The sequence below is a fragment of the Schistocerca gregaria genome, chromosome 1 (assembly GCF_023897955.1).
Source record: "Schistocerca gregaria isolate iqSchGreg1 chromosome 1, iqSchGreg1.2, whole genome shotgun sequence".
Lineage (NCBI taxonomy): Eukaryota > Metazoa > Arthropoda > Insecta > Orthoptera > Acrididae > Schistocerca > Schistocerca gregaria.
In genome coordinates this window covers 1,060,343,431-1,060,487,609 of record NC_064920.1, presented here as the reverse complement: position 1 = coordinate 1,060,487,609, position 144,179 = coordinate 1,060,343,431, and the positions used below count along the sequence as shown (strand labels likewise).

The 144,179-nt window shown below is 42.2% G+C and overlaps 1 protein-coding gene across 1 annotated transcript; it reads right to left on the bottom strand.

Annotated features, from left to right (window-relative positions):
- Nucleotides 1-31,680: 31,680 nt before the first annotated feature.
- Nucleotides 31,681-100,065, bottom strand: LOC126281250 (uncharacterized). Its single transcript, XM_049980046.1, has 6 exons — nucleotides 99,789-100,065; nucleotides 92,861-92,999; nucleotides 72,955-73,060; nucleotides 58,251-58,373; nucleotides 49,529-49,705; nucleotides 31,681-32,124 (listed from the first exon to the last, which is right to left on the bottom strand). Exons 1-6 carry the CDS (start codon nucleotides 99,913-99,915, stop codon nucleotides 32,023-32,025), a joined length of 774 nt encoding a protein of 257 aa, XP_049836003.1. The 5' UTR covers nucleotides 99,916-100,065; the 3' UTR covers nucleotides 31,681-32,022.
- Nucleotides 100,066-144,179: the final 44,114 nt, after the last annotated feature.

The window sequence follows — 144,179 nt, the reverse complement described above, 5'->3', positions numbered from 1 at the left end:
CCCCACTAAGCGGAAATGTAATTAAAAAAAACTGAAACGAAAAACCTGAGCGTCACCGCCACTTTTCAGCTATATGAACTCAAATACTCAAAGTTCAACAACTTTAGGTGTTGACTTTCGCTACCCACTAATAATTATAACTCAAAACACATCACTAGATTATCTCTTCCGCCATTCACTGATATTTATAACTCAGAACACAGCACTCGATGATCTCTTTCAGAGAGAATTAGCGTGTTCTCTTTTAAATGGTCGTTGATTTGTCTCTTAGGGCCAAAGGGAAAATGTATCACTTACTCAGTAAACCTCTGATTGTTCCTCAATAAATAACTATTGCATAGGACGAACGTTCTCTTTAATATGGACTGCATATTCAGTGCATCCAGCGAGATTTCCGGAATTTACTATATTGCGACTCTCACACCGAAGTCACACACTAAATCCTAACCCAAATGTCACCAAGTCACTACTCCTTAGGGCTTGCGTACACCTATACAACCACAATAACACATTCCAACGCTACTATCCATTATTGTATACTTAATCCTCAACCACAAAACAACTAAACGACTTCGCGTGAACACGTCCCTTCACATACAGCATCCAACGGAAAATCTCTCAAAAATATTGAAATACGGTTCGCCTACCATCGCGTGGCTATTAAGCAGCACAATGCACCATTAATCACAACCAGGAGAAACTATTTATTTCAAGTTTCTGCAACCAGTCACTGGTAGCAGAAACTTGAAATAAATAATTACCCCACACAGTCACGATGCACAAACATAGCCATTATGGTTGAAAACAATAATCAGGAGAAACGAATCTCACACTTCAATGAATCGGAGCTTTTCTTATACGTGGTGAAACTACACTCTACGGAAAGTCGGCAAAATAATCATTTCCTACATAATCCAATAATCTTCTCAAAACACCTTTCTAAACGATTTAGAACTGCTCTAAACACATTTGAGCTCTATCCCCATTGCAAACTAATTCATGTCTCGTACGTGTGAGCCGGTCTCTTCACACCCTAGATAATCTCTCTCGAGACTCACTGCTCAAACAATTCTCGGATATTACTCTTAAAATTCTCAAAGAAGAAACCATGAGCCATTTTCTGCGAACAAACATACCACGCTAATTCTTTGTTTAACAGTAAGTGTTGTATGTAGGGTGTTTAGGTTTTTATGTTGGTAACGCCACGTAGCGCCCTGTATGAAAACCACTGGCTGTGCTGTGTGCAGTCTGTGGCTGGTTGGCATTGTTGGAATATTCGCTATTGTAGTGTTGGGCAGTTGGATGTGAACAGCGGGTAACGTTGCGCAGTTGGAGGTGAGCCGCCAGCAGTGGCGGATGTGGAGAGAGAGATGGCGGAGTTTTGAGAGCGGATGATCTGGACGTGTGTCCATCAGAGACAGTAAATTTGTAAGACTTGATGTCATGACTTTTGAACACTATTAAGGTTAAATACATTGTTTGTTCTCTATCAAAATCTTTCATTTGCTAACTATGCCTATCAGTAGTTAGTGCCTTCAGTAGTTAGAATCTTTTATTTAGTTGGCAGTATTGGCGGTCGCTGTATTGCAGTAGTTCGAGTAACGAAGATTTTTGTGAGGTAAGTGATTCATGAAAGGTGTAGGTTATTGTTAGTCAGGGCCATTCTTTTGTAGGGATTATGGAAAGTCAGATTGCGTTGCGCTAAAAATATTGTGTGTCAGTTTATTTATGATCAGAATAAGTAAAGAGAGAAATGTCTGAGCACTTTCAGTTTTGCTCAGCTGTTTGAAAATCATATAACGTAAGGGGTTTATCAGCACAATCATTCATAAATTTTTCTAAGGGGAGGTTTCAGTGTTTCTTCTTAACAGTCGCCGGCAGACGTTCATGACGGCCTGTGTGGCCGAGCGGTTCTAGGCGCTACAGTCTGGAACCGCGCGACCGCTATGGTCGCACGTTCGAACCCTGCCACGGGCATGGATGTGTGTGATGTCCATAGGTTAGTTAGGTTTAAGTAGTTCTAAGTTCCAGGGACTGATGAGCTCAGAAGTTAAGTCCCTTAGTGCTGAGAGCCATTTGAACCAAACGTTCATAGTGGCCAGCTGCAACGTAGTTGTTATCTTTGTCGCACGCTGCGATTCAGCAATCGGATGGGCGTTGCAGACTCGCTGACTTGCCAGGACACAGCTTTTCTCGACCCTCAAGTGTCACATATCTAAAACATTTTAACACAAAAATTTAAGAAAACTTTATAAATAACTTAAGCGTTTCACTCTTCTATCACATAAAAGTCGATAATAAGTTGAGGCGATACAAACAAATAATGCGCTCCTTTCGCAGTGATTATGGTTTGGTGCATTACAGATTGCAGTGAGAGCTCTACATCCAAGCCACGCCTGCTTGTCTCGCTGTGTGCTGGGAGTTAGCGAGGCCGGTCCGCGGCTATAAGTCTGTCTGTAAACTGAAGAGCGAGCAGCGCTTTTGGTGGGGTAAGTGCCCTTTCCCGGAAGAACCCTGCCACTGGCCTACAGGGCAACCCAAAATCAGTAGCCCGTTACCTGTCACCTATCTGGCGGTGTAGTTCGGCGTGCCGTGATATAGCGGCAGGCTGGTCATCAGGGCTGGGCCGACAGGAAGCTGCGGCTTAGCCTGTAATGAACGGCAGGTACAGGGAAAGGCTCCAGCTGGTAGGCTCTTCAGGTGCACGCTACACTCAGTAGTTGGCGCTGGACTGGACGGAAGGTGACTGGCCAGTTTTTTCGTCTTGAGGTTCCATGTCCAAGTAAGATAATGAGCACTGCTTTTGTAAAAAAAATCGTACGATGTATTTCGCACTTTTCTGTTTTCTAGGATGTGACTTATAAATACACTCCTGGAAATTGAAATAAGAACACCGTGAATTCATTGTCCCAGGAAGGGGAAACTTTATTGACACATTCCTGGGGTCAGATACGTCACATGATCACACTGACAGAACCACAGGCACATAGACACAGGCAACAGAGCATGCACAATGTCGGCACTAGTACAGTGTATATCCACCTTTCGCAGCAATGCAGGCTGCTATTCTCCCATGGAGACGATCGTAGAGATGCTGGATGCAGTCCTGTGGAACGGCTTGCCATGCCATTTCCACCTGGCGCCTCAGTTGGACCAGCGTTCGTGCTGGACATGCAGACCGCGTGAGACGACGCTTCATCCAGTCCCAAACATGCTCAATGGGGGACAGATCCGGAGATCTTGCTGGCCAGGGTAGTTGACTTACACCTTCTAGAGCACGTTGGGTGGCACGGGATACATGCGGACGTGCATTGTCCTGTTGGAACAGCAAGTTCCCTTGCCGGTCTAGGAATGGTAGAACGATGGGTTCGATGACGGTTTGGATGTACCGTGCACTATTCAGTGTCCCCTCGACGATCACCAGAGGTGTACGGCCAGTGTAGGAGATCGCTCCCCACACCATGATGCCGGGTGTTGGCCCTGTGTGCCTCGGTCGTATGCAGTCCTGATTGTGGCGCTCACCTGGACGGCGCCAAACACGCATACGACCATCATTGGCACCAAGGCAGAAGCGACTCTCATCGCTGAAGACGACACGTCTCCATTCGTCCCTCCATTCACGCCTGTCGCGACACCACTGGAGGCGGGCTGCACGATGTTGGGGCGTGAGCGGAAGACGGCCTAACGGTGTGCGGGGCCGTAGCCCAGCTTCACGGAGACGGTTGCGAATGGTCCTCGCCGATACCCCAGGAGCAACAGTGTCCCTAATTTGCTGGGAAGTGGCGGTGCGGTCCCCTACGGCACTGCGTAGGATCCTACGGTCTTGGCGTGCATCCGTGCGTCGCTGCGGTCCGGTCCCAGGTCGACGGGCACGTGCACCTTCCGCCGACCACTGGCGACAACATCGATGTACTGTGGAGACCTCACGCTCCACGTGTTGAGCAATTCGGCGGTACGTCCACCCGGCCTCCCGCATGCCCACTATACGCCCTCGCTCAAAGTCCGTCAACTGCACATACGGTTCACGTCCACGCTGTCGCGGCATGCTACCAGTGTTATAGACTGCGATGGAGCTCCGTATGCCACGGCAAACTGGCTGACACTGACGGCGGCGGTGCACAAATGCTGCGCAGCTAGCGCCATTCGACGGCCAACACCGCGGTTCCTGGTGTGTCCGCTGTGCCGTGCGTGTGATCATTGCTTGTACAGCCCTCTCACAGTGTCCGGAGCAAGTATGGTGGGTCTGACACACCGGTGTCAATGTGTTCTTTTTTCCATTTCCAGGAGTGTATGTACAGTTGTTTCATTCCCCACTGCTGTTGTTACATGACTCTTCCGGCAGCTATCCACTTGTAGATCGGCAGGAGTTTACTCTCCTGCACTTCAGTGATTGTTCGCTGTCCTATTGTTATTACCCATCCTTCCCACATAGGGCTATTGGCTAGACTGGTTGGAGCAACTCTCTAGTGCCAGGCTGATAGCGAAAATATCCTCTCCACATCCAGCAGTTATTGATGAAACTGGCTAGAGCTTCTCTCTAGCGCTCTATCAATGGCAACTATCCCTCGCCAACTCCCATGCTTCACAGCCAGAGAGAAAAAAAAATCCCTTTGAGGTTTGAATTTCCCCTCAGTAGGAGAAGGGGAGATAGATTACGCCAGTATTCTGGCCATCTTGGGTTGTGTTGTCAAAATTAGACTGCGCCAGTATTTCACAGATGTTGATGAAATAAAGAGAGTGCCCTAAATCCTTCCGTGCCAGCGATATGCAAATTGAATTTTTCTAAATAATGGATGAATTATTATTATTATTATGTTGTCTGCAAAGCAATGTGGTTAGCAGGTGAATTAACAGCGAAAATTCTGATCTACCATGAAAATTTTAGTTTCCCGTCGACTTTGAATTTCCCCCCATTTCTCCAGGTGCAGGAGGGAGGGGGAGGGTTTAATTAATTGTTCAGTCTAACTAATTACTCAATTAATTTGATTGCACCAGAACCTCTTCTTTTACCTTCCAAACTTCAAAGGCTATGTTCCCAGGTTCGAGTCCTGGTCCAACACACAGGTCTGATCTCCCAGAGGGGAGAACTGGGAACGTCTAGGGATTTACCAGAGAGGGGGGAGGGGGAGAGAGACCACCTAATGGGCTGGGGACTCCCCAGAGGGGGAATCAAACAGTCAATATAAATTTTTTAGTTTATATCAAAATGCGCTGTTGCCAGGTCTACACCAGCGCCAGGGAGAGGGTTAGGGGAGGGTCCATCATCTTGAATAAATTAAAACTGTCGTCATAGCTCCTTCACTCATTACTAATCGTCAGCACTAACATTTACGTGTCTTGCACTGAAGAGTGTTGCTATATGTCTCAAAATAATTAACCTTTGATAGTGCTCATGAATGGGATAATGGTTGATCGATAACTGTTAATATATAAATTATTCTAGTGGCAGTATATGTGGTTTTAAGAAAGGTAATTTATATCAATTTTGTTTTCGTTATATAGAAATAAATACTCTGAGCTCTACAGTCAGTTCATCACTGCTGCTATTTCAAAACTGAGCAAGGTTATAATCCTTCACGTTAAACTCGATAAATACTGGACGATAAATCTCCTTGTGAACATGTGTGATGCTACTTACCGTTACTGCAAGTTATGACTACTGATGCATTTCCTTTTACTTAGAATCCAGCGTTTAACACACTCTTATGGGCGATCAGTTATCACACAACTTCGTTGCATTAAAAAAAAACAACGCTTAGCCCAGACGTCCTATATATTCTAGAACTAAGTATCCCTCAGTATGTTACAATGCTTCAGCTGAAGATCTGTTGTGTCGACGAGAAGGAATGTGTTACAGCGTATTACGTTTATGAGTGGCTGAAATCGAAAACTTGTATAAAGTGATTTCAGACATTATAGGAAACTTGCAGAAAGATGTAGTTTAAATGTTAGTGAGTATTACATGTTTCCTACCCAACTTGTAATGTTTTACACTCATAATATAAAAATACCACGCACCACGAAGGAGTTATCCGAAGGGGACGGAAACCAGTAGATGTAACGTACCTGTACAGATACACGAACGATTACCATCCCATAAAAATTGGATAGTTTATTACAGAGAAAGAGGTCCAGAAATTGAGTAAGCTTGGCATTGATGGACAGAGTTGTAGGAGGTCCTCCTCAGGCATATTTGCCAAATTATGTCCAACTGGCTCGTCAAAATCCCAAGAAGTTTGGTGGGCTCTGCTCATAATGTTCCGAATGTTCTCAACTGCGGAGAGATGCTGTTTGTTGGCCAAGGTAGGATTTGGCAAGCACGATGGCGAGCGGTAGAAAACCTAGTCGTGTGCGGTCGGTCATTATCTTGCTGAAATGTAAGCCTTGGATGGCTTGCCATGAAGACCAACAGAAGAGGGTGTTGAATATCGACGACGAAACGCTATGCGACAAGGGTGCCGTGGATGACACCAAAGGGGTCCTGCTGTGAAATAAGATGACACCCCAGACCTTCACTCCTGGTTACAGGGCCGTACAGTAGGTGACAGTCGCCGCGCGGGATTAGCCGAGTGGTCTGAGGCGCTGCAGTCATGGACTGTGGGACTGGTCCCAGCCGAGGTTCGAGTCCTCCCTCGGGTATGTGTGTGTGTGTGTGTGTGTGTGTGTGTGTGTGTGTGTGTGTTTGTCCTGAGGATAATTAGGTTAAGTAGTGTGCAAGCTTAGGATGACAGTCAGCCTGGTGACCTGCACTGTCTGGGGTGTCTCCACACACATCTTTTTCTGGTCACCGTGGCTAAAATCAAAACTTGACTCATCACTGAAGTCAGTTCTCCTCCAGTCAATATGATTCCAGTCCCCGATGACCAACGAAGATGAGTCTGCAGATTGTGGCGCCTGCGTCTCCTTGACACGTTTCGGCGGTGATGGTTGTCCCAGTCGGTATGACGTGGAACGGCGTCCGTCGCTCACGACAACGCCACCCTGTAACTAGTAGAGAAACACAAACTCCTCGCGTGGTTTTCTTTTGTTGTTGAGTCCGCGACAGACTTTTCAGTTCGCGAGAACTGTCTAACTGTAGTTCTTCTTTTTATTTGCCCAGTTAGAAAATGGTTTGTTGAATACTAAAAATATAAAGTCTTGAATCTTCAATCCATGACCCAAGACGTAGCCACATTATGGAATTGAGAGGACTTTAAGTTGACAAATTGTTATTCAGTCGTCAAGACGTCGCTACGTCACGTATTCAGTAACTACACGACGTAGTTCCAGAGATAACATAAACACTACTGGCCACTAAAATTGTTACACCAAGAAGATATTGGATAAATATATTATGCTAGAATTGACATGTGATTACATTTTCACGCAATTTGGATGCATAGATCCTGAGAAGTCAGTACCGTGAACAACCACCTCTGCCGGTAATAACGGCCTTGATACGCCTGGGCATTAAGTCAAACAGAGTTTGAATGGCGTGTAGAGGTACAGCTGCCCAAGCAGCTTCAACACGATACCACAGTTCATCAAGAGTAGTGACTGGCGTATTGTGACGAGCCAGTTGCTCGGCCACCATTGACCAGACGTTTTCAATTGGCGAGAGATCTGGAGAATGTGCTGGCCAGGACAGCAGTCGAACATTTTATGTATCCAGAAAAACCCGTACAGGACCTGCAACATGCGGTCGTGCATTATCCTGCTGAAATGTAGGGTTTCGCAGTGATCGAAGGAAGCGTAGAGCCACGGGTCGTAACAGATCTGAAATGTAACGTCCACTGTTCAAAGTGCTGTCAATGCGAACAAGAGGTGACCGAGACGTGTAACCAATGGCAACCCATACCATCACACCGGTTGATACGTCAGTGTGGCGATGACGAATACATACATGTTCACCGCGACGTCCCCAATCACGGATGCGACCATCATGATGCTGTGAATAGAACCTGGATTCTTCCGAAAAAATGACGTTTTACCATTCGTGCACCCAGGTTCGTCGTTGAGTACACCATCGCAGGCGCTGCTGTCTGTGATGCAGCGTCAAGAGTAACCGCAGCCATGGTCTCCGGGCTCATAGTCCATGCTGCTGCAAACGTCGTCGAACTGTCCGTGCAGATGGTTGTTGTCTTGCAAACGTTCCGATATGTTGACTCGGGGACCGAGACGTGGCTGCACGATCCGTTACAGCCGTGCGGATAAGATGCCTGTCATCTCGACTGCTAGTGATACGAGGCCGTGGGAACCAGCACGGCGTTCCGTATTACCATCCTGAACCCACAGATTCCATATTCTGCTAACAGTCATTGGATCACGACCAACGCGAGCAGCAATGTCGCGATACGATAAACCGCAGTCGCGATAGGCTACAATCCGACATTTATCAAAGTCGGAGACCTGATGGTACGCATTTCTCCTCCTTACATGAGGCATCATAACAACGTTTCACCAGACAACGCCGGTCAAGTGCTGTTTGTGTATGAGAAATCGGTAGGAAACTTTCCTCATGTCAGCATGTTGTAGGTGTCGCCACCGGCACCAACCTTGTGTGAATGCTATGAAAAGCTAATCTTTTTCATATCACAGCATCTTCTTCCTGTCGGTTAAATTTCTCGTTTTTAGCTTGTCACCTTCGTGGTGTAGCAATTTAATGGCCAGTAGTGTAATATAAAGTCTTGAATCTTCAATCCATCACCTAAGTCGTGGGTACATTATGGAATTGAGAGAATGTTGAGTTGACAAATTGTTATTCAGTCGTGAAGACGTCGCTACGTCGCGTGTTCAATAACTACACGATGCAGTTCCAGAGATAACATATACTTAAGCAATGTTTGGAATGCGTCGTAATCTTGTGACAAATCGATGATTGTTCACTGTTAAGTAATCATGAACTCATTTTTCACTTCACAATATTCTAATAATCAATTAATTTTCAATAATACACGTGATAATGTCTTATACAATTATGTAGGCGATACGAAGAACTAAAGTTTGAATCCCATTTGATTGTTCCTTGTAATTAATTGTCCCTACGCTGAGCACGCACACCGATTTCTCACTCAGGGACTTGCTTCCGTTTGCATCAGTAATCCTGTCGCTGACGTGAACTTCTGACAACTCGGCGCAGTTGTACGTTCTTAGTGTTGGCGTTTGAATGTTACCTACTCGAGATTAATAATAGTTTTCCGGTCGGCGATCTTTCTTTTTCAATGTCCTTGACTGTTTGTGCTTATTCAGTATCACGAAGGCTAAGTCCCATCACAAATCTCACACGATTTAATTTCGTCGCGAATCTCCGTATCCGTTATCTTGCTAACGGTAAAGATGACTTTGCTTTAGTATGACTTCTGAATAATGCTTCAGTATACATCGCAAAACTTACAAACTTCCGATTAGCTTAAAACAATCTAGTAGCGCTTACGCTACGATCGGAATAGTACCAGAGAGCTACTAGATAGCAATTGAAGCTAACATTTCCCGTTTCCGAGTTACATAGTAGTCACATCGAACTTCCTTTTCGATGCGGCTACAACTCTCTTCTACGGTAAATGTTGTCTTTGGCCAGTTCACCACTGGGCGTAAACCTTCGTTATTAATTATTTTGCAATTCTTTCTTTGATGTTTTTGTTGCGCATCCTATCATATTCTTTAATTCAGTCTCCATTTCATTTTAAATATTGTTATTCACATGAAATTCCTGTTGATCAAATTACCACAAGTGTAAATTTTGTCGTCAGCAGCTGCCGTCACTGTCAGGATGACAAATTTTCCTACTTCTTTTACAACAAAGGGTTGTTTATTAGGTTTTCGGTAATTGGAGTGTTACAAGATGCCCTGGGCAGCGGTGGGATACCAGTCTGACTTTCACAAAACTTTTTCTTGAGATTTGGTGTATTTTATTTCTCTCGATTTATTATTAAGTCATTGTATATTCTATGGAATTTTTTGTTGGTCATATTTTCCATATGGCAAATTATTTGTGTTTTGAATTCTTTGGTCTGTGTTTTGTCTTAAATTTGTCTTGCGTTCTGCGTATGATGATTCCATCAGTGTAGCAGCCATTAAATTATGCTGAAATTTTAAAAGAGGTGGCCATAAGTAAACTCTGCTGGTCTGCAAGAGGCCTTTATTGACTGTTTCATCGAAAACCACATTTAATAAAGAGTGTAGATGTAAGATGTTAGTTTATGGTAAAATTTGGTTAGGAAATTCTTGGTGCAGGTTTTTATTTTTTTTTGGAATATTTCTTTGATGTACCTTGTTTATGTAAAAAATGTTTGGAAATGCCCATCCATGGCAAGGCCACACCTCATTTTTTCTTGGGAGGCACAAGGCGATTAAACGTCTTTATGTGAGTCATTCCATTAGTTCTGCTGAGATGACCTGGGCTCTCCTATACTTCTTACCGCTTCTGATTGTCGGCGCATCTGTGTTCTTGATCTGGAGAGAGAGATGAACAGCAGAGTGTTCCATTAGACAGCATCAGTGGTATTTTATAGTTCGATTTCTCAGTTTCCACTGTATGTTTCACACAATTACAGGTCTGTTAAGTTTATATGTACTCCTAAAACCACGTTTATTGAATATACATACTATATATTTCTGTGTACCACGCTATATTTCTGAGTTACATTTCCTCCTTCACATGTTTCATCTGCTAGAGAGATTGTGAGTGTGTGTGTGATGATTCCATATGCAAAGTTTCATGGGCAGCGGTTCTTTGAAAGGCAGTGGCAGTTTAGCCACATTTTGTGTAGCGTTTAAGTAAGGATATGCTGGGTCAAAGAGACTGGTCAGCAGCTGTTATGTGGGTTGGTACAGTTAGCTTGGGCGTATTCTCTCTGAATGTTTCTGCTCTTACCTGTCTCCTCTTCCCCTTCTATAGATGGTGTGACTGAGGAGTGTGGCAAGAAAATTAGTACTCACAGTTTGGAAGACCGATGTTCCCCAAAATTGATTATGATCAATGCCTCCTTTGAAAAGCCATTGCTAATTTTCTTTCCTATCTGTATCACATGAAAGTTCGTGCTCAGTCTGCAACGTCCTCGTCATCAAAACACGTCAATGCCCATATTTCTTCCTCTAATGTAGATCATAACTTCGCACGAGCACGCTAGGTTAACTGCGCTGCAGTGGAATGAGTTATTGTGTAAGTAATGGTTTGAAGTCTAGAGGGTAAACAGAACCGCCTGTGGATACATATACAGGGAAGGAGGAACAATAACTGTGAGGGTAGCTTCTTTACGTGCCAAAGCCATGTTTCTCGACATGTAAAATCTATAAATCATTCAAAATGCTCAGTGTTCCTTTTGATGGACATTATTTAATGTGGGCTCCTTTTGAAGCGCGGGCCAAGAAATTGTTGATACGATTAATAAAGCGAATGCACTCACAGTGTGAACTACGTGGATCCCTTACACTTTTCCACCGACTGGCAGAATGCAGAGAGAATGTGGCGGCAGGTCAGAGGCGTGGCAAGAGAACACAAAGTTTTGTTTGTTACCTGGCTAAGTGCACAATTTGCCTAAGGGACAGGTCGCAAACCTTCTCGGCTAGGCGGGTAAACTCCGATGGAATATTTCCTTTGTAGAAGCGCTTTCAGTTTCACGTTGGAGTATTATTTTATTTTATTTGTAGTACTTCTGCTCCCAAACCTGTGTCTGCATTTTTATCCCGCGTTATTGAGGATCGTGTTTCTACATTCCAGATAGGTCGAAGCTGAGCTGTGCATCGTGCTGTTCGTTTTATTTGTTGATGCGACAGATTTACCGATAAAATTCCATTCACCCAGCATATTTTATGAAGTCCTTTATTGTTAATCCATATGTTCCGACTTGGATTTTTTGCTTTGTTTTCAAAGACCACAACATGGAATTGGCGACGTTACGTGTCCTGAGCAGTGACTACCTGATGACACCAGACTGAATACGAGTCATATTAGCTTACATCGTCGTGAGAATAAAGTGCCCTATTTCTCGGGCTTAATGTTACGACTTGTATGCAACGAAATTATGCTGCCTTTGGGTCCCAGATTTATTAGGAAAGAGCTTCATTTTGAATTCGAATCAGGAAATTTGATGTCGACAAGTAAAAAGCTATAAAATTAGTAGCAGTATCCGTGGATCACTTTTACAAGGATTGTTGGACATGTCACGATATTACAATTTAATAATAACAACAATTACGTAAATCATATATACAGGCGTTTACATACTTACAGGTCTAATTTGACATGGGAGGAACAAGTAGTTAGTCGTTAGTTGCCTTACAGTAGGAATCATATCAGCATTGACCTGAAGGAATTTAAGGAAACCACGGAAACTTAAGTCAGGTCGGCCAGGTGAAGATGTAACGCCCATCCTCACGAATACAAGGTCCGTCTGTTTTAAACAGTGCTACCTTAGACGGTTTATCCCCAGTTTACAATACTGTTTTGCAAAGATGTTTCACGGTCCATTCATTTCTCACTCACAGGCGCAGCACAGATTATACACTGCAAACACATTGTTTTATAATGTAACACTGCACACAATATCATCATGGTTTCCATTTTGTGTACTGGAACTTCCCATTTGTTTGCCTGAAGAACTGAGTCAGCATCAGTCTGTAATGAGTGAGATGTTGAGCTCAGAAAGGGAGTAGGCCAAAAAATAAAAATAAAGTAATATGTTAACTTGAAATGATAGATGTCTTATTATTACTGTTATTGTTGTTATTTTCTTGTGCTAGATTAGTTAAAAAACCATTGTTCTGTGTTATCTTAGTAACCCTTCTGTCATTCTAAATAAGTTCACTTTAGAACTCGAATTTGCGACATTTCAGATGAAATAAAATGTCTGAAAGACAGCAGTAATAGTTTCAAAAACAAATTGAAATCATATCTCCTTGACAACTCTTTCTATACCACAGATGAACCCTTGTATATGAGTAAATAAATTTGAAGAAATAATATATATACATTTTGTGTCATTTGAGGATATGGGATAGATAACAGAAATATTTAGGTATAACACTCTAATGTAAACAAAAAAAAACTTGCTTCCTGTGCGTATTTCTTGTGCAGTTGACACCTTCCACATCACAACGGTTTTTCCGTGCTATTGATCAATGGAACACGTAACTAACTAACTGTACAGTTTTATTCTTTTGTAAAAAATTAGGTTTTTAGTTTTATGTTTATTCTTTCCTGGTAGATGTAAGTGAAGTCTAGATCTTGTTCCATGACCATGGAGAGAGCAGCTTCTGAAGTAATTATAAATGTTATTTTTGATGTGCATAACCGATTTGTTAAAGTGCTCACTTGGTGTAAATAAAATTCCCATAGTTTGTTAAGAAATTTACCATGGAGTCAACTAGTATTTTTGGTTAGTATTCTTATGGCCATTCTTTTGTAGTTAGAAAACTGTGTTCGTGTTTTGTGCACTTGTTCACCCGAAAAAAATTCCATAGCTAAGAACCCAGTGAATAGCATGCAACTAAAAGACACTGGCTGTTACAAACTGATGACAGGACATGCTGAAGACCTTTTGTTTGCAAATATCTTTTTGCATTCACACCACTTCAACTGAGAATCATATTCATTCCTAGAAATTTTGGCTACATTAGTTACTTTCGTGTTCCCTGGATCATTTGTACGATTAATTATATTGATGTTAAGCGGTCTATACAGGTAGCAATATACACTAATTTAACATGTTCCCTCCTCAAACTGAAATTCATAGCATTTGTTTTCTTTATATTCTGTGTCACTTTGCTTTCTCTGCAAGGAGTTGTATCGTTTTCTCATTGACTGTAATATTGCTGCCACAAGCAAAGAGAATTTTTTCCGCATAACCAACACTATGGGGCAAATCACTGATATTCGTTTATTCGGGAAAAGTACTGCTCCTAGTAAGCTACACATAGGAACTCCTATATTAACGAATTTTGGTTCTGCCAGGACGATTAGAAGCACTCATTAGTTTTGGCTCTTATTACTAGGAATTCTACGGTCATTAGCTTCGGCTCTTATACCTAGTACAATCCTATCGCCAAGAGTATCAAAAGCCTTAGAAAGATCTACGAATATGCCTGTGACACACTCATCCTCGTAAATCGTATCAGGTATTACTTTCCTGAATCCTACTATGGCTGACATGTATTTCTGACACTTCGGAACTCAAACTGTGATTCACTTAGAAGGTTGTTTTTGCTCAGGTAATTCATAAATCTTTCTTTCGTAGCTGATTATGTTAGTTTTGAGAACTATGACAACAGGGAAATAGGCCTTGTGTTTTATACGTTCTCTACATTACTTTCTTTAATATTTTTAATAGCGTCACAACTGTTTCCTGTCTTAAATACACTGAAGCGCCAAAGAAACTGGCATAGGCATGCGTATTCATATACAGAATATGTAAACAAACAGAATACGACGCTCCGGTGGCAACGCCTATGTAAGACAACAAGTGTCTGGCGCAGTTCTTAGATCGGTTACCGCTGCTACAATGGCAGGTTATCAAGATTTGAGTGACTTTGCACGTGGTGTTATATTCGGCGCACGAGCCAAGGCGCACCGCATCTCCGAGGTAGCCATGAAGTGGGGATTTTCTCGTACGAACATTTCACGAGTGTACCGTGAATATTAGGAATCCAGTAGAACATCAAATCTCCGACACCGCTGCAGCCGGGAAAAGATCCTGCGAAAACGAGGCCAACGACGACTGATGAGAATCGTTCAACGTGACAGAAGTGCAACCGTTCATCAAGGTGCTGAAGATTTCAATGCTGGGCCATCAAAAAGTGTCAGCGTGCAACCATTCAACGAAACATCATCGATATGGGCTTTCGGAGCCGAAGGCCCACTCGTGTATCCTCGATGACTGATGGCTAGAAACATGTTGCCTGGTCATATGAGTCTCGTTTCAAATTGTATCAAGCGTATGGAGACAATCTCATGAATCCATGGACCCTGCATGTCAGCAGGGGACTGTTCAAGCTGGTGGAGGCTCTGTAATGATGTGGGACGTGTGCAGTTGGAGCGATACGGCACCCTGATATGTGTAGATACGGCTCTTTACAGGTGACACGTACGTAAGCATCCTGTCTGATCACCTGCATCCATTCACTCCATTGTGCATTTCGACGGACTTGGTCAATTCCAGTAGGACAATGCGACACCCCACACGTCCAGAATTGCTACACAGTGGCTCCAGGAACACTCTTCTGAGTTTAAACGCTTTCTCTGGCCACCAGACTCCCCAGACATGAACATTATTGAGCATATCTAGGGTGCCTTTCAATGTGATGTTGATAAGATCTCTCCACCCCCTCATACTTTACGGATTTGTGGACAGCCCTGCAGGATTCATGGTGTCAATTCTCTCCAGCACGACTTCAGATAGTAGTCGAGTACATGCCACATCGTGCTGCGGCACTTCTGTGTGCTCTGCAATACCTGAAAATGATTGTTTGGTAGTGTTCATACTTTATCCCTCCTCCTTATCAGTATGCTGTAATGTTTTCCTTTCTCACTTTCTGTTACCTGTTAAATGTCATCCCAGATTGTTTTGCTTTTATTATCTGCATTCGATAGAAATTTGAGAACTCACGCTCAAGCTCGTAGAACTGAGGAATTTAATGATTAGAGAGAACTTTCTAATATCTGCTGCTGTTGTTGTGGTCTTCAGTCCCGTGACTGGTTTGATGCAGCTCTTCATGCTACCCTATCCTGTGCAAGCTGCTTCATCTCCCAGTACTTACTGCAACCTGCATCCTACTGAATCTGCTTAGTGTATTCACCTCTTGGGTGCCCTGTACAATTTTTACCCTCCACGCTGCCCTCCAATGCTAAATTTGTGATCCCTTGATGCCTCAAATCACGTCCTACCAACCGGTCCCTTCTTCTTGCCACAAACCCCTCTTCTACCCAATTCTATTCAATACCTCCTCATTAGTTATGTGATCTACCTATCTAATCTTCAGCATTCAGCATATCTGCTATTATCCAATTATTTTTGTATCATTGATAATGTCGTAGGTATATTTTGTAAATGTCTTTTCGAGGTTGGTAGCCCTGCGCCTGCTACACGGACGTTTGAGTCACAGCTCCCGTACAAGATAAGTAATTTTAGTAGTAATAAACTGTTTCTAACACTTTAAACTAATTTATTACGTTAATTATAGTGCTCTTCAAGCGTACCATTAAAAGTTTTTGTCTTACTCGCGTATTTTCACAGTAATCAAGCAAAATTCGTTTTGTTTACATATCGCGGCCAGGCCGAACTTTTGAGCTTGAGCTTTCAGATTAAACTTCATACTGCAATTTTAAGTGCATTTACTGATAGTTTAGTGTGCCAAATACGTTTGCTGCCCCTTTATATCTGTAGAGTATCGTCATCTCTTAAGTAATTTCCAGTAAGAAACTTCTCAACGATTGTTTACATTGTCGCGAGTAGGCCTAATTTTTTGTACACGTATTTTCATTGTTTTCCGGTAACTTAATTGTCTTTCTGTCACTCAAATCGATTTGTACCATGAGTGTAAAGTGCCTGATGTGCCGTAGAATCGTTAGCTCCGGGGTCTGGTGTGATGGATGTAGTAACTTTTTTCATTGGGGAGATTGTAGTGGCGTGGGAATTCGGAAAATGAGCGAGACTCATCAGTGATTCTGTAGGCTATGCAGTAGAGATAGAAAGATTGTGGAACAGGAGGGGAAAATTGCTGCCCTTCAGGCTGAGTTAGATGAGGGGCAACAGGCATAAGGAACAGGCCAAGAAATTCTTCTGACAGCTTTGCTATTAATGTACAAAATAGGTTTGATCTGTTGCCTCAGTCGGAAACTGATGAGCCTCTCACAGAAGTAGATGTAGACAGGGGTCAACAAGCTTTCAGCAGCAAATTGAATAAGAAGGTAGGGAACTGTGCAAAGAGAAAGAAAGTCTTGTTGCTAGGTAGTTCGCATACTAGGGGTGTGGGCCAACTTCTGCAGGATGAATTAGGGTCAGAATACCAGGTCACAAGTTTTTTCAAACCTAGTGCTGGACTGGGGCAGGTTACAGAGGATTTAGGTTCACTATGTAGAGGCTTTACTAAGGAAGATACCATGGTTATTGTGGGTGGGCCGGGCAACAGTATTGACAGAGATCCGGGGTACAGCATCGAGTCATACCAGTGTTGGGTTTGTGTCGGTTCTGGAGCGCCACGACCGACCTCATTTGAGCTCTTCTGTCAGCAGAGTTAATTTGGAGTTGGAACGGCTACTTGGATGTGGTGCAGGGTCACACATTGGTGTGGTTCCTGTTGATTCACTCTGTAGGTGGGACTACACTAGACATGGCCTACACATCAACAAGAAGGGGAAGGGTAAATTGGCTGGGCTGATAGCAGGAAATTTAAAGGGGGGAGGAACTACATCTCATGGTGGAAACTCTTTTTTAGTGTAAGATCAGTGTCCAGTGGGATACTCAGCCAGGCAAGTACTAAAAACGTTAAAAAAGTTCAAGATACTCACAAAAGTAAAGTGAAAAATAATGTTAGTATATTTCATCAAAATATTGGGGGATTGAAGTATAAAATTGATGAGCTTCTGCTTTGTTTAGAAGATATAGAAACTGAGAATGTAATAGATGTACTATGCCTGTCTGAGCATCACATTGTCACTGATATTCAAAAGGTTAGCATCAATGGGTACAAATTAGCTGCACATGTAAGTAGAGATAATATGATGAGAGGAGGAGTTGCCATATATGTCAAAAGCTTCCACAGCCCAAAACATTTAGAAACTAAAAAAAATTGTGTAGAGCAACATATGGAAGCATGTGCCACTGAACTAAAACTAAATGATAGCACTTTCATAATTGTAACAGTGTATAGGTCCCCCTCAGGGAATTTCCAGCTATTTCTAGAAAACTTGGATGCTTTGTTGTGCTATCTGTCAGACAGGGGGAAGCAAATTATCATTTGTGGGGATTTCAATGTTGATTCCCTGAAAGAGTGTGATAGGAAGAATGACCTTGTAGTATTACTCAGTTCTTTCAATTTGAGCTCCGTCATTGATTTTCCTACTCGGATAACAAAGAACAGCAGGACATTGATAGATAACTTTTTTATAGACCAAGATAAGTTTAAGGACATTAATGCTTATCTTGTTGAGAATGGTCTTTCAGATCATGGTGCACAGCTGGCTACAGTACATGGCATATCTCCATGCAATATATCAAATCAGAATTTCAAAGCAGTGCGTTCAATTAACAATATAAATACTGCAAACTTTAGGGAAAGACTAAAGGAGCTAGACTGGGATGAAGTGTATATGGAACCCGATGCAAACTTGAAATATAACTTATTTCACGATACATTTTTAAGGGTATTTGAAAATTGTTTTCCCAAGAAAACAGTGAAACATAATTCCAAGAAAACATATAAAAAACCTTGGCTAACTAAAGGAATAAGAATATCTTGCAACTGTAAAAGAGAACTGTATCTAACAGCAAGAGGGAGTACTGACCCCTAAATTGTTCAATATTATAAAAACTATTGTGCAGTACTAAGAAAAGTTATTAAAAAGTCCAGAAGCATGTGTATCATGTCTGAGATCAGTAACTCTGATAATAAAATGAAAGCAATTTGGAATATTATTGAAAGGGAAACAGGGCAACCAAGAGCACAGGAAGACTTTAGTGCCATAAAACTGAATGACAAGTGTACTAACAAACAATCTGAAATTGGAAATATTTTCAATAATCATTTTTTAAATGTTGTGGAGAAAGTAGGATCTAGATCTTCACTAGAAGAGGCAAGGCTTCTAATAGAAGAGGCCATACCTGTGATTCCTCAAACTGGGGGGGCTATCAAGCACGGGGTCCCACAGGGTTCGGTCTTAGGTCCTTTACTGTTCTTGATATACATTAATGACTTACCATTCCATGTTGATGAGGATGCAAAGTTAGTTCTTTTGCTGATGATACAAGTATAGTAATAACATCCAAAAACCAAGAACTAAGTGATGTAATGGTAAATGATGTTTTCAAAAAATTATTAAGTGGTTCTCAGCAAATGGACTCTCTTTAAATTTTGATAAAACACAGTATATACAGTTCCGTACAGTAAATGGCACAACTCCAGTAATAAATATAGACTTTGAACAGAAGTCTGTAGCTAAGGTAGAATTTTCAAAATTTCTAGGTGTGTCCATTGATGAGAGGCTAAACTGGAAGCAACACATTGATGGTCTGCTGAAACGTCTGAGTTCGTCTACGTATGCTATTAGGGTTATTGCAAATTTTGGTGATAAGAATCTCAGTAAATTAGCTTACTATGCCTACTTTCATTCACTGCTTTCGCATGGTATCATATTCTGGGGTAATTCATCGTTGAGTAGAAAAGTATTCATTGCTCAAAAACGTGTAATCAAAATAATTGCTGGAGCCCACCCACGGTCATCTTGCAGACATCTATTTAAGGATCTAGGGATCCTCACAGTATATATATTCACTTATGAAATTTGTTGTTAATAATCCAGACCAGTTCAAAAGTAATAGCAGTGTGCATAGCTATAACACCAGGAGAAAGGATGATCTTCACTATGCAGGGTTAAATCTGACTTTGGCACAGAAGGGAGTAAATTATGCTACCACAAAAGTCTTTGGTCACCTACCAAACAGCATCAAAAGCCTGACAGATAGTCAACCAACATTTAAAAATAAATTAAAAGAATTTCTAGGTGGTAACTCCTTCTACTTATTGGCTGAATTTTTAGATATAAATTAAGGGAGGGAAAAAAACTAAGTTAAACATTAGTGTCATGCAATATTTTGTGTAATGTAATATCTTGTACAGACATCTTTCATTAACCTGACACGTTCCACATCATTACGAAGTGTCGTATTCATGATCTATGGAACAAGTATTAATCTAATCTAATCTAGTTCAATTTAAAATATGTTGAAAACTTAGAGACTTTTGCGTTTACATTGGTTCTACACCTACATCTAATTTTCTTTGCTAATTCTCTTGATCAATCTTCTATTTTTATTTCTGATAAATGTCTTATGTAGTCCTACAGTTTAGGGATTTTCTCCATACTTGATACAGAGAGTCCAAACTCTTTTACAGGTACCTCCTTCTTTTCCCTGTTCACATTTGTGGCAGCACAGTTGGTTACTGACGCAGACAATGTAGTTATCCTTTTTTCGCTATTGACCAACAGCAATGTGCCAAAATCGTGAAGGACATTTGAGTGCTTAATGATTAATGATTATACTTATAAGTAATGCAAGTAATGAGTTAGCCTAAATGTACTGTTATGGAACACTGCGTATATACATTAAGTTACTGCTGCTTTCTCATGTTGTCCTATGCATTCTGATACGTTCATCATTTATAAACGAGTTTGAGTATCATCATAATAGCTCTTTCTTCAGTCCATAGTTGTGGCCATATTGTTAATTACCAATTGAGTCGTCGTAGTTATCTTCGTTGTACTACTGACCAACAGGGACACATCATTACGTGATTAGTGTTTAATCGTTATACTTATAATTAATGCAAGTAATGAGCTAACCAAAACATGCTGTTATGAAACACTAAATACCTAAACTAAACTATTGCTGCTTGCATATGTCATCTTATGCACTGTGATTTTTTTCTTCTGTTACAAATGAGTTTGAGTATCACTTCAATTTTCTACGGATTTTTCGCTTGTAGATTAAATTTTAATTCCCTATTTTTATGTTCGAAGTTTCTTGTATCTGCCCATGTTTCGTTCTTTGTTGTTTTTATTTCAGCTGGTAAGGTACAGTGGTCTAGGGATAGCGTCTTTGATTAGTAATCAAAACGTCCTCAGTTCCGTCCTGTTTGAATAATCATCAGAAATAGTGGCCGAAGAAGTCACCCTCATTCTGTCAACGGCCTTGTCAAAAGAGCGCGGAGATGCGGTTCTAAGCACTTTCTTGTCCTTGGGGTGGGAAACTGCCCCTATAAGCGGAATAATGAGCAATGATCAACGGCATGAGGATGCAGAAGGCAATGGGAACCACTGCAGTAAAGACACATAACGTGTATCCACGGGACATTGGGCCTGTTAACTGAAAAAGTGTCATGATGATCTCTCCATTGGCAAAAGATTCCAGAATAGTCCCCCATTCGGATCTACGACAGGGGACTGCCAAGGGGAGATCACCACGAGAAAAAGATGGAATTTCCAACGAAAAGATAACGTTCCACGAGTCGGGGCTGGAATGTCAGAAGCTTGAACGTGGTATGGAAGCTATAAAATCTGAAAAGAGAAATGCAAAGGCTCAGTCTATATTGTAGGGGTCAGTGAAATGAAATGGTCAGATGAGTATAGGGTAATATCAACAGCAGCATAAAATGGTATAATAGAAGTACGATTTGTTATGAGTAGGAACGTAGAGCAGAGAGTGCATACTGTGAACAGATCAGTAATAGGATTGTTCTTATCAGATTCGACAGCAAACCAACACCGACAACGATAATTCAGGTATACATGCTGATCTCGCAAGCTGAAGATAAAGAGGTAGAGAGAGTATGAGAGGATATTGAAAAACAGTATGTAAAGTGAGATGAAAATATAATAGTTTGAGAGACTGGACTGCAGTCGTAGGAGAAGAAGTAGAAGAAAACGTTACAGGAGAATATGGGGTTGGGACAAGGAATGAGACAGGACGAAGACTAATTGAGTTCTGTAATAATTTTCAGCTAGTAATAGTGAATACTCTGTTCAAGAATCACAAGAGGATGGGGTATAGTTGGAAGAGGCTGGGGGATCAGAAAAGATCCGTTAGATTGCACAGACAAAGATTCCAAAATCAGATACTGGGTTGTAAGGCATACCCAGCGGCAGATATAGACTCAGATCACAATTTAGTAATGGTGAAGAGTAGACTGAAGTTTGAGAGACAGCCAGGAAGAATCAGTGAACAAAGAAGTGGGATACGGAAGTACTAAAGGAAGACGAGATACGCTAGAAGTTCTCTAAGGCTATAGATACAGCAATAAGGAATTGCTAAGTAGGCAGTACGGCTGAAGACGAATGGACATCTCTAAAAAGAGCAGTGGGTAACAGAAGAAATACTTCAGTTGATCGATGAAAGAAGACAGTACAAAAATGTTCAGGGAAATTCAGGAACGCATAAATACGGTTCGCTGAGGAATGAAATAAATAGGAAGTGCAGGGAAGCTAACACGAAAAAATGCATGAAGAATGTGAAGAAATCGAAAAAGAAATAATTGTCGGAATGACTGACTCAGCATATAGGAAAGTCAAAACAAGGTTCGGTGAAACTAAAATCAAGGGTGGTTACATTAAGAGTTCAATGGGAATTACACTCTTTAATGCAGAGAAGAGAGCGGATAGGTGCAAGGGATACATTGAAGACCTCTATGAGGGAGATGATTTGTCTGATGTGATAGAACAAGAAACAGGAGTCGATTTTGAAGAGATAGGGGATCCAGTATGAGAATCAGAATTTGAGAGAGCTTTGGAGGACTTGAGATCAAATAGGACAGAAGGGGTAGGTAACATTCCATCAGAACTTATAAAATCATTTGGGGAAGTGGTAACAAAACGACTATTCACGTTGGTGTGTAGAATGTATGAGACTGGCGACATACCATACTGACTTTCAGAAAAATGTCATTCGCACAATTCCGAAGATTGCAAGAGCTGACAAGTGCGAGAAATATCGCACAATCAGGTTAACAGCTCATGTATCCTGGTTGATGACAACAATAATTACAAAAGAATGAAAAAGAAATTGAGGGTGTGTTAATTGACGATCAATTTGACTTTAGGAAAGGTAAAGGCACAAGAGAGGCAATTCTGACGTTGCGGTTGATAATGGAAACAAGATTAAAGAAAAATCAAGACACGTTCATATGATTTGTCGACCTGGAAAAAGCGTTCGACAATGTAAAATGGTGCAAGATGAAAAATAGGGGTAAGCTCTAGGGAGAAACGGGTACATACAATATGTACAAGAGCCAAGGGGGAATAATAAGAGTGGACGACCAAGAACGAAGTGCTCGGATTAAAAAGGTGTAAGACGGCGATGTAGTCTTTCGCCCTTGGTGTTCAATCTGTATATCAAAGAAGCAACAGTGGAGATAAAAGAAAGGTTGAGCAGTGGAATTAAAATTCAAGGGGAAAGGATATCAATGATATGATTCACTGATGACATTGCTATCCTGAGTGAAAGTGAAGAAGAATTACATGACTGGCTGAATGGAATGAACAGTCTAATGAGTACAGAATATGGATTGGGAGTAAATCGAAGAAAGACGAAGGATGGTCACGAAGTAGATGAAGTTAAGGAATTCTACTACGTAGGCAGTAAAATAACTAATGACGGACGGAGCAAGGAGGGCATCAAAAGCAGACTAGTACTGGCAAAAATGGCATTCCTGGCCAAGAGAAGTCTACTAGTATCAAACATAGGCCTTAATTTGAGGAAGAAATTTCTGAGAATGTAGGTGTGGAGCACAACATTGTATGGTAGTGAAATATGGACTATGGGAAATCCGGAACAGAAGAGAATCCAAGCTTTTTAGATGTGGTACTACAGACGAATGTTGAAAATTAGATGTACTGATAAGGTAAAGAATGAGAAGGTTCTGCGCAGAGTAGGAGAGGAAAGAAATATGTGGATAACACTGACAAGAAGAAGGGACAGGATGATAGGACGCCTGTTAAGATATCTGGGAATGACTTTCATGGTACTAGAGGGAGCCATAGAGGGCAAAAGCTTTAGAGAAAGACAGAGGATGGAATACATCCAGCATATAATTGATGACGTAGGCTGCAAGTGCTACTTTGAGGTGAAAACGTTGGCACAGGAGATGAAATAGTGGTGGCCGCAGCAAACCATCTTACTGAATAGTGGTTGTCTAAAGTAGGCTGTTTTAATGATGTGGTCCACACTAAGTTTACAGTTCAAAGATTTTATTCGTAATTGCACTTTGATGTTGAGTAACCTACCGTTTTTGAGCAGATGGCTCTCACATGTTTTATGCACAGATAAATGGTTAGCCACGTTCCACAATCTGTTGATAGTAATGTAATGAGATTGCACGAGTGCATTAGCGTAATACTGAATTGACACAAAGTTCACTTGTGGCACACAAATCCTTAACACTGTCCTTGCAAGTGGATAGTCGTATCAAAAATAACGCAGGAAGTATAATTTAGAAATAACACAGTTCACTGTTCGACCGAGTTGTCACTGAAGTTTGGCACAGTCCCTGATATTAATTACATATTCATTAACCAGCCAGTTATTTAAAAGAGTCACTAAAGTACAGAATGATCTCGTCGATACGAAATTTAGATGAAAATCAGCATATTTTACGCCTTGTGATTTTTGCTAACTTGTCTGCTATATATTTCCAGAATTGGAGGACATAGATATTGCTCCTTTCAAACTCACTGCAGACAGATTAAAATGTCTCCCAGGAGTCTCTCTCTTATAATTTTGCGATAATTGAAATTAAAGTTGCTGTATTTTCCTAAGTTAAAATTAAAGATCTATATTACTGATTAACTGAATAGTTAAGAAATACTCATTTTAGCTGACTTTCAGATACAACAATAGTTTCTGTTGAATGATGCTGTCTAGCTCACCAAAATTGGTGTTCTATATCAGTAACAATTATTTTGCCAATAATTACAATTACCGTGAAACTAAAAGAGAGTAAAAGTTGCTAACGTATTTTCGATATTAACTGTATAAATGCTCCAAACCTATACATGACTTTTTCATCTACATTATCAGTAAGTTAGAATCAGATATATGTTTACATACTAACCATGATAACAAAGGTTTATCTTACAGGTATTTGTAACTATCAGCGTTTTAGGTAAACTAATTACACTTATGAGTTATAATTAACCAAAAGCATGTAATGGATACTAAAGTTAAGTTGGCTAAGACCTGAGTTAATCTTCGAAACTTTTGGAGACTGCGGGTTGGGGGGGGGGGGGGGGGAGGGAGGAGAGAAAACACTACAGGATGAAAATTATCTGGTAGTGCTGTAGATCTGAGTCTATATCCCCCTATAACTGGTTGGGTATTCAGTTCAAAAGTCGGAGGAAGGAATTAGGATACTACCTCCAATAGGATCGCGCCTATTGAAATACTGTGGTGTTCAAAGTGAAACGTCCCCTTTGAAAAATTATACGTGACTGTACTTAAACTGACACACAATATTTTTTTTTAGCGCAACGCAATCTGACTTTCAGTAATCCGTACAAAGGAATGGCCCTGACTAACATTAACCTACACGTTTCACAATTCACTTACCTCACAAAAATCTTCGTTACTCAAACTACTGCAATACAGCGAGCGCCACTACTGCCAGCTAAATAAAAGATTCAAACTACAGAAGGCACTAATTACTGATAGGCACAGTTAGCAAATGAAAGATTTTAGTAGAGAACAAACAATGTATTTACCTTTGTAGTCATAATATATATATATATATATATATATATATATATATATATATATATATATATATATATATATATATATATATTCACTTCATGACAACAATTCTTACAAATTTCAAAACTCCGCCATCTCTCTCCCCACGTCCACCGCTGCTGGCGGCTCACCTCCAACTGCGCAACGCTACGCGCTGTTAGCATCCAGCTGCCGCTGCCCAACACTACAATGGCGAGTATTACAACAATGCCAACCAGCCACAGACTGCACACGGCACAGCCAGTGATTTTCATACAGAGCGCTACGTGGCGGCGGCGTTACCAATTAAAAAAAAAAAAACCTAAACATCCTACTTACAAAAGCACCCTTCGGAATTTACTTAGTTTCTCTCAACTACATCATCTTCCCAGTTCATAATGACATCTGCGTGACATTTACAGTATTTTATCCTCTCCTGTTACCTGCTGTTTTTCATATGCCTTGTATTCGTCAGGAAGACGTTTGTTCCGTGTAAAATACATTGGAACACATGGAAGTAGTGTTGGATGGGTAAGATCTCTGTTTTCCACTAATGGGCTTACAAATTAAAACAATAATTTTCAGATAAATAGTACAACTAAATACTTTGGACAAAGAAGCTAACTTAACAAGGACAATGAAAATAGAGGTCACTTTTCAACTAACAAGTAACCAGTATAACAACAAATCTATTTCCATAAATGCAAAACTTCGGCACTACAGCACTGTCACTAAACGAGAATGCCTTAATGCTTCTGAATTCATTTCGTTAAATAGCGATAAACTAAAGATGAAATAGAAAAGAAGTAAAGAAAATAATTAGAAAAGTTATTTTAATTATGAGGGTGAGAGAGCCTTTTTACTGACTGCGCCACACATGTCAGGAAGGACAGCTGTCACGAGAAGTCTGGAGATGCGTCAGGCGAGCGGCCTCGACGAGTGGTTACCAGCAGCGCCTTGGAAGTTATATCAAAAAGTCAAAGAGCGTTTTGGATGAGATTCCGTGGTTTGTGGTGTCATGAGGATTGTTACAGAGACAGATGAAGCATGTATTATATAGAGACCTTTACTTTATGTCTTGGCTCTGTATGAGGCAGAAAATATGTAACTGTATGAGTGTTTAGTAGATTCTGACATTTATCTTGGAACCAGTTGGGTTGCTGAAGTTTGTAGAGACTAATTGTTACTTTGGGACTAGAGTAGAAAATATATTATTGTTGAATTGACAAGATCCTACGAGTACATAATTTATTTCAAGACTATAGAGCTGGTTAATAATAGTCCCTTCAACCTGATACAGTCTTCGGAGATGAATTAAACGGTGAGAGCAACGTAGCTGGTAAACCAAAGAAGAGACCGACCGCACGTGCAATGCACAACTTGAAGAGACGTGTGAATCGTGTAACCCAACACCGCACTGTCTCTTGTCGTCGAAGAAAACGCCAGAAAATGGGAAATGGGAATTAAGAAGTAATAAAGAAATTACGAAGAAACAGAAGCAATATCAGACACAACGAGGAAGAGAATAGTTGTATTCTACAGACATCTAAAACTGCTTAATGAACAGAGGACAAGAATAAGAATATCTAAATATTTTGACAAACCCAAAAATATCAATGAAATGGATTACAGAAGTTAAAGTACGCCTGAGAGAAACTGAAATAACGGAGGAAGAAATAAAAGAAAGAGAAAAGTTCAGAGAAAAAGTGAAAAATTTCAATTGATTCCAGGAGAAAACAAGAAAAAGACAGGTTCAATATGAACAAAAGAAATAAGAGAAAAATAAAGACGAAGAATGAAAAAAAGCTAACTGGAAAGAAAGCAAAGAGAAAAGAAATTTATTATTGTGGTCTTTAGGAGGCCAAACCAATTTAAAGAAAGGTGGTTGTTGTTGTTGTGGTCTTCAATCCTGAGACTGGTTTTAATGCAGCTCTCCATGCTACTCTATCCTGTGCAAGCTTCATCTCCCAGTACCTACTGCAACTTACATCCTTATGAATCTGTTTAATGTATTCGTATCTTGGTCTACCTCTACGATTTATACCCTCCACTCTGCCTTCCAATACTAAATTGGTGATCCCTTGATGTCTCAGAACATGTCCTACCAACCGATCCCTTCTTCTACTCAAGTTGTGCCACAAATTCCTCTTCTCCCCAAATCTATTCAATACCTCCTCATTACTTATGTGCCGGCCGCGGTGGTCTCGCGGTTCGAGGCGCTCAGTCCGGAACCGCGCGACTGCTACGGTCGCAGGTTCGAATCCTGCTTCGGGCATGGTTGTGTTTGATGTCCTTAGGTTAGTTAGGTTTAAATAGTTCTAAGTTCTAGGAGACTGATGACCACAGATGTTAAGTTCCATAGTGCTCAGAGCCATTTGAACCATTAGTTATGTGATCTACCCATCTAATCTTCAGCATTCTTCTGTAGCTCCACATTTCGAGATCTTCTATTCTCTTCTTGCCCAAACTATTTATAGTCCATCTTTCACTTCCATACATGCCACCACTCCATACAAATACTTTCAGAAACGACTTCCTGACACTTAAATCTATACTCCATGTTAACAAATGTCTCTTCTTCAGAAACGCTTTCCTTATCATTGCCAGTCTACATTTTATATCCTCTCTACTTCGACCACCATCAGTTATTTTGCTATCCAAATAGCAAAACTCTTTTATTACTTGAAGTGTCTCGTTTCCTAATCTAATTCCCTCAGCATCACCCGACTTAATTCGACTACATTCCATTATCCTCGTTTTGCTTTTGTTGACGTTCATCTTATATCCTCCTTTCAAGGAGCTGTCCATTCCGTTCAACTGCTCCTTTGCTGTTTGTGACAGAATTACAATGTCATCGGCGAACCTCAGAGTTTTTATTTCTTCTCCATGAATTTTAAAATATACTCCGAATTTTTCTTTTGTTTCCTTTACTGCTTGCTCAATATACAGATTGAATAACATCGGGGAGAGACTACAATCCTGTCTCACTCCTTTCCCAACCACTGCTTCCCTTTCATGTCCCTCGACTTTTATACCTGCCATCTGGTTTCTGTAAAAATTGTAAATAGCCTTTCGCTCCCTGTATTTTACCCCTGTCACCTTCAGAATTTGAAAGAGAGTATTCCAGCCAACATTGTCAAAAGCTTTCTCTAAGTCTACAAATGCTAGAAACGTAAGTTTACCTTTTCTTAATCTTTCTTCTAAGATAAGTCGTAGGATCAGTATTGCCTTACGTGTTCCAATGTTTCTGCGGAATCCAAACTGATCTTCTCCGAGGTCGGCTTCTACCACTTTTTCCATTCGTCTGTAAAGAATTCGCGTTAGTATTTTGCAGCTGTGCCTTATTAAACTGATAGTTCGGCAACTTTCACATCTGTCAGCATTTGCTTTCTTTGTGATTGGAATTATTATATTCTTCTTGAAGTCTGAGGGTATTTCGCCTGTCTCATACATCTTGCTCACCAGATGGTAGATTTTTTGTCAGGAATGGCTCTCCCAACGCTGTCAGTAGTTCTAATGGAATGTTGTCTACTTCGGGGGCCTTGTTTCGACTTAGGTCTTTCAATACTCTGTTAAACTCTTCACGCAGTATCGTATCTCCCATTTCATCTTCATCTGCATCCTCTTCCAATACCATAATATTGTCCTCAAGTACATCGCCGTTGTATAGACCCTCTATATACACTCCTGGAAATGGAAAAAAGAACACATTGACACCGGTGTGTCAGACCCACCATACTTGCTCCGGACACTGCGAGAGGGCTGTACAAGCAATGATCACACTCACGGCACAGCGGACTCACCAGGAACCGCGGTGTTGGCCGTCGAATGGCGCTAGCTGCGCAGCATTTGTGCACCGCCGCCGTCAGTGTCAGCCAGTTTGCCGTGGCATACGGAGCTCCATCGCAGTCTTTAACACTAGTAGCATGCCGTGACAGCGTGACGTGAACCGTATGTGCAGTTGACAGACTTTGAACGAGGGCGTATAGTGGGCATGCAGGAGGCCGGGTGGACGTACCGCCGAATTGCTCAACACGTGGGGCGTGTGGTCTCCATAGTACATCGATGTTGTCGCCAGTGGTCGGCGGAAGGTGCACGTGCCCGTCGACCTGGGACCGGACCGCAGCGACGCACGGATGCACGCCAAGACCGTAGGATCATACGCAGTGCCGTAGGGGACCGCACCGCCACTTACCAGCAAATTAGGGACACTGTTTCTCCTGGGGTATCGGCGAGGACCATTCGCAACCGTCTCCATGAAGCTGGGCTACGGTCCCGCACACCGTTAGGCCGTCTTCCGCTCACGCCCCAACATCGTGCAGCCCGCCTCCAGTGGTGTCGCGACAGGCGTGAATGGAGGGACGAATGGAGACGTGTCGTCTTCAGCGATGAGAGTCGCTTCTGCCTTGGTGCCAATGATGGTCGTATGCGTGTTTGGCGCCGTGCAGGTGAGCGCCACAATCAGGACTGCATACGACCGAGGCACACAGGGCCAACACCCGGCATCATGGTGTGGGTAGCGATCTCCTACACTGGCCGTACACCTCTGGTGATCGTCGAGGGGACACTGAATAGTGCACGGTACATCCAAACCGTCATTGAACCCATCGTTCTACCATTCCTAGACCGGCAAGGGAACTTGCTGTTCCAACAGGACAATGCACGTCCGCATGTATCCCGTGCCACACAACGTGCTCTAGAAGGTGTAAGTCAACTACCCTGGCCAGCAAGATCTCCGGATCTGTCCCCCATTGAGCATGTTTTGGACTGGATGAAGCGTCGTCTCACGCGGTCTGCACGTCCAGCACGAACGCTGGTCCAACTGAGGCGCCAGGTGGAAATGTTATGGCAAGCCGTTCCACAGGACTACATCCAGCATCTCTACGATCGTCTCCATGGGAGAATAGCAGCCTGCATTGCTGCGAAAGGTGGATATACACTGTACTAGTGCCGACATTGTGCATGCTCTGTTGCCTGTGTTTATGTGCCTGTGGTTCTGTCAGTGTGATCATGTGATGTATCTGACCCCAGGAATGTGTCAATAAAGTTTCCCCTTCCTGGGACAATGAATTCACGGTGTTCTTATTTCAATTTCCAGTAGTGTACTTCTCCACCTTTCTGCGTTCCCTTAGGTATTAGGAATGAATAAATACAACCTACAATTACGCAGGCTACAGATGAGAATAATAAGAATGAAACTTCCTGGTAGATTAAAACTGTGTGCTGGACCGAGACTCGAACTCGGGACCTTTGCGAGCAGGTTCGCAGGAGACCTTCTGTAAAGTTTGGAAGGTAGGAGGCAAGATACTGGTAGAAGTAAAGCTGTGAGGACGAGGCGTGAGTCGTGCCTGGTTAGCTCAGTTGGTATGCCGGCACGGTTGCTCAGCGTGTTCGGTCAGAGGGCTAGCTGCCCTCTGTAGTAAGTAAACTGAGTTAAAGTATGAACAACGAACTAAAACGGGTGCCTTTCGACGTCCGCTCCGAGCAGATACAACGAACGAAAACGAACAACATGAGATTAAAAAAAAAAATAATAATAATAAAGTTGGTAGAGCACTTGCCCGCGAAAGGCAAAGATCCCGAGTTCGAGTCTCGGTCCGGCACACAGTTTTAATCTCACAAGAAGTTTCATATCAGCGCACACTCCGCTACAAAGTGAAAATCTCATTCTAATAATAATAATATTACTCTGTGGATGCCTTACTTTTCTTGATTTTTATTCGAAGACAGAGACCATGAAGAAAATTAGTTCTAGTATGCTTCTCAAGTAGATAGGACACATTGCCTACTCATCCACCATTAGCAATAATTTAATAAATGAAAACTATAATCTGCCATTACGTGCATAATTGTGAATACGGCGGCATGTGTAATACTAACATTTAGAAAATTATTAATAACCATTCGAATATCTGCGATAATTTACTAAAGGTAATCATTAAAATCTGTTCATTGTCTTCTGTGTGTTTAATCCATACTGACATTTCTGATCCCAGACTCCAATCGCCGACGATGTAAATTTGTTTGTAATATTTCGTGTCCGAAACTAGAGAAAGAAAGGCTACATGATCATAAAAAATAAAATATTTTAAGCAGCAGATTTGAAAGAATACTACCATAATACACAAAAAAGGAGGAATGTTAAACATGATGCATATGAGATTTTTGTTTCATATAATCAGGCACCAAACAAGTTTTGGAGCAGTAGCAGAAAGCAAAGACAGTGTAATATAGTACCACATAAATTTATTTAGAAGTGTAGCTTATCAGAATAGAACGTCTAGCACAACAGTAGTGTGAGCTGCATATACAGGGACACTTAATATACTATAACTATCAACAAATACTGTGGACGTTTGCGACTTGGTGCACTGCTATGGTTGACTGGTCGAACTACGAAGCACCAACCACTCACAACGGTAAGTCAGGATTGTTTTATTATTGAACTGTTGTTTTTTCTTGCATCTTCTTGAGACGGTTTGTTGCGGTGCGTAGTGGCACGCGACGGTAAGAGGTCGACGGCCGCTTCACTGGAAATTTGCATGTAGGATGTGCCGCGGGGAGGCAGCCATCAGCTGGCGGCGGCGCGGTCCTGGGTTCGGAGCCAGTCTTCCTCCCGCGGCGCCTCCACCTCCAGTAAGCCGGTCAGCAGCGAGGGGTCGTGTGGCGATTCCTGTCAACCGCGCTCCCTGACAGACTCACACTCTAGCAAATGTTCCCAGTTAAGGGGGTAGAACGTGAAACGGGCCAACTTGGAGCAGGAGAGGCACTTCAAGACATTTTAATTTACACTGTCTATACTTTTACAAATAAATTCATAAAACTTTGTCAGCATGACCAGGAAGGATTCAGGATTCTCACTCATTACAGAGGAAGTTCTAAAACATAACAAAACAAATTTTCTTTACATATGAAATTTCATCATTTTTTCACTAGGTACTGGCTGCATTTGTTGCTATAGGTACACATTTATTCATAATTAAGAGAGATTCTTCGATGTATTTTGCACAGCATACAAACCATACTTACAGGTGTATGAAACTCTAGAATTTCACAAATCTGTCAAAAACTGTGTGGTAAAAATTGAGATAATGAACCATAAAATTCGAGTTTTCTCTAAGCACGAAGTTTAAAATGTAACAGCCCATTCATTTTTCCATAGATGAAATAAATTCTAGAGTTTCTACACCTGTAAGTATGGTTTGTAAGCTGTGCAAAATTCATCGAAGAATCTCCCTTACTTATGAAGAAAAGTGTACCTATAGCAACAAATGCAGCCAACAATAATTGAAAAATCATGAAGTTTCACATTTAAAAAATATTTATTGTTTTTGAACTTCCACTGCTGTGAATGTGAATCCTGAATCCTTCCTGGTTATGCTGACAAAGTTTTATGAATTTATTTGTAAAAGTATAGACAGTGCAAATTAAAATGTCCTGTGGTGCCTCTCCTTCTCGAGGTCGGCCCGTTTGACATCCCACCCCCCTTAAGTGTAAATGTGCGTAGGTAGAACTACTCATTTCTCTAAAATATCATCACCTTTATCTTATTCAGATCCCCCGACCGCATGTTTGAATGCCATTTACGTGTAACACACTCGAACATACAATGAGTTGACGAGTCACGGGATAGCAACATGTACATATACGAGGTTTGGAACTTTAATAGTGGCAACTATTTATTTACAGCTAGTACAAAATAGGTACGTGTTTCAAAATTTTACTGACTTTCAGACTAGCCACCAACATTGTGTATAACCCGTTGACAGCGATGTGGAAGTCGTAGGACACTCTTAAGCAGTGCCAGTTGTGTTGGCAGTTCGGGCGGCTAGGTCTATTGCCCGACGAATTTGTAGCAGTTCTGAAGCGAATGCCGTGAAGTGTTTCCTTCAGTGTAGATGATTCAAATGGCTCTAAGCAATATGGGACTTAACCCCTGAGGTCATCAGTCCCCTAGGCTTAGAACTACTTAAACCTAACTAAGCTAAGGACAGCACACACGTCCATGCCGAAGCAGGATTCGAACCTGCGACCGTAGCGATCGTGCGGTTCCACAGCGGCAGGCTCCTTCAGTTTAGAAATCGAGTTCAACTCACGAGGGCTCTAAGTCAGGGGAGTGCAGTAGACGGTATAGCACTTCAGCCCCATCAGTCAAACAAATGACTAACACCTTGCACTGTACGTGCTTGAGCATTGTCCTGCAAAATGATTGTCAGGTCCTGCAGAAAGTGTCATCACATCTGTCTCAAAGCTGGTCGTAGGCTGTGTTCCAAAAATGAACAGCATAGAGACAAAAGTGATGACACTATCTGCAGGACCTGACCATCATTTTGCAGGACAATGCTCAAGCACGTACATCTACATCTACATTTATACTCCGCAAGCCACCCAACGATGTGTGGCGGAGGGCACTTTACGTGCCACTGTCATTACCTCCCTTTCCTGTTCCAGTCGCGTATGGTTCGCTGGAAGAACGACTGCCGGAAAGCCTCCGTGAGCGCTCGAATCTCTCTAATTTTACATTCGTGATCTCCCCGGGAGGTATAAGTAGGGGGAAGCAATATATTCTATATCTCATCTAGAAACGCACCCTCTCGAAACCTGGCGAGCAAGCTACACCGCGATGCAGAGAGCGCCTATCTTGCAGAGTCTGCCACTTGAGTTTGCTAAACATCTCCGTAACGCTCTCAGGGTTACCAAATAGCCCTGTGACGAAACGCGCCGCTCTTCTTTGGATCTTCTCTATCTCCTTCGTCAACCCGATCTGGTACGGATCCCACACTGATGAGCAATACTCAAGTATAGGTCGAACGAGTGTTTTGTAAGCCACCTGCTTGTTGATGGACTACATTTTCTAAGGACTCTCCCTATTAATCTCAACCTGGTACCCGCCTCACCAACAATTAATTTTATATGACCATTCCACTTCAAGTCGTTCCGCACGCATACTCCCAGATATTTTACAGAAGTAACTGCTACCAGTGTTTGTTCCGCTATCATATAATCATACAATAAAGGATCCTTCTTTCTATTTATTCGCAGTATAGTGCAAGCTGTTACTGATTTGTTTGACTGATGGGGCTGCTAAGCTCTCCCCTGCCTTAAGCCCTCGTAAGTTCAACTCGATTTTTTAACTGAAGGAAACACTTCATGGCATTCGCTTCAGAACTGCTACAAATTCGTCGGGAAATAGACAGCGCCGCACGAACTGTCAACACAACTGGCACTGCTAAGAGTGTCCTACGACTTCCACATCACTGGCAACGGGTTGTACACAATACTGGTGACTACTTTGAAGGTCAGTAAAACATTGAAACACGTATCTATTTTGAACGAGCTGTAAATAAATAGTTGCCACTATTAATGTTCCAACCCTCGTAGATATGGAGGTAGTACCGTGTACACAAGGTATGAAGAGACAGCGTATCAGACGATCTGTCATTTATACTCAGATGATTAATGTGAAAAGGTTTCGGACGTGTTTATCACCGCACGACGAGAATTAAATCGCTTTTAATGCGAAACGGTAGTTGGAGCTAGGCGCATCGTACATTCTATTTTGGAGATGATTAGGGAATTCAATATTGCCACATTCACGTGTCAAGAGCGTGCCGAGAATACAAAACGTCGGGCATTGCCTCTCACGACGGACAACGCATTGGTCGACGGCCTCAATCAGCTACCGAGAGCAGCGGCGTTTGCATACAGTTGTCTGTGCTAACAGACAAGCAACACTGTGTGAAATAAACGCAGAAATAATCAATGTGGGGCGTACAACGAACGTATCTATTAGGAGAGTGTAGTGAAATTTGGCGTTAATGGGCTACGGCAGCGGACGACCGACAAGAGTGTCTTTGCTAGCAGCACAACCTCGCCCGCAGCGCCTGTCCTAGGCTCGTGACGATAAGGGCTGGACACTACACGACTGAGAAACCGCGGCCTGGCCAGATGAGTCTCGATTTCAGTTGGTAAGAGCTGATGGTAAGCGTTCTACAGTGTTGCACATCCCACGAAGCCGTGGACCCCAGCTGTCAAGAAGGCTCTGTGCAAGGTGGTGGTGGCTCCATAATGGCGTAGGCTGTGTTTATATGGACTGCACTGGGTCCTTTGATCCAACTAAAGTGATCATTGACTCGAAACGGTTATGTTCGGCTACTTGGTAACCATTTGTAGCCATTCATGGGCTTCTTGTACCCAGCAATGATGGAATTTTTATGCACGACAATGCGCCATCTCACAGGGCCACAGTCGCTCGTAATTCGTTGGAAGAACATTCTGGATAATTCGAGCGAATTTATTTGTCCAGCCAAATCGCCCGACATGAATCCCATCGAACATTTATAGAACATAATCGAGAGGTCAGTTCATGCACAAAATCCTGCACTGGCCACACATTTGTAATTATGGGCGTCTATAGAGGTAGCATGGCTCAATATTTCTGGAGGGGACTTCCAACGACTTTTTGAATCCATGTCACGTTGAGTTGCTGCAGTACTGCGGATAAAAGGAGATCCGACATGATATTAAGAGGTATCCCATGATTTTTGTCACTTCAGTGTATATGTAAAGGAACATCTGTTTGTCATATCACTAACATCCACATTTTTATTCAAACCGTGAATAAGTGTAACTTCTAAATAGAGTGTTAAAATATGAAATCTTTTGTAAATTTAATTGAGGTTCTGGCGTATAGGACTGTTTTGATGGCCAATTTGGGGGATGTTTATGAGTGAATTAATTGACCAACTTTGATTTTTCACTTTGGCACGGCCATCAGAGCGAAGAAAGGGCCAAGATGGCGAGCTTACCTTCAATGAGTGTTTTTTGGAGGCCCAGGCCTAGGGAATGCAAGTTGTAGAGAAAGATATTGTGCAGTGTTTCTGGCAAGACAATCTTTGGGAGAAGGAGGCCACCGTATGACGAGAAACGATCCTGCCTACTCTTTTTGTTTCTGCTTTATAATCTTGAAAAATCAGTTTCTGTGTCGGCTGTAAATGGATCGCTTCCACTAGGAGCACTTGTCATACGCTTTATTAAGTGCAGGAAAATACAGCGTAGAAAGGATTGTAAACTCAACGAAGGTCCTAGAAGACTGTATAAACCCGACTCACACGTCAGGAGGAGAGAACGAAGCTATCGGTCGACCAATGGAGTACGCCCTTGTCATAACGGCGCAGTGTGCTGTTGCCGTCTCAAGCAGCTGCTAATCGCCGTTGGAGGCTGTCACAGTTTTTGACTTCACTGCTACAGACTGGTGTTCTCATTGGTCATTGTTTCCATAATTGCTCGTTAGGTGGGTGGCTAGAAGAAAAGAAAGTGAAATCAGTGTTCAGGCTGGAGCACACTGCCCAAAAGTTACGTTTCTCACGGTTTTACTGATGACTCTTCCAGCTAAATCCTCATCGCAGGAACTCAGTGAGAGAACGAGCTGACGTATGCGTAATAACTCTCTTCTTTAGAAGCATCGTGGTAGAAGCTTTCTTTTAAGTAACCGTTATGATAGTAGTTGACAGTTTACAGCCATGCGTGGTAGCCGTGCGGTCTACGGCGCCTTGCCACGGTTCCCGCGGCTCCCCCCGTCGGATGTTCTAGTCCTCCCGTGGGCATGGGTGTGTGTGTTGTCCTTAGCGTAAGTCAGTTTAAGTTAGATTCAGTAGTGTGTACGCCTAGGGACCGATGACCTCAGCAGTTTGGTCCCATAGTACTCACCACAAATTTCCAAATTTACAGCTTACAATCCATTGTGATCATTCCCGATCGTGTACCATATTCGACAGGCCAAATGAGTATATTGTAAGAACTTAGGACATAATGTTATTGTGGTTCTGATCTGAAAACCGAATACTGGTTTGATACGGCTCTCCACGCTAGACTACGCCCAGAAAAACTCTGCATCTCTTCATAACTACCAAAACCTACATCAGTTCGAACCTGCATAATACAGTCAAGCCTTTGCCTCCCCCTACAATTTTGACCCCACACACTTATTTCCGTTATCAAACTGACGATCCTTTGATGCTTCAGGAGGTGTCCTACCAATCGATATCTTCTATTAGTGCAGCTGTGTCACACATTTCTTTTTTCTCCCAATTTAAACCAGTACCCCATTAGTTATTCGATCTACCTTCTTCAACTTTTGGAAGCATCATATTTTTTAAAAAAATCTTCTCTTTTCTTGCGTGAACTATTAATCGTCCATGTTTGTCTTTTGTACAAGACTACACGCCATACAAATACAAACAGAAAACACCTCCTAACATTTAAATTTACTTTCGATGTTAATAGAGCTTCTCTTTTCCACAACGCTTTTCTTACTATTGCCGGTTTCCATTTATATACTTTCTACTTCGGTCGTCACCATCAGTTACTTTGCTGCCAAAATAGCAAAACTCATCGACTGCTTTATTTCTAAATTCACTCGGCATTCCCTGATTAATTCGGCTACATTCCATTATCCTCGTTTTACTTTTGTTGATATTTATCTTATAATCTCATTTCAAGTAGACACTATTCATTCCGTTCAACTGTTCATCCAAATTTCTTCCTTTCTCTGACAGTATTACAATTTCATTAGTAAACCTTCAAGTTTTTATTTTCACTCGCTAAATTTTAATTCCTGTTCAAATTTCTTCTTGCGTTCCTTCACAGTTTGCTCAAAGTACAGATTGAACAACATTGGGGATAACCTACAACCCGGCGCAACAACGACGAAATGGTAACAGATGTTTGCGGTTTTCCATGCAAAGTTGGAACAAACAGGTTTCTATCACCCATTATACTATGAATCCTGAGACGATCCGACGGCACGATGACGACAGACTGCGAAACATCAGTGCAGTACCTACTCAGAACTTTATTGCCGGACGATAAAACGATGGAAGACGCAAGTATCAGCATCTTCGCTCTGGATTACCAGAGCGCCACGTGAATAACAGTGTTGTGTTTCCATTTGTCCCAGAGGAAGTGAGGCTGAGAATAATGAAGTTAAAGAAGAAGACAGTACTGCGACGTGATAGAATACTAGCAGAAGTGTTGCATCAGTAAGTGGACCAAACTGTATCCTATATAACTGTTATTGATCGAATGTCTTTTGTGGGATCGGGTGCACTGAATATGGAAAATCTCGAATGTCGTTATATTTTTGTAAAATGGGAAGACAAAGACCCGAGAGAAGCAAAATCTTAGGGGCCGATTTGTTCGGTAAATGTTCTAACCAAAGTACTGAAAAAGCTTCCGTGCCGCCGCCTGAGGGACCACTGACAGTTAGTAGGCTTGATCCCCATGCAATACGCTTTTCAGGAAAGGTTAATCCACCGAGGATGCGATGAATCACGCAATAAATATTGTGAATACCTCAGACGACAAGTATGTTATAGGCACAATGATTGATACTGCTGGGGCGTTTGATACTTTGTGGTGACTTGCCCTGTTGAAAAGACGAAACAAATGGACTGTCCAAGTTTTTCTATAACAGTTTGCAAATTTTTGCACAGACAGACAGGTGCAATTAGAATTTCCCTAAAAGAAATTTGTGAAAGACATCATCGGAGGCTGCCCACAGGGCTCTGTTTGTGGTCCAGAGTTCTGGGATGTTGGCATGGAGTCATTACCGAACCGTCTTCGGAGTGCAACAAACACTAGAGGTTGCATCGCCTGTGCAGACGATCTGCTAATTACAGCCTCTATTGACTTAAGGGCAAGATTAGAGGAGAATATAGTTCTTGAACGACTAAGTAACTGGTGCGTAGAAAACATACGATAACAGCACACAAAACGGTGTATATGTTACTAAATGGAACATAATCAAGAACGAGAAATACCACATCACACTAAACGATCAACCTGTGAAAATAGAATAAATTTATAGTTACCTTGGAGTTAATATCGACGAAAAGCAAAACTTCCATGCAGATGTAGAAATCGTCTGACCGAGAGAGATTAAAATCCGAAATAAAATTGCAAAAATTGGCCAAATAAATTTTTCAGCTGCCACTAAGGGCAATAAGAACGTACCACAACGCAATATTATTCACTATTATGGACTACGAATCGACCTTTGGGCTCTTAGAGCCAGAAAGGTAAGGACAGCACAGGCTCTACGGCAGGTACACAGGAGAGTACTCCAGCGCCTGGCAGGCGCGTATAGAACAACGCTGACTGAGACGCTGATGAATGTATTAGGCTTCCTAGTTTCCTACAACTGGCCCTAGCCGTAAGAAAGAGAGATGTACAATACTAGCTCGTAAAGGGCTAATACGATAGGGTTAGGAAGGTACTAGACATAAGAACCGTATCGAATAAACAAATAAGAGAGTGCATTTCAGAGAATGGCGAGAAATCTGTGACAAGGAAGAAACATGGAGGAGAACTTACCAGTTTGTACCTACATAAAAGAAAAATTCAGAATGTCATACTTCCTTCTGATCAAAGGAGCTACATACTACGTGTCGGGACATGGTCCCAGATACTTACAAAAAATACGACAGCGCACCACACACACACACACACACACACACACACACACACACACACACACTTGTAAATAAAAAGCAATCAGCACGCCGGATCACATCGTGTGGGAATGTGGCTTTAGGCAATGTGATAGACCAGAACAGGAAGTTATTTGGAAATGGAACAGTTTCTAACATAATAAAGAACGAGGAACTGTGGTATAAGCTGCACTCGCTGACAGCTAAAATATCAGCTTACGAATCGCAAGCGTACATGGCTAAGAGAATTCCAAGAAGAGGCCATGCATCATGATAACGAGACGCACCACAACAGCAAACCCACTACAACATCCTTCTGCAAGCAGTGAAGAGGCGAGCCTCAGGGAGGATCAGGAAGGATTTCCTAGACCCTGACAGCCATCTCCCAATGTCTACAGCTTGGGTGGAACAGCAGTGCATCCCCTATGAGTCCTGAGTTGCACCTCAGCCCGGGGACTCACCATCCTGGTAAATGAGAAATTCAGCTTGGTTCTGATACCAAGTGTTGTCTAATGTGGTACCGGGTGGTGTAGTGTTGTATAGTATTGTGACCCACAATTACGAATTACAAAATTTGTGGTTTACGAATGCTGCATAGTGTAACGAAACAGTAACATGTGTCTTTTTGGATTCCAGGTGAATAGATGTCTGTGAGCCGCATGACCAAATGGAAGTATGTACAACTTTTTTAGTTATTATTATTATTGTTATTATTATTATTCTTTTTATATTCTACGGCGATTTTTCCCCTCTTAAGCAGCGTAAGACTTGGCTACTAGCAACACATTTTAAATTATGTTAAAAATATTATAAATTATGTTGAAAATATTATACGCTATATTCATGCCATTTCAAGTGCAACATTCAATCTGTTGTTTTATATAGAAAACAGGTTAAAAGAAAATAGCAGGTAAATAAATACCAATCCTATCTTGTATGTATCCCAGACTGACGAGCAATATTCAAGTATTGGTGGAATAACAGTTTTACAAGCTATTTCTTTTGCTAACGGAAACTTTCTGAGGATTATTCTAACGAATCTCAGTCCGACATCTGCCTTACCCGCGATTAATTTTGTGTGGTCGTTACACTTCAGATCTCTCTGTACGCACACCACTAGATATAGTATGAAAGTAACTGCTTCCAGTGACCGATTTCCAGTTGTGTAATTGTACAATAAAGGGTCTTTCTCCCAATGTAGTCACGATAAGGTACAATTTTTTATGTCGATATTCAGTTGACACTCCCATCAACAAGCGTCGATACTCAGCAGATCATTCTGCATTTCGCCACAATTTTCTAGCCTTGCCACTTCTCTGCGTACAACAGCGTCACCCGCGAAAAGCTTAATGGAACTTCTGACTATATCTAATAGGTCATTTATATATATTTTGAAAAGTAACGGTGCTGTAACACTTCCTGGCGGACATGTTCGAAGTTACTAAAGATTTCTCTCCGTTCAGAATGACGTTCTGCTTGCTAGAAAGTTTTCGACCCTGTTGCGCAATTGATCTGATGTTTCGTACCTTCTAATTTTGTTCATTAGGTGGCTGTGCGGAACTCTATCGAACGGCTGCCGGAACGCAAGGCAGGCAGCATCTATCAAGTTGCCGGGATCTACTGTGAGGCTTTGGCTACGATTAAATTTGCATTGAAACTCTCTTTGCTTTGGTATCAGCTTTCTGACGAGGTTGTTCAACCATGGCGCGTCTTTTCCATCACTCACATGCTTGTTGAAATCTAAGGGTTTTTCGCCTGTCCGATACATTTTACATGCAAAGTAGAATAGTCTTCTCACAGCCGTCTCTCCCAAGTATATTTATATTTTTGAGGGAATGCTGCCGGCCGCGGTTCTAGGCGCTGCAGTCCGGAACCGTGGGACTGATACTGTCGCAGGTTCGAATCCTGCCTCGGGCATGGATGTGTGTGATGTCTTTAGGTTAGGTAGGTTTAAGTAGTTCTAAGTTCTAGGGGACTAATGACCTAAGATGTTAAGTCCCATAGTGCTCAGAGCCATTTGAAGGGAATGCTGCCTATTCCGGGGAAGAATGGTCGTATCAGATAAATTAGTGTTTACATAAAATGCTAAATTTCTTCCGTCGTCGTGTCATCTATCTTGTCCACCGTGCCTATTAAGTCCAGAAGAATAAGCACTGGGCAGCGTCGACACACAGAGGAGGTAGGACTGCAAATCTGTCAGGTGACACAGCATGAGCCCTACAGATATTGAGGTCTCACCAGGGATCAGTAAGCAGGCTAATACATCATCCGGACGCACTGGCAATTCGTCCTGTGGCAAAGGCGATGGAATTGCAATGAATATTATTTTCCACTGTGGTAGTCTCAGGTCTGCGTGTTCATAAACAGGTGTTCTATAGATACAATCGTGAACGAGTACATTCTGCATTCTGCAACGAAGCAAGAAGTGCATTATGAAAGAGAAGCAAGTACTACAAAGTATATTAACTATTAAGTACCGTCAAACCGCTATAAACTGTTCTTACGTATCAAGGCTGCAAAATTGTAGCAAAACTGATACTTGACAAAAAAAATTCCCGATTATCCTATCTAACGTGGGCCCGAGATTGCACGAAAAATCGAAAAAGACAGAAAAGCCAAAATACACATTTTTTACCGGAAAATGCTATTTGTTGTATTTACATAGCATACTGCATGTCACATTTGAAAACCCACCGCATTAGTTTCCCGTTACTCGGTGGACTGACAACGTATTTACAAAACTACAGCTACAACTCACTGTATTTGTCATCAGTTGGTGTCAGGTTGCTTTTGGGAAACAGTCATGCAATTTTCGTTTCGATTCTGTTATATATTCACTTTTTTCCGACCACAGTTCTCATTTTTTGGAGAGTCAAAACATCGGTATAATCAAACCAGTTTTCTCTTTTATACTCCAGTAACAGATGAACACGTTTCACTGCTTCGGTGCAACTGCTAAATGGTTTCTCGACAACCTTGTGTTCACTCTCTTACTCTACCGAGCACACATTTCTCGAATCCTTATTGGAAGGTATCAGTGTTTAACCATCTCCATCATCTAATTTTTCACAACTACAGATTAGTGTTCTGAACGAAAATACTCGATCTAATTATAACAAAATCCTTCTGGTTTCCTTTCTTTTTATTTCTTTCAAAATCGCCCCACTACCTCATGCATAGATTCTGAGCCATATAATTCACACCTGAATAATCGGAAGTTTTCTGCAGCAGTCTTTTATCTCTTTCGACTATCTAATATCCACAGGGAGTTTCAGACGACGTTTTTTGTCTGTAACTTACAAAGTAATTAGTGAAAGGAATATTTATTTAGAAAGGTAAATGCAAAAAAAGTTACTGTTTCTCCGTAGTTAAGAATAGTGTTTATTTTGTTATTTTCCAGACATTCACAGCAACGAGCTATAATATTTTAAATGAAAAAAAAATTTTCTATCATGTAGCTACTGTATTTGTGCTAAGTATAAATCAGTTTACATCAAATTTCTATTAATTTTAGTAAGGTAGCTGGAAACGATCAGTTTTTGGGGATGTATTAAGATTGGTGTTCTGGAGTCAAAATGTCCATTTAAGTGAGGTCCTCAAACGAGTGTCCGTTTTCATGCATGCGCACCTTCGAAACGACCTTCAGACGAGATGTGAAGTAGTTGGTGTGAAGCTTCCTCGATGCGCAGTTTGAAGTCACGCTCGGTTTAACACAATAGGTTCGCTGTGCCACGGATATTGACCAGGAATAAATATGTCGTACACATCTGACGTGTGCGTTGACACGTTGCTGACTGCTGACCCTTATCGAATGCCGACACGCCACCAATCAAGCAGCCATTGCTTATGCCAGGAGATATACTGGTCAAAAAGCTACATTAGCGATTACGTTCTTACGTGCTGAACGACGGTTTCGACAAACAAGTAGTTTGACAAGGTGCGGCAGCAACAGACGAAGACCACAAAATAGTGAAGTTATTGAAGCATTTTAGATGGAATATACCACGATCCGCATGTCTGCTTACAATAAATTGCCGAATTCACTGTTGTCAGCCTGATATCGGTGTGTGGTGTGGCAAATAGTGTACGGTGATGAGCTTCACATCTACGACCTATCACCAACACTCGAGAGAATTGGAATTCAACTGGAAAATTACGTTCTGCGAAGAGCGGTTAATAATTTCACTCTGGACGGGTTACAAAGTGTTGCGTTCTCTGGTGAATCGACTTTACACAATATGGCACAATGAACAGTCGTAATAAGCGTTACTGGCCCACTGAAACTTCACGTCGCTCGACAAACGAGGTGGTCCAGTAATATGTGATGTGGAATTCTTCAGGATGAAATCACCGATCCACGTTGCTTCCTATGTCCTCTGAGAAGTGAGATGCATGAAACTTTTACTGTCGAATGTATCTGTACTCTCCTTGCAAATGTCAGCAGATGCAGCACGATGTTGACTCAGCTCATTCTGCTCGTGAACAGTAACTGAACAGCCGGACGCGGTGACAGAGCGATTCTGGGCGCTTCATTCCGGAACCGCGCGACTGCTACGGTCGCAGATTCGAATCCTGCCTCGGGCATGGATGTGTGTGATGTACTTAGGTTAGTTAGGTTTAAGTAGTACTAAGTTCTTGGGGACTGATAACCTCCGATGTTAGGTCCCATAGTGCTCAGAGCCATTTGAACCAGTAACTGAACAAGCTGTTTCCTGCAAGATGGTTAGAATGCCGTAGAAAGGTAAAGTAACGGACCTGAAAAACTACAGACCAATATCCCTACGTCCTGTTAGCTGCAGAATTCTTAACATAGTCCGCATCTCGTGGTTGTGCGGTAGCGTTCTCGCTTCCCGCGCCCAGGTTCCCGGGATCGATTCCCGGCGTGGTCAGGGATTTTCTCTGCCTCGTGATGGCTGGGTGTTGTCCTTAGGCTAGTGAAGTTTAAGTAGTTCTAAGTCCTAGGGGACTGATGACCATAGATGTTAAGTCACATAGTGCTCAGAGCCATTTGAACCATTTGATCTTAACATATTCTCAGTTCGATTATAATAAACTTTATTGAGACTAAGAAGCTTATGTCCACGAGTAAGCATGGTTTTAGAAAGCATTGCTCGTGCGAAACTGATATGGCCCTTGTCTCACATGATATGCTGGGAACTATGGATGAAGGGCAACAGGCAGGTTCCATATTTCTAGATTTCCAGAAAGCATTTGACACGTTGCCCTATTGCAGGCTGTTAACGAAGGTACGAGCGTATGGAATAAGTTTACAGATATGTGAGTGGCTCGAAGACTTCTTAAATAGTAGAACCCAGAATGTTCTCTTCGAGGGCGAGTGTTCATCAGAGACAAAGGTATCGTCAGGAGTGACCCAGGCAAGTGTGATATGACCGCTGTTGTTCTCTATATACTTTAACGATTTGGCGGACAGGGCAAGCAGCAAGTTCCGGTTATTTGCTGGTGATGCTATGGTGTACGGTAAGGTATCGAGGTTGAGTGGCTATAGGAAGATGTAAGGCGCCTTAGACAAAATTTCTAGTTGGTGTGATGAATAACAGCTAGTTCTAAATGTGGAAAAATGCAAGTTAACCCAGATGAAAAGTAAGAACAAATCCGTAATGTTCGGATACAGTATGACTAGAGTCCTACTTGAAACAGTCAAGATCTGGGCGCCACCCCTGCAAAGTGATATGAAATGGAATGGGCATATGAGGACTTTGGTAGGGAAGACGAACTGTCGACTTCGCTTTATTGGGAGAATTTTAGAAAAAAGTGGTTTACCTGCAAAGAAGCAGCATATAGGACACTAGTACGACCTATTGTTGAGTACTGTTCCGGTGTTTTGGAGCCATACCAGATCGAATTGAAGAAGACATCGAAGCAATTCAGAGGCGGGCTGCTATATTTGTTAATGGCAGGTTAGAACAGCACGTAAGTGTTACGGAGATGCTTCCGGAACTCAAACGGGAATCCCTGGAGGGATTGTTGGGAAATTTTAGCGAACACGGCGTCTGAATGTGACTGGTAAACGTTTCTACTGCCGCCAACATACAATGCGCGTAAGGACCATGAAGATAAGATAGGAGTAATTAGGTCTCATACGGAGGCATATCGATAGTCGTTTTTCCCTCACTCGATTTGCGAGTGGAACAGGAAAGGAACGCACGGTGATTCGGCGATGATCTTACAAGCATTAAGGGGTGATGGAGAAGAGTAAATGTATCAGCTTGAAATAAGAGACTTTGTTCTGCAAAGAATCGAGTCGAAAGTTATTAGCGAAAATCTTTGTGATGCCTCTGACAGTGGTATACATATACCAGAACTGTTGTTGCTAAGGCTATAGGGTAGGCAACTTTCAGAGGTGGTAGTATGGACCAAGACAAGAAAGAAAGTCTGCTAAAGAAGAGCTGTGAAACGCACTTGAGGAGCTATGAGAACTTGTTCATCTTCGCTACTGTGAAACAAATCTCCTTTATAGAACAAGTGCTCATAGGCCTTAAGTTATGTGTTTTAGAGCCCATGTTTACTAGACATTTCTTCTTGTTTTGGTCCATATTACCACTTCTGACAGCTGCCTGCTCTACAGTCTTAGCAACAACAGTACAGGTGCATGTATTCCACTGTCAGGGGTATCCGAAAGATTTTCACTTATAACTTTCGACTGAGCTGTTCCCGGACATCTACATCTACATCTACGTGATTACTCTGCTATTCACAGTAAAGTGCCTGGAAGAGGGTATAATGAACCACCTTCAAGCTGTCTCTCTACCGTTCCACTCTCGAACGGCACGCGGGAGAATCGAGCACTTAGATTTTTGTGTGCGAGCCCTGATTTCTCTTATTCTATCGTGATGATCATTTTTCCCTATGTAGGTGGGTGCCAACAGAATGTTTTCGCAATCGCAGGAGGAAGCTGGTGATTGAAATTTCACGATAAGATCCCGTCGCAAAGAAAAACGCCTTTGTTTTAATGATTGTCACTCCAATTCACGTATCATGTCTGTGACACTATCTCCCCTATTACGCGAAAAACAATACGAGTTGCCCTTCAGTCCCACCTGATACGGATCCCACAACGCACAGCACTACTCCAAAATAGGGCGGACAAGCGTGGTGTAAGCAGTCTCTTTAATAGACCTGTTACACCTTCTACACTCCTGGAAATTGAAATAAGAACACCGTGAATTCATTGTCCCAGGAAGGGGAAACTTTATTGACACATTCCTGGGGTCAGATACATCACATGATCACACTGACAGAACCACAGGCACATAGACACAGGCAACAGAGCATGCACAATGTCGGCACTAGTACAGTGTATATCCACCTTTCGCAGCAATGCAGGCTGCTATTCTCCCATGGAGACGATCGTAGAGATGCTGGATGTAGTCCTGTGGAACAGCTTGCTATGCCATTTCCACCTGGCGCCTCAGTTGGACCAGCGTTCGTGCTGGACGTGCAGACCGCTTGAGACGACGCTTCATCCAGTCCCAAACATGCTCAATGGGGGAGAGATCCGGAGATCTTGCTGGCCAGGGTATTTGACTTACACCTTCTAGAGCACGTTGGGTGGCACGGGATACATGCGGACGTGCATTGTTCTGTTGGAACAGCAAGTTCCCTTGCCGGTCTAGGAATGGTAGAACGATGGGTTCGATGACGGTGTGGATGTACCGTGCACTATTCAGTGTCCCCTCGACGATCACCAGAGGTGTACGGCCAGTGTAGGAGATCGCTCCTCACACCATGTTGCGGGGTGTTAGCCCTGTGTGCCTCGGTCGTATGCAGTCCTGATTGTGGCGCTCACCTGCACGGCGCCAAACACGCATACGACCATCATTGGCACCAAGGCAGAAGCGACTCTCATCGCTGAAGACGACACGTCTCCATTCGTCCCTCCATTCACGCCTGTCGCGACACCACTGGAGGCGGGCTGCACGATGTTGGGGCGTGAGCGGAAGACGGCCAACGGTGTGCGGGACCGTAGCCCAGCTTCATGGAGACGGTTGCGAATGGTCCTCGCCGATACCCCAGGAGCAACAGTGTCCCTAATTTGCTGGGAAGTGGCGGTGCGGTCCCCTGCGGCACTGCGTAGGATCCTACGGTCTTGGCGTGCATCCGTGCGTCGCTGCGGTCCGGTCCCAGGTCGACGGGCACGTGCACCTTCCGCCGACCACTGGCGACAACATCGATGTACTGTGGAGACCTCACGCCCCACGTGTTGAGCAATTCGGCGGTACGTCCACCCAGCCTCCCGCATGCCCACTATACGCCCTCGCTCAATGTCCGTCAACTGCACATACGGTTCACGTCCACGCTGTCGCGGCGTGCTACCAGTGTTAAAGACTGCGATGGAGCTCCGTATGCCACGGAAAACTGGCTGACACTGACGGCGGCGGTGCACAAATGCTGCGCAGCTAGCGCCATTCGACGGCCAACACCGCGGTTTCTGGTGTGTCCGCTGTGCCGTGCGTGTGATCATTGCTTGTGCAGCCCTCTCGCAGTGTCCGGAGCAAGTATGGTGGGTCTGACACATCGGTGTCAATGTGTTCTTTTTTCCATTTCCAGGAGTGTAAGTGTTCTGCCTATGAATCACAGTCTTTGGTTTGCTCTACCCACAATATCATCTATGTGATCGTTCCAATTTAGGTTATTTGTAATTGTAATCCCTAAATATTTAGTTGAATTTATAGCCTACAGATCTGTGTCACTTATCGCGTAATCGAAATGTAGCTGATTTCTTTTAGTGCTCATGTGAATAACTTCACACTTTTCCTTATTCAGTGTGAATTGCCACTTTTCGCACCATACAGATATCTTATCTAAATCATTTTGCAATTCGTTTTGGTCATATGATGACTTGGCAAGACGGTAAATGACAGCATAATCTGTAAACAATCTACGACGGCTGCTCAGATTGCCCCTTATGTCGATAATATAGATCAGGTACCCGTACCTTAAACTGATAAATTTAACCTTGTCCATTATCCCCGAAAGTTTTTAACCTCATCATGGAATGACACTGCATTTTTTTATATATATAAGGAACCGAGTTTACGTCTCGAACGAATAACCCCAGTTGCCTCCAAAATATGCATGGAGAAGGCTAGTTACTCCCTGAAACAAGCAACTTTACGATTCGTGTGCAGCTCGTTTAGAGGGCGAATTGAGTTGTTTAGTGCGGCTGGCCCCGGCGGAAGTTCGAGTCCTCCCTTTGGCGTGGGTGTGTGTGTTCGTCCCTAGGATAATTTAGGTTAAGTAGTATGTGAGCTTAGGGACTGATGACCTTAGGAGGTAAGTCACATAAGATTTCACACACATTTGAACATTTTTTTGAGTTGTCAATTCACTTAAATGCACATTTCGGCAGTCCCAATTATGCGCAACATGTTGCATCTAATCCCCCAAAACTGAAATTTGTACACTTTGATATGTCTAAAGCTGACTTAAATTCATCAGCTACATGATAGCAAAAATATGTTCACAACTCCGCAGTAAGTGTGCTTTTACCTGCCGAAATTAAGTTTGCTATCACTTATTATGTTGTAAGTTAAGAGAAAAACGCCTTACAAGTGGCTGGCGACGTACCGCTGGGACGGCGAGCCGCGGGCAGGCGGCCGAGGAGAACTGCGTGCAGACGGGGTCGTCGGTGGCCTGCGTGGCCAGCGGGCCCAGGAAGCTGGAGTCTGCCGCGAGGCGCGTCAGCGCGCAGAAGCTGGCGCCGCCGTCCAGCGGCCACAACCAGGCGCGAGACCGGCACTGCGCCTGCAACACACAGCCACCACTCAAGTGCTTCTCGGCCCTTCACCACGTACAGCCCCACAATTATCAAACTACACTACTGCCCATTAAAACAGCTACTCCAAGAAGGAATGCAGATGATAAACGGGTACTCATGGGACAAATATATTATACCAGAACTGACATGTCATTACATTTTCACGCAATTTGGGTGCATAGATCCTGAGAAATCAGTACCCAGAACAACCACCTCTGGCCGTAATAACGGTCTTGATACGCCTGGGCATCGAGCAAACAGAGCTTGGATGCCGTGTACAGGTACAGCTGCCCATGCAGCTTCAACACGATACCACAGTTCATCAAGAGTAGTGACTGGCGTATCGTGACGAGCCAGTTGCTCGGCCACCATAGACCAGACGTTTTCAATTGGTGAGAGATCTGAAGAATGTGCTGGCCAGGGCAGCAGTCGAACATTTTCTGTATCCAGAAAGGCCGTACAGGGCCTGCAACATGCGGTCTTGCATTATCCTACTCAAATGTAGGGTATCGCAGGGATCGAATGAAGGGTAGAGCCACGGGTCATAACACACCTGAAATGTAACGTCCACTGTTCAAAGTGCCGTCAATGCGAACAAGAGGTGACCGAGACGTGTAACCAACGGCACCCCATATCATCACGCCGGGTGATACGCCAGTATCGCGATGACGAAGACACGCTTCCAATATGCGTTCACCGCGATGTCGCCAAACACGGATGCCACCATCATGATACTGTAAAAATAACCTCAATTTATCTGAAAAAATGAGGTTTTGCCATTTGTGCGCCCAGGTTCGCCGTTGAGTACACCATCGCAGGCGCTCCTGTCTGTGATGCAGCGTCAATGGTAAATGCAGCCATGGTCTCCGAGCTGATAGTCCATGCTGCTGCAAACGTCGCCGAACTGTTCGTGCAGATGGTTGTTGTCTTGCAAACGTCCTCATCTGTTGACTAAGGGATCTAGACGTGGCTGCACGATCCGTTACAGCTATGTGGATAAGATGGCTGTCACCTCGACTGCTAGTGATACGAGGCCGATGGGATTCAGCACGGCGTTCCGTATTACCCTCCTGAACCCACCGATTCCATATTCTGCTAACAGTCATTGGATCTCAACCAACGCGAACAGGTATGTCGTGATACGATAAACCGCAATTGCGATTGGCTACAATCCTACCTTTATCAAAGTCGGAAAAGTGAAGGTACGCGTTTCTCCTCCTTACTTGAGGCATCACAACAACGTTTCACCAGGCAACGCCAGTCAACTGCTGTTTGTGTATGAGAAATCGGTTGGAAACTTTCCTCGTCTCAGCACGTTGTAGGTGCCGCCACCGGCGCCAACCTTGTGTGAATGCTCTGAAAAGCTAATCATTTGCATATCACAGCATCTTCTTCCTGTCGGTTAAATTTCGCGTCTTTAGCACTTGTGAACGGTTTGCGTTAGGGCGTTCGAACTGTACGGTTGGCCGCGGGGCATGATGGGTATTAGAACGCGCATGCGCATGGTTTGCTTTAGCCACGAATCCCACTTTCACTTGGAGAGATTCGTCAATAAGCATAATCGGCGCATTTGGGGGATTGAGAATCCGCATTTTGAGGTCTAGAAGTCTCTTCACCCTCAACGGGCGAGTGTGTACATCTGGGGGATTGAGAATCCGCATTTTGCGGTCGAGAAGTCTCTTCGCCCTCAACGGGTGACTGTGTGGTGTGCAATGTCACGTCACGGAATAATTGGTGCGATATTCCTTGATGGCACGGTGGCGACCGAACAATACGTGAAGATTTTGGAAGATGCTTTCACTCCCATTATCCAAAGCGACCCTGATTTCGGCAAGATATGGTTCATGCAAGACGGAGCTTGACCACGACGAAGCAGGAGTGTACTTGATGTCCTGGAGGAGCGCTTTGGGAACCGCATTCTGGCTCTGGGGTACCCAGAGGCCACTGGCGTGGGCCTCGATTCTCCGGATCTGAACACATCCGATTCCTTTTTGTGGGGCTGTATTAAAGACAAGGTATACATCAGTAACACCATAACCAACAGCATCGATGTTCTGATGATTCATCAGGTCGTGCAGAATTTCGCTACTCGCCAATGATGGCAGGAATATCGAACATGTCATAACCTAAATCCAAATAGGCCGTAGTGACGTTTACATGTTGAATAAAGTATGTGCACGCCGTAGTTTGTAATTAATTTATGTTTTTTTTCATGTAGTTCAGTAATTGTCACCTTGTATGCAGGCAATGGCGAGACACGTGTGCCACTATATGTTAGGAAATTGATTACAGTGGATCAATAAAAACTGAAAATGACACAAAGTGAAACGAATTTAAGTGAAACTGAATTGCTTGAGTTAACGAACAGTGTATTCCGTGGAATTTTACTGCGCTAATCGACATTAACAATTAACAGGATGTTGTTGTGTAAAAGAAGAGTAGATCTTGCCAGTGGTGAACTGAAAAGAAGAAAACAGAACCGTGAAGAAATGAAATAGATGAGGAGCCAGAAGCGTGTTTAGTTTCATAGCCTAAGAGAATGAATCGGTTGAGAGAAAACAGATGAACAACGAGATTAAATTAGAGAACAGTGTAGAGTGAGACACTGCAGCAAGCTGACACACAGACGCCCCGGTAGCTGCGAGATCAGCCTGCCGGATTACTAGCCAAAGGAACCCCAGATCGATTCCCGGCTGGGTCGGAGATTTTCTCCGCTTCGGGACTAAGTGCTGAGAAACACCAGTAATGTGTTACGTGAGTGAAAAACTTTGGTTGACATCAGATAAAGTGGCTCTACCAGAATTACAACATGATTGGAGAATCTCCGGAATCAAACAATTTTCTACAAAATACGAGAGCATTACAATGCTTGCTTTGAAATGACATCATTAGGAGCTACTTCCATGGCCAGTGCACATCAATTAAATCCTGTACTTTCGTTTAAAGGAGCAGTCTGTCATAGAGTGGAATTATACCATTCATTGCCAAATAGATCTTATAAATTTTTGCAGAGTGTATTTCATTGGCGGCGAACAAACGGAATTTCCAGTGTTTTCTCTAACGTTTTCCACTATCGTTTATGAATGTTTTGGAATGTTCCCGACTATTTCAGGGCGTTCTCGAATTTTTTGGAATGTTCTTCGTGTTCCGTAAAGAAATAAACGAGTGACAGAATACTTTCTTTCAAATTAGGTTATTGTTGAATGATTAAGTGGATTTAAGAGTACTTAAAAGTATGCCTGAGAATTCGAGAGTATTTTTGAGAATGAAGTACTAACATTTTCTGATATTTTGAATATTTATTTTTACGATATTCTCTAACGTGTTCGAGTGATTTGGATTGTTTTCACAAAACAAATGAAAATAAGGTCAAGCGAAACGTGTCATTTTCAGATACTAACAAAAATAAAAGTTTTTCGGTGATTTAATGCAACTACAACAATTTTTTTTCTATCTTAGTGGTTGGTTTTTCCCCTCTGTCTTCCTTTACTCAGCTTGCTCTGTTTTGTCGGTTCTGTCTATGGACTCACGACTCGTATCGCGTTTGTTCTTGACAGCACATACTGTCACCTGGAAATGTACGCCTTTACTTGACTGCGACGTTACCAAACAGGTTACACAGGCAGGCTCTCACACAAGCAAGTAAAAAGTATGTCACGTTAAACGTAGCTTGTAATTTACAGAATTATTTGGCATTTTCGAGACGTTGTATTTTACACGCTACTTTACGCTCCGAAAAGTTAGCTGCGAAATTTGGAAATAGATGTATGTAAACAAATAAACGCTTGTACAAAAATGTTTATCACTACCACGAATCTCCTCTCCTCGACCTTGGATCCTTTACTATATCTACCTGTACAATGCACAGTAGCAGAGCATAACAAACATACAGGGGAGCCGACAAAAATCTGGAAAAACCAAAAGTACAACACATTATCATGCCTACTACGTTGTAGGAAATCTACTGGCATTCAAAATAACTTCCAGTCGTCTCGGAATGGATAAATACAGGTCATGTATGGTCTTCAAGAAAAGCTTATATCATTCTTCCTGCAAAATAGTGGTAAGTTCAGGTAACAATGATGGATTGCGATCACACGCCCGTCTCTCCTAAGTAGAACAGAAGTCTCAGTAATATTGAGATCTGGTGACTGTGGTGCCCAGGGGAGATGCGACAATCCATAAAAAACTGACCTGGAGAGCGGAAAGTGGATGAGTTGGTATAGAATGCGAGTTGGGGAAGGTAGGCAGATGCGGAAGGTACAGTCTGCGTCTGCCATGCTTACATATAATTGCTGGAGCAGTAAACTCGAACGCGCTTTCCAGCTATCCTCTTCAGTTGACCGCAACTGCTGCGTTCTTCGTCTCCGACAATCTGACATATACACACACACTGCCTGACAAAAAGGTGAAACACCCAGAAGACACGATCGCATGTCCGAGTAGCTTGGTACACGCGCACACAATCTGTATGTATGTAAATGATTTGTAATTCCCTCTGACAAGTAACACGGCCGTCAAGTGCATTGGTATCGGCCGTGTTTAGACATGTTATCAGGCCTGTTAGGGTACGTAAGGGGCGTGAGCAGCGTCATATGACGAGTGAACACTGCGGAGGACATGGAGATGTCGGTAACGTGCGAGGAAGCGTTATCAGCTAATGACAGAGTTTGCAGGGGCCTCCATTTGGCCGGATTCTCCAGTCGTAAAATATCCATACTTTTGTGGGTCGTTCAGATATGACAGCGACTAGATACTGGACTGCATGGCGACGTGAGGGGAAGCATGCTCGTCGTCAAAGTTTCAGTCGACCACGTCTGACCACCGATAGGAAGAATCACCAAGCGCCAAGCACCTTATAACTCCAAACATCTGCGTCTGCCATCCTAGATCAAGCAATAAGACTCCTTGCAACATTCTGTGTCATCTTGCGCCACTCTTCGGAGAGTAGCAGTAGTTCCAAAAAGGAATGACAGTCGCATGTGTAGGCTTCCGTTACCACAACACAAAGGGTTAAGTTTGGAGTGTTACCGTGAGTGGAAGACGTGTTCTGCTGATGAATGGCGCTGCACTGTGTTCAGCGATAAATCTCGGTCCACTACTATGGGTGACAATCGTATGGCGAGGCAGAGGAGAGGACCAATTCTTTCAAAGCTTTGGAGTGGCAGCGGTGTTACTCCTGGTTCCATGGTGTATGGTTGACATCGGATATGACTTCAGGTCACTACGGTAGCAGGTTCGAATCCTGCCTCGGGCATGGGTGTATGTGATGTCCATAGGTTAGTTCGGTTTAAGTAGTTCTAAGTTCTAGGGGATTGATGACCTCAGAAGTTAAGTCCCATAGTGCTCAGAGCCATTTGAACCATTTGAACTTCAGGTCACGGCTGCTAGCACTTGAGGGAATGTTGACGGCACAAAGAATAATCACTGACATCCCTGCGTCCTCCTGTGTCACCTCTCATGCAGCAGTATCGTGTTGTCATTTTTCCTTAGAAAAAAGCTCACTACACATAGCACATGTGCATGTAAACTGCCGACGTAATATTGTGGTACTTACGTGGTGAGCAAGATCCCCAGATCCGCTTCCAATGGAACGTGTGAAGGACAACCTCGGACGTTGACTCTGACCCAGTACCAGTATCCGAGATATCGAGGACCAGTCACAACAGTCGTGCAATTGTGGTCCACCTTTCCCCCGGACAGGATACAACGGCTTCTTGATGCCTTTCGCAAACGAATCAGTGCCTGGATCCAGGACAGAGGGATCTGTAGCCTTTTACTGCCAAGTTCTTTGTAAATTGGACTCGATTTGTCACTGAAATAACATCAAATGCCCCCTCAACCCGTGAAGTTTCATTATAAAAAATGGTTCAAATGACTTTGAGCACTATGGGACTTCTGACGCCATCAGTCCCCTAGAACTCAGAACTACGTAAACGTAACTAACCTATGGACATCACACACGTCTATGCCCGAGGCTGGATTCGAACCTGCGACCGTAGCGGTCGCGCGGTTCCAGACTGTAGCTCCTAGAACCGCTCGGCCACCCCGGCCGGCGTTTCATTACATTTATTCGTCCCATCGTGGATGCTACACGGCTTTTGTCAAGCAATGCACATGCTACCGAGTCAACACGGTGGTTAAGACAATGGATTCGCATCACCGTCCAGCCATACCGATTTAGGACTTTCGTGATTAGACTTTTCCGTGCACTCCCTAAACAGCTGAAGGCAAATGCTTGGGTGTTTCTTTCAGAAGTACATGGTCTATTTCCTTTCCCATTTACAGTTCGTGCTCTGTCAGCAAACGTCATACACGTTGACATGCTGTTAAAGCCTACGTTCCTTCTTACCAACCCATCAACTTCAGTTTCTAGAAACAGACCTAGCATTATATCACTTCGATTCCCTCTATGTCCTTTGACTTTTTTCTCTTGTTGCAGGTCATCTTAGCTTCTTATTCGACCAAACAATCTTATATTGGGCAGTCTTCTGTAATACTTGTAATCGTTTCTTTTTATGTCACAGTAACTGGTAAAGCACATATCAGAAAAAGTTTTGCATCATCTCGGTTCCGAGAGTTCCGGAACCTGTAAAGAAAATTGGAATAAAGATCAATATAAACATCATTACCGCCCTTTTAATTGCTCATGAAAACCACACATTGCATGTTGTACGACCATACAGCGAGGGCTTCAGAGGCGGTGGTCCAGATTGCTGTACACACCGTTACCTCTACATCCTCTTGAATTGATGCATGCCTGTATTCGTCGTGGCATACTAACCACAAGTTCATCAAGGCACTGTTGATCCAGATTGTCCCACTTCTCAACGGCGAATCGGCGTAGATCCCTCAGAGCGGTTTGTGGGTCACATCACCCGTAAACAGCCCTTGTCAATCTACCCCAGGCATGTTCGATAGGGTTCATGTCTGGAAAATATGCTGGCCACTCTAGTCGAGCGATTTTGTTATCCTGAAGCCGGCCGCGGTGGTCTCGCGGTTCTAGGCGCGCAGTCCGGAACCGTGCCACTGTTACGGTCGCAGGTTCGAATCCTGCCTCGGGCATGGATGTGTGTGATGTCCTTAGGTTAGTTAGGTTTAAGTAGTTCTAAGTTCTAGGGGACTAATGACCACAGCAGTTGAGTCCCATAGTGCTCAGAGCCATTTGAACCATTTTAGTTATCCTGAAGGAAATCATTCACAAGATGTGCACGATGGGGACGCGAATTGTCGTCCAAGAAGACGAATGCCTCGCCAATATGCTGCCGATACGGTTGCACTGTCGGTCGGAGGACGGCATTCACGCATCGTACAGCCGTTACGGCGCCTCCCATGACCACCAGCGCTGTACGTCGGCCCCACGTAATGCCACCCCAAAACAGCAGAGAACCTCCACCTTGCTGCACTCGCTGGACAGTGTGTCTAAGGCGTTCATTCTGACCGGCTTGCCTCCAAACACGTCTCCGACTGTTGTCTGGTTGAAGGCATATGCGACACTCATTGGTGAAAACGCGATGCCAATCCTGAGCGGTCCACTCCGCATGTTGTTGGGCCCATCTGTACCGCGCTGCATGGTGTCGTGGATGCGAAGATGAACCTCGTCATGGATGTCAGGAGTTAAGTTGCTCATCATGCACCCTATTGCGCACAGTTTGAGTAGTAATATGACGTCCTGTGGCTGCATGAAAAGCATTATTCAACATGGTGGCGTTGCTGTCAGGGTTCCTCCGAGCCACAATCCGTACGTAGCGGCTATCCACTGCGGTAGCAGCCCTTGGGCAGCCTGAGCGGGGAATTCCATCGACAGTTCCTGTCTCTCTGTATCTCCTCCATGTCAGAACAACATCGCTTTGGTTCACTCTGAAACGCCTGGACACTTCCCTTGTCCAGAGCTCTTCGTGGCACAAAGTAACAATGCGGACGCTATCAACCGCGGTATTGACCGTCTAGGCATGGTTGAAATACAGACACCAGCCGCGTACCTCCTTCCCGGTGGAATGACTGGAACTGATCGGTTGTCGGACCCCCTCCGTTTAACAGGCGCTGCTCATGCACGGTTGTTTACATCTTTGGGCGAGTTTAGTGACATCTCTGAACAGTCAAAGGGAGTGTCTGTGCTACAATATCCACAGTCAACGTCTATGTTCAGGAGTTCTGGGAACCAGGGTGATGCAAAACTTTTGTTTGGATGTTTGTTTTGCCGGCCGCGGTGGTCTCGCGGTTCTAGGCGCGCAGTCCGGAACCGTGCGACTGCTACGGTCGCAGGTTCGAATCCTGCCCCGGGCATGGATGTGTGTGATGTCCTTAGGTTAGTTAGGTTTAAGTAGTTCTAAGTTCTAGGGGACTGATGACCGCAGCAGTTGAGTCCCATAGTGCTCAGAGACATTTGAACCATTTTTTGATGTTTGTTTAAATAAGGAGAAACCTTTGCTAGCTGTAGACTGCCATCTGCTCACAGACTCAGCCGCACGCTGGCTCGTACACCGGGCAGTGCATGGATGGTACCGTATGGTGTGGCGTGGCGTTACTCACCAAGACGTGGCAGGTGTTGTTGGGCCTGGGAGAGAAGAACAGCGAGATGTCCGCCTCGTAAGCCGCAGACCGCCACTCCGATCTGTGCCACAGCCACAGCGAGTTCGGCTCCACCGACACCACCTGCCGGAAACAAGGACGTTAATAACTTATTATTTTCAACGCTACTTCTACACTCTTTTAGGACTAAAATCAACCTTGTCCTATGCATTCTTCCCTGCATGTTGTTTCGTCATTGTCTATTGTCGATATCTTTAAGACGTGAGTGCCAGGTTAAAAGACAGGAAAAATCCGTGGTCCGACAGGGGTTCGATCACGCAAACTATTGGTTTTGAGGCACGTGTTGGACCAACGGGTCTGCATCGGATTTTGTTCAAGGTTCGCTGCTACCTGGAGTTCCGGCGGTTGGCACTGCCACCGCTTTCGTAACGGCGGCAAACTTTAATGCATCACAGTTCTCGCAGTTCCCACGAAATTTCTGTAAATACACACATGTTCCTTCCTTGTGAATCAGTCTATTATTCAAAACAGGATGAAAATTTCTACAGTAGTTCTTAAGATTAGCCCGTACATACAGACAGAAGTGAGCAGGGAACTCCAAGTTTATATATGCAGGTATGAGCTCCCAAAGTTTTCCTCTAACGGAACGCTTTGAGAGTTATGGTACTTTCATGGAAGGCCGTATTTTGAAGATTAATAAAATTTTAAAAAATGAAACTTGTTTTGTTTAGTGATTACATCAAGTTGAAATCATAACAAATAACAGAAATAATAAAAAATTTGAAAAGTTATTATCATAAAAATGGCGGAAAAAACTCTATTATTAATAGGTTTTTGCGGAGCACTTATTATCTTCCCGTGGAACACCAGTGTTCTGCGCAATACAGTTTGGGAAACTCTAGCATACATATATAATATACAGGGTGGTCCGCTTAAACGTTTCAGCGCAAATACCTCTGGAAAAACAACAGATTTTGAAAAATGTCTTTCGTGGGTATGAATATAAGGGGGGAGCTCATGAAGGTATATACTACGAGACATTCTAAACAGTAAGAAAATTTATGTTCTTTTTTAAATGGACAGCCAGTAATATTTCTTACGCAATCAGTAACATGAAAACTCATCAAAAGACTGGCGTTGGCTGCATCGCAGTACGTCAGTTACACCCCGAGAAGTTGCAGAGCGAAGTTGGCACTTGAAACAAACGAAACGCGTCCGCTATTACACATCCCGATACGCAAGCGTGAACCCCACGTTGTTCGTAATTGTTATGTGCCGGACCACGGTGCAACAAACGTTATACTCATTGCTTTTTACACTGTTATTAAGTGGACTGGAAATAATATAGATGATCAGTGACATAACTAAGAACAACTACCATTTACCCCTGTGTTAGATCCTTGGACAGGCATTAATTATGTTTACCATGGCCAGTGATATTGTTTTTGGTTTCCGTTATGTCTATTCTAGATCTGTAGTAAAGATCAATAAAGCACGAACGAGTAAATCCTTTCCTTATGTTTCATTGTGTGTGACAACATCTGTATTCAGAATGAGATTTTCACTCTACAGCGGAGTGTGTGCTGATATGAAACTTCCGGGCAGATTAAAGCTGTGTGCCGGACCGAGATTCTAACTCGGGACCTTTGCCTTTCACAAGAAAGTGCTCTACCATCTGAGCTACCCAAGCACGACTCACGGCCCGTCCTCACAGCTTTACTTCCACCAGTACCTCGTCTCCTACTTTCCAAACTTCACAGAAGCCCCAGGGATCATTGTTTGGGCCACTCCTGTTCCTTACTTAAATAAATGAAAAACCCTCTAGTGTTACAGGTAACTCTAAAATATTTCTGTTTGCTGATGACACTAGCTTGGTAGTAAAGGATGTTGTGTGCAGCATTGGCTGGGTTTCAAACAATGACATAAGTTCATAGCTCGTAGAAAATAAACTAACGATAAATCACAGTAAGACCCAGTTTTTACAGTTCCTAACACAAAATTCAACAAAAACCGCCGTTTTAATTTCACAGAGTGGGCATATGATTAGTGAAACTGAACAGTTCAAATTTATAGGTGTCAAGATGGAAAGTAAACTGTCATTGAAAACCCACGCTCAGGATCTTGTTCAAAGACTTAATGCTGCCATTTTTACTATTCGAACGGTGTTTGAAGTAAGTGATCGTTCGACACGAAAATTAGTCTACTTTGCTCATTTTCATTCGCTTATGTCGTATGGTATTATATTTTGGGGAAACTCTTCCCATTCTGAAACGATATTTTTGGCTCAGAATCGGGTGGTTTGGCCAATAAGTAGTGTAAGTTCAAGAACCTCTTGTCGACCCTTGTTCAATAGTCTGGGTATTTTCACATTGTCCTCTCAATATATACATTCTTTACTATCGTTTTTTGTTAACAATATCAGCTCGCTCCCAAGAAAAAGCAGCTTTCACTCAGTTAATACATGGCAGAAATCCAACCTACGTTTAGATCAGACTCTCTCAACTCTAGAGCAGAAAGGTGAGCAGTATACTGCTACATCCATTTTCAATAAGCTACCACAGGAATTAAAAAATCTTAGCACTAATCCACGCGCTTTCAGATCAAAACTGAAGAGTTTCCTCATGGGTCACTACTTCTATTATGTTGAGAAGTTCCATGAAAAACTATGCTGATTCTTATGTTATATTGTTGATTGCGTTTACTCAAACCTATCCCTTGACTTGTTTTGGGTTAATAAACATTTTATTTTTATCTATTATTACATTTATGTTGCAATTTCATGTACTGACATGTCCCATACCTTGGAGATTTGCTCCTCAATTTGATGCTACGGAACCTAACGTGTAAATAAATAAATTAATTAATTAATGACCAGCATTTCACATTTGGAATGACTTATCTCGCTCTTATATTAACATGTGATCCTACAACGTTAATAGCTTAAATATGTTACCTACACAAATGTATTATCGAAATTTCATTACTCTATATTAATTATTTTTTGGTATTGCGAATTTGTCCGTCAGTGTACTTGATACTGAAGTCCTTGTCGGCTTGTAACAACACGTTCGCGGTTCTCAGAAACGTCGAGTTTACGGATCCATATTAACTGGAACGTTTTTGCTCTTGTTATCGTGTAATTTCACATGTGTCAGTTTGACTATTAATTACGATGCACAACGCATATACACGCCAGGCAAGAATTATATAGGCTGCAGCTGCAGCATTAAAGAATCCGAACAGCCCAACTACAAATGCAAAATTCTATGTAAACAACAGAAAAATAAAAACAGTGAAACAGTTTCAATATCTAGGAGAAATTGTAACCTACAACTTGAATGAAAATACTACTTGGCTAGAAAAAACAAATAACATGATAAAGGCTCACAAACTAACGTGGTCTATATATGATAAAAACTGTATGATCTGCAAAACAAAACTCAAAATCTCAAGAAACTGAAGAAACATGGAAATAAGTTTTAAATAAAAAATATACATACGACACACGCAAAAAGGGTACTTACTGTGGTGAACAACGAAAAAGGTCAGAATGAAAATATATTGGACCATTCGGAAGGAACGAAACATATACTTATCAAAAATGATGACCAGCAAATGATAGATTAAAGTGGTCCAACGAGGCCATACAATCATGTAATAACATTATCAATAATAATAATAACAATCGCATTAGCTGGAAATTAATTAAAAGCAGAATGATTCGTACAAATAATATTGACGTTACCCCAGGTGGTCAATTCACTCGCCCTGTGGCGACAACCAAGCTATCGCATTCAAGGAGCTTGGGCTAGTCAACAGAGAAAGTTGGAGTTGTCTGCTAAATGTCCGCGAAAATCTCACACATGTATTGGCACTTTTACATCTACATCTACATTTATATTCCACAAGCCACCCATCGGTGTGTGGCAGAGGGCACATTACGTGCCACTGTCATTACCTCCCTTTCCTGTTCCAGTCGCGTATGGTTCGCGGGATGAAATGCCTGCTGGAAAGCCTCCGTGCACGCTCGAATCTCTCTAATTTTACATTCGTGATCTCCTCGGGAGGTATGAGTAGGGGGAAGCAATATATTCGATACCTCATCCAGAAACGCACCCTCTCAAAACCTGGACAGCAAGCTACACCGCGATGCAGAGCGCCTCTCTTGCAGAGTCTGCCACTTGAGTTTGCTAAACATTTCCGTTACACTATCACGCTTAGCAAATAACCCTGTGACGAAACGCACCGCTCTTCTTTGGATCTTCTCTATATCCTCCGTTAAACCGACCTGGTACGGATCCCACACTGGTGAGCAATACTGAAGTGTAGATCGAACAAGTGTTTTGTAAGCTACCTCCTTTGTTGATGGACTACATTTTCTAAGGACTCTCCCAATGAATCTCAACCTGGTAGCCGCCTTACCAGTAATTAATTTTATATGATCATTCCACTTAAAATCGTTCCGTACGCATCCTCCCAGATATTTCACAGAAGTAACTGCTACCAGTGTTTGTTCCGCTATCATATAATCATACAATAAAGGATCCTTCATTCTATGTATTCGCAGTGCGTTACATTGTCTATGTTAAGGGTCAGTTGCCACTCCCTGTACCAAGTGCCTATCCGTTGCAGATCTCCCTGCATTTCGCTGCAATTTTCTAATGCTGCAACTTCTCTGTATACTACAGCATCATCTGCTAAAAGCCGCATGGAACTTCCACCACTATCTACTAGGCCATTTATAGATATAGTGAAAAGCAATGGTCCCATAACACTCCCCTGTGGCACGCCATAGGTGACCTCAACGTCTGTAGACGTCTCTCCATTGAGAACAACATGCTGTGTTCTGTTTGCTAAAAACTCTTCAATGCAGCAACACAGCCGGTCTGATATTCCGTAGGCTCTTACTTTGTTTATCAGGCGATAGTGCGGAATTGTATCGAAAGCCTTCCGGAAGTCAAGGAAAATAGCATCTACCTGTGATCCTGTATCTAATATTTTCTGGGTCTCATGAACTAATAAACCGAGTTGGGTCTCTCACGATCGCTGTTTCCTGAATCCATGTTTAGAGTAGATTCTGGGTTGCCAGAAAAGACATGATACGCGAGCAAAAAACATATTCTAAAATTCTACAACAGATCGACATCAGAGATATAGGTCTATAGTTTTGCGCTTCTGATTGACGACTCTTCTTGAAGACTGGGGCTACCTGTGCTCCTTTCCAATCATTTGGAATCTTCCGTTCCTCTAGAGACTTGCGGTAAACGGCTGTTAGAAGGGGGTAAGTTCTTTCGCGTACTCTGTGTAGAATCGAATTGGTATCCCGTCAGGTCCAATGGACTTTCCTCTGTTGAGTGATTCCAGTTGCTTTTCTATTCCTTGGACACTTATTTCGATGTCAGCCATTTTTTCGTTTGTGCGAGGATTTAGAGAAGGAACTGCAGTGCGGTCTTCCTCTGTGAAACAGCTTTGGAAAAAGGAATTTAGTATTTCAGCTTTACGCGTGTCATCCTCTGTTTCAATGCCATCTTCATCCCGGAGTGGCTGGATATGCTGTTTCGAGCCAATTACTGATTTAGCGTAAAACCAGAACTTCCTAGAATTTTCTGTCAAGTCGGTACATAGAATTTTACTTTCGAATTCACTGAACGCTTCACGCATAGCCTTCCTTACGCTAACTTTGACATCGTTTAGCTTCTGTTTGCCTGAGACTTTTTAGCTTCGTTTAAACTTGCAGTGAAGCTCTCTTTGCTTTCGGAGTAATTTCCTAACTTTGTTGTTGAACCACGGTGGGTTTTTCCCGTCCCTCACAGTTTTACTCGACACATACCTGTCTAAAACGCATTTTGCGATTGCCTTGAACTTTTTCCATAAACACTCAACATTGTCAGTGTCTGAACAGAAATTTTGGTTTTGATCTGTTAGATAGTCTGAAATCTGCCCTCTATTACTCTTGCTAAACAGATAAACCTTCCTCCCTTTTTTTATATTCCTATTTACTTCCATATCCAGGGATGCTGCAACGGCCCTATGACCACTGATTCCCTGTTCTGCGCTTACAGAGTCGAAAAGTTCGTGTCTGTTTGTTATCAGTAGGGAGTCGGTTCTTTGTTTAATTGCTCAAGGTAATTTTCGGATAGTGCACTCAGTATAATGTCACTTGATGCTCTGTCCCTACCACCCGCCCTAAACATCCGAGTGTCCCAGTCTATATCTGGTAAATTGAAATCTTCACCTAAGATTATAACATACTGCGCAAATTTATGTGAAATGTATTCCAGATTTTCTCTCAGTTGTTCTGCCATTAATGCTGCTGAGTCGGGAGGTCGGTAAAAGGAGGCAATTATTAACCTAGATCGGTTGTTGAGTGTAACCTCCACCCATAATAATTCACAGGAACTATCCACTTCTATTTCACTACAGGATAAACTACTACTAATAGCGACAAACACACCACCAACGGTTGCATGCAATCTATCCTTTCTAAACACCGCCTGTGCCTTTGTAAAAATTTCGGCAGAACTTATCTCTGGCTTAAGCCAGCTTTCCGTACCTATGACGATTTCAGCTTCGGTGCTTTCTATCAATGCTTGAAATTCCGGTACTTTACCGATGCAGCTTCGACAGTTTACAATTACAATACCGATTGCTGCTTGGTCCCCGCATGTCCTGACTTTGCCCCGCACCCTCTGAGGCTGTTGTCCTTTCTGTACTTGCCCGAGGCCCTCTAACTTAAAAAACCGCCCAGTCCACGCCACACAACCCCTGCTACCCGTGTAGCCGCCTGCTGTGTGTAGTGGACTCCTGACCTATCCAGCGGAACACGAAACGCCACCACCCTATGGCTCAAATCTAGACATCTTCAGTCCACACGGTCGCAGAACCGTCTCAGCCTCTGATTCAGACCCTCCATTCGGCTCTGCACCAAAGGTCCGCAGTCAGTCCTGTCGAAGATGCTGCAGATGGTGATCTCTGCTTTCATCCCGCTAGCGAGACTGGCAGTCTTCACCAAATCAGATAGCCGCCGGAAGCCAGAGAGGATTTCCTCCGATCCATAGCGACACACATCATTGGTGCCAACTTGAGGCCCCACCTACAGATGCGTGCCTCCTGTAACCTTCATGGCATCCGGAAGGACCCTTTCCACATCAGGAATGACTCCCCCCAGTATGCACACGGAGTGCACATTGGTTTTCTTCCCCTCTCTAGCTGCCATATCCCTAAGGGACCCCATTACGCGCCTGACGTTGGAGCTCCCAACTACCAGTAAGCTCACCCTCTGCGACCACCCGGATCTTGCAGACTGAGGGGCAACCTCTGGAACAGGACAAGCAGCCATGTCCAGCCGAAGATCAGTATCAGCCAGAGACAGAGCCTGAAACCGGTTGATCAGACAAAAGTGGAGAGGCCTTTCGTTCAGCCCTCTGGAATGTCTTTCGCCCCCTGCCACACCTCGAGACGACCTCCCACTCTAACACGGGTGAGGGGTTAGCCTCAATGTGAGCAGTACCCCGGGAAGCCACAGCCGTAGTCTGATCAGGGGATGCATGGGATGAGCTGGCCGTCCCCGACAAACCCCCATCCGGACCCCCACAGTGATGCCCATTGGCAACAGCCTCAAGCTGCCTGAAGCCGTGAGCGAAGGGATGCCAACTCAGCCCGCATCCTTACACAGCAGTCACAGTCCCTATCCACGCTAAAAACTGTTGTGCAAAGAACGTCTGAACTAATCTACAGAGCACAAACAATTCGACACAAAGTTTAAACGGTTATTAAAATATTAGGATGCCTGGTAAATGCAGTAATGCTACTACTTGCGCATTGTTAACACACTTTTTACATCCAAACACTTATATAAGCTTCAAATTGCAGAATCTTACTACAGAACTCAAACAGACAGAAAATTCAAGTCCTTTAACTTCAAGAGAGTAGATTCATCGATTCGGAATCAACAGACTACAAAAACTACCGTATATTTAAAGGCGAAACAGTCAATAGAATATGCAAAGGAGCTGCAGTATTTGGCATGGCCTTGTGAATTGGGCCATCAAAAAATTGGTTCAAATGGCTCTGAGCACTATGGGACTTGACATCTATGGTCATCAGTCCCCTAGAACTTAGAGCTATTTAAACCTAACTAACCTAAGGACATCACACAACACCCAGTAATCACGAGGCAGAGAAAATCCCTGATCCTGCTGGGAATTGAACCCGGGAACCCGGAAGCGGGAAGCGAGAACGCCACCGCACGACCACGAGCTGCGGACAATGTGGCCATCCTTGACTCTGTTACAGATGTAAACCAATCAGCAACAGACTAATTACCATGCAAATTAAGCACACCAACAAAACATATCCAATTATTAATGTTCACGCACCTACTAACATTTACAACTTGAAATTTAAATGTCAAAAATTCTTAAGGTGGATCCCAAAATTTTTCTAGATGATTTCAACGCACAGATTTGCAAAGAGAAACGTGAAAAAACAGTCGGCAGTTACCCTGCACACAAATTCACAGACGGGATCATCGAGTTGTACCAACAAAACAATCTAAAAAACATGTCAACATCACTTCGAAAGAACCCTAACAAACAAAAAACATGGCGATCCCCAATCCTTCAGCGAAATGAATTTCAAATAGACCATGTTACGAACTTCTGAAATTCACACCGTAAAGGAAATGCAGAAAGAAAACACCACTACTTCCCAAGTCTGATTTGAGAAATCCCAGAATAAAAAATTACAGGAGTATGAGACAAACAACTTACAAACAACTGGAGGGGTTTCCAAACGAAAATTATACAGAAAGCAGGAGAACTCATCTAATCAGAGAAAAAATCAAACACCCATGGTGGAAATGAAATTGTGATAACGCAGTAGAAGAGAGACAACGAGCCTTCTTAAACTACAATTGTGGCAAATCAGAAACCACACAAGAGAAATTTTTTGAAGTCAGGAAACAAGCAGCTAAAATACTTAGACAAACTAAAAGAAAATACCTCAATGAATAGCTAAACTCAATTGAAGAAGACTTGAGGAACCAAGAAACACACGACGTTTACAAAACGTTTGTAAATCAACTGAAAGGATACCCTCCACGAAACCTCTGTTTCAGGAAAGAAAATGGAAAATTGACACTAACTAACAAAGAAAATTGCCACGAATTTGCCAAATATTTATCACAGGTTCTAAATTGCTCGAAACCATGTACGAGATTCCCCAGGTTACAACCAGAACACAAATAAAACTTCACTAGAGCCAGCTCATGATGAATTTTGTATTCTCATTAAAAACCTCAAAAATAATCAGTCATCTGGAGAAGATATAATTGTAGCTCAACTACTGCAGAACTTTGGTTCAAATTCCTTGAAATTTGGCAGACAGAAAATATTCCAGAGGAATGAAAATGTGCACTAATTCATCCATTGCACAAAAATGGAGGGAGATTAATGTAAACATCTACAGATGCATTTCACTTTTGCCGGCTACTTAGAAAATTTTATCCACGTGCCTCCTAAAGAGGACACAGCAACAATTAGACATAGAATTTCAAATATTACCATGCAGGCTTTCGCCCTAATAGATGAAATTTCGGAACCATTCTCGCCACTATTATTCAACACAACTTTAGAGAAAGTAATGAAAGAATAGGAAATAGAACTAAGAAAACAAAATTTATGGAAGTAAATCGAACTATTAAGAGCGTTTGAAGACGACTTATCGATTCTAGCCGACAGTGAAGAAACAGCAGTATAACAAATCGAGACGCTCAAAGAATGTACACAGAAGGCTGGCCTGCACATCTTCTTTGAGAAGATTGAATTTGTGTTTTCCAAATTAGATATTTCGAAACTTAAATTATGTTGAAATAAGCAGTCAAACACTTTTAGTATCTCGGTGCAGTTATTGATGCAACAGGACTTGAAAAAATTGCACAGAAAAACAGATTGCAGAACATCAAGAAAGCGTCAGGACATGTCTGAGATTTGTATAACAAAAATGCCTGTCAAAAGGCACTAAAATCAGACACTACATCACAGTAATTAAACCGACAGTCACATATGCAAGTAAAACATTCTCATTGAATCAAAAGCTAGATTTACAAGAAATTAATAAACTCTGCACTACGATACACGCAAGATGGACAAAAACTGCAAACCAGCGAGACAACAGAAAAAGTGTCAAGCATCAAAATTAACATCAGAAAGAGACGAATGAAGGTCTATGGACATCTGGACAGATTATCTGGAAAGAGACTAACAAAACGTCTATTCCGATATGGACATCACTTAAACCATTGATACACTGGGTAATTGAAGTTAAGAAGGATTTGACAAAGGCAAAAATTGACGCAACAAACACATCAGACATGGATACATTCAGAAGAAATACTGATAAGTGGAAGTTTACTCCAGAGACGGAACCAAAACCATACCGACGAAAGTGGACGGAACAAAGAAAGAAGGCCTTTGGGAAGAAAATGAAGAAATATTGTGGAAAAAAGAAGAACCCTGAGAAAGATTGAAAATCATGTGCTTATCGTTCTCCCATGGGGACATTCGATAATAATAATGATAATAATAATAATATTCGTAGAAACGATGAACACCGATCAAGTAGTAGAACAAATCACATTTCGCTGTATAAGCAAATATTGGAGCCCCCAAAGGCAATACGTACACCTAGAAGACAACGGTCTTCTCATTCGCAGTTAAGTCTTCTACTCACCTAATACATTTGACACAAACGCTGATATTTCGGCAGTTTTGCGCAGCGGCAGCAACTATTTTTTCTCTATATCTTATCTATAACTGTATTCGCCCTCTGCTGTTCGACACTTTTAAGGTTTCTCCGTGCCTAAGGATAGGTTTACGTTGGGGCTGCAGTAAAAGAGAATAGCGTCGAAGAGAACAGTGACCAAAGCAAAGGCTGACTCTAAGTTTCTACCAACGTACAGGATGTGAGAACAGCATTGAACTGAGTAACGAATAGTATATTTTTTGTATTTGGAATGGAAGCTAAGGTATTCCTAAATCTAAAACGTGAAATTTTAGATTTATTTCGTACAGGGGTTCCTGAAAAATAAAGCAATGTATGATCAAGATCTATTGCTCAAAACCACACTGCCTGACTATTAACACGTGACCAGTTAAAAAAAGGTATGTGTTTCAGTCAGTTCCATACTTTTTCAGATATCTGTCTTTCGGTCAATCGTTTAGAAACTAACGTTTTCGTTTGATGTTGGAGCTCCGAAGCTTGGAAAAGGCGAGGTAATTAAGGTTATCGTTGTAAATAACGAAAATTGTCGAAGATTTCAGAAAACCGTGGATGTTTACATTAGTATGTGGAATTTATATAAATATTTACGAAGCGTAGATGAAAAACGCATTCGCACCATTCGCCCTGCCTGTTCTAGCTCTGCCTTCAACATTTACATACAAAATGTTCTGTTGTGCTAAAGTGAGTGCTTGATAGTAATTATAAGTTCGTCAATATTAATTTTAGTGGTAGTAAACCATAATGATGGTGTAACATTCCGGTCTTCAGTGTTGTTGCTGCAATTGTGAAATAGAAGACTCAGAATACCTGAGGCCAGTGCTCTGTCCAACTGTGAGGTGGCTTAATTTTGTTGTTCTAGACTATGAAGCTAAAGCAGCTGTAAGAAAGGATAGCACGGAGACATGTCTCCAAGGTATCTTTCTTTCAGGAGTGCTAGTTCTGCAAGGTTCGCAGAAGAGCTTCTGTAAAGTTTGGAAGGTAGGAGACGAGATACTGGCAGAAGTAAAGCTGTGAGTAGCGGGCGTGAGCCGTGCTTCGGTAGCTCAGATGGTAGAGCACTTGCCCGCCAAAGGCAAAGGTCGCGAGTTCGAGTCTCGGTCGGGCACACAGTTTTAATCTGCCAGGAAGTTTCATATCAGCGCACACTCCGCTGCAGAGTGAAAATCTCATTCTGGAGGCAGTTGTAAGCAGTTCGTTAAAACCGAACGAAAGGCGTGAATTAAATGCTGACAAAGAATACTTCTACAGTAGGTTATCACAAGCGTCGTTGAACGTGCCTTTCGTGTAACATTTTCTAAACAGAGACTGTTAGCCACGCCAATGGGCCGACGCCAAAGTTAAAGGTATTTGCTTATTTCATGATTTAATATGAGACACAGAAGGCATTGAGTATTATCTCACATGGCAAGAACGTCATCTAACATTTCTTGCACAGGAAGATCAAATCAAACAGCCGGAAATATTCACCATGTCTTCAAAACTTACCTTCGTCTGATTCCAGTTTTATTATTACAGCTATTACTATAAAAATAAACTGATTCTCATCTGTACTATTTTGCATTTAACTGCCAGTTGATTCCAAAATTCATCCAAAACGAACCTAGTTACGATGGTTTTTGTCCTTTCTTCCAACAATGTAGGGCTATCATATATTTAAGCAATAAACCTTCCGACACCCATACTCGATACTAGCGAAGTGTACAGTTTCTATAATCACCAGTGAATCACTGCCATGGCTTTGATCAGGATTCGTCAGTCAATTGTGTAATGAGTTCTTCGTGTTGTTAGCAAGTTTCAGCTTACTGAGTCGATCTCTTCTCTTGCTTAAATAAACCTAAGCTGTTGTTGACAGTTTAAATAGTTACTTCTAAAATATGTAGTATGGATCTGGTCATAGACATAGAGACATACCACGCACCAGTAAGTACAGCCAACATGAACAGCAGTTTATATTCCCTCCTCTATTCCCTGTCCAGTTATTTCTCCCTTCTGGTGAAAACGGTGTTATGTATCATACTTACGATACGTATCACAAAATGTGGCTAAAATACTCACAGTCTAAAACTTTAAAATTTCATTATATTTTGGAACCTCTAGTTAAGGCAAGAAATAATTGTCGGCCAACAATATAAAATTACTTATTCGCTCTGTGATAAGTTTTACATTCATCGGTCATACAGAGCTAAGGCAGCAAGAGTAGCTTAATATGAATGTAACTGAATAATACAGAACACTGTTTCTAAAATTTCCGGTATTTAGTGATTGGAACCCATGGCACTGCACAACGTTTTTTGTACCTCATTTGACTAAACAGAGGACGAAAGTTTTAATTGTTGAAGATCCTTGAGACCAATGAACATCAGGTAGGCAGACCATTCATTATTTTAAACTATCAAACTCACTTTCGTACTTTCCCGTGCCTATACATCATCCATTGTGTTGAAACAACTTGTCTACACTTTCAGTAAAGTCTGCCCTATCCTGTTTGTCCACTTTGTGTTATATTTATCATCTTTTGGGTCTCTATATATTCTAAATCGTGAAACAGCTTGCTGTTTTACCATATTTACAAATTATTTGTAGTTCTGTCTATAGGTAATTCTTCACTTGTATTTACAGGAACACGTCTATTATTAAAAACTTATATTAGAGTACGTAATTCCTTTGTTACGAAATTGTAATCAGTTATAGTGTAATTATAATGAATAATCCATTTTGCAGTAATACACTCATCTCTCTTCATTTTTAATCACTACTAGTACTGTGCTGTAAAAGACAACATAATCGCCTTTTACTAAGTTATTTATTTGCACTTCTTCATATTCCGCAGTGTGGACATCATCGAGTGCCATAATTGTGTTTTAGCATATATTAAAATCTAGAAAACGTCTGATACATTTACATGTCATCGTCGTAGCTGTATGCTGGGTCTTTTTATGTTTTTGACATCCTTAATTTGAATCCCATCAAATCACTCTGCGTACATACTGTTCATATAGGTCGTCTTAACATTATTAACATTTTTAACACGAATCACACAAAATCTATTCGTCTACAACCTCCACATGAATTGTTATATAAACAGTATACAAAAATAGGGATATGATGGAATTCATGTTAAGATTTCAAAGTTAAAAAAACCAGCGTATTGATACAACGGTGACAGGTATACACATCAGACTATTTTTAGATTTTCACATGTGCTACAGCACAGTTATACCACTTGACAGTGTCAACACGGACGAATCTGCAGTAGCGCATATACATAACTGTTACAGTTAAAGGCAACTATAAAGTGTTTTACGAAATTTTTAGTGAGTTTTAACCCCAACCAGTATTATAGCTTTTTCTCAACTAGAAAGTAAATAGTAAGGCTCTCTGCCTCTTAGCTACTATAACACACCCTTCTCCTCTAATACACTAGTAAAACAAACACGCTGTCATTTTTGATAACGACAGTCAACGATTGTCTGATGAGGACCTGACAACCCAGAAATCGATTAACAAGGCAAATATTATCCAGGATTAATTTTTCATTCAGCTGTGGCCTGTGCGCTGGTTTAAAACTCTCTATGAGATTATTTCTGGAAGCAGTCCCGTAGGTCGGGCTAAGCCTCTTGTCGGCGATATTCTTCCTGCCAGTAGTGCTAATCGATGTTTGTAAAATTTCGAAAGCAGGCGTGGGCACTGGCGGAAGTTATACTTTGACGGTGGGTCGTGGATCATCCCTGGATAGCTCATTCTGTCAGAGCATTGCCTGCCTTAGGCAAGACTTCGGGTTCGACTCTCGGTGCAGCGCAGTGTTTTAATCTGTCAGGGAGCTTCAAGGTAAACATCACACAGAGATTACAGTTTGTGTTGAAAACAGTTAGGAATCAGCCCACCCCTCCCTGCCCCTCCTTTACAGAGGAGGAGTGATCACCTGGTAGCGGGAGCAATTGCTACACGTGGAGAAGGACGACATCCAGTCTTCCAGCCGGACAAGCAGTGCGTTACGCACTTCGTCGCACGAACGTATCTGCGTCTTCCTGCAACATAAATACGTCTTCTGTTTGACAAATGTCAGCTGAATTATGATATACATCGTTTTTATTATCCAGCAGCAGTAATTTCGAATTTCTGTTGCGTTTTACTGCTTGTAGATCATCCCATGTCAATTCATCAGGTGTCCCTCCTAGAACGTCGCCGATTTCGACGAAATTTTATGTGCAGATTCGCACGTGTCCTCGATAAACATTGATAAAGTTTACATTCGTCGAAGTAATACTAGCCGAGATATAGTCACTCGTTTGACTCCATGCACGACTTCGCGCAGATCGAGCGTAAATTTCTGGCGACTTTGAGCTGTTATATCTCGGGAAATACGTTGCTGGAAGAAATGAGATTTGCCCATCTTGCGCAACTGCTCATTTTCTCTTAACAATAATAAAGAAAAGAATTTTACGAGATATATTCAGCCAAAAATGTTAGACAAAGTCACTCGAAAAAATCCGCTCCCGAAAAAATTTTGAAGTTTGACTTCTAATCCAGAGACTCAAGGCATGATAAACGTGAAACTTGGCAAGCAGTAACCTAACAACAGAAGTGTCTCAAATATAAGGTTTCATTTATGTACCACTCTCTAATGCTGAATAAATTAAGTGCGTAGTGGGAGATTTTGTAAAAAGGTAAAAAAACGCGGTATTTGTGACCAGAGTTTGCAAAAAACTATGTTCTTTAAAACTTTTGAAACTGGGCTTATTAGAAATATGATGTCTTTAACAGCCTAAAAAAGAGTATTTAATTGTACAACGTGAGCTAACAAAGACAGGTAATTTGAATCAAATTTTGGCCACGAAAAATGTGACATGAAAAAAATGTAAATTTCGGATTCTTATATCTCGCAGGGTAAACGCCCGTTGAACATGAAACTTAATACGCAGTGGATCCGTAACACAAGGGTGTGGAACACAAAATTTCATTCACCTACTGTTTTCCAGTAATATACAGATTCATAGAAAAGATGACGATTTTTGTGATATTTACTTCAAATTAATCACAGTTGGAAAGAGCATGCTTTCAAGCTTTCTGAAAATCACTTTCGAGTTTCCAATGTGTGCTCACAATGTCTGAAAATAATTACAAATTTGAGGGAATGTACCATGGCAAACGGCTAAATTGCAGTAACCTGTTGTCAGTGTTTCAATACATGTGGTATTTATCTTCAAATTGACAAGTAATATCTCACTATATTGCGTTGGTGCGTGGTGACATTATCACTACCCGTTCAAGGACGTGAACCGGCAACCCTGTCGCCATTGCGGTTACGCCCGACAGCTGTGCAATACCAGCCAAAGGTGGTTTCTTCATTCTGGTCCCCCTAGCCTGTAACTTATTTTCTGATTTAAAGTACCAAAGCTGTTGTTTACAAAGCCATTTGCTAAGTACTTTATTTCCGATTCTGAAATCTGTTGGAGTATCTCACATTGGCGGCAAGCGAAAGGTAATATCAATTTTTATTCTAAATTTCTCAACATCGCAGTTTACATTTTTCGAAATTTTTTAGAGACTTCCTGCTGTTCATTTTCTGGAAATTGATAGTGTCAGCCACCTGGTGATATTGAAGGAACAGAGAGCATGGAAATGAGGTGTTGTTCTGGAACTCAACAAGCATCTAGTCTTTCGAGCCAATAAAGTGAATGAGCTGGATCTTGAGGATGTATAAATCGTATCGGTGCTTGAATTTGTTCCCCTGAAATGTCAATAACATGGCAGCGTTGAGAAGTTTAAATCGCAATTGATGTTACTGTTTTCTTGCCACCTATGACAGACAGTCCTAAAGATTTGGCTTTGTTGACTTTGTAGGCAAACAGGTACCGCCACAAGGCTTCAGAACCTAAATTAAGAAACCACATCAGCGGCGTGGGAACCTGGATGAAGAAACCCACCCGTGGCTGATACTGCAAGGCTATCGGTCGAGACCCCTATGGCGATGGCGTTGCCTCTTCGCGTTCTTAAACCGGTAGCGAAAAAGTCACCATGCACCAACGCAGTATAGTGAGATACTGCTTGTCACTTTAAAAATAAAACCGCATGTAACGAAACAAGGACAACAGGTTGCTGCAATGTACGAACTATTAGTTTGTTTCCGTGATACATTACCTCTAATTTGCTGTCATTTTCAGGTATTATTAGCACACGCTGGAAAAGCCACTGTGATTTTCAGAAAGCTTGAAAACATGCTCTTACAAACTGGGATTAGTTTAAAATCAGTTATGAAACCAAATTTTCTAAAAGTAAATTCCATGTGATCTATTTTTGTAATTTTAACGAAAGTAAAGTCTGAACTGATTTTGTAGAAATTTAGAAAGAAATACGTGAGTGATAGTTTCTATGGGAAAACCTTATGTTATTACGTTGTTGTGTCCAATGTTTCAAGCTTATCATTCCTTTAATCAGCAAGATATAAGACACCAAAGTTAATACTTTATTCGCAGCGCTATGTTTCCCACTAGTTTGCCTCAATTTATGTAGCATTGTTAGCTCATGTTGGAAATTAAAGCTGCCGTTTTGCGAGGGCTTAAGACACGTTGTTTCGGATAACACTGGTTCTGAAGCTCTAACAGAAAACGGCATTTGAAAAAGAAGTGTCGAATATACACTGTTTTCAGTTCTTCACAAAAATTGTCATTGTGGATTAATGGCAAACAGTAGGTGAATAAAATTTTGTAATTCACATCCTTGAGCTACCGATGAATTGTGCATTAAATTTATTGTTCTGCGTGCGTTTACTCTGCGAGAAATAAGAATCAAAAAGCTATATTTTTGTCATTCCGCGTTTTAGGATTTTAAACCCATATTGTTGGTAATGAGCCCAGTTTGAAAAGCTTTATAGAACATAGTTTTTTTTTTTTTTGCAAAATCAGGTAGAAGATACCGCATTTTTGTCCCTTTTATAATATTTTCAACTCTGCCCCTAATTCATTCAGTATTGGAATCTCTATCTTTGAGACTCTATGTTTGAGACACTTGCGTTGTTAGGTTACCTCATGCCAAGTTTCACATATGTCATACCTTTAGTCCCTAACATATAAGAAGCCAAACGTTGACATTTTTTCGGGCGTCGATTTTTTCGAGCTGCTTTGTCTAAACTTTTCTGGTTGAATATATCACGAAAAATTCTATTCATTATTATTCTTAAGAGAACACGTCCAGTTGTGCAAGAAGGCCAAATTCAATTTCTTTCAACAAAATAATGCTCAAAATTTAACAGCTCAAAGTCGCCAGAAATTCATGCTCGCTCTGCATAAAGTCGCTCACGGAGTCAAACGAGTGACTGTATCTCGGTTAGTATTGCTCCGACAAAGATCAAACTTTATCAGTGTTCATCGAGGACATATGCGAATGTTCACATAAAATTTCGTCGAATTCTATGACTTTCGAGCAGAAAAATGTTCATAAATTAGGCGATTTGACGTGTAATGACAGTAGTTAGATCATCTCTAGCCAGTACTTGCTTTATAACGGGTGATATAATCACAAGTACGTTGTGATCATTAGGTAAAATTCAACTCTAGTGCGAACAGAGAATATATATAAGACGTTTAAAAACTTGTTCCTTTGTCTTGTAGGAGATAGTACTGGTCTAAACTAGATAAAGGAATCCTCTAAACGTATCTCCAGAAATAAATACTTGTTGAAATATGTACCATTACACTTGCGTCAAGAACAGCCAGTAGTAAGAGAGGCAGACTCTTTTTCTTATTGGATTTGCTTGATCCTGTGCTTCATCGTCTAACTGTGATGCTGCCTTCAGACAGTTACAATTGTGTCCTACATAATTTCGTACAAGTAATTTTGAAGTAGTTCAGGTATCAGAACAATGTAATTGATTCCGTATAATGTAGAACATCAACAGTGAAATAGTCCTACTATTCCACTTGGAAAATCGCAGACATGGTACTCTTCTACGGTTTAGCCAACTGTATTAATCGACAGGTACATTATGCGCCCCAAGTGGCTTCGTCAAAATCATATTCCATCTCAAATAAACGGTCTAGTCACATTAATGGCCGAGCGGTTCTAGGCGCTACAGTCTGGAACCGCACGACCGCTACGGTCGCAGGTTCGAATCCTACCTCGGGCATGGATGTGTGTGATTTCCTTAGGTTAGTTAGGTTTAAGTAGTTCTAAGTTCTAGGGGACTGATGATCTCAGAAGTTAAGTCCCATAGTGCTTAGAGCCATTTGAACCATTTTTACATTAATGTGTCCATTGCCTATGTTAGATCACAACGTTCAATAATCACTCACAGATGGCAGTCGGCAGCACTAGCAATAACGGGCATATAAAGCGTGCCATGGGGAAGTGGCCAACAGTGCAATCGTAGTAGTAATGAGGAAACAGTGACTTATCTGACGTCCCAGTGGGCGTGATCACTGTCTTTGGGACAATGGTGGGAGCATTTCTGAAACGACTAAGCCTGTAAACTGCCCCGTGTGCTGCCATGGTTATAGTATACTTGTGCATGGCAAAATGGCACTATTCAAAACTGGTGCCAAGGCAACTATGGTGTGCCACAGGTCTGGATGGCAGGGGTGAACGACAGCTGGAGAGATGTGTATGGGCGAATAAACATGCAACATCTGAGCAACTGACCACCCAGATGAAACAAGGGCCTGCCAACAGTGTCTCCTCAACGACCGTTCAGCGAACATTGAAAGTTGTCGACCCTTTAGGTACGCTATTTTTGACACTGTGTTAATTAGTAGTTCCTACAGAGACACTGCAGTCATCTCAACTGTATATGTAGCGAGCCATCATGCTTAAGGTATTAGAGGGAATGACCGAGTTTGTTTGCCGCTAACAATAATAATTGTGGCACTAGATTTTTTTCTGTATCGGCGAAAACGGCAGGGAGATATGAGAAGGGTGGCATAAGTCAAAGAAACAGCCATAGGCCCTCCTCTAGGAAAGCTTCTAGGCTTGCGTGAAAGTGCAACTGCTTTGCTTGTGAGCGCAGGCAGTTGCATCTCTCCATGAAGTAGGCCCACGAGGGCGACCCGGTCTTCAGCCAGTGGCTTGCACTGCGGTCATGTATTGTCCGCCTCGGGTATGCCATCTACAGGCGGGCGCCGAACTTCATGATCGCTCTGTGAGGAGAGCACTGTCCACCACAGCCGTGGAATGCACACGCGTTTCTCTGGCGCCAAGTTTAGTGGGGGGGGGAGAGCATAGATTTTGGCGGCAAACTTCCCCATTGGAAGAATACCGCTATGCCGTTTCTAGGAGGGAGTTCTGGTGTGGTGTTATGGGTACGACATTGATGCAATTTGTGCGAACAGCTTAGCCGTTGGAGGCGATAATTTTTGACGACTCCGTGTGGATTTGGCGACGAGGAGTGAAGAGAGTAGAGATTTTTGTGGACGGCCTGGGCAGTTCGGCTGAGGTATGCTGTACCCTGGACAAACTGGAGGAAATCCTCCACAGAAGACAGTCTTGGTTTTTCGGCGCGTCAGTCGTGATGTTCTGCACATCTTTGCAGTTGTGCACCTACGCCCAGTATCCACAGCAACCGGAGGACAGTTCAGTGGTGAGCCGGCAGCTCGGGCCTATTAGCAATGACGATTCAGTCTTCACTGCAGCGAGTCCAACCGACCTGCAGCCATGTCTTTCAAACAACCCATGTCGTATTGAGGTAGAGCTCACGGTTCGCGACCTGGCTCTATAACTCAAATAGTCAGAAAGCTTTGTTGCTATTACTTTGCGGTAGGCATAGCTTTAGCTTCACCATCTTGCATCTCGAAAAAATTTTCCAGCCAGCTATCAACATCATCTGTCACCGTGTATTTTGTTTCATGTTTGTTTTTGTGTAATTTGATCTGTATGCTAATTCTCGGAATTCAGGTGTTGTCTCTATAGGGAAACTAATTCTGAAAACAGCAATATTTCATTTCAGCACCATATTAATCCTGACTATCTGAATTATGGTAAATGCTTGTGGCCTGAGGGAACGAAATAATTCTAGGAAACCTTACAACGTTGCTGCGAATGTAAATTCTCAGAAATTTCTTACTCAAATTAAGGCCTGACGGAACGAAATAATGGTAGGAAACCTTACAATGTTGCTGCATATGTAAATACTCAGAAGTTTCTTCCTCAGATTAAGGCCTTTATTAGTAACTCTCTTGGCCATGAATGTCCTTCTTTCCCGTGCTAGTCTGCTTTTTATGTGCTCCTTGCTCCGCCCACCATAAGTTATTTTGCTGCCTAGCAGGCAGAAATCCTTACTCCATCTACTACATGATCACCAATCCTGAAGTTCAGTTTGTCGCTATTCTCATTTCTGCTACTTCTCATTACTGTTCATTACATTAAACAGAATCTGTAATCCTTCCTCAATTTCACTGCGAGTCTTATCATCGACATCCTTTCATCCTGAATTTTAATCCCACACCTGAATCGTTCGTTTATTTGCGTCATTGCTTCTTTGACGTAAAAAGGGAACACTAGGTGTGAAAGACTATATCCCTGTCTTGCACCCTGTTTCATCCGAGCACTTCACTCTCGGTCTTCTACACTTATTATTCCCTCTTGGTTCTTCTACAATTTGCATAGTATCCGTCTTTCCATACAGCTTACCCCTATTTTCTTGAGTATTTCTAAGATCTTGCACCATTTGACATTGTCAACTGCTTTTCCACGTCGACACATTACAAAACGGATGTGACTAAATCCGAGGTCAACCAGCTATGTTCGCTTGAGCTAGTGATACTTTGTAAACGCATGCTGAAGAATGTATAAGATAGAGCAGCAACAACACTGAGAACATACTGTAGTGTAAGCTATCATAGAGCAAAATGACAAATATCTCAAGTATTTGTTTGCGGACATATATTATGAGTTTTGTTCTGGGTTCGACCAGTACTATTTCCTGTAAGAACTTGATTCGCTCATCTTTTTTCAAATATTTGAAACGTCCCCTTAGAAAAATTATACAAGACTGTGCTTAAACTGAAACACAATATTTTTGGCGCAGCGCAATCTGACTTCCAAAAATCCCTACGAAAGAATGGCCCTGACTAACATTAACCTATACGTTTCACAAATCACTTACCTCACAAAAATCTTCGTTACTCAAGCTACTGCAATACAGCGAGCGCCACTACTGCCAGCTAAATAAAAGATTCAAACTACTGAAGGCACTAACCACTCCCCAAAACAATTTGTAATTGTTTTTGTGGGGAGCATGGGGGCTATGTAAGTAGGCTGTTTAGGTTTTCTTATTGGTAACGCCATGTAGCGCTCTGTATGAAAAATCACTGGCTGTGCCGTGTGCAGTCTGTGGCTGGTTTGCATTGTTGTCTGCCATTGTAGTGTTGGGCAGCGGCAGCTGGATGCTAACAGCGCGTGGCGTTGCTCAGTTGGAGGTGAGCCGCCAGCAGTGGTGGACGTGGGGAGAGAGATGGCGGAGTTTTGAAATTTGTAAGAATTGGTGTCATGAACTGATATATATATTATGACTATTAAGGTAAATACATTGTTTGTTCTGTATTAAAATCTTTCATTTGCTAACTATGCCTATCAGTAGTTAGTGCCTTCAGTAGTTTGAATCTTTTATTTAGCTGGCAGTAGTGGCGCTCGCTGTATTGCAGTAGCTTGAGTAACGAAGATTTTTATGAGGTAAGTGATTAGTGAAACGTATAGGTTAATGTTAGTCAGGGCCATTCTTTCGTAGGGATTTTTGGAAGTCAGATTGCGTTGCGCCAAAAATATTGTGTTTCAGTTTAAGCACAGTCTTGTATAATTTTTCTAAGGGGACGTTTCATATTCTGCGTGTAGGGTGTTTCATTATCACATGCTAACGTATCAACAGCAGCATATGGGCTGCCTCATTTCAGGTAACCACCTATTCACTTTCCACACAGAAAATTATATTTATGTATTAATGGTGAGGATCAAGGCGACGTACTTTATTGTTTTTCAATGCTACTGCATTGTGTAACAAAGTTTAAGTCAACACTTTTTGGAGTGGCTAGCTATCTCAAAAGTCACATTAAACTTGTGTATGTTTCTCTGTTTGTGTGTTCCAAGGAAATCGCTCACGATTGGGTACCATACACTAGTTGGGGTGGCGTAAGCTGTCGCCAGTATACCGGTCGGCAAAGATGAAGCGCGAAGACCGATTAATAGGTGCTGGATCAAGCATGCCTATCACGAGAGAGGCCAGAGACAGACCCACAAGCAACATGCCGCCAGCGCGCTCTCGCCAGCATGTATTTAGACCGCTGCCACTGACTAGAAGGCCTCACTCAATCATCCAGTTTGGCGTCTGTCACTTTACTCGCAGAGCAGATTTAGTTCGTCACAGGCTACGATAGTACTTAGCAACATGATTAGTGACTACAGCGGGACTAGTTTACTTCAACCAGAATTGTACTTTACTAGCAGTGAGAAACTAATGTTAGTAATAGTAAAATTTGGACATTACGTCAGTCAGCAAGAGGACTATTCCTGGTGTGCTTGTACCACAAAACATGGACTCTAGTCAAGTTAAATAAATGTTTGCAATTCATGTAAATAAAGGACCGTATTAATCCAGGTGTGCATTTGTGATGTAGAAAGAGGACTTTGGCCACTCCTTCCTTCTTTGCGGTGCAAGATTCTGCTGTAGTAACACACCCTTTTTATAACATCCAGGGTGATTTAGCTAAGCTGTTCATCTCAGGTAATTCTGTTTTCACCTAGACAAATTGTAAGGAATTTCTCACTAAAGGACACGAAGCCACTGAGTTAATTACAAACGTATCGGCATCCAATTCCCTTTTTCAGAGAGTATTATAGTTATATTTGCTACTAGTATCATACATCTCAAAGAGAATAATTCGACTACATTTCACTGTCTGATATCCAGCAGCTACTTTCGAAGAATTTACAATACTCAGAACAGAGGAACACATGTGTTTTGGATATAATTCCGGTTTATGTCTTACGCGGAAGTTATCGCTCAAAATCCTTGTATCAGGAGCGATGGGGGTGGAGACTGGTGCAGCTGAGAGAATTTAGTTGTAAATTTACAGTACGTTTAAACCGAAATGGAACTGAGCACACTTGACTGCACTGACCTGCAGGAAGAGAAAGGACGTGCCGCGTGTGGATGGGTCACTAGTTATGTTCCGGCTTCTGCTGAAGCCTTGAAAACAAATGTCAAATCACAAACTGAATGGATTTTCAAAATAAGAAATTGAGACATAAAGATTCTTATATTATTTCACATGAGAAAAGAGCTAATGAGGTTCTAATTTAGATATACACTTAACGTTGTATATGGACCGCATCAGCAGCAACAGCAACAACAAAACAACCACAAAATAATTTAAAGCCATTATGACTATATTTCGACCGTGACTGTATCAAAAATTATGAAAAAGTTTATTTAAATAACCGCTACCAGTCACAAAATTTGTTACTACTGTTGCTCAATAAATAATACAGTAGTAACAAATTTTGTGACTGGTAGCGGTTATTTAAATAAACTTTTTCATAACCACAAAATAAATTGGTTATAAGTTTTACCACTTCGTTTTAGTTGCGTCATCATGTGCTCCAGTTGCCATCCGTATAAAGCAGTGGTTCGCAGCCTGGGGGTAATTACCTACTGGACGGTGAAAGGATAAATTGTGTTTAAGTCATGAAACTAAATTATTTTTAAAAGATTGTTACAGTTATCACTATTTCGCAAAATTGTAATACTGATTAGGTAAATTAGCAATAATTATTTTTTTTCACACACTAGTATTAAAACGTGGCAGAGTTTCGTAGAGGTAACAGCTTGCGAAACGAACAACAGTTTTCTCATACAGCCCACCCATTACACACATACTATGTACCATGCATCTAACGTTGAGAAATATACTTCACATGCGACGCATTTAAATTTATCATGAAAATAGCTTGCCAGAGTTGTAGGTAGTTCCCACAACACACAAGAAGTAGCTTCATTATTCACTTCGCAGCAATAAAAGAACTGACAGTACAACATAACAGTATCTGTGTAATGGTTACTACACTGCTGTAGAACCTACATATTATTATTATTTCTTTCCTTTCTCAGACGTTATGTCTGGTTCAAAATGGAAAGTGACACGGACATTTATCAAGCGTGACAACCTTTTAACTGTACGGTATATGTTACATTGCATTTAAGAACTTTCAGGTAATTGAACATGTATCAATAATTATAGATTTCTGTAGTTGTATACATACGTTTGGATGTAGCTGTATTGCGTTGATGTACTGGTGGATATTGCGTGGTATGACTCCTGTAGGTGATAGTATAATTGGTACAATGTCAACTTTATCCTGATGCCACATGTCCTTGACTTCCTCAGACAATTGGATGTATTTTTCAATTTTTTCTCCTGTTTTCTTCTGTATATTTGTTGTATTGGGTATGGATATTTCGATTAGTTGTGTTAATTTCTTCTTTTTATTGGTGAGTATGATGTCAGGTTTGTTATGTGGTGTTGTTTTATCTGTTATAATGCTTCTGTTCCAGTATAATTTGCATTCATCATTCTCCAACACATTTTGTGGTGCATACTTGTATGTGGGAACGTGTTGTTTTATTAGTTTATGTTGTATGGCAAGTTGTTGTACTATTTTTGCTACATTGTCATGTCTTCTGGTGTATTCTGTATTTGCTAGTATTGTACATCCACTTGTGATGTGATCTACTGTTTCTATTTGTTGTTTGCAAAGTCTGTATTTATCTGTTGTGGTATTGAGATCTTTAATAATATGCTTACTGTAATATCTGGTGTTTATTGTTTAACCCTGTATTGCAATCATGAATCCTTCCGTCTCGCTTTATATATTGCCTTTTCTTAGCCATGTGTTGGATGCGTCTTGATCGATGTGTGGCTGTGTTAGATGATACAGGTGCTTGTGTAAGTAGGCTGTTTAGGTTTTCTTATTGGTAACGGCACTTAGCGCTCGGTATGAAAAATCACTGGCTGTGCTGTGCGCAGTGTGTGTTTAGTTTGGATATTTGTCTGCCATTGTAGTGTTGAGCAAAGGCAGCTGGATGCTTACAGCGCGCAGCGTTGCGCAGTTGGAGGTGAGCCGCCAGCAGTGGTGGACGTGGGGAGAGAGATGGCGGAGTTTTGAAATTTGTAAGAATTGGTGTCATGAACTGCTATATATATTATGACTATAAAGGTAAATACATTGTTTGTTCTGTATTAAAATCTTTCATTTGCTAACTGTGCCGATCAGTAGTTAGTGACTTCTGTAGTTTGAATCTTTTAGTTAGCTGGCAGTAGTGGCGCTCGCTTATTGCAGTACTTCGAGTAATGAAGATTTTTGTGAGGTAAGTGATTTGTGAAACATATAGGTTAATGTTAGTCAGGGCCATTCTCTTATAGGGATTATTGAAAGTCAGATTGCGTTGCGCTAAAAACTATTGTGTGTCAGTTTAACCACAGTCGTGTATAAATTGTTCAAAGGGGACGTTACATATAGGGGACGTTACACTTGCCATGTAGTGTTTTCTTTTTCCAATTTACTTTCTTTGTATCTGTTGATGTTATGTGATCTAAATGGTTGTAGAAGTGGTTAGGAAACTGCAATGGTGTAGCCGATGTATTTATACGAGTGATTGCTTTGTGTATTTTGCTAGTTTCTGCTCGTTCTAGAAAGAATTTTCTTAAATTGTCTACCTGTCCATAATGTAGGTTTTTTTATGTGGATAAATCCCCTTCCTCCTTCCTTTGTGCTTAATGTGAATCTTTCTGTTGCTGAATGTATGTGATTTATTCTATATTTGTGGCATTGCTATTGTGTAAGTGTATTGAGTGCTTCTAGTTCTGTGTTACTCCATTTCATTGCTCCAAATGAAGAGGTCAATATTGGTATAGCATAAGTATTTATAGTTTTTGTCTTGTTTCTTGCTGTCAATTCTGTTTTCAGTATTTTTGTTAGTCTTCGTCTATATTTTTCTTTTAGTTCTTCTTTAATATTTGTATTATCTATTACTATTTTTTTGTCTGTATCCTAGATATTAATAGGCATCTGTTTTATCCATTGCTTCTATGCAGTCCTTGTTGTTATCCAACATGTAATCTTGTTTAGTGTGTTTCCCTTCGACTATGCTATTTTTCTTACATTTATCTGTTCCAAAAGCCATATTTATATCATTGCTAAATACGTCTGTTATGTTAGTAATTGGTTGAGTTGTTGATTTGTTGATGCCAGTAGTTTTAGATTATCCATGTATAGCAAATGTGTGATTTTGTGTTGGTATGTTTCAGTAATATTATATCCATAATTTGTATTATTTATTATTATTATTATCAGTGGCAGTGGTCAGACACAAAGTACTGGAAATCTGAAGTCTTCCAGTTTCTACCAGTTCAGAAATAAGGAGTCCAGCAATCAAGTGATTTACAGACTGAACATATAGTGCATATAATTCTAATTTGTTTGGTTTTAAATCGGGTCCCCTCCCCCCATGAACCATGGACCTTGCCGTTGGTGGGGAGGCTTGCGTGCCTCAGCGATACAGATGGCCGTACCGTAGGTGCAACCACAACGGAGGGGTATCTGTTGAGAGGCCAGACAAACGTGTGGTTCCTGAAGAGGGGCAGCAGCCTTTTCAGTAGTTGCAGGGGCAACAGTCTGGATGATTGACTGATCTGGCCTTGCAACATTAACCAAAACGGCCTTGCTGTGCTGGTACTGCGAACGGCTGAAAGCAAGGGGAAACTACAGCCGTAATTTTTCCCGAGGACATGCAGCTTTACTGTATGATTAAATGATGATGGCATCCTCTTGGGTAAAATATTCCGGAGGTAAAATAGTCCCCCATTCGGATCTCCGGGCGGGGACTACTCAGGAGGATGTCGTTATCAGGAGAAAGAAAACTGGCGTTCTACGGATCGGAGCGTGGAATGTCAGATCCCTTAATCGGGCAGGTAGGTTAGAAAATTTAAAAAGGGAAATGGATAGGTTAAAGTTAGATATAGTGGGAATTAGTGAAGTTCGGTGGCAGGAGGAACAAGACTTCTGGTCAGGTGACTACAGGGTTATAAACACAAAATCAAATAGGGGTAATGCAGGAGTAGGTTTAATAATGAATAGGAAAATAGGAATGCGGGTAAGCTACTACAAACAGCATAGTGAACGCATTATTGTGGCCAAGATAGATACGAAGCCCACACCTACTACAGTAGTACAAGTTTATATGCCAACTAGCTCTGCAGATGATGAAGAAATTGAAGAAATGTGTGATGAAATAAAAGAAATTATTCAGATAGTGAAGGGAGACGAAAATTTAATAGTAATGGGTGACTGGAATTCGAGTGTAGGAAAAGGGAGAGAAGGAAACATAGTAGGTGAATATGGATTGGGGCTAAGAAATGAAAGAGGAAGCCGCCTAGTAGAATTTTGCACAGAGCACAACTTAATCATAGCTAACACTTGGTTTAAGAATCATGAAAGAAGGTTGTATACGTGGAAGAACCCTGGAGATACCAAAAGATATCAGATAGATTATATAATGGTAAGACAGAGATTTAGGAACCAGGTTTTAAGTTGTAAGACATTTCCAGGGGCAGATGTGGACTCCGACCACAATCTATTGGTTATGACCTGTAGATTAAAACTGAAGAAACTGCAAAAATGTGGGAAATTAAGGAGATGGGACCTGGATAAACTGAAAGAACCAGAGGTTGTACAGAGTTTCAGGGAGAGCATAAGGGAACAATTGACAGGAATAGGGGAAAGAAATACAGTAGAAGAAGAATGGGTAGCTCTGAGGGATGTAGTAGTGAAGGCAGCAGAGGATAAAGTAGGTACAAAGACGAGGGCTGCTAGAAATCCTTGGGTAACAGAAGAAATATTGAATTTAATTGATGAAAGGAGAAAATATAAAAATGCAGTAAATGAAGCAGGCAAAAAGGAATACAAACGTCTCAAAAATGAGATCGACAGGAAGTGCAAAATGGCTAAACAGGGATGGCTAGAGGACAAATGTAAGGATGTAGAAGCTTATCTCACTAGGGGTAAGATAGATACTGCCTACAGGAAAATTAAAGAGACCTTTGGAGAGAAGAGAACCACGTGTATGAATATCAAGAGCTCAGATGGCAGCCCAGTTCTAAGCAAAGAAGGGAAGGCAGAAAGGTGGAAGGAGTATATAGAAGGTTTATACAAGGGCGATGTACTTGAGGACAATATTATGGAAATGGAAGAGGATGTAGATGAAGATGAAATGGGAGATACGATACTGCGTGAAGAGTTTGACAGAGCACTGAAAGACCTGAGTCGAAACAAGGCCCCCGGAGTAGACAACATTCCATTAGAACTACTGACAGCCTTGGGACAACCAGTCCTGACAAAACTCTACCAGCTGGTGAGCAAGATGTATGAGACAGGCGAAATACCCTCAGACTTCAAGAAGAATATAATAATTCCAATCCCAAAGAAAGCAGGTGCTGACAGATGTGAAAATTACCGAACTATCAGTTTAATAAGCCACGGCTGCAAAATACTAACGCGAATTCTTTACAGACGAATGGAAAAACTGGTAGATGCAGACCTCGGGGAGGATCAGTTTGGATTCCGTCGCAATGTTGGAACACGTGAGGCAATACTGACCTTACGACTTATCTTAGAAGAAAGATTAAGAAAAGGCAAACCTACGTTTCTAGCATTTGTAGACTTAGAGAAAGCTTTTGACAATGTTGACTGGAATACTCTTTTTCAAATTCTAAAGGTGGCAGGGGTAAGATACAGGGAGCGAAAGGCTATTTATAATTTGTACAGAAACCAGATGGCAGTCATAAGAGTCGAGGGGCATGAAAGGGAAGCAGTGGTTGGGAAAGGAGTGAGACAGGGTTGTAGTCTCTCCCCGATGTTATTCAATCTGTATATTGAGCAAGCAGTAAAGGAAACAAAAGAAAAATTTGGAGTAGGTATTAAAATTCATGGAGACGAAGTAAAAACTTTGAGGTTCGCCGATGACATTGTAATTCTGTCAGAGACGGCAAAGGACTTAGAAGTGCAGTTGAACGGAATGGACAGTGTCTTGAAAGGAGGATATAAGATGAACATTAACAAAAGCAAAACGAGGATAATGGAATGTAGTCATATTAAATCGGGTGATGCTGAGGGAATTAGATTAGGAAATGAGACACTTAAAGTAGTAAAGGAGTTTTGCTATTTAGGAAGTAAAATAACTGATGATGCTCGAAGTAGAGAGGATATAAAATGTAGACTGGCAATGGCAAGGAAAGCGTTTCTGAAGAAGAGAAATTTGTTAACATCGAATATAGATTTATGTATCAGGAAGTCGTTTCTGAAAGTATTTGTATGGAGTGTAGCCATGTATGGAAGTGAAACATGGACGATAACTAGTTTGGACAAGAAGAGAATAGAAGCTTTCGAAATGTGGTGCTACAGAAGAATACTGAAGATAAGGTGGATAGAGCACGTAACTAATGAGGAGGTATTGAATAGGATTGGGGAGAAGAGAAGTTTGTGGCACAACTTGACTAGAAGAAGGGATCGGTTGGTAGGACATGTTTTGAGGCATCAAGGGATCACAAATTTAGCATTGGAGGGCAGCGTGGAGGGTAAAAATCGTAGAGGGAGACCGAGAGATGAGTACACTAAGCAGATTCAGAAGGATGTAGGTTGCAGTAGGTACTGGGAGATGAAGCAGCTTGCACAGGATAGAGTAGCATGGAGAGCTGCATCAAACCAGTCTCAGGACTGAAGACAACAACAACAACAACAAATCGGGTCCAGGGTGGGGGTGAAGCACATGTCACTAGGGAGAGGAGTGGTGGAATGGAAGCATGTTTTGTTATTTGTCTCTACCCTATATGTGGATAACTACGTTTCTTTTCTGACAAGGGAGCTGTAGCTGACATTCGCGAGGCACTGAGAACTACTTCATCACTCTGTAAAAAAACATGCTAGAAATATGCAGTAATAATTATCTCATGATTTCATGTTGTTTTATGAAATACTTAAATTGAGGAAATATCATTTATCTTTCATAAAAAAAGTTGTTGTCTTCGGGCTTCTGAATGGTTTGTGGCGACTCGCGACTCTCTTTAAAAACTGAAGTGTTCAAAGAAAATACTTTTTATTTTAAAATTCGTTTAGGCGCTAATAATGATGACACTCGGGGGAGGGGGGGGGGGGGGTTACTAACTAATATCAAATTGCAGTTAGGGATAATGGTTTGAGAAAGGTTGGGAACCAATGGTGTGTTGTGTGAGTACGTTGACAGTCGTTCTATAAGTACCTTTGGACAGAAAGATGAGACTCTTTTGATATCGTTGTGCATACAGCAATAATGCCGTTCTCAGTCGCGCAGTGACATATATTTTTTGCATTCAGCTTCCCATGATTTGTAATGACTCCTTCTTCGGTAAAGCAAATTCTTTGTCTTGATGTCACTTCAAAACCGAGTGACCTAATTGCATGGGCCTTGCGCAAGCCCTCTGGTTAATCTGCCGTTGAAGCGGCACATGATACAGATGGAAGCTGCTTGCGTGTTAAATGCATTCACACTTGAGTGGCTTATTCTAGGGGCTCTCGCAATTTCTCTGAAGCGAATATGTGTATTACGAATGCCAGTTCCCGTAAGATCTTCCTCTACGTAGCATTGCAATGCCCTTCCAATAATTCTTATCTTACACTGTTTCTGAATAGTTCTATTCGTCGGAGCCTATCCACAAGGACATCTCTGTGCCAACAATTCGAGTGCTCGTTTCGAGTTCCTTAATTCCCCCCCACCCCTGCCTTTTGTTGTTTGAGTCATCGGTCTTCTGAGTGGTCTGATGCGGCACGTTACAAATTCCTCTCCTGTGCCAACCCCTTCATCTCGGAGTAGCACTACGTCCTCAATTATTTGCTGGTTGTATTCCAATCTCTGTCTTTCTCTAGAGTTTTTACCCTCTACAGCCCCCTCTAGTACCTAGAGGTTATTCCCCGATGTCTTAACAGTTGTCCTGTGATGTGCTCCAAACGCACATTCTCAGAAACTTCTTCCTCGTATTAAGGCCTATGTTTGATATTAGTGGACTTCTCTTGGCCAGAAATGCCCGTTTTGCTAGTGCTAGTCTGCTTCTTATGTCCTCCTTGCTCCGTACGTCATGAGTTATTTTCCTGCCTAGGAGGCAGAAATCCTTACTTCACCTTCTACATGATCACTAGTCCTGACGGTTAGTTTGTCGCTGTTCTCATTTCAGCGACTTCTCATTACTGTCATCTTTCTTCGATTTTCTCTCAATCCATATTCTGGACTCATTTACAGTTCATTCCATTCAAAAGATCCTGTAATTTGTCTTCGCTTTCCCTGAGGATAGTAATTTCGTCAGCGAATCTTATCATTAACATCATTTTATATTCAATTTCGATTCCACGCTTGAGACTTCCTTTCATTTCCGTCATTGATTCTTCGATATATAGATTGAACAGTAGAGGCGAAAGACTACATCCCTGCCTTATATCCTTTTTAATCCAAGCCGTTCGTTCTTGGTCTCCCATTCTTATTGTTCCATCTTGGCCCTTGTACATATTGTATATCACTCGCCTTTCCTATAACTTACCCCTGTACATATTGTATATCACTCGTCTTTCCCTATAACTTACCCCTATTTTTCTCATAATGTCGAACATCTTGCACCATTTTACATTGTCGAACGGTTTTTCCAGGTCGACAAATTACAAGAAAGTGTGTTGATTTTTCTTGAGTCTGGCTTCCATTATCAACATGTCAGAATTGCCTCTCTGGTGGCTTTGCCTTTCCTAAAACCAAGATAATCTCATTTAACACATCCACAGTTTTCTTTTCCATTCTTCTATATATTGTTCTTGTCGGAAACTTGGATGTATGAGCTGTTGAGATGATTGTGCGATAATTCTCGCATTTGTCATGTCTTGCAATCTTCGGAATTGTGTGGATGATGTTTTTCTGGAAGTCTGATGTTCTATCAACAGCCTCATACATTCTACACACCAACGTGAACAGCCGTTTTGTTGCCACGTCCCCCAAATTTGTGGTAAGATCTTATGGGACTAAACTGCTGAGGTCATCAGTCCCTAAGCTTAGGCACTACTTAATATAACTTAAACTAACTTACGAGGACAACACACAAGCCCATGCCCGAGGGACTCGAACCTCTGAAGGGGGGCAGCCGCGCGGACCGTGACAAGGCGCGGCAATGATTTTAGAAATTCTGATGAAATGTTATGTACCCCTTCTGCGTTATTTGATCTGAAGCCTGCCAAAGTTCTTTTAAATTCTGACTCTAATAGTGGATCCCCTGTCTCTTCCATAACGACTCCTGTTTCTTCTTGTATCACGTCATCGAACAAATCTTCTCCCTCGTAGAGGCCTTCAAATGTACTCTATCTACCCATCAGCTCTCTCATCTGCATTTAGCAGTAGAATTCCCATTGCACCCTTAATGTTACCTCCCTTGCTCTTAATTTCAGCGTAAGTTGTTCTGACTTTTCTGCATGCTGATCCAGTCCTTCCGGCAATCATTTGTTTCTCGATTTCTTCGCATCTTTCATGCAGTCTTTTCACCTTCGATCCCTGCACTTTCTTTTTATTTCGTTCTTAAGTGACTTATTTCTGGATGGCTGAATCTATTGCTCTGAACATTTTTGTACTTCCTTCTCCCATCGATCAACTGAAGTATTTCTTCTGTTACCCATGGTTTCTTCGCAGTTTCCTTCTTTGTACCTATGTTTTTTTGTCTGTGATTGCCCTTTTTAGAGATGTCCATTCTTCTTCAAGTGAACTGTTTACTGATGTATTCGTTATCGTAGTATCTATAGCCTTGGAGAACTTGAAGTATCCCTTCATTCCTTAGTACTTCCGTATCCCGCTTTTTTGTGGATTGATTCTTTCTGGCTGTCACTTAAACTGCAGCCTATTCTTCAGCACTTCTAAACTGTCATCTGCCTCTGGGTACTCCTTACAATCCAGTATCTGATTTCGGAATCTCTGCCTGGCCGTGATGTAATCTAAATGAAATCTTCCCGTATCTCTCGGCCTGTTTCTCCCTGTCTTCTGATTCTTGAAGAGAGTATTCGCTATTACTAGCTGAAATTTATTGTAGAACTCAATTAGTCTTTCTCCTCTCTCATTCTTAGTACGAAGCCCATATTGTCTAGCAACCCTTTCTTCTATTCGTTCCCGTACAGCCGCATTTCAGTCCCTAATAACTACTGGATTTTCATCTCCCTTTACATACCGAATTATCTGTTTATGCTCATATACTTTTTCTATCTTCGTTTTTGAGACTGGCATCTTCAAACAGAGAAACAGACAGATACGACGATTTTAGATGAAACTTTAACTTACGATACCTCTTTCTCGTGATCGGATTTTGATGAAATAAAGCCTACACGGTGACCCAAACTGTACTCAAACTACCTCCGAAAACCCCATGGCAATTCGTCTAGTAGTTTAGTATATTAGCTTGTGCAGACAGACAAGGTGGTTTTAGTAAAACTTTAAATTACGGTATCTTTTACCGTGATCCGATTTTTTTAGAACAAAGCCTACGTCTGCCCCAAGCAATAGTCGAGTTACCTACGAGAAAACCATGAAAATTCGTGTAGTACTTTTGGAGAAGCGTCTTCAAACACAGCGATAGACACGACAGTTTTACAGATTCATTCTTAGTGTAGATATAGATTTAGAGTTTACGTGATTCATTTAAGATTTAGAGCTGAGGTGATTCAGTAAATAAATTAAAGATTCGCAAATTGATATACTATGCACGTGTGTATACACGTACGCAGGAAGTAAGAGTACTGACCAGAGGATGAGACATGAAGGCCGCAGTGGGAAGGGTGACAGCAGCGCCAACAGTACGATGGTGGCGGCAGACAGAACTATGACGAACAGTGTCCAGAGGAAGCAGGAGAGGAAGAAGCTGGCCGCGGGCTTCGCCACCACTGTAACAGCACATAGCGTGCTGCCATCAGCAAAGGAAATACGAACACCATCTGCGCCACAGCTGCAGCATCACTCGTATGTGTTCACAGTTAGTACTGGACAATCCGAGAATCGTGAACTGTGAAATTCTCAGTACCAAAGTGTTCTCAGTATTATCAAGAACGAACACGGAATATTTCAGTATCACACTCAAAACTATTATCTCCCGTTCAATCCCAGAGTGAGCACATTTGTTGGTGATTCCCGCATAAGTTGTTGGTTCTCGAATGTATATTCGTATCTTTTTTCTTTCCAGTTGTTTCCTACTATAGAAATTCAAGCAAAGGCTTTCATTTATACAAAAAAAAATGTTGAACTGAGAGATGCGTTTAAAAAAAATCTTTGATAGTGCATACTTTATAGGTCAACTAATATTATCCCATAGAATTTCACAGAACTTTTATTTCATTTAAACAAGGTTTTGAACATATGTGAGGATAATATATTTTGGAAACAAGTCGTTATGAAAATAATGAAGTTGTTTCATTTTCAGTCTGACTCCTGAATTAATTTCTCAGAAATTTCTTAGTCTGTTTCAAAAGAAAAAAATCATACAGATACTTTCGCTACAAACACACAACTGTAAAATTTAAATTAATCTTAACTGTAAATATACATGAAATGTAATGTGGCCACTATTACGTCAAAATCCAGAATGAATATATTAGCAAAAGAATAGTCCTTCGTTTGTGTGTACCATATACTAAACATTGGTCTTCTTCAGTCTTAAAGCAAGGTTTCCCAAGCTTTGTTCGTCAGAATGCTGATGTTGCGTGAGAAGTGAACAAGCACCCCGCGAAAAAGAGTTAGTAATAAGGCATGTTTTATCGACTTTTGGCGATAGTATTTTTTTACATTTTGTTATGATTTAAACGTTATTAGTTTAAAACGGAAGTAATCTCTGAATAAAATAAGTTTCTCTCATTTTAAAAAATTTTTACTAACCTTCAAAATAAACAAGATGTTCTGTCAAGTAGCACGATTGCTGGATGACTGAAAACTAATTATTTGGAGTGATGAATCGCGCTATACCCTACGGCAATCCGATGAAGAGTTTCAGTTGGTGAACACCTGGAGAACAGTGCCTGCCATCGCGTGTAGTGTCAACAGTGAAGTACGGAGGAGATGGTGCTACGGTATGGGGGTGTTCTTCACGTGGTCCGTTTATTGCGGTTAAGAAAACACTAAATGCTGAAGGATGTGTAATTTTATAGCATTGTGCACTGCTTACAGTAGACGATCAGTTCGGATAGGGTGATCGTGTCAGCTTGACGGTGCACTCTGTCATAAACGTCATCTGTGAGGCGAAGGTTTGTGGACAATAACATTTGTGGAATGGATTGGCTTGCCCAGAGTCTGAACCTGAACTAAATGGAACGCCTTTCGAATAAGTTAGAACGTAGACGTCGCTCCAGATCCCAGCATCCGCCATTGCCTTCTCTGATTTCGGCTCTTGAGGGAAGTGGAGTGCCTTTGTTCTACAGATATTCACACATCCTTACATGTGTCCCCAGCAGAGTTCAAGACGTCATAAAGACGAAGCTTGAACACATCCCATGTTAATGTCCACTAATAAGTGTCCAGATACTTTTGATCAGATAGATTTGAATGACCGTTGATCTCCTCTTCAAAATGGTATAGCACGTTGCAAACTTTTATTTCAAAACAAATGAATGTTGGCATTTAGGTTCTCATGAAGTAATAGCAGAACATATTGGAATGTCGAAAGCTGCAGTGATTAAAACTTCTTCCTTCAGAACAGTTGTATGTACATTTAGAACATAGTAAAAATAAAACAACATGGTACTTTCACTCTTGAAGACGGCGAAGGCGATCCAGTGTCGGAAGAATCGTTGCAGTTGTACGTTTTCTTTGAGGACAGTGATTAAGTGAAAATGATTGTTTTATGGCGCTCGCCGGCATGGTGATTAGTTTCGCTACAGAAACTGAACTAAACTCTTAGTGAAACGAACGATGTCTTTCCTCTTGTGCAATCTAATTGGAACAATGGACAATGGACACGTGCTAAAGACTTTCTGGATATGACAACACACACAACGGCTGCTTATCACTAAACAGAAGGGAATAATAAAAATAATTCATTTGGGTGTCATGTTTGTATACACGTTCATGCTCTTTCTTTACGTTGTGATAAAATTGTAATTTACTTATCGCAAAATATACTAAATAAAACACGAACTATCTTAAAAAATTTTTCGACTTTTTTTCTGGTACATGTAGCTGGCTGACTATCAATATAAACAAAGAGTAAGGAACTGTGAGAACACGTAAAAATGGTCTAGCGGTTCTATATATGGATGTTAAAACTGCTTGAGTAAAGACCTGATTCTCAGATGAAAAATACTTATGAATTAAAAGGGAAATGGACGCTCAGTCAAAATTGCAATGCTTTGACTCCTGGCTGATTTGATCACCAACTTAAAAAAAAGGACGAACTAGCCACTGTGTCACAATAAAATAATTTTTTCAGTAAGAGCCTGGAGAACATACAAAATCTAAAAACATTTTTCATATTCGCTTCATTGTTATTTAAAACACTGGACAAAGTTTTATTTAGAAAAAGTGCTTCCCTTTTGTGTGAATCCGGACTGTGATCCGTTAACGTGTGGCGCTTCGGTGATGGTATGCCACAAGCAGGGTAGTTAACTGGGTTCTCCCTCCACAGGAGATGCCTGTGCGCTCGTGAAAAGATACTGTGTCTTGATCCCCCTCATGACTTACAGATACGTTAGTTAAATTTGACTAAATTCTCTTACAGCATTCCACTATCATCACAAATTCCTGGGCTGATAAATGAACATGTGACATTATTAACTGCTTGTTCACAACGTTAGACCGCATCTGTTTTAGCAATTGACTGTTTGCACTATAGTAGTTTATAAATGTTGTGTTATGTTGTGTATTAGATGTAACTTATAACAGCTCCATCGTAGTGAAGGTGATGCAAAATATGTAGAATACCTCATTAGATGTAAGAGGGCGTCTGATGACACTAATGTTGCCATGTTAAATAAGTCAGCAAATGTAGCACGGAGTTTTTGAAGAAAATAAAATATATTTCAGTGATCTTTGATTATACTCCCGATATAGGCCACACAGACAAATCTTGTTTGCGATTACATTCGTAAATATAAAAAACACTGATCTCTGAATTCGAGATATTTTACAGACTTATTTCCAGTTTCAGATAATACATAGAAAGGACCATATAATTACATTCCAAATGATCCATTGTCATGCCATCAGTTATACGTGCGTGACACCTACGAGTGCGCACGTGTATTTTTAGCGGTCGCACGTGCGGTAAACGTAATGGCTTATAGAAACAAATTTGAAATATTAATCCCAGAATCTTTCTAGTATCTTGTGTATTCTATTCAGGAAATTTAGTTGTAAATATTTATGTGAAAGTCGAAGATCAAACATTTCACTTCCTTACGATTAGCGAATGCTTACAGTTATTTTTTTAGCATACCTGTTCAGGTGCCACATAAAAAATGTTAATAGGTTTACATCAAGATCGTTAAATGATACATTGTGGAAGACTAGAATTCAGGGAGTTCGTCGTTAGACATGGGAACCAACTGAAATCGTAGCTAATTTTTGTGATGTTATGGATGAAAATGTTTAATATCGGGTAGCACATTTTTATTTCATTCCTCCGTCTTTAAATGGAGCGACATTCTCGCAAAAAAGATGTGGAAATTAAAATATGGTGCTTGTTTTCAGAATAAGTAAGTTATCTGTGTTTGGAATGAACTTGCCAAAATCCTAACAAGAGCCAGATCGGTTGAGGTATTTTAAAAGTGTACTGGGCTTCTCGAGGTCCTAGCTGCAGAAATGAATATTGAGACTGAATATTCATTTGTTCATAGGAGGGATAAATAGACCTTACTCTTTATGAACGTCTTGAACAACCACTCACAAATCGAAACGGCTATTCAGAACAGGGTTTATAGATTCATCAACTATTGGTACAGCGCTAAATTCAGTTTAAGTTAGGTATGAATGTTTGTGGTTATGTCACAATAAATTTCTTTCTTGACTTTAGGTTATGAGTGAAGAACAAATTAAAAATTAGTGATTGAATTTAGATGATATTCTATTGGTTAAGATTTGGAAATGCTGGCTGTAGTGAGGGAACTGTATGAAAGCTGGGAGTTTTCGTGAGCATCTGACGTATTTACAACTAAGAAACCAGGAAGGATGGCGTTGTACACTTGTGGATATATAGATACAATGCTTTGTAAAACATTTCTGTAAGGTTTTCGGTAGATAGTATGTGAATAGATGTGTGCACGCGGATAACGCTAAACCACTACCACTGTCTTGAGACACGAGACCTATATAAATTCGCTTGTGATTTCAACCAAATTACATACACGTAAGAAGTTTGTTTCTGTGGCCATCATCCGCAGCAAGGATATAAATATTCACTTTATAAATTTAAACCCTGAAACATTTCCGATTTATGTAGCCGTTACAATGAAAGGGTCTAGATTATAGTAGGAATAGAGACTACTTTAAGACTGTTTACAGTGAAAGACTATATAATTAATTGTAATGCAACAGCTTATTGTGCAGACGCTTTCTCACACTTATCTCACGAGTCACAAAAATCCTTGCTGTTCAAATACTAACCGTATTTTTAAAACTTTTCTTCGTAGATTAAGGTCTTAACTAAATGTTCGCGCTATACGTATTATGGAACATTGTTACTCACACCCACGAGACGGTGGCAAATTTAAGTGTGCGATCTAACACAAAGCACTTCGTTAACTTACAATGATGCATGAAAACAAATGCAACCGTTTGTTAGCTTCTGCTATTTGGATGTTACAGTACTTAAAATATATAATTTCCATTCTATATGAAATATATTTTAAATAATTGTCAGATTACATATCAGCTATAGTGATTGGTTCTAGATACTAGATAAATAGCCAGTCACTTAATGCAGTAAAAATAATGCACAACAAATGAAGTTTATTAAATTTTCATTTACGTCATCTTCAGCAGCAACGGAACATAGATGGAAGAAAACATTTAAAACAGAATATTCAGTGTTCCTAGGTGTGCCTATTGATTAAAACTTAAATTGGAAATCACTTATGTATATTTTCTCAAACGGACGTGTTCGTCCTCAATCGCAGTGCGTGTAATTGTTGGTTTTGGTGATAATATCAAAACAAAACAGGTTTTGCTATTTCCATTCATTCATGTCGTATGGACTGATTTCCTGGGGCAATTCCAAATACGGATACAAAGTATACATTACACGAAAATTTACTGTGAGGAGTATCTCGTGTTATCCTGGAACCTCATGTATTGAAAGAAGAGGTATACTAACAAGAGCTTCACGATACATGCACGCCCTTGTGAAGTTTCTTGTTAAAAACCTGTCAGGCTCTGAAAATAATTGTAACACTGGGACTGAAATTAGTCTCCACTAAACACATGTTAACCTTACTTTTACACAGAAAGGAGCAAAGTGCTTAGGTAGGCGTAAAAATATATGACAGTTTTCTGCGTGGGTTTAATAGCTGTCAGATAATGAAAATAATATACACGAATAGGAATCATATTTCGTTGGTAACTCTTTCCACTTCAGTGATAAATCTCTTAACTAGGTATTATCTGCATAAACTTCGGCAATATTTATTAAATTGTATCGTACATTACGATTAAAATTAAAAATGATCAGGATTTAGCCTCTTTTTCACATAGAAAATGTGTCTTAATTATAAACCTACTAACACGTTCCATGTTATAAAGGGTGGTCGTAAATATGATCCACGGAACATGCAATATATCACGAAGAGTACAATGAAAGGCATACATAACATCAATACGATTACCAGTGTCGTGACGAAAAGTAAAATTGCAGATCGACCTTGTTAAATACTGAATCCATGAAGTCATGTAGGCGACACAACCTGCCAAGTTTCATTTCTGCATACGTAAATCACTTTCAAAGAAAATGGTCAAATAATTTCCATAAAACCTCCTGTAATCCCACGAATACGAGAAGCCAAGTTTTACATTTGTAATATGTATTATAAATTCGAAAATGAAATTCAGTTATGAGAGGTACTGAACGTGTCACTGCAGCGCTACAGTTCATTTAGTTTTGAAAACTCGTTATTTAATGCGCCTAGATTTGTAATGAAATACATGTAAGGTGGTGTATACAATCATTCCATAATTTTCTTAGTAATGTCATCTTCTTAATTGACAATCGGATCATCAGTGAAATGTTCACATTACGTAATACATACAAAACAGAATCTAAGAAAGCAGGGAAACTAATAATTTCGACACGAATTTCCGTAATTGAAACTCAAATGGCTTTTACATTTTTGAGCACGCGATACAAAACACACACTTTGACAGAACGAGCCAAAAGTAACGATAAGTACCATTTTATTTTTGTAAACAAAATTTGGATGAAAATTTTTTAAATCTATGATTGTTATACGTAAAAACAAAATTGAAAACTGTTCCAGAAATCTACTGAAGTAACCTTCCACATGAAAACTGAAAAGCGCCTGACTGATCTCTAGGAGAATGGTGTATCGTTTATGAATGAATATAAATTTGGGTGTTCGATAAACTCAGCTACTATGATCATGTCTACAGAAGAGACAGCACACAACAAACAGAAAAAACAACAAAATTAGAGGCCAAGCAATCAAGTCAAGGTATTAATAGTAGGTACACCCGCTTACCGCGTTTTGTGATACGGATAGATCTTCTCCAGCGATCCCGCTTCATCTTCGGCACCGCATTGCCGCTTTCACAATCCGGTTTAGCTTTCTTGCCACTGTAAATAAAACAATTCTCTATTATTGCCATTGTGCGCGAATAATTTTCTTTCTTTCGGTTCGAGTATTGTTTTACGGAAGCTCATTAATCGCAGAATATCAACTGTTTGACGTCTTCACTCCAAGGTCGACAATCTGTGCGCGCAGAGACCACTAATAAGTTCGAGATGCGAATGTCATTGTTTTTGATTCATTTTCTTTGCTCGACTGTCATTTAACACTCTTTGGTTATCTTCTTCTAATATCTTTGCTGCGCGAGCTACTTCCGAAGTAATTTGGCAGATGAAAATTTAGCAACTTTGAAAAAAACTCCACGAGCAGACGTTTGTTGAAAAACGTATATTATTTATCCACTCCCTTCATTTGGTTCACTAAAATCGAAGAAAATAAAAGAAAGTTGTGGTCATCTGTGTAGTCAGCAAGAGGGGTTTTGGCGTGACAAACTCAGGACAGGCTCGTTATCGATGAAAGTCACTTTGAAACGCGCTTTAGAACGAGTTCGTTTGTTCTCCAAGCCTTTCTTCGTCTTGATCGTGACGTGGCCGTCTTTCATTTGTCAGTGCCACTCCGTCTGACGTCGATAATTCGTTTGAAGTTCATGGCGTCGGTGCAGATTGTTCGTCGTTCTCCTTTCTTTTAAGTAAGTTTTGTGTCGCTCCACAAACGACATTGTAATCTAATTTGCTGTAACCCTTATTAGATTCGGGGAACGAATAACTTAATGATATTTGTCTTGCTGTGGTAAGTAATATCGTAATATCACTTAGGAGTGGCGATACGATAGGCGATACCATACGCTGCAATGAAGATCGCGCGATGCGAAGCTTATTGGTGAGACACTAGTGCTCCCAAGTGGATGATACGACATATGATACAATTCGGGATGCGACTCGCCGTCCGACAAACAACACGACAGCACGAATTACGTTTCTGTTTCAGTTGCAAATACGAGCTCACCTGAGGGGGCGTTGTTGTGGCTTATTATTTACAGCGCAAGAAACTGAAAAAGAAAAAGAAGTACTGGATGTACCTGTACACCGGCCTGCATCTCGTGGTCGTGCGGTAGCGTTCTCGCTTCCCACGCCCGGGTTCTCGGGTTCGATTCCCGGTGGGGTCAGGGAATTTCTCTGCCTCGTGATGGCTGGGTGTTGTGTGATGTCCTTATGTTAGTTTAGTTAGGTTTAAGTAGTTCTAAGTTCTAGGAGACTGATGACCGTAGATGTCAAGTCCCATAGTGCTCAGAGCCATTTGAACCATTTGTACCTGTACAACGCTATAAACATAAAACATTGTTCAGCGGTACTTTTTCGTTAACTCTCCCACCACAAACAAAAATTCCACAAAAACATCCACTTTTTGGAACAACTACTATGAGCCACTCTAATAAAGCAGGACACATTTTCTACTTCCTATTTCTCCTGCTGAGAAGCTACTTAAGGTAAGTCGGTGAAAGTGTGGGAATGACGTTAAAAATACCACCATAAAAAGCTTTCTATGTAAGAACAGGTAGTATGGTACTATAATCAGTGTGATACGTACATAAATGACTGCTGCAGACTGATAAAGCGAGGGCAGTGCTGTTCATTGTCGCAGAGCAGTACGTAGTTCAGTTTGAAAGGTATTCAGAAGAAACGTTGCTGGATTTGGAGTGAGTTCATATACCATCGGTGGTGTAACAGTGGGTGGTGAACTATGCGTAGGGGTAGAAAATATTTTTGAAGAAATGGAAGAAGCCCTTGATAAGAAAAACCCAAATAGCCTTGCATTTGATGCATACCTGGCAACCTCGTCACAAGCAAACTCCAATGTGTCTCAAGACTTTCCTCGAGAATGAAAAAAGGTATCGCTCTCCTACCACTGTCAAAAACTGTCTGCTAGTTACATTTCGTACAGAACCACACATAAATAGACCAACGACTACGACCCACACTACAAACTTTTCATAATATGCGTAGGCCTACACTACTGGCCATTAAAATTGTTACACCACGAAGATGACGTGCTACAGACGCGAAATTTAACCGACAGGAAGAAGATGGCAAGGTTGGCGCCGGTGGCGACACCTACAACGAGCTGACATGAGGAAAGTTTCCAACCGGTTTCTGGTACACAAACATCAGTTGGCCGGCGTTGCCTGGTGAAACGTTGTTGTGATGCCTCGAGTAAGGAGGAGAAATGTGTGCCATCACGTTTCCGACTTTGATAAAGGTCCCGGACATGCGTACCTTATCACGTCAAAAATAACACGAATGGCAGAAATTTTTCAACATCGTATTTGCTCTTTTACTCTAGAACATCATGATATTGGACGCATGGTAATTCTGAATATAGTTACTGGCAACATATTTTTGACATTGTCACCATCACCCTTTTGACAACTGCTACTGTATAAACACCTGATCCAGACACTTCTGTGCATTACAGTCTTCAGCTCCAGGCATCCATGTTGTTTTACATGTTTTCTAACGCCACCCATTCATCTTGCAGTAGCTTCTCGTCTTAGTCTCTTCTTGGGTCTTGCAACTCAACAAATGAGTTGTTTCTCCCCTCCACTATCTTCCACCATTTAATTTCCATCACCTTCCACTTCAGTCTGTTCACTCATCCATTAGTTTATTTTCCTGGCTCCTAGTAATTCAAATTTTGTCAGTGTTCGCTGAAACATCAACTGTTTAATGGTTGCTTGTGGAATGTGCATCTGTCGTCGCTATTAGTCAAAATTGGTAATACAGTGATAGTGAGAGTTCGCTTTCAGGTTTAGTTTTGAAAACCCCTACTTACTTTTATGAAAACACTCGAGACAATTTTTACTCCTATATTTCCTTCTTTTACTGTGTATCCAGTTGTTCCTGTAAAATAGTAAATACAACACTTAGCAACTTTAGTTCATTGTGAATCTGTAATACCTTTCCGAAATGTTCACTGTGTATTGTTCATTGTCTTATTCTAACTCGCTTCCAGGCCTACATTGAAATTTGTTCTGCTGGGACCTAAGTCCTTCCAGCCATTATTGTAGTTCATCTGTCTTCAAACTAACCATATGATGTCACTGAAAAACGAAATTGATGTAAGTCTGCACCATTAGCTTGTACTCCTCTTTCTCTTCCTAATTTAAGGACCCAGTAATTTCCCCTTGGATCACAGAGAGTAGTTTTGGTGATATGATACCTCCTTGCGTAAACCCTCTTACCATTCTCAAATTTGCCACTATCGTGATAAATTTTAATGAAAGATGCAGTATTTCTGAACATATTCTTCATCATACCAACACAGAATGAAACAGTCTCACTTCTCACACAGACTGTCAGTACCACAAATTTAGCCGAAACCGAGTCAAAAGCGATCTCAGTATCTATGGAAGTCTAAGTAGTCATTCATTCTCTTTAGGCTATTCTGTAATTTCGATCAGGCATGTTCAGGTCCTGAAAATTGCCCTCTGTGTTACACCCACTTCTACTTATGCATTGCTCGTTTCCAGGTTAAAATTTCATGTCTTTTTTCTACTCAACTGGAGATAAATGTAGTGAGTATGTTGTACATTCCAGAGTGGAAGATGATGGGAAATTAGTGTTTTACGGTGAGGCAATACTGACCTTACGACTTATCTTAGAAGAAAGATTAAGAAAAGGCAAACCTACGTTTCTAGCATTTGTAGACTTAGAGAAAGCTTTTGACAATGTTGACTGGAATACTCTTTTTCAAATTCTAAAGGTGGCAGGGGTAAAATACAGGGAGCGAAAGGCTATTTATTATTTGTACAGAAACCAGATGGCAGTAATAAGAGTCGAGGGGCATGAAAGGGAAGCAGTGGTTGGTAAAGGAGTGAGACAGGGTTGTAGCCTCTCCCCGATGTTATTCAATCTGTATATTGAGCAAGCAGTAAAGGAAACAAAAGAAAAATTTGGAGTAGGTATTAAAATTCATGGAGACGAAGTAAAAACTTTGAGGTTCGCCGATGACATTGTAATTCTGTCAGAAACGGCAAAGGACTTGGAAGAGCAGTTGAACGCAATGGACAGTGTGTTGAAAGGAGGATATCATATGAACATGAACAAAAGCAAACGAGGATAATGGAATGTAGACGAGTTAACTCGGGTGATGCTGAGGGAATTAGATTAGGAAATGAGACACTTAAAGTAGTAAAGGAGTTTTGCTATTTAGGAAGTAAAATAACTGATGATGGTCGAAGTAGAGAGGATATAAAATGTAGACTGGCAATGGCAAGGAAAGCGTTTCTGAAGAAGAGAAATTTGTTAACATCGAATATAGATTTATGTATCAGGAAGTCGTTTCTGAAAGTATTTGTTTGGAGTGTAGCCATGTATGGAAGTGAAACATGGACGATAACTAGTTTGGACAAGAAGAGAATAGAAGCTTTCGAAATGTGGTGCTACAGAAGAATACTGAAGATAAGGTGGATAGAGCACGTAACTAATGAGGAGGTATTGAATAGGATTGGGGAGAAGAGAAGTTTGTGGCACTACTTGACTAGAAGAAGGGATCGGTTGGTATGACATGCTTTGAGGCATCAAGGGATCACAAATTTAGCATTGGAGGGCAGCGTGGAGGGTAAAAACCGTAGAGGGAGACCGAGAGATGAGTACACTAAGCAAATTCAGAAGGATGTAGATTGCAGTAGGTACTGGGAGATGAAGCAGCTTGCACAGGATAGAGTAGCATGGAAAGCTGCATCAAACCAGTCTCAGGACTGAAGACAACAACAACAACAAACAACATGTATCATTTATTTTGACACAGAATAATTAAAGTATTGTTTCACTTGAGGGAATGGTGTTTCTACATAAACAATCTGTAAATAATTTTGCACATTTCTTTAGTGCTATTTTGTTATTGCTTTAACATTTCTACCAAAACACCATTATCTTCAGATGTCTGATTTCTTCATTCCTCGACTGGCAGTTTACCCCATATCTGCAGCCGCATAGGATTCTCATTTTTTCACTATTACCTACCTTTGTTTTTCATTCATCTCTCAAACTATACAAAAATTTTAAAAAAATCTTAGAGTTCTAGAAGTTCCTCTATGTTCTTACTTGCCGTGCCATCTCTCATCTTAGATAATGACATGTGATAACTTCTCAACGTATGTATTTTCGCAGTTTTATTGTCTCTCTTATCAAACTGTCAGTCTACCATTCCACATCATTTCGAAGTCAGTTCCGAACGGTACTGTCAAATTCAGCATATTCGATCATGCTCCTATAAGTTATTGCTTGAAACATACGTCTATGACTTACATCGATGCTCATTTTCTACGACAAATCTGTAGAGTTTCTTCAACAATATTCTTTAATCGAGACGTTTTGTCCGTCTGAAGCTTACATTTTTCTCAACATTGAATAAGCATGTTTACATTTCGCGAATTTGGTGTATCAGTGGAAACGTTTTTAAATATATGCTTCCAGGCATTTATTGTCACTAGGGACTGGGGAACTAAGTGTATTATCGAATAAATACAGCTTCCTAAATTCTGGTTTAACGGAACAGAACAAAATAGGTGAAGTATTTATTAATTTACGTTGTCATTAAGTGCGTTTCCACGCACTTGCACAGTGGCACTATGTCTTAAGCATACGTATCACTCTGAACACTTGAATCTTTAGGCTTATTTTGCACGCGTTTGCTCTCCCAGCTGCGAGTTTAGAGATTGAAAACAGAAGAAGTTCCACAGCATCAAATACATTTATACAATGTAATTACTTACTCTCATGACGGAATTATCTTTGGTACAAAATTGAGCATAACATTTAAATTTGATTTTATTTGGAGAAAAAAAAGCCTGTGCTTTCAAATGTCCTAGACAAAGAGGTTCTACATTACATTCTGTCGATTGTAGCCAATGTTGATTTTTCCTTTGCAGTAATACTTGCTTCAAAGTTAGATAAGATCGTTTGCATACGTGATGAAACGTCTTTCAGGGAATACTGATGGTAGTGCGCTGCAATTATTATAGACGTTGCAGGTGATATGCAAATGGTGTAGGAAAGGCCGCCGTAGCAATAAACTACTATACTGGGATGTCTCGGCTTTCATTTGTGGTATACAAGATTATAAGAGTGAAACAAACGACGAAAAGCTGAAACCTATTCGAAGGTACTTTTCGGAATTTCAGTGAAAGTAATGTGCAACATGTTCACCAAGCCTATCGGAATGGTTAATTTGTATTTGTAAAAAATTATTTTTTATACTGTATGTTTCACCTTAATTATAAATAATGAAGCTGTAGCACTCTGCAGCACCCTCAGATGTTCACTGTTGTCTGTTATAACTGTTGTGGTTAGGTCCAACATCCTGCAGCACCAGATGTAGATAATGTTACACAAGATTCCTACGTCTGCCTGTTGCGCAGCTGTCTTACCCACGGGAATGGATACGAGGAGAAAAATATTTCTTAATGGAAGAATAACGACAATTTTATACGAGAGCAGACCACATGGACGTACGTAACGGCTGCGTTGTAGTATGCAGCAGCTGGAGTCATGTCCACAGTCCATTACTTAGCCAAGTATCATCGTAATTATCCCTACAAATATGGGTGCCTAAGCAATCAGTGCGATGATTCAGCGGGGCGCCACGCACGGACGGAGAGCGTACGGACGTTATCGTGCTCAAAGATCAAGCAGCTCCTTTTTGCCATGGCGACGAGAGAATGCTGAAGGTTATTTAGAGTAGCGGATATCGGCCACTACCGTCGTTTGCGCAGCAAGCAAATACGCATTCCACTCTCTGTTTAGAACAGTGTGTCAACCCACTGATAGTTTCGGAATTTACACGATACACAGCAGTCTGTAGAATAAATGATCGTTTCGCTTATTATACCACTTCCGCCAAATCTATTAATGACCTACACTCCACTTAGCATTCCGGATTCTGATACCCAGACACGAGCTGTACCACATTAACATAGCACTGAAAATAATATCTAGTTAATTGCAAGCGAAGCTGCGAAATACTTGGTATATGCGTGCCACAACTGTTTTACTGTACAACAATGAAAGACTGCAACTACAAAGGAAATTCTCTCTATGATTACGCGCTAGCAATAAACAAAGGCTACACTAACTACACAAACTACAAGAAAAAATCAGAACATTCCAGTGAGGTATCCTTGGCTAAGGGTCGACATATGTAACGTCCCTTTAGAACTATTTATACACGACTGTGCTTAAACTGACACACAATAGTTTTTAGCGCAACCCAATCTGACTTTTAATAATCCCTACAAAAGAATGGCCCTGACTAACATTAACCTATATGTTTCACAAATCACTTACCTCACAAAAATCTTCGTTACTCGGACTACTGCAATACAGCAAGCGCCACTACTGCCAGCTAACTAAAAGATTCAAACTACGGAAGTCACTAACTACTGATAGGCACAGTTAGCAAATGAAAGATTTTAATAGGGAACAAACAATGTATTTACCTTTATAGTCATAATATATATATCAGTTCATGACATCAATTCTTACAAATTTCAAAACTCCGCCATCTCTCTCCCCACGTCCACCACTGCTGGCGGCTCACCTCCAACTGCGCAACGCTACGCGCTGTTAGCATCCAGCTGCCGCTGCTCAACACTACAATGGCAGACAACAATGCAAACTAAACACAGACTGCGCACGGCACAGCCAGTGATTTTTATACAGAGCGCTACGTGGCGGCGGCGATACCAATAAAAAAACCTAAACGGCTTACTTACAGTAGAAAACCTTCAACTGTTCCACATCTCCCATTAACTTGAATCCAATCAGCCCACTGTACTACCCTACCATCTTGACTGAAACAACAGTTTCCACCTTCCCATCATCTCTAAACACTCCGCATCCTTTCCCAATGAATTTTTATCATCTCTCCCTTACTGACTGTGCATTTGTATTAGGGATGGCCTGTCTTAGCTCCTCAGCCTGCATAATTTACCCGAAAACTTCTTTCAGGATCCTGAAACCAAGCATGGAATAATTAAATTGGGCTTTACTCCAAATTCTACCAGGCACCTTAAACTTTCATTCCTTCCCCGCAGTCCATGATCTACTATATTTCCTTCCCATACGTTTCTTACCATCGCCTACCATTTCACAGTGACAATTAATATAAAAAATATATATGAAGACAGTAACTGTTCTCGAAAGAACAGAATACTGTTGATGAATGTGCAGCTTTTACCTGGAACAAATGTTGACTAACTGAAACCCTCAGCTGCCGACAGGTGTTGTTGATATACCTCGATGTGGACAGTTGGGAATGGGAGTCTCACGGGAAGCGTGCAAGGTATAAGTCCCTGCACTCGAGCTATTCATCTGTGTCCTCGGTGGCTCAGATGGATAGAATGTCTGTCATGTAAGCAGTAGATCCCGGGTACAAGTCTCGGTCGGGGCACACATAATAATATAAAAAAGTTTTCAAATACCGCTACCAGTAGCAAAATTTGTTATTACTATATGATTTACTTAGCGACATGTTTCGAGGTGATCACCAGGCTATAGTGGCGTTACAAAAACATTTAACATACGTGTATACAGATATTAAAGTTTCTTACATTACTGCTGTGATTATCTTGTGGAGAGAGAGAAGTATAAGATAGTAAAAGACGATGTCACTTTGTATATTTGTTTGCCGTTCACATGAAATTTTTTATAAAACATTCACTCACTTTGTTCTTATGGCGTCGCAGTCTCCTTGTGATGTTCTGAATTATCGGTACTTCCATGGTTCCCTTGCACTTCTTCTCCACTGGTAATGAACTTCACAAGGGTAACTTTAAAACTTGATAGCACAAGACAAATCAGCAGTGCAGAAAACAAGATGGCGGTCGATAACAAAGCTAGTTTTGCTTTGACTGTCGATATGTCGAACCTGGTGTTCTCAGTGGCAATGTCTTCTGCATGTCTTGCTGTCGTCTCACTGATGCTGGTTGGCGCAACATATTACAAGATGAGTGGCTGCGACAATTTATAATACCAATTGCAGAATAAAACATTTTATTTTAAGAATTACAAAGATGTTTCTGGAATCTATACTCATTTGCAGTCTTAATAATAATTGAAATTCGTAGAGAAGTGCGATTTTTTTTAACTATATCGTTTCGTTTAGGAACTTTGTTTTTCGGCGAATGGCCATGGAAGAATATTACCATTTCTTCCAAGATGTTCAGTCTCCTGCTCTTTTCCAAAGTATACAGTAATTTGAGATCGCAACACTGTGTCCTGTTTCTTTTATATGTTTCTTGCTATATTGCTGTTGTAGTCTTCAGTCCTGAGACTGGTTTGATGCAGCTCTCCATGGTACTCTATCCTATGCAAGCTTCTTCATCTACCCAGTACCTACTGCAACCTATATCCTTCTGAATCTGCTTAGTGTATTCATCTCTTGGTCTCCCTCTACGATTTTTACCCTCCACGCTGCCCTCCAGTACTAAATTGGAGAGCCCTTGATGCCTCAGAACATGTCCTTCCAACCGGTCCCTTCTTCTAGTCAAGTTGTGCCAAAAATTTCTCTTCCCCCCAATTCCATTCAATACTTCCTCATTAGTTATGTGATTTACCCATCTGATCTTCAGCATTCTTCTGTAGCACCACATTTCGAAACCTGCTATTTTCTTCTTATCTAAACTAATTATCTTCCATGTTTCACTTCCATACGTGGCTACACTCCATATAAATACATTCAGAAACGACTTTCTGATGCTTAAATCAATACTCGATGTTAACAAATTGCTGTTCTTCAGAAACGCTTTCCTTGCCATTGCCAGTCTACATTTTATATCCTCTTACTTCGACTGTCGTCAGTTATTTTGCTTCCCAAATAGCAAAACTCATTTACTATTTTAAGTGTCTCATAACCTAATCTAATTCCCTCAGCATCACTCGACTTAATTCGACTAGATTCCATTATCCTCGTTTTGCTTTTGTTGACGTTCATCTTATATCCTCCTTTCAACACACTGTCTATTCCGTTTAGTTGCTCTTCCAGATTCTTTGCTATCTCTGACAGAATTACAATGTCATCGGCGAACCTCAAAGTTTTTATTTCTTCTCCATGGATTTTAATTCCTACTCCGAATTTTTGTTTTATTTCGTTTACTGCTTGTTCAATATACAGATTGAGTAACATCGGGGAGAGGCTACAACCCTGTCTCACTCCCTTCCCAACCACTGCTTCCCTTTCATGTCCCTCGACTCTTATAACTGCCATCTGGTTTCTGTACAAACTGCAAATAACCTTTCGCTGCCTGTATTTTACCCATTGCCACATTCAGAATTTGAAGGAGTATTCCAGTCAAGTTCGTCAAAAGCTTTCTCTAAGTCTACAAATGCTAGAAACGTAGGTTTGCCTTCCCTTAATCTATCTTCTAAGATAAGTCGTAGGGTCAGTATTGCCTCACATGTTCCAATATTTCTACGAAACCCAAACTGATCTTTCCCGAGGTCGGCTTCTACCAGTTAGTATTTTGCAACCATGGCTTATTAAACTGATAGTTCGGTAATTTTCACATCTGGGGACACCTGCTTTCTTTGGTATTGGAATTATTATATTCTTCTTGAAGTCTGAGGGTATTTCGCCTGTCTCATACATCTTGCTCAACAGATGGTAGAGTTTTGTCAGGACCGGCTCTCCCAAGGTTGTCAGTAGCTCTAATGGAATGTTGTCTATTCCGGGGTCCTTGTTTCGACTCAGGTCTTTCAGTGCTCTGTCAAACTCTTCACGCAATATCATATCTCCCATTTCATCTTCATCTACATCCTCTTCCATTTCCATAATTGTCCTCAAGTACATCGCCCTTGTATAGACCCTCTATTTACTCCTTCCACCTTTCTGCATTCCCTTCTTCGCTTAGAACTGGGTTTCCATCGAAGCTCTTGATATTCATGCAAGTGGTTCTCCTTTCTCCAAAGGTCTCTTTAATTTTCCTGTAGGCAGTATCTATCTTACCCCTAGTGAGATAAGCTTCTACATCCTTACATTTGTCCTCTAGCTATCCCTGCTTAGCCATTTTGCACTTCCTGTCGATATCATTTTTGAGACGTTTGTATTCCTTTTTGCCTGCTTCATTTACTGCATTTTTATATTTTCTCCTTTCATCAATTAAATTCAATATTTCTTCTGTTACCCAAGGGTTTCTACTAGCCCTCGTCTTTTTACCTACTTGATCCTCTGCTGCCTTCACTACTTCATCCCTCAGAGCTACCCATTCTTCTTCTACTGTATTTCTTTCCCCCATTCCTGTCAATTGTTCCCTTATGATCTCCCTGAAACTCTGTACAACCTCTGGTTCTTTCAGTTTATCCAGGTGCCATCTCCTTAAATTCCCACCTTTTTGCAGTTTCTTCAGTTTTGATCTACACTTTATATTCAATAGATTGTGGTCAGAGACCCCATCTCCCCCTGGAAATGTCTTACAATTTAAAACCTGGTCCCTAAATCTCTGTCTTACCATTATGTAACCTATCTGAAACCTTCCAGTTTCTCTAGGCCTCTTCGATGTATACAACCTTCTTTCATTATTCTTAAACCAAGTGTTAGCTATGATTAAGTTATGTTCTGTGCAAAATTCTACTAGGCGGCTTCGTCTTTCATTCGTTACCCCTATTCCATATTCACCTACTACGTTTCCTTCCGTTCCCTTTCCTACTGTCGAACTCCAGTCCCCCATGGCTATTAAATTTTCATCTCCCTGCAATATCTGAATAATTTCTTTTATCGCATCATACATCTCGTCGTCATCTGCGGAGTTGACTGGCATATAAACTTGGACTACTGCGGTAGGCGTGGGCTTCGTGTCTATCTTGGCTACAATAATGCATTCACTATGCTGTTCGTAATAGCTGATCCGCACCCCTATTTTTTATTCATTATTAAACCTAGTCCTGCATTGCCCCTATTTGATTTTTTATCTATAATCCTGTATTCACCTGACCAGAAGTCTTGTTCCTCCTGCCACCGAACTTCACTAATTCCCACTATATCTAACTTTAACCTATTTCCCTTTTTAAATTTTCTAACCTACCTGCCCGATTAAGGGATCTGACATTCCACGCTACGATCCGTAGAACGCCAGTTTTTTTTCTCCTGTTAATGAAGTTTTCCTGAGTAGTTCGCGCCCGTAGATCCGAATGGGGGACTATTTTATCCCCGGAATATTTTACCCAAGAGGACGCCATCATCATTTAACCATACAGTAAAGCTACGTGCCCTAGGGAAAAATTGCGGCTGTAGTTTCCCCTTGCTTTCAGCCGTTCGCAGTTTTTGTTGCAATGGGTGCATGTAATTTTAATATTCCAGATTTGCTCAGTTCTCTCTAGGTTGTATGATATCATAGACCAGTTTCTTTCTTACGTTTTTGGTGGTGGCAAGAGCGATCCCGCTACGTGTGTTTTTAAACAGCAGAGCAAGGCCGTTTTGGTTAGTGTTACAAGGCCAGATCAGTCAATCGTCCAGATCAGAGCCGGCCAGAAATCCTGCACGCGTGCGGTGCTCCTGCACATGTGCAACTTCCGGGTCACAGCGTGCATGCCGCAGCCGTCAGCGTTCATGTAGTGCATGTTTCTACGCACAGATGTCTCTTTATCCACTTGCTGGGTACTCTGTACCGGCACATTCTAGTGCTATTTCCACAGCTTGCAAGCCAACCATGGGAAGGTATTTCGTGTATTAAACATTTAACATACTGTCACAGTCTACTCATTGAGACGTCTACTTTTATGTTAACAGTTTAACCCAGTAAGACAAGTAATACAGTTAACAACCGTGGGTTTTTATTAAGACCTCTTGACTGACGGCTTGTAAATACGAGCAATCTTTTTGATCTAGTATTTAAGAAAGAGAGCACTTAGCGACTTCCAACGAATCTTATTCATGATTTCAAATAACATTAAACTAATGGAAGGGTTCCTATAACTAATTCTCGGTGCACTCAGTTACACCCACATAATTTCTGTCTCACTGACCTCTGAACAGAATCATAACCGCAGACCTCTCGATGATCACCTGTTATTTCAATATCGTTATTGCTATATCTTTCATCAGTTCTGTCTGAAATCTACATAATAACCGACAATTAGATGAATGTTATCTTTTATCGACTTCAGCTGACCGTAGCCCTTCACACATTAAAAAAAACCCTAAATGTAAGTATACATTGGAACAATCGGTTTAATGACGAATTTTGCTGATAATAATGTAACATGGAGCAGAATAAGGCAATAATTCACAGTTAGCAAACAATCATTTTTAATTATGAAAGGAATAAATCCAAACACGTTTATCACTGGACATGAGAAATTATATAGTTAATATCGGGCACAAAAGCACGGCTCATTGACAAACGCAAGCAGTTTCGAAGATTTTCATCACTTATGCTTGATCGAAACCTTGATTTATTCATTTTCAACAGCGAGAAAAATCTTTCTCAAACATATGTCGATCCGAACATGGACATAATTCTCACGGCTTGTCGGTGCAGGCGTGGAAACTTTTGTTGTGAAAAATTTTCGTAGAATTCCTTTATACTTGGCACTGCAAGGAACGTGTCCTTCAGTCTTGTATTGCACTGTAGGTCGATCAGTTCCATCTGTAGATCATTCGGAGCATCTTCAACTGACGACGAGAACGGTGAAGCAAAGAGTCGAATGACAGGAGACAAACACGTAACATCTGCAAATCGTGCTCGAAATTGTTCCTTAATTTTTACAGTTATTGACACATATTCTTGAAATCTAGCACTTTCAGGGACCATTCCAAGAGTCGGGAAATATGCAGTGTTTTCTGTCAATAGAGGGCTCTCCCAAAGCGCAAGCTTATTTTCACCTTGTAAACTGACGTTCAGACTGTTCATGTGAGACGTAATGTCCACGAGAAATGCAAGGTCTGATATCCACGAAGGGTCTTCCAAAAGGGGGCTCTGAGCACTATGGGACTTAACATCTGTGGTCATCAGACCCCTAGAACTTAGAACTACTTAAACCTAACTAACCTAAGGACAACACACACATCCATGCCCGAGGCAGGATTCGAACATGCGACCGTAGCTGTCACGCGGTTCCAGACTGAAGCGCCTAGAACCGCACGGCCACACCGGCCGGCTAAGGGTCTTCCAACATAGGTTCACTTTTTCCCTTCTCATGCAAAATTGTTACTGTGACCAAACGTAAATAAAAAAAATATTTTCAGCATTTTACCTCGACTGAGCCAGCGTACTTCGGTATAGTAAGGTATGTCGCCGTACTCCGCTCCTAATTCCTTCAAGAACCGCCGAAAATGGCGATGCTTAAGCCCAAGTGTCTTCTGATAGTTTACAGTACGCGCAAAAATTTGCATGACGTTACTGATTTTGCACAAAGCGCCTCTCGATGCAGAATGCTGTGAATTCCATACAATGTCTCGTCTGTGCGCCCTAGCTTTTTGCGCATCCGTGCTGTGAGTCCTCACTGATGGCCTTGTATTGATGGTGCTCCACCTGTGGTCACTGACACTAACCGATTCCAGTCCATGCCGACACCATCAATCGCTTGCTCAACAGCTTGGAGTAAGTCCGCACCTGTAGTAGTCCCTTTCAGAAGTACTAGGTCCAAAACGTCCTGTGATACACAAAGTGCGTTATCGACACCTCGTATGTATATCACAACCTGGGCTGTATCTGTAAGATCTGTTGCTTCATCGAGCGCAACAGAGAAAGCAACAAAGTCTTTAGCCTTATTTATTAGCTGCCTGCGCACATCGCCGGCCATAGCGCTGATACGTCTTGCCACTGTTTGTTTGGATAGCCTAATTTCTTGAAACCTGCTATCGTTCTTGGTACATACAAGTTCTGCCACATCAATCAGACACCCTTTCATAAACTCCACTTCAGAAAAAGGTTTCCCAGATTGTGCAATTGTTAATGCGATTTTAAAACTTAATCGCAGTGAAGATTTAGTGTGGTTGCCATTCTGGAAAATTGAAAACAATACATTGTACAGCGTACAGTAAAACAGACGTAGATGTAACACAAGAAACAAAGATTTCAAAAAGTTCAGTTACTTTGACGTACAGTAAAATCGAATTGATGTGTCTCATCCATTTTCTTAAGGACATTTAATTTTGCTTGCCGTTCTTTACTGTTGAGTACACAACACTCGTCTTTGTGATAGGTATTGTAGTGTCTTTCAATTGAAAACTTACGCTGGCCGCCTATTATTAGGCGGCACAGGAAACACTGTGAGTTTTCATCAACGGCTACAAAAAAGAATTGCAGTTCCCAGTCATTTTTAAACGACTGAGAACATAGATCTCCTGACCTTTGCTTTTTCACAGTACCTGCCATTTCTCAGTACTTCTCTGTTAAGGTTACGGTCACCAGGGGTAAACGAGAGGTATATTGCGCTCTTGCTTGTACCACGTAAACAGGGAATTGGAACAGCCGCCGTTCATTTAGGACACATGTCTAATAACAGATGTCGCTGCGCTCGCTGTCGCACACGTGCTTACATGTGCAGCACTTCCGCACGTCTGCACACTGTGCAGCGTTTGGCCGGCCCTAGTCCAGACTGTTGCCCCTGCAACTACTGAAAAGGCTGCTGCCCGGCTTCAGGAACCACACGTTTGTCTGGCCTCTCAACAGATACCCCTCCGTTGTGGTTGCACCTACGGTACGGCTATCTGTATCCATGGTTCATGGGGGAGGGGGGGGGGCAGATGTTTTGCTATAACTGACTTATTAGCTTTATCGAATCTGAAAAAGTCAATGTGTTCTTCAAAGCTCGTTTTAAAATTTGTTCCCTTTTGGCCAACGTAGTTTTTGTTGCAATGGGTACATGTAATTTTAATATTCCAGATTTGCTCAGATTCTCTGTAGGGTGTATGATGTCATGGACCAGTTTCTTTCTTACGTTGTTGGTGGTGGCAAGAGTGTGTTTTTAAACAGCTTGGCTGTTTACTCTGAGATGACTCCTACATATGGTATCGTTGTGTACTTAGGTTTTTGTATGATGCACGGGAGTAGCCATGTTTGCTTTTTTTCAGTTTTACGTTGTGAAAGTGGGCGTGTCTCATGTGCATGATAGCCACTGCTATGTGCAGTGTATTTGATAGTGCTTATTTCCGTCTCTCGAAACCAGATGGCAGTTACAAGGGTCGAGGGGTATGAAAAGGAAGCAGTGGTTGGGAAGGGAGTGAGACAGGATTGTAGTCTCTCCCCGATGTTATTCAATCTGTATATTGAGCAAGCAGTGAAGGAAACAAAAGTAAAATTTTTAGGTGGTATTAAAATCCATGGAGAATAAATAAAAACTTTGAGGTTAGCCGATGACATTGTAACTCTGTCAGAGACAGCAAAGGACTTGGAAGGGCAGTTGAATGGAATGGACAGTGTTTTGAAAGGAGGATATAAGATGAACATGAACAAAAGCAAAACGAGGATAATGGAATGTAGTCGAATCAAGTCGGGTGATGCTGAGGGAATTAGATTAGGAAATGATACACTTAAAGTAGTAAAAGAATTTTGCTATTAGGGGAGCAAAATAACTGATGATGGTCGAAGTAGAGAGGATATAAAATGTAGACTGGCAATGGTAAGGAAAGCGTTTCAGAAGAAGAGGAATTTGTTAACATCTAATGTAGATTTAAGTGTCAGGAAGTCATTTTTGAAAGTATTTGTATGGAGTGTAGCCATGTATGGAAATGAAACATGGACGATAAATAGTTTGGACAAGAAGAGAATAGAAGCTTTTGAAATGTGGTGCTACAGAAGAATGCTGAAGATTAGATGGGTAGATCACTTAACTAATGAGGAATTATTGAATAGGATTGGGGAGAAGAGAAGTTTGTGGCACAACTTGACTAGAAGAAGGGATCGGTTGGTAGGTCATGTTCTGAGGCGTCAGGGGATCACCAATTTAGTATTGGAGGGTAGCGTGGAGGGTAAAAATCGTAGAGGGAGACCAAGAGATGAATACACTAAGCAGACTTAGAAGGATGTAGGTTGCGGTAGGTACTGGGAGATGAAGAAGCTTGCACGGGATAGAGTACCATGGATAGCTGCATCAAACCGGTCTCAGGACTGAAGACCACAACAACAACAACAACAACAACAACAACAACATTTCAGTCTCATAGTCAGTAGCATTAAGTGAGAATTATCGTGCTCTTTTTAAAAAGGATCTGAATGCAGCATGTTCATATGAGTTTGGGTGTGTGAAACTTTTATTACTGACAGTGTCTTTGTTGGTTTTGTGCGTACGTTGATGTTCAGGATCTACTTCGTGTCGGTAATGGTCGTGTTAAAAAAATTATTTTGATAGCTTTCTGGTGTTCTGTATGAAATGGATGTTACGGTGTAAGTTACTGAACATGTTTAACAGAGTTCATGTTTCTTCCTTGGTATCATTATACAGAATGAATGTGTCGTCTACATTTATGCAGCAGTGCGCAGTTTTCTGCAAGATTATTTCCTTGTTGTTCAGAATTTTATTTTCAAAGCGATTAATGAAAATTCTTGCAATGATTTCGCTGAGAGGACTTCCCATTGCTAGGTCTACATCCTGTGTCTACATTCTGCCAGTGAATGTGAAATAGCTGTGGGAGAGAACGAGCTCAGGCAATTCTACTAGTTCATCTATTTTGGCTGTGGACATAGACTGACATTTTAATAAATTTTGTTTGATTATATCAACGGATTCTTTGATGCATGTGCTGATGTATGCGTTTAATACACTCCTAGAAATGGAAAAAAGAACACATTGACATCGGTGTGTCAGACCCACTATACTTGCTCCGGACACTGCGAGAGGGCTGTACAAGCAATGATCACACGCACGGCACAGCGGACACACCAGGAACCGCGGTGTTGGCCGTCGAATGGCGCTACCTGCGCAGCATTTGTGCACCGCCGTCGTCAGTGTCAGCCAGTTTGCCGTGGCATACGGAGCTCCATCGCAGTCTTTAACACTGGTAGCATGCCGCGACAGCGTGGACGTGAACCGTATGTGCAGTTGACGGACTTTGAGCGGGGGCGTATAGTGGGGATGCAGGAGGCCGGGTGGACATACCGCCGAATTGCTCAGCACGTGGGTCGTGAGGTCTCCACAGTACATCGATGTTGTCGCCAGTGGTCGGCGGAAGGTGCACGTGTCCGTCGACCTGGGACCGGACCGCAGCGACGCACGGATGCACGCCAAGACCGTAGGATCGTACGCAGTGCCGTAGGGGACCGCACCGCCACTTCCCAGCAAATTAGGGACACTGTTGCTCCTGGGGTATCGGCGAGGACCATTCGCAACCGTCTCCATGAAGCTGGGCTACGGTCCCGCACACCGTTAGGCCGTCTTCCGCTCACGCCCCAACATCGTGCAGCCCGCCTCCAGTGGTGTCGCGACAGGCGTGAATGGAGGGACGAATGGAGACGTGTCGTCTTCAGCGATGAGAGTCGCTTCTGCCTTGGTGCCAATGATGGTCGTATGCGTGTTTGGCGCCGTGCAGGTGAGCGCCACAATCAGGACTGCATACGACCGAGGTACACAGGGCCAACACCCGGCATCATGGTGTGGGGAGCGATCTCCTACACTGGCCGTACACCTCTGGTGATCGTTGAGGGGACACTGAATAGTGCACGGTACATCGAAACCGTCATCGAACCCAACGTTCTACCATTCCTAGACCGGCAAGGGAACTTGCTGTTCCAACAGGACAATGCACGTCCGCATGTATCCCGTGCCACCCAACGTGCTCTAGAAGGTGTAAGTCAACTACCCTGGCCAGCAAGATCACCGGATCAGTCCCCCATTGAGCATGTTTGGGACTGGATGAAGCGTCGTCTCACGCGGTCTGCACGTCCAGCACGAACGCTGGTCCAACTGAGGCGCCAGGTGGAAATGTTATGGCAAGCCGTTCCACAGGACTACATCCAGCATCTCTACGATCGTCTCCATGGGAGAATAGCAGCCTGCATTGCTGCTAAAGGCGGATATACACTGTACTAGTGCCGAAATTGTGCATGCTCTGTTGCCTGTGTCTATGTGCCTGTGGCTCTGTCAGTGTGATCATGTGCTGTATCTGACCCCAGGAATGTGTCAATAAAGTTTCCCCTTCCTGGGACAATGAATTCACGGTGTTCTTATTTCAATTTCTAGGAGTGTATGTCAAAGGAAATGAGTTTGCCATTGGATAGAAACTGATCTTTATTACCTTCAGTTGCTTCGTAATTGGAGGTCAATTTTGTTATTGTTGTTGTTGTTGTTGTTGTTGTTGTCTTCAGTCCTAAGACAGGTTTGATGCAGCTCTCCATGCTACTCTATCCTGTGGAAGCTGCTTCATCTCCCAGTACGTACTGCAGCCTACATCCTTCTGAATCTGCTTAGTGTATTCATCTCTTGGTCTCCCTCTACGATTTTTACCCTCCACGCTGCCTTCCAATACTAAATTGGTGACCCCTTGTTGCCTCAGAACATGTCCTACCAACCGACCCCTTCTTCTAGTCAAGTTGTGCCACAAACATCTCTTCTCCCCATTCTATTCAATACCTCCTCATTAGTTATTTGATCTACCCACCTAATCTTCAGCATTCTTCTGTAGCACCATATTTCGAAAGCTTCTATTCTCTTCTTGTCTCAACTATTTATCGTCCACGTTTCACTTCCATACATGGCTATACTCCATACAAATACTTTCAGAAACGACTTCCTGACACTATACTCGATATTAACAAATTTCTCTTAACTTATCCATTTCCCTTTTTAAATTTTCTAACCTTCCTGTCCAATTAAGGGACCTGACATTCCACGCTCCGATCCGTAGAACACCAGTTTTCTTTCTCCTGATAACGACATCCTCTTGAGTAGTCCCCGCCCGGAGATCCGAATGGGGGACTATTTTACCTCCGGAATATTTTACCCAAGAGGACGCCATCATCATTTAACCATACAGTAAAGCTGCATGCCCTCGGAAAAAATTACGGCTGTAATTTCCCCTTTCTTTCAGCCGTTCGCAGTATCAGCACAGCAAGGCCGTCTTGGTTAGTGTTACAGGGCCAGATCAGTTAACCATCCAGACTGTTGCCCCTGCAACTACTGAAAAGGCTGCTCCCCGTCAATTAAGTTTTTGGCTCCTTTAAAGTAGTGAACAAGTACTTTTATATCATCATACGTTTTTGGAACCAATTATACGTTATTTGCACTAATTCGGAGGGTCATTGCTTTTATCTTTGCTACAGCGATGCGTTCACTGTGCTGTTCATTGTAGGTCACTCTGACTCCAAGGACTGTGTTCAGTGGCTCTAGGGTACGAAATGTGCACAGCGTTAGTGATTCACTTGTCACCGTTATCGACGATCAGATGACCCTAATGAGGCCTGCCTATGCGTCCTCTGCTTTGACTATGTAGGCAGTAACTGTGTTGAGTTTAGAAGAGAACAGAGTTTGCAACATTCAGTTTAGGGAACTACCACGTACCGCCGACGAGTACGTACTTTCGCTGAAAAACTCTAGCCATTTGAATGGGGTCGCATTGTGCTCCTGCACGAAGCTGAATGGACTTATCGGTGGGCTACTGCTCATGTTGGGCACAACGTATCGATGGTGTGTCATTACCTTCAGCAGTGGTTTATGGAACATTCCCACAACCGTAGACCAGGTTCTGGACGTATGAAGACATAAGCATTTTGCGAGTAGCAGCGGCCAAGCTAACTTCATCCAGGGAAGGTTCAAAAGGCTCTGAGCATTATGGGACGTAACATCTGAGGTCATCAGTCACCTAGAACTTAGACCTACTGAAACCTAACTAACCGAAGGACATCACATCATCCATGCCCGAGGCAGTATACGAACCTGCGACCGCAGCAGTCGCGCGGTTCCAGACTGAAGCGCCTAGAAGCGCTCGGCCACAACGGCCGGCCATCCAGGGAAGGAATCCGGGGAAATGTCGCACCTGCGGTGTTATCAGGGACCATTGGGAACGATCTGATTGTGCCAGGACAAATCGTAAGATCACGTGTGCCTCTGGCGAGGCTGCCGCTGACAGCATGACACTGCCAAGCATGGCTACTCTGGTGTCATGAAAGACGCCACTGGAGAGTGGAATAGTGCTCTTTTGTCTTCAGTGATGAGAGTAGGTTCTGTCGGTATGTGAGTGATGGAGGTACACGTGTACTGCATATACCCCTAGCGAACGGTCTATTCGAGAGTGCATTCGCCCACAATACACGGATACCACCGCAGGCTTCATTGTGTTGGGGGCTATCAGCTGGAAATCGCTATCGCATTTGGTGTTTCTGCAGGGTAAAGTAACCACTGCCCGGTACATGTCACAGGTTGTTATAGCCGTGCTGCTGCCATTTCTTCTACAGGAAGTTGATGTGCAGGACAATGTACGTCTACGTATGGCTGTTGTGACGGAACGTGCTCTTCATGATGTACAGAAACTGCACTGGCCAGCAATGTCACCACATCTGTCGCCACTCGTACATGTGACGGAGTAGTGAAGTGGGAACTTACTCGTTCTTCAGAGTCAGCGAGAACCATTGCCTAATTGCAACAAAATATGCAAGACTCTTGGGACAATCTATCGCATGATGCCATTCGGCACCTTTATGATCGTTTGCATGCGAGAATACACGCCTGTTTTGCCACCAGTGAGGGGGAGGGGGGGGGGTGCAGTCTGTATTGATGCATGATGCGACTGTTTGGGTACCAACTACTGTGACGTGCGTTCCCTTTGGTTGGCGTTTGTTATCGGATACACCTACAATGATGAACTATTCGTCACACTGTATTTTCCTATTAATTGTTAGACCTATTCGTGCATTATCCGTACTTGATTGTGTGTTGAAAAGTTGACAACTCTGCCACGTGACCAGTAATCTTCTTCTTCCAGACACTGTAATTCACTAATTTCCGATGTAACTTACCTACCCGATTAAGGGTTCTGATATTCCACGCCTTGACCCACAGAAGCCAGTTTTTTTTTTCTGATGACAACAGCCTTGTTAGTATTTGGAACGGGGGAATATTCTTTATCCGGAGTACTTTGTCCAAGAGTATTCCATACGCATTAAACCTTGCACTAGAAGTACATCAGTTGTAGTTTTCCGTTGCTTTGAGCCATCCGCAGTACCAACAGCAAGGCGATGCTGACTAATGTTAAACGGTCAGATCATGCACTCATCCAGGCCGTTGCCTCTGCAGTTACCGAAAAGCCTTCTGCTGCCACTTTTTAGGAACCGTATGTTAATCTGGACTCTCAAAAAAATGGCTCTGAGCACTATGGGACTTAACATCTATGGTCATCAGTCCCCCAGAACTTAGAACTACTTAAACCTAACTAACCTAAGGACAGCGCACAACACTCAGCCATCACGAGGCAGAGAAAATCCCTGACCCCGCCGGGAATCGAACCCGGGAACCCGGGCGTGGGAAGCGAGAACGCTACCGCACGACCACGAGATGCGGGCAATCTGGACTCTCCACGGATATCCTTTCACAACGTCGTTGCACCTGGGTTACGGCTAACTGAGTCGTTGAGGCAAGCAAGCCGTTCCTTCACGGCAAGGTCCATGGTTCGGGGAGATTTCACATACCTATCTCGTGCAGATAAAATTACACAGTTAGGAGCTCGCACAGAAGCGTTCTAGCCCGTCATTCTTATCATGATCCATCCATGAATGCACGAGGAAAAAACATTAAAACCGGTACTGTAACCTCCTCCTCACTTATCGACCTTAATGACAGTGAAAAATTAAACCGCGTGTACCTAATGGAAATTTAGGAAAAGCAATCGTCACCGAAGTTAATTTGTCGGTAAAGAGGGAGGAAAGGGTTACCTCTAAATGAAAGGAAAAATGCAAATGAAACTGGTGGAAATTAATTTTGAAAAGGGGTAAAGTTAATAAAGAAAGTAAATGTGCGGTCTTTACGTTAACAATTAATTGGCGTTAATGAGATATTTGAGACTTGGGGAAAATTACGGTCGCCAGTCCTATGGACAACTACTGTAATAACTGAAAAAGAAAGATTATTGCACATATAATTGGCACTAGAAGTGTGACAACTGAAGGTTGACACGTGTTGTGTGAAAACTGAATGTTTGCCAGAAGTAATAAATTTCGCTAAACTCTTACTTAATTTAGCAAAAGAATTAATAAAACCGGAAAATAAGGTTAGTCTTGGGCTACCTCAACAATCATTTCATAGCTACTTGAATCTCCGCAATTTAGAAATAAGAGATTTAACTTTGAACTTGAATTAAATGATTCTGAACTATGAACAATAGTAAAATTTAGTACGTACCAAGCTGAGCTGCAGTCACAGGTAAGCTAAAATACGGTAACAAAACTCGCACTCTTAATTTGTGCTTGTGTAATCTAAATACTGTAGCCAGCTATGAATACCTTAACTGAACTTTGAAATTAAAGCAGTGAAATCGAATGATATTACTTTAATGCTGGCGTTTGAATTTCAACGACACTCGGGTTCATTCCGGAAAAGGAAGGGACCCTGCTTGGTAATGCAATTGGGACAATGAGCAACAAAGGTTCATGCTACGTTGCTGTACTTATAGTTACGAAAATGGAACAGTTTGAAAAGCTGAGGTGTGCCATACAGTTCTAAAACTTTATGTACTACCAGCCTTCCTTGTTGGTTGCTTGAAGGTTTGAAGTCGTCGATCGAGGAGGTGGCTACAGTCACTCATTGTCGGCGGTAGCTGTTGCAGAAGCTGGATGTTGGCGCGCCTTCTTCTCGACACGGTCTCCAGCCGAAACGGGCTCTTGTGTGCCAGAGAACGCTCCCGTCCACGACACCATGTCAGAAACTAACATAGCAAGTCGAGCACAATTACATGCTGCCAAACCCCGAAAGCGCGGCAACTCGCGGGAGCGTCCTCTAGCCAGACTCTGCTCTGCCCGCGCTCCACGCGGCAGAGTTAACACTACCAAAGATCCTAAACACTTATATTCTCCATACGATCTATCGATGTAATCGTTCGATAGCATAGTTTTCCCTAGGCAAGACCCAGCGTAAAAATACACATAATATTTCCAAAACAAACCAATTATATATATATATAGTAGAACAATAACAATATACTATAAAGACACAGAAATGTTATATCATCAGGTAACAAAATAAGGAAAAAAAATTGCAGTACAATAGATGGAAATAGGAGGATATGCATTTCCGGCGTCACAGTACGATAACTAGTAGCCTCTGCCCCATACTTCAGAATGATTCACAGTGCATGCAGTTTAGTTTATTCAAATTCATTTAACTCCTCAGGAAAAGAAATTTGCTTCCAACTTCTACCAATTAGTGGTTTAAGGTGGAGACAGAAGCTTCGTATTTGAGAAAAACAGTAAAGTGCAACAGGAGGCAAGTCGAGAAAATGTTGAGAGGGAACTGTTTCCAAGCCGACCTCGAGTATTTTGACCATCTCTGCTGTCTACGAATAAGGAGGTGCACACCTGTTCCAGTTCAGTTTGGAAAGTTCATAACAACTTTGTATGATAAGACCCAGCCAGCGTTTCATCCATCTATCAACAGCCACGAGGACGTTTTCCATTTTGAGTCGAGATCGTGACAGCCGTGGTTACAATCGGTGATTTGAAGTCCTCTATCTTGCAGGCTGCTTCGGGTTTTCCTACATCACGGTTCTCTTCTATAGGCATCCGCGGTAGTTTTCTAAGGTCATTTATTTATTAATTGGTTATTAGGACCTCAAGGCGCCCTCTTACATCTGACTAGGAGCAACACGTACCAAAGATATTGCAAAACTTCCCCAATAATAATAATAGCTGACACCCATGATAATAATAATATAATTATAATAATAACAGTAAAGGAAAATTAGAATGGTATAGATAACCAAATATGAAGCCTTGATAGATATATTGTGATAGATTTCTTTTTAGTTTTTGGAAAGGATTTAAGTTCTCCGGTATTTTGAGGATGATTTTTCGAAAGTCGGGTTCCTGGCACAGAAAATGTTTTAGAGAATATGCCAGTACTATGCGATGGTACAGAAAGAATTTTACTTTGTTAGAATGGGTACCGTGCGACTGATACGCTCGCAGGCTCGAATCCTGCCTTGGGCATGGATGTGTGTGATGTCCTTAGGTTAGTTAGGTTTAAGTAGTTCTAAGTTCTAGGGGACTGATGACCACAGATGTTAAGTCCCATAGTTCTCAGATCCATTTGAACCATTTAGAATGGGTACTACTGCAGTGCTATTCAGGTAGTAAAGTAAGAGTTGAAGACAAATATGATGGAGTGCAATGGTTAAGAAGACGTTAGAGCTAACACAGACTATAATAGTCTCTACACCTACCGGCACGTAGCCATGATATTGTTCATAGGCTAGTGTAAATAGTTCGGAAAAGCATACGTCACAAACATAAAGTAGACGAGCATTCGTCGCCTGTCCCAGCCTGTTTGAGTTTTCGTACGAAAGTCCTTGGAAAATGGCATCACCATAGTCAATAATGGGAAGTATTAGTGTCTCTACGAGCTTCTTTTTAAACTCGAAAGGAAATACTTATTTATGTTTCTATAGTGAGTGAAGTGACGCTGACACCTTTCTACAAAAGTCCTCTCGTCGGGCTTTTTACGTACCCCACACTCTGATCATTTAAATGAGTTGACCAAGTGATTGCGAACCTAAGAATTTCGGGAACAATGTCATCCGTCTGAATACTGCCAAATAGAAACCACGCACTGCCGAGAATGTCAATTACAACTCACTCAACAACAAAATTTTTAGTATAGAATTACTAAAGTATAAAAGAATTCAATTTGGTACTGATCTTTCAAACAAATAAATATTTACACTGGTTGAATAATTTAACTGCTTGAAATGAACTTGGATAGTTTTAAAATAGTACAGTCATCAGTCCAGTTGGACAATCGACTAATTACAGAAGCAGAGTACGTAATCTACAATTTCGTGTACAAATCGATTACATAATTTTCTATTATGCCAGCTAATGCAAATATTCGCTGCAATTACTGAAATTTAAATGCCTGAATCAATGTGCTCAATAGCTTCGGAACATCTATCTTAATACGATACAACGTTCTGTGACTACTGTAACATGGAAATAACATTGAGCACGACAATACGAAGACGTTGCAGCACACTGACCTTTACGTTCCCAAATTTGGTTTTAGATGAATTAATCAGACCAGAAAGATAAAACTATCAAACTATTGAAACTCATTGTGTAAGATAAAGTTTTGAAATAACGATGAAATATTTAACAAACAGCCATCAACACACAGTAATATAGAAGTATAAGCAAATTTCTTTCAGTATTTGTTTAGTGCCTGCATTCAAATTAAATAAACTAATTCCTTCCAAATAATAGAATACTAGGCCTCTTACTATGCAAACTGTCTGTTAATTAATTTATATTTATTGGTGAATTTTACAAACGAACAAAATTTGTTACTACTCTGTTTAATTTCGTTATATATTCTGTGAAACTCCCTGCACGTGGAATCTGTGTCAGAATTAACTGCGAGACAAGCTTACTGTTAAAAATCAGTGCAGGATATTTTGTGCAGAACGGATTGAATTAACGCTTTAGAAGTTTTCAGTCTTAGAAGTGAGGCTTAAGATAGTGTGTACACAATTCTTTTATGGGAAAACGATGGCATTGGTAACTAATCAAAATCATGATTTGTGCGACTGAATTTATTCCAGAAGTTTATATGCACAAAATATGGGAAAAGACATGCCATTAAATTGCTTGACGCACAATGAAGCACTGAAAGAATGGAACTGAGATAATCTAATTAACAGTAGGCAAAGTTATTTGATGGGAGAGGGGGAATGTTAAACATCATCTCCCTTACCTAACGCATTTACCGCAGTCTGCCTAAGCATCAGTAACAGTGACTGTATCGCTTGAAAGGGGAGCTGGAGTTATCCATGCAACTGTGGCTGTACTGTTAAATGTGGGGAGACTGAACCGTAAATAATGTTGAGTCTCTAGGTTCCGTGATTTCTAACGTGCCGGTGCTGCAAGTTACTCCCACCATACTCGTCGATGTAAAGTAAGCAGGCTGCTAATGCTGTGACCGGCTGCCATCAAATGCTCACCTACTGCAGGTGTGCAGTGCTGTGGAGTCGAACACTGGAGTCCACCAGTCTCGACTGTTGTGAAGAGTTGCCTTCCGAGTCTACCATCCCATATACCCGGAGAATGTCCCGCAGTTGAATTACCAAGAGCCACAACCCAACAGTCGAAGTTAAGTGACCAACAGCCAAACGACAGGTCCCAGTTTTTTAGAAATCAGAGCGAAGACCCTCTGCATTTCGTGAAAAGAGAATTTCGTCAACCACTCCTTAAGAAGTCACACTTTATCTGCCAGTGGCGTATTATTTTGTTGTTAAAATTATATGAGCAGGCTAACATGAGAAAACGACTGTGTCCTTTTATCGTGTTTATACAGGGTGGTCTATTGATAGTGGTTCCTATTTAAAAAGACGCTGTTGATATCCGTTTGACCTATGGCAGCACCATCTAGCGGGCCAACCATAGCGCCATCTGATTTCCCCCTTCAAGCTAGACAAGTTTCGTTCTTTGTAGTTTTTTCGTTTGATGCTTATTTCGTGAGATATTTGGTCCGGTCACGATCAATGGACCACCCTGTATATACAGGGTGGAGCAGAGGAAACGCATGTTTTTCACTATTGAATGACACGGTTTGATAAAAATAATAAAAACAAGCTTTAAGTGATAGATTTTTTAATACAGTTTTGAAATATATATACTTTAATTAGGTTGTAAAAATAATGTCTTAGACACGACGCCCTTCTTGCAGGATACAAATTTGGATCCTCTCCTAAAAGTTACGCATGGGTCTCTCCAACATTTCATTCGGCACAGCTTCAATTTCCTGACGAATGGAATTCTTCAGGTCATCGATTGTGAAAGGCTTTTTCATGTAAACTTTTTATTTTAAATATCCCCACAAGAAGAAGTCGCATATCGACTAATCGGGCGAGCGAGGGGGCCAGTAAACATCACCATATCTCGAAATAACATGTCCTGGGAACATTTGTCGAAACACTTCCATTGATGCTCTCGCCGTGTGAGCTGTGGCACCGTCCTACTGACACCATATCTCGCTCATGGTCACTTGACGCCTTTCGAGTTCTGTACGAAGAAAGTTGTTTAACATTTTAACGTAGCGCGCTGATGTCACAGTAAATGCAGTTCCTTCCTCTTCAAAAAAATAGGGTCCAACAATCCCCATCTTTGAAATTCAGCACCACACTGTTACTTTTAACCGGTGGAGAGATCTTTGGTGTATTTCACGTGGATACTCCGCCTCCCGGTGCAGACATTTTTGAACATTGACGTTACCGTCTACATGAAAATGTGCGTCATCACTCATGATGACTGTAGCAACTGCATCTTCCATAAAAATTTCGTCCATTACGCGACAAAACTCTCTGCGCTGCACAAAATCCCCTTCGTTAAGCTGCTGCACGATCATTATCTTGTACGGGTGAACTTAAGACCATCATGTAAGAAGCGGTGAAGCGAACGACGTGACATACCCAGCGCTACAGCCTATCGTCTAACCGATCGTTTCGCACTATCAAGAACTGCCGTTCTCACTCGGTCTACATTTTCAGGAGTACGAACTGAACGTCGAAAACCAGGTGGTTTCTTTTTCATCACAGATCCAGTACTTCTAAACGCTGTAAACCATCGGAGTACAGTATTTCGATCAGGCACTGCACCTCGGCGTCCAACTCTACAATTTTGACGAAAAAGACGTTGCACTGTGACTACGGAATCATTGTTTCTAAAGCACTGCTCAACAAGGAACACCCGATGCTCGACCACCCTTTAGCGATTGAAACTGCATTGTATGGGCAGTCTGTCAGCATTCATTCAAGGTCAATACCCCCTCTCGTCACTGCTTGTTCTCGTACCAGCGTTTCCTCTGCTCCACTCTGTACTTCATCATAGATACAATTTATTCACCCCTACAGGTCAGTATTTTTTAATTATATTTAGCTTCTCGTTAAGACTTTGTTCCCACATCCAATCGTTCTAGTTGGGTACGCGTGCCACAACACAGATGCTGCTTTTATGGGCCAAAGCCTAAGGGCAGTACAGAGTCTCTACGCAACTTGACACAACGTTATTTTAATAACCAATCAGGATCCGTACCAGATCGGGTTGACGGAGGACATAGAGAAGATCCAAAGAAGAGCGGCGCGTTTCGTCACAGTGTTATTTGGCAACCGTGATAGCGTTACGGAGATGTTTAGCAAACTCAAGTGGCAGACTGCAAGAGAGGCGCTCTGCATCGCGGTGTAGCTTGCTCGCCAGTTTCGAGAGGGTGCGTTTCTGGATGAGGTATCGAATATATTGCTTCCCCCTACTTATACCTCCCGTGGAGATCACGAATGTAAAGTTAGAGAGATTCGAGCGCGCACGGAGGCTTTCAGACAGTCGTTCTTCCCGCGAACCATACGCGACTGGAACAGACAAGGGAGGTAATGACAGTGGCACATTAAGTGCCCTCCGCCACACACCGTTGGGTGGCTTGCGGAGTATAAATGTAGATGTAGACGTAGAAGCGTAGGAGAAGCTTAGGCCATCTACCTCTACCTCTCCTGCGGTTTAGTTTAGCTACAGAGCAGATGTCCCGCCTCTGTCTGTCTATTATTCCGCATTCGCCCCTGAAATGTTACTGTTTCTTTCGAATAACTTTAGACACCTACTCCTCTGACCATGAGACGGGCACTCCGTATAGCTCCATCTTTCCTGGAGAGTCCCACGGCAAACTATATCGCCGTAATAAACACAGATATCTTTGGTCGTGTTCATGATTCTCCATCGCTCTGACCCAATCCTCCATCCAGCCCATACCGCTCTCAGCTTCCTGCATATTACCAATCTCTTCTAAAACATCCCATTGTAACACTACGTTTCAAATCCTGTTGCCCCTTTACGTCTCACCTGCTTATCGTCTACGTTTTACCTCGTACCTTCCTAGAACGTAGACAATTTCAGAAAAGAATTATTGTCACCTAAATTTATGTTTGGTGATAACTTATTTCTCCTTTCTTCAGAAAAGCTTTTCTTGCTGCTGCCAATCTATTCTCGTTATCTTTATCATCACCAGCTATTTTGTTGCCGAAATGGAAGCTGTCATCTACCACTTTCAGATTCTCATTCCCTGATCTAATTCTCCTGCACAACCTAACTTAATCTGACTACACTTTATTACTCTTCTATTAGTTTAATTTCGCCTTCGTTTTACAGTCTATTTTAAAGGCAACGTCCATATAAGATGGGGCTACAGAAAAATGTTGAGAATCGGACGGGTAGATCTGATAACTAATTTAAATGAGGAGAAGAGAAATGTATGGCGTAAGTTCCCTAAAAGAAAGGGTCAACTGATAAAAACACGTCGTGGAGCATTAAGGATATTTTAATTTGGTGATGGAGGGAAATGTGGAGGGATACAAATTGTAGAGGGAGACCAAGGCTTGTCAATGACAATTGGTTTCAGACCCAACAGGAATCGCTGTCCTCACTAAATGTAAGTCCAATCAGTTTCTTGGCGAACGTTGCGAAGGAAACTGCATGTAATGGAAATTTGGAATTGGGTACCTCGCAATAGGGCATTACCATGATACATAAAGCTACACCTCTTCATTTAGCCCTACACCACAGAAACCTGTCAGCAGCTGACTGAAGGTCTATAGTGTTCTCTGACCGAGTCAATGTTTTGCCTCTTTTCCGATGATGCAATGTGTCAATTGCATTGACAGCACAATAATGCGTTTGTGGAACGTGAAATTCAGCCCAGAGGTGGTTTTTTGATGGTTTCGGTTTGCTTTTCTTACAGTGATTGGAGCTCTCTCGCTCAGATTACCGTGAACACGAACCAGGATGTTTGTTTCAAAGTCCTCGGCTTCTTGTACGTCATCGTCATGAGTGCACTGTGGACTTTTCTTGCTTTTAAGATGCAATCTCCACTAACAGCAGACTTACTGCTGACTCCAAGTCCGATGCTGTGGACTTAGCTCCTTCCAGCCAGTGGGTCACCTGCAGGCGTACTTCCAGCAGCTGCGAGTCTTCTGTCCTGGAGGGCGGCTATTCAAAACCAGAGCGGTGCTGTCACCTGACCATCTCCGCCCCTGCAGACATACTGTCGCTGTGTGCCTTCACTCACAAGGGCGGGCACTCCTGCTGAGCGTTATCATGTACAAGGAGCACAGTGGGGCTGTGCTCTTCCGTTGCATTCTTCCCCATGCTGCAACGCTCCGCCAAGATGGCACACGCGTTCCACGGTCTCGGCACTTCAGCGCTGCTGCCAAGCAGGCAGCAGACTGCGGCAGCCTACTGCATCGGCGCGTTCCGCTCACTATCTTCGGCACACGCACTGGATGGCGATGTCGCTGCGAAGCATGGCTAAGAGCGTTGTAGTTTGTTCTTCAACCAAATTTGTGACTAATAATGACGTTTCTCCGGCCTTCGCCTCAACGCAACACTGCCGCTGCACAGGTCATCCACACCAGGCGTCTACACAGCCATCAAATGTCTATTTAAAGAAATATCAGTAATCTTAGATAGCGATCGCATATATACAGACCGGAATAAGAAAATAAAGGAGTGAGACAAGGCAAAAGTTTATCACCTACTCTGTTCAATATTTACACTGACGATTCAGTTTGTGGATGGAATTCTAGGATAATCGTTGGCGTACAACAAAACAATTAGATAAAACTAATCACATCCCAATAGGCTGATGATCCTACTGTGGATTTTTTAAACAAAGGATGATTTACACAAAGTGATTTCTGACTATACAAAATACACTCCTGGAAATGGAAAAAAGAACACATTGACACCGGTGTGTCAGACCCACCATACTTGCTCCGGACACTGCGAGAGGGCTGTACAAGCAATGATCACATTCACGGCACAGCGGACACACCAGGAACCGTGGTGTTGGCCGTCGAATGGCAATAACTGGGCAGCATTTGTGCACCGCCGCCGTCAGTGTCAGCCAGTTTGCCGTGGCTTACGGAACTCCATCGCAGTCTTTAACACTGGTAGCATGCCGCGACAGCGTGGACGTGAACCGTATGTGCAGTTGACGGACTTTGAGCGAGGGCGTATAGTGGGCATGCGGGAGGCCTTGTGGACGTACCGCCGAATTGCTCAAGACGTTGGGCATGAGGTCTCCACAGTACATCGATGTTGTCGCCAGTGGTCGGCGGAAGGTGCACGTGCCCGTCGACCTGGGAACGGACCGCAGGGACGCACGGATGCACGCCAAGACCGTAGGATCCTACGCAGTGCCGTAGGGGACCGCACCGCCACTTCCCAGCAAATTAGGGACACTGTTGCTCCTGGGGTATCGGCGAGGACCATTCGCAACCGTCACCATGAAGCTGGGCTACGGTCCCGCACACCGTTAGGCCGTCTTCCGCTCACGCCCCAACATCGTGCAGCCCGCCTCCAGTGGTGTCGCGACAGGCGTGAATGGAGGGACGAATGGAGACGTGTCGTCTTCAGCGATGAGAGTCGCTTCTGCCTTGGTGCAAATGATGGTCGTATGCGTGTTTGGCGCCGTGCAGGTGAGCGCCACAATCAGGACTGCATACGACCGAGGCACACAGGGCCAACACCCGGCATCATGGTGTGGGGAGCGATCTCCTACACTGGCCGTACACCTCTGGTGATCGTCGAGGGGACACTGAATAGTGCACGGTACATCCAAACCGTCATCGAACCCATCGTTCTACCATTCCTAGACCGACAAGGGAACTTGCTGTTCCAACAGGACAATGCACGTCCGCATGTATCCCGTGCCACCCAACGTGCTCTAGAAGGTGTAAGTCAACTACCCTGGCCAGCAAGATCTCCGGATCTGTCCCCCATTGAGAATGTTTGGGACTGGATGAAGCGTCGTCTCACGCGGTCTGCACGTCCAGCACGAACGCTGGTCCAACTGAGGCGCCAGGGGGAAATGGCATGGCAAGCCGCTCCACAGGACTACATCCAGCATCTCTACGATCGTCTCCATGGGAGAATAGCAGCCTGCATTGCTGCGAAAGGTGGAAATACACTGTACTAGTGCCGACATTGTGCATGCTCTGTTGCCTGTGTCTATGTGCCTGTGGTTCTGTCAGTGTGATCACGTGATGTATCTGACCCCAGGAATGTGTCAATAAAGTTTCCCCTTCCTGGGACAATGAATTCACGGTGTTCTTATTTCAATTTCCAGGAGTGTATTTACAGAACATAATATGAAAATATCTCGTAGTAAATCTATGTCAATAGTGTTTTGTGTAAAATATTCAGTGAGATCTAAGTAGTTGGCAATTGAAAAACAACTAACAGGTAACGTGCACTTAAGACAAAGAAAACGACGCACTACGAAGGAATTACCCCAAGGGGACGGAAATCGGTAGATATTCTACCGTATCTTCCTTCGTCGTCGGCGTTGTCGTTGTTGCTGTGAGGCACCGTTATACCAAGTGGAAAGGCGCGTCGATCTTAGAGCATGAGCTATGGTAACCTAAGTCATTGACAACACACAACGGTCACGGTAGCACCTGATTCCAGAATAGCTGCAGTAGATAGGATCTACGAACTACCCCCTCTTGACCAGGTCCCCAAAACTTATCTCGTAACGAGATCCATTCGAAGCAAATTGTCATAAAGATCGTCTATAAAAGCTTCGTACAACGATAAGAAATTTAAAGTTTATGGAGTAATAGCAGATGCGACCAAACTCTCTTGTTTCTTCTGTTTTATTTGACGTAGCTTTGTTCACAGTTTTATTTCGCATTCACCACTCATTCACACCCTGATGTGGAGTATATGCCAGTGCCTGAACCCTAACTCCCAAGTTCCATCGAAACCCTTTGACGAACAGATTTGGTTGCTCGACACCAACAGTCAATGATAATGATACAGTATTTTGTTACTGACTCTTCTGGTTTAGCCACCGCCCTCCGCGAATGTTTGTTGGCGTAAGGGAATTACACACTTTTCTCTCCGATCCGCTGTTATGAAGAGTTTGCGTAAAAGTTAACGTTTTGTTTTTCCTTTTCATAAATTGGAGCCCGCTCTCCACGATATAACTTTAAAAAAAACGGTCTCAATTCCGCGTCCCTCGAGAGGTGCGTATAGATTTATTCCGGAATTGACCGCCCTGTCAATTTAGTGACCACACTTCGCTGTCCGCGATTTCGTGTAACTAAATGTCCTTTTGTTACTCTGATCGTATACCGTAGTTATTTAAAACTCGCCCCTATATTTTTTCACAACGCACAATTAGCAATTCTTTACTTGTTTATTTCTAAGAGTAAACGAAAAAATGACGCCATATCATCGGCTTCGTCGATATAAAGCAAAACATCTCAATATGCCCAATTTTACCTCTTCTTATTGGATCGGCTACCTTACTCATTTCTTTACTACATATTATTCCCAATAACACTAAACAGGTATCGCCGTTATATTTTAATTGCATTCAAAAGCATGTTATTATTATTATTATTATGACCGACCAAATCGTAACAAATCGCGCGGCGTGCGTTTTTAATGATAGCTTTACACACGCCCAGCCTTTATTCATGCAATATTATATATAAATATACAGACAGGACCGAAAAATCGAGCACTCTACCGTAACCAATAGAGGCAAATACGCTATTCAAGTTCAGTTACATCTATCTTGGCTCGTATTGTTACAATATGATGTACATGTACTAACAAATAAATGATTACAATTCAGACAAATTAGATGATTTATTCGAGAGAACGAGCTTCACAAATTGAGCAATTTAGTGATGCTTTGGCCCACCTCTGGCATTAATTGACAGAGTTGTTGCGTGTCTTCCTGAGGGATCTCGTGCCAAATTCTGACCAGCTGGCGCGTTGGATCGTCAAAACCACGAGATGGTTGCAGGATCCTGCACGTAATGCTCCAAACGTTTTCAAGTAGGAAAGAAATCGAACAACCTTGCTGGCCAAAGCAGGGTTTGGCAAGCGCAAAGGCAAGCTGTAGATATTATCGTAGTATACAAGCGGCCATTGTCACTTTTAATCAAATATAAAATGTGTATAACGTGTTAAAGGTACATCCAGCGAACTAGCTCGTGAAGTTCTAAACTTACAGTTGCGAAAGCATTTACTGCAACTGACTTAACTCCCGTTTTCCAGGGCTAGAGATTTGTTAAACAATTACTCTAACGAATATGGCAAGGAAAACTGAACACAAGCGCTGTGAAGCTTGTGTGTCGATGACTTTTATATACACTCTCCGACAAAAAACTGAAGCACTAAGAAGACATGGGCGGATATCAGTGCAACCTCTTCTGCGAAGAGCTTCTGTAAAGTTTGGAAGGTAGGAGACGGATACTGGCAGAAGTAAAGCTGTGAGTACCGGACGTGAGTCGTGCTTTGGTAGCTCAGTTGGTAGAGCACTTGCCCGCGAAAGGCAAAGGTCCCGAGTTCGAGTCTCGGTCGGGCACACAGTTTTAATCTGCCAGGAAGTTGCATTAGTGTTGTTCGTGTTTAGTGTTGTTATCGGTCGGGGTAGAGTACGTAAGGCGGGTGAACAGCGTTAGTCGCTGTGTAATCACTGTCAAGCGTGCTGAGATGCAGCATGTTAGTGTGAGACAGCGTGATCAGCACCTGACAGTTTTTGACAGGCGCATTGTGAGTCTCCATTTGGCTGGCTGGTGGAATCGTGCAATATGCAGAATTGTAGGGCCAATGTTAGACTGCATTTGAACCTGAGAGCAGACATACTTGTCCTCAAGATTCCGGTCGAACACGCCTGAAGACCACAAGGGAGGGTCGCGATATCGTGCTCCAAGCAAGTTTGAGTCTATCACCCGAGAGCACGTAGTGGACTCCCTACAATATTCTGTATCGTCTCACAGCATTGGTCGGACCAGCCGCACCCGGTTTAGGGTGTGTGTTCCGTTAACACCACAACACAAACGGCTGCGTTGTGAATGGTTTCCTGAGCAGGAAGCATCTACCACCGACGCATTGTGTTGAGTGCTGTATCGCGGTTCTGCACTGCCTCGGATGATGACATCAACAAGAATGTCGATGACAGGGGGAGAGGTCGCATTCTTCCAGTATTTTGGAGAGCCACAACGGTCTTACTCCTGAGGAGCCATTGGGTATGACTTCGGGTCACAGCTGGTAGTGATCAGATATCCAGATCTCTGCCCAATGTAATAAGTGTGGGACCAGCTCGGACGTCAATCCCGCCCCAGTACCAGTATATCATGGAGTATGTCATGGACCAGTTACAAAGTTGTGGGCCAGATTGTCTCGGGAGAGTATCCAATGACTCTGTGACGCTCTTCCCTGCAGATGCATCCAGACCAGAACGAGTCCAACGTCTTACTGATTAGGGCACTCATACGCCATGTACATTGTAAATTTGAGTCGATTTTGTAAAGACTAAAGTAACATCACATGCCCTCTCAACCTGTGAGAGAGAGAGACACTGAGAGAGAGAGCGATGGAGGGGAGAGGGGGAGAGAAAGAAGAGGGAGAGAGAGAGAGAAAGAGGGGGGGCAGAGGGAGAAAGAGGGGAGAGACAGAGAGAGAGGAAGAGAGACAGACAGAGGGGGAGACAGAGAGACAGAAAGAGAGGGAGTCAGAGAGACAGAAAGAGGGGGGAGACAGAAAGAGGGGTAAGAGAAAAGGGATGGAGAGAGAGAAGGAGGGGGAGAGAGAAATGAGAGAGGGAGGGGTTAGTGAGAGAGGGAGGGGAGGGAGGGAGGGGGAGTAAGAGAGGGAGGGACAGTGAGAAAGGGAGGGGGAGTGAGAAAGGGACGGGACCAAGAGAGGGTGGGGGTAGTGAGAAAGGGAGGGAAAGTGAGAGATGGAGGGGGAATCATATAGGGAGGTGGAGAGAAAAAGGGAGGGGGAGAGAAAGAGAGAGGGGGGAGAGAGATGGAGGGGGATAGAGAGGGAGGAGGGAGAGAGAAACAGAGGGAGAGGGAGAGAGAGGGAGGAGGAGAGAGAGAGGGAGGAGGAGATAGAGAGGGAGGGGGAGGGAGGGAGAGAGGGGTCAGAGAGAGGGAGAGAGGGAGGCGGGAGAGAGAAATAGAGAGTGGTTTAAAACGATACATCAAGTACATATACCTTTATCATCCTAGAAAAAGCAAAGTATAGTGAGGCAACAAAAGTCAAGGGGCAGTGACATGCACATATACAGATGGCCATAGTATCGTTACACAATGTACAAAAGGGCGATACATAGGCGTAGCTGTCATTTATACTCGGGTGTTTCAAACGAAGAGCTTTGCGACGTGATCTTGGCAGCACGACTGGAATTAATAAACTTTGTACGGGGAATGGTGGATGGAGCTACACGCCCGAGACATTCCGTTTCGGAAATAGTTAGGGAATTCAATATTCCGAGATCCTCAATGTAAAGTGTAAGCCGAGAATACCACATTTCAGGTATTGCCTCTCACCTCAAGCAACGCAGCCTCTACTTAACGACCAAGAGCAGCGGCGTTTGCGTGGAGTTGTCACTAATAATGGACAAGCAACACTGCTCGAAATAACAGCAGAAATCAATGTGGGACGTTCGACGAACGTATCCGTTAGGACAGTGCTACGAAAATTTGGCGTTGTTGGCTTATGTCCACAAACGATCGACGCGAATACTAACAGCACGACATCGCCTGCAGTACATCTCCGGGGTTCGTTACCCTATCGGTTGGACCCTACATGCCTGGAAAACCGTGCTATGGTCAAATCAGTCCCAATGTTAGGTGGTAAGGGCTGATGGTAGAGTTCAGGCGTGGTGCAGCTTCTACGAATCCATGCACCCAAATTGTCAACAAGGCACTGTGCAAGCTCGTGGTGGCTTCTTAATGGCGTGGGCTGTGTTTACATCAGAGATGGACAAATCCTCCTTCCAGCCTGCCTGCAACCATTAAAGCAGCTCAGCCTGCTGCAACGAAAGCACAAGAATACCTGTGTACTGAAGCGCAGTGTTTAAAGGGGGTCAGCCTGGGTTACCGCAAGCCTAGCAAGCTTTACGGGACCCGTTCAGCCTGCTCCACCTGGCAACACATTGCGCTGTCAATCCTACTTGGCTACAGAACAGCCAGGCATGTGTCTGCTCAGCTATCTTAACGATGGGAGCAGCAAAATGGATGAACAATACTTAAAGGAGACTGAGGGCCAATTAAACATTGAGGAATATATACTACTCAGGAAACAGAGCCTATGTCCAACATGGGAAAAGTTTTCGTGAGTTTATGAGGCAGCTTCAAATAAACTAACAGTTGTCTTGCAATGCAAAATGTGTAAAAAAGTTAATAAACACTCATTCGGAAGCCTCTAGAATGTTACGACATGTTTGTAAATTTGTCCAGCAGTTTAGTCACTCCAGTTTCTTAATTTTTTATCATTTTTTTAAGAGGACGAAGACTTAGCTGCTGACAAGTGTGTGGAAATGTGTCCTAAGGACTTGAGGTCATTTAGCAGTTATAGGCTTCCTAAAGTTTGGGAAAACTTTGATTGAAATACGAAAAATATATGGCTGCGGTATGTAACATAGTGCGGAGAAATGTTACTATGAAAGAAAATTTTCGTTTTTCAGACACGCACTTTCTAAATTAACGTAATAAGAAAAACGATCTTCGTGTTTGCTAAAATGCATTTGGGGAATTTTGACTGAACTGTCTTCAGGTGGTTTTACATTTGTTGGTATGACATTTATGTGTGTGTTGTGTTACGATTTTTTTCAGGAACTTGCAGCACTATCTACTGAAGAAACAAAACACTATTTCAGAACATGGTTTTGGGTTTCTTTTGACAAACAATTAAACGTATATCTAACGGTAGACATAAAATAAGTAAAATGGATTACCTCCAGTGGTCACAGGTTCCTTTCACTGTCGTAACACATCACACGTATACTGTCATATTCTATAACAAATATGGCGTCTGGAAACTACTGGTTGCAATGATCGTATAGCAGAAGAGAAAACGTTATCACAAAGTGCAAAGAATATATTTGCCCTTTAATTTTTGTCAAAAGAAAGCCAAAACCATGTTCTGAAGTAGTGTTTTGTTTCTTCAGTAGACAGTGCCGAAAGTTCCTCAATAAATCGTAGCACAACACACACACAAATGACATACTAACAAATATAAATCCACCTGATGATGCTGGACTCGCATTCAGGAGGACGACGGTCCAATCCCGCGTCCGGCCATCCCGATTTACGCTTTCTGTGATTTCCCTAAATCGCTCCAGGCAAATGCCGGGATGGTTCCTTTGAAAGGGCACGGCCGATTTCCTTCCCCGTCCTTCCCTAATCCGATGAGACTGATGACCTCGCTGTTTGGTCTCTTCCCCCAAACAACCCAACCCTACCTACCTGATGATGGAGGTTTAAAACATTTGAAACGCATCATGGAGATAAATAAATAGTAACTGGTAACAGTAAACTTGTTGTTTCATTTAATGTCAATAACAGTCACGGTAAAGCCTAACCTAAATTGTTCGCATTTAAAGTGAACTAGCTTGGTCAATTAAAAAGAATTCAGCGAACCGCAAAACACATCCTGGAAAAATTAATTACAATTATTATAACTGGGTTCATATTTCGCTAAAAACACACTACGGTTACAGAAACCAAACATCAAAAACCTTGTTTCAGTTGGCGTTGAAGTGTAATAGATATATTCATATTCTCAAGTGCAAAGGATCTCGATTTTAAGGGATGGTTCTTCTTACTACAGAATACATGTATTTGAGGTGACCTGATGATTTTTAGAATTGGTAATAGACAGTACTAGTCGAAAGAAGATGAAGTTGCAGAGGAAACAATTCATATCGAAAGAAAGAAATAAACCCGAAATACGCCGAAAAGAAAAAAAATAAAAGAAAATCCATAACTTTCTGGACTACAACGTTCCAAAATGAGTATATACAATATATTGAGCCTCGTCTTGCAACACTCGGGTAAGAAACGTCCGAACCCTACTGACGACACTAGAGAGAAAGCCTTCAGAATAAACTGCTACGTAGTGTAGCACACAGGAAAGACGGACAGGCAAGCAAGAGTTCTTCAGCTTGCTTGGATTGGGTATAGCTTGGCTTAGATGGGAGTAACGGAGCCTGCCCGTTCTGCTGATAATGTCCTGCAATTTGCCTCATCCTCATCTACCTTCCTGCGACCACGAGTATGTATAAACAAAGCTTGCGCAGGAACTACTACCACCTACAACTTCACTAAACTGAAAAGTACGATAGCGTATTACATCTCTACGAGCAAGCATGGGCAGGTTAAAAGCGGAATGTGTACACCTCTGGTTTACAGGGTAGATGGAATGTACTGAGACATCCGGTCCAAATGAACCGATCATTGATTGTAAATGGTTATGTTCGGCCACTTGGAGACCATTTGCAGTCATTCGTGGAATTTTTATGAATTACACTGCGCCATATCAGAATATTCTCAACATTTCAAGCGAACGATATAGCGACCCAGATCGCCCGGCTTAAATCCAGTCGAATATCAACGGGACATAATCGAGAGGTCGGTTCGTGCACAAAATCATGCACCCGCAATACATTCGGAATTAGAGCCGGGCCGGCCGGAGTGTCCGAGCGGTTCTAGGCGCTACAGTCTGGAACCGAAGACCGCTACGGCCGCAGGTTCGAATCCTGCCTCGGGCATGGATGTGTGTGATGTCCTTAGGTTGGTAAGGCTTAAGTAGTTCTGGGGACTGATGACCTCAGATGTTAAGTCCCATAGTGCTCAGAGCCCAATATTTCTGAAGCAGACTTCTAAAGACTTACTGAGTGCATACCACCTCGAGTTTTTCCACTAGGCCTGGCAAAAGGTGGTCAGACACGATATTAGGAGAAATCCCATGACTTTTGTCACCTCACCGTAGTGCGCTTAGTGCTAATTTGTGGTTTGATGCCTGACGTGTTGTGGTGTTTCTATTTCTATGGTCAGTAGAGTATTTTCAACTGTTGCAGGTTTAATTTACAGCGGCTGCCTTATCAACTTTGCTAGGAGGTGCCCACAAGGGGTGCTTCCCTAGACGCTGCTACAGGCCGGGGCTTCCGCTTCCGGTTGCAGCCGCCGTGTCGCTGACGGCAGAACAGAATAGCGTTCTCTAGCCGTGTGGGGTGCAGTGGCCTTCCGCAGCTGCAAACTAATTAAGGGCAGAGGGGCCGGAATGGACCTGGAATCTGGTTAGGCGCGCGAGGCGCTTTAGCGCTCCAGCGGGCCGGACTGCGCGTCCTTACAGCTTCCGTCGGCGGCGCTGCGATAATTGCGTCTCCGCTCGCTTCTCCACAGAATGGGAACACTCTGCGGCGTGGCACATCGGCCGCGGTTATTACGGGACAGAATAAGACAAAGACGTTTGCGTTCCTGTAGGAAACGCGTTCGAGGTTGTCAGGATACACCGCCGCCCTCGAATAAAAATTATCCACGAATGAAACAACAAACTGGCCTAAGGGAAAGTTTATCGACGAGACCGAGGCATTAATTCAAACAAAAAGTAAAGCGTGATACATCGTGCGCTTATTCAATCACCCGACGGAGAGGTTTTCTGCCATTTGCGTGAATTACCCTGATATTTCGGAGTACGTAAGTTCATATACTCTGCTGGCCATTAAAATTGCTACATCACGAAGATGACGTGCTACAGACGCGAAATTTAACCGACAGCAAGAAGATGCTGTGATATGCAAATGATTGGCTTTTCACAGCATTCACACAAGGTTGGCGCTGGTGGCGACACCTAAAACGTGCTGACATGAGGTAAGTTTCCAACCGATTTCTCATACACAAACAGAAGTTGACTGGCGTTACCTGGTGAAACGTTGTTGTGGTGCCTCGAGTAAGAAAACTCGTACCATTACGTTTCCGACTTTGATAAAGGTCGGATTGTAGCCTATCGCGACTGCGATTTATCGTATCGCGATATTGCTGCTCGCGTTGGTCGAGATCCAATGACTGTTAGCAGTATATGGAATCGGTGGGTTCAGGAGGGTAATACGGAACGCCGTGCTGGATCCCAACGGCCTCGTATCACTAGCGGTCGATATGACAGGCATCTTATCCGCATGGTTGTAACGGATCGTGCAGCCACGTCTCGATCCCTGAGTCAACAGGTGGGGATCTGCACGAACAGTTCGACGACGTTTACAGCAGCATGGACTATCAGCTCGGAGACCATGGCTGTGGTTAACCTCGACGCTGGATCGCAGACAGGAGCGCCTGCGATGGTGTACTCAACGACGAACCTGGGTGCACGATTAGCAAAACGTCATTTTTCCGGATGAATCCAGGTTCTGTTTACAGCATCATGATGGTCGCATCCGTGTTTGGCGACATCGCGGCGTGATGGTATGGGGTGCCACTGGTAACACGTCTCGGTCACTTCTTGTTCGCATTGACAGCACTCTGAATAGTGGACGTTACATTTCAGATGTGTTACGACCCGTGGCTCTACCCTTCATTCGATCCCTGCGAAACCCTACATTTCCGCAGGATAATGCACGACCGCATGTTGCAGGTCCTGTATGGGTCTTTCGGGATACAGAAAATGTTCGACTGTTGCCCTGGCCAGATCTCTCACCAATTGAAAACGTCTGATCAATGGTGGCCGAGCAACTGGCTCGTCACAATACGCCAGTCACTACTCTTGATGAACTGTGGTATCGTGTTGAAGCTGCATGGGCAGCTGTATCTGTACACGCCATCCAAGCTCTGATTGACGCAGTGCCCGGGCGTATCAAGGCCGTTATTACGGCCAGAGGTGGTTGTTCTGGGTACTGATTTCTCAGGATCTATGAACTCAAATTGCGTGAAAATGTAATCACATGTCAGTTCTAGTATAATATATTTGTCCAATGAATACCCGTTTATCATCTGTATTTATTCTTGGTGTACCAATTTTAATGGCCAGTAGTGTATTTTCAGGTGCCCACAGTTCTTATACAATGATGCGCCAAAGAAACTGGTAGAGGCATGCGTATTGAAATACAGAGATATGCAAACAGGCAGAATACGGCGCTGCGGAGGGCAACGCCTATATACAGCAACAAGTATCTGGCACAGTTGTTAGATCGGTTACTGCTGCTATAATGGCAGGTTATCAAGATTCATGAGAGTTTGAACGTGGTGTTATAGTCGGCGCACGAGCGATGGGACACAGTATATCCGAGATAACGGTGAAGTTGGGATTTTCCCGCCAGACCATTTCACAAGTGTACCGTGAATATCAGGAAGCCGCTAAAACATCACATCTCCGACATCGCTGCGGCCGGAAAAAGATCCTGCAAGAACGGAACCAAGGACGACTGAAGAGAATCGTTCATTGTGACAGATGAGCAACCCTTCCGTAAATTGCTGCATATTTCAACGCAGGGCCGTCAAAGAGTGTCAGCTTGCGAGCCATTCAACGAAACATCATCGATATGGGCTTGCGGAGCCGAAGGCCCACTCGTGTACCCTTGATGATTGTACGACACAACTAAGTTTTACGCCTCGCCTGGGCCTGTCAACACCGGCATTGTGATGTTGATAGCTGGAAAGATGTTGATCGCTCGGACAAATCTCGCTTCAAATTGCATCTAGCGGATGGACGCGTACGGGTATGGAGGCAACTCATGAATCCATGGACCCTGTCTGTCAGCAGGGCACTGTTCACGCTGGTGGAGGTTAGGTAATGGTGTGGTACACGTGCAGTTGGCGTCTATGGGACTATGCGTCTAGATACGACTCTGACAGGTGATACGTACGTAAGCATCCTGTCTCATCACCTGCATCCATTCATGTCCGTTGTGAATTCCGACAATTCCAGTAGTCGATGCTACAGAGTGGCTCCAGGAACACTCTTCCCAATTTAAGCACTTCCGCTGGCCGCCAAACGCCCCAGACATGAGCATTATTCAGCATATGTGGGATGCCTTGCAACTTGCAGCTCAGGAGAGATTCCCACTTCCTTATAGTCTTACTGATTCATGGTCAGCCTTGCAGGATTTATGGTGTCAGTTCCCTCCAGCACTACTTCAGACATTAGTCGGGTCCATGGGACGTCGTGTTGCAGCACTTCAGCGTGCTTGCGGGGGCCCCATACGATGTTAGGTGGTTGTACTAGTTTCTTTGGCTCCTCGGTGTATTTTAGAAAAATGTCATATTACCCCTTCGAGCTGTTGGCAAATTACTTTATTAACACAACCAGCTTCAGTCGTCAGACCGTCAAGAGGTTCTTCTATACCATAAAAAATAATACATTAATAACAT

What these genes read in the sequence shown, in the direction of transcription:
- LOC126281250 (XM_049980046.1), bottom strand. Translation starts at nt 99,915, where the DNA reads ATGGCAATAATAGAGAATTGTTTTATTTACAGTGGCAAGAAAGCTAAA. An exon ending in CCTTCATGTCTCATCCTCTG is followed by an intron (nt 73,061 to 92,860) that starts GTCAGTACTCTT and finishes TTTATGTTGCAG; the next exon opens with GAAGACGCAGATACGTTCGT. An exon ending in GCAATTGCTCCCGCTACCAG is followed by an intron (nt 58,374 to 72,954) that starts GTGATCACTCCT and finishes TGTTTCCGGCAG; the next exon opens with GTGGTGTCGGTGGAGCCGAA.